At 41.1% G+C, this 104,286-nt stretch overlaps 4 protein-coding genes and 1 pseudogene across 8 annotated transcripts; all 5 read left to right on the top strand.

The window, feature by feature from the left end:
• The first annotated feature begins 34,549 nt into the window (after window positions 1-34,549).
• On the top strand, window positions 34,550-37,990 carry LOC133464798 (kelch-like protein 10; annotated as a pseudogene).
• Window positions 37,991-41,437: 3,447 nt separating this feature from the next.
• On the top strand, window positions 41,438-53,881 carry LOC133464858 (sine oculis-binding protein homolog). 2 transcript variants are annotated; one of them, XM_061747047.1, is made up of 7 exons: window positions 41,438-41,698; window positions 44,249-44,378; window positions 44,635-44,829; window positions 45,990-46,141; window positions 47,381-47,476; window positions 47,658-49,574; window positions 51,604-53,881. In XM_061747047.1, the coding sequence occupies exons 1-6, from the start codon at window positions 41,606-41,608 to the stop codon at window positions 49,563-49,565; spliced, it is 2,574 nt and encodes an 857-aa protein (XP_061603031.1). In that variant the 5' UTR covers window positions 41,438-41,605; the 3' UTR covers window positions 49,566-49,574; window positions 51,604-53,881. The 2 variants fall into 2 exon arrangements, with proteins under 2 accessions (XP_061603031.1, XP_061603030.1); XM_061747046.1 differs by having other exon boundaries at window positions 47,637-49,574.
• A 2,764-nt stretch (window positions 53,882-56,645) lies between these two features.
• Window positions 56,646-95,112, top strand: LOC133418616 (rho-associated protein kinase 2-like). Of its 4 annotated transcripts, XM_061707405.1 has the most exons (34): window positions 56,646-57,096; window positions 63,111-63,192; window positions 64,166-64,266; window positions 64,842-64,979; window positions 67,142-67,402; window positions 68,003-68,147; window positions 70,856-70,994; window positions 76,048-76,139; window positions 78,639-78,798; window positions 79,871-79,967; window positions 80,104-80,183; window positions 80,428-80,476; window positions 80,575-80,710; window positions 81,230-81,321; window positions 82,619-82,865; window positions 83,599-83,705; window positions 83,812-83,971; window positions 84,130-84,290; window positions 84,416-84,600; window positions 84,714-84,783; window positions 85,019-85,122; window positions 85,632-85,818; window positions 86,072-86,165; window positions 86,383-86,477; window positions 86,748-86,936; window positions 87,652-87,820; window positions 88,011-88,232; window positions 90,304-90,371; window positions 90,483-90,571; window positions 91,995-92,073; window positions 92,158-92,425; window positions 92,528-92,807; window positions 93,923-94,030; window positions 94,501-95,112. In XM_061707405.1, exons 1-33 carry the CDS (start codon window positions 57,001-57,003, stop codon window positions 94,002-94,004), a joined length of 4,524 nt encoding a protein of 1,507 aa, XP_061563389.1. In that variant the 5' UTR covers window positions 56,646-57,000; the 3' UTR covers window positions 94,005-94,030; window positions 94,501-95,112. The 4 variants fall into 4 exon arrangements, with proteins under 4 accessions (XP_061563389.1, XP_061563391.1, XP_061563390.1 ...); XM_061707407.1 differs by lacking the exon at window positions 93,923-94,030; XM_061707406.1 differs by lacking the exons at window positions 93,923-94,030; window positions 94,501-95,112 and adding an exon at window positions 93,640-93,906.
• A 3,125-nt stretch (window positions 95,113-98,237) lies between these two features.
• Window positions 98,238-99,490, top strand: LOC133464632 (leucine-rich alpha-2-glycoprotein-like). Its single transcript, XM_061746733.1, has 2 exons — window positions 98,238-98,317; window positions 98,476-99,490. The coding sequence occupies exon 2, from the start codon at window positions 98,478-98,480 to the stop codon at window positions 99,474-99,476; it is 999 nt and encodes a 332-aa protein (XP_061602717.1). The 5' UTR covers window positions 98,238-98,317; window positions 98,476-98,477; the 3' UTR covers window positions 99,477-99,490.
• Window positions 99,491-101,050: 1,560 nt separating this feature from the next.
• On the top strand, window positions 101,051-102,442 carry LOC133464631 (leucine-rich alpha-2-glycoprotein-like). The gene is made up of 2 exons (XM_061746731.1): window positions 101,051-101,125; window positions 101,202-102,442. Exon 2 carries the CDS (start codon window positions 101,217-101,219, stop codon window positions 102,216-102,218), a length of 1,002 nt encoding a protein of 333 aa, XP_061602715.1. The 5' UTR covers window positions 101,051-101,125; window positions 101,202-101,216; the 3' UTR covers window positions 102,219-102,442.
• The last annotated feature ends 1,844 nt before the right edge of the window (window positions 102,443-104,286 follow it).

The following is a 104,286-nucleotide window of genomic DNA, read 5'->3' as shown; positions in this document are numbered from 1 at the left end:
AAATTGGTATTTTCAGGGGGTGTCATTCTGTCACAGAAACACCATGTGTAGTTTTTCTAGGTCTTCTTTCTGTCTTGGGACCTGTGGCCCAAATCACATGTTTGCTGGTTGCTCTTATTTAATTTGGTGGTCTTGTACACACATGCCCCCTCCACCTTTGTGCCATCTTGCTGTTCTGTCTTTATAACATTCAAGAGCTGCGTCACAGCAAACTGATGGTTTATTCATTTTGTGTCGCCATTACTAGCTTTACCACACATTCCCCTTTGATTTTCTCTCACGTATAACCAAGCCAATCAAAGCAACTACAATACATGAACCCAGATAATTTGCACAACATGGACTCAATTACATTGAGGTTGCTCTGAGATTGGGCATGGCATTGTTTGGATAATATCACAGACCAAGTCATTTTGAGCAGCAACAGGGAAAATGTAAACAGGACCATGCACCATATCCCTCCTGTGATTTTTTTTTAACCTTTTCTCTTTTTTTTTTTTTTATAAGTGCTGGAGACTTATCTTTTTTGTTGGCAGATATTTGTTTGTTTGTCAGTAAGAATATCAATTCCTGGATAACTTGGTGAAGAAGCAAGTGTGGAAAAAGAAAATGAATCATTACATTTTGGCGCAGATAGAAATCACTTTTTTTTTTCAGTTGTGTATTTTTGGAACGTTCTCCCTGACTACCTTTTCAATTTTCTAGGTCAGACGTATCAGTGGATATTAACTGTGATGTAATAACTTTTCTCTCATCCTGCTCTTTTTTCATGTTGTCATTTTGGTTTGACTGTTCATTTGCTCCTCAGTAAGATTAGATAAAATAAGCAGGCTGAGCTTCATGACACTTAGAGGAGACGTAAAGTACAGGCATGGGGAGAGCTCATTACATTTAGATGCAGATTCTGACCACTTTCTTTATAATTGTGAGATACGACGTTGGCAGCGGGAGGCAATATGTGAGTGCCCTTAGTAGTATCAGATCAGCTGATCTTCACATTCTCTCTTGAATTAATTTAACCATGTCATTGTTTACAAGAGAATACACCTGAATGAGTTGACCACAAGGTCACACAGGGGATTCAGATTTTGTTTTTTAATTGTCAATTGCAGCCAAATTATGTTCAGGGAGGGTGAAGCTTGTGTACAACATACTATACTGTTTTTTATCAATCAAATGCTTAAGTTTTTATATACTGATACATAATTTGTTATGTATAAAGATGAATAGATATTAGATAGAAAGATATAGACAAGGTTATTTAAAATAAGAAAAATATTGTGTTTTTATCACATAAGTTGACTCATAAGACAGGTTCCAATTAGTAATTTGAGAAAACTTATTGGAAAAAGTTGGAGAAAGCTATGGATATACCTAACATTAAAACTCACAACAAACTCAAATCATGACTTTTCAGTAGTTTTCTCAATATGAAGAACAGAATCCCCTTTTTCTTCCTTTGTTTTTCTATGTAGTTTGAAACAGACCTCTTACTTAGTCATGAAATGATACATAGAAATGTATGCTTTGTTAACTATATATTTCCATCGTGTGTTTTTGGCTTTAACTTGTTAACATTGTTCTTTCCTGTCGACTAACAGGATCTAAATGGGTCTGTGATTTATGCTCAAGCATAAAATAAATCACTTGAATTCTTGGAAGATGATAACAAGGTTTTTGAATACGGAACATTTTTAAACAAACTATCCTAACAAAAGCCCAGTTTTGAACAAGTTTCTATATATCATTGATTTTCCAGTGCTAAAACATCAGAACGACATGCTGCCAGCTGCTGTTGGGCTGTCCACACACACTTGTCTGGATGCAAACCATGGCCAGTCTAAAGCTCTAACACAGGAAATGCAGTATACTCTGTTGTTCATCTCTCAGATAGTATCTTATCTGCAGGCTTCCTCCACGCTGCAAGGACAGCATTGGAAATATAATGCCTCGTTCAGTCTGTTTATCCAGGGGATTTAGACAAACTAAACTGTATGCTGCCGTCAGACTTATTGTTCTCAGTTTATAGCTCCGGCTGACACACCTACACGAATCCAAACCACTGCAGACTGAGTTTGTTCACTTGAAAATTAGGTTTTCCGTCCTTGTTGACACATTAACATCAAATTAAAATGTTTGGAGCTGTAATGTGATCTAAACTGAAAAATTACTGAACTGAAAAAGTCCTTAAATATCTGTAACAAGGTTATCTTTTATCCCCCAAAAAATGCCATGTTAACTTTAGAAAATTTCGAAAACACTTGACAAATACATGCGGCTGATCATAATAAGGGTTATTATAGGATTTGTAGAATTTGATGATTATATACCGTCTCCATATGTGTGATGTGTTATATTTACTTTTCTATCCCATTACTTTGATTTTGTTTTCTGTTCATGTACAAGCCATCTTTATACATAATACAGATATGTACATTACAATTCCATTTTTGGTTCTGCTTATTGATTCGGTTCTTTATTGATTCCCTTATCGATTCTCATTTGGAAAAAAGGTTAGGGTTGCATGCTGTGTGTGCAAATGTTTTTGCATGTTGGTAGTATTTCCTGCCTTTGACGAAATTTCCACCTGGCAAGTATTGCAAGTTGCCCTCTTTTTTACTGAAATGTAACCAGACTTTGGAGTGTTTGTATCGCTTGGGCGCCATGATTACTATTGACTGCTACGCAGCGTAAGCTAAGCAGTGTATGCTACGCAATGTGCGTGATGATGTCAATCGTGCCCACTGGAATCGAAAAAACATGATATGTGTCTCTGTCCTTGCTGTTTGAAACCTAAAATATAGAGATTGGAGTTTATTTTTAGGGTCAATAATGGTCAATAAAACATGATTTAACAGGACTCGATCTTAAATGGCTAGTAGGTTTGACAGCTTTAACAGCTTTAACATGATGGCATATTCATACAGAATGGAAGAGGAATAAATCTGTGTATGTTTAAAAATGTAATAACATTTGGTGTTATATTGATTCGATGTCATCTGCTGTTTTCTTTCGTTCTTTTTTGCCAGAGAACATCCCTCTTTCATAAATTCAGCAAAGTTCACAGCAGCACTGTTTGTTCACGGCTTCTCACACCGAAGTAATTGGGTAACCCTCTGAAATCCTCGGAAAATGAACAACATTCATTATAGAAATAAGGTTGCCTGCAGGGTAGGAAGCAGCAAGACCTGGGAGGGGTGTACGGAGGGGCTGCGGGGCAAGCTGGCGGTGCTAATGAGACATCATCAAGGTAAAAGGCTCTTCAGTTAAGAGGAACAGTTTAACAGAGCAATTGCATGTATTACACAGCAAGACTCACAGTCTGTGACGTCGTAGATTTGTATTTAGATTTGTAAGTATTTTAAGCCATACACAACCGAGCTTATTAACCCAACATGTTCAAACCCTGAGACTTGTTTTTAGAAAGGTGTATACACAAACACCAATGGGATTTCAATGTGTGTTTTTTTCCTTGTCTGACCTCATTTTCACTTTTTCTATTCAAATTCACTTTGGTTTTTTACAATGCACAAGTGGGAAGAGTGGGGAAGCTGGTTGTGGTCACCAAAACCCTCTCAGATAAGAAAGCTATTCTATTCTGTTATGATAACTTTGGTGTCAGACAGTAAATCGACCAGTGGCCATTTAGAGTGGATGTTTCTCACTTTTCTCCTTGGTGGTCTTAAATCTTCGCTGTTGCTGTGCTGTGCTGCTCTGTGACTGTCTGAATCGCAACGGCAGGATGTCATCATGTGTACATTTGTTGCTTCAATTCATGATGAAATCGACATGTAACGTGAGAAAAGTATGCATTGTGCGAGTTTCGCTCTCACAGTCGGTGCATGAGAGTCCTCATTTACTTTTGGCTGAAAAGCAAACATCTCCATGTAAATATATCGTGTAACTCAGCAGTGAAATGTAAACTAAGTCAAACAACATTTGTTAAAACCCCAACACATTAACTGCGTGATGAGCGAGGAGAAACTCATTTTCGTAGAAGCTGCTAAACACTACGCTCATGCGTACGATGATAGCCTGCAGAATGATGTTTTCTTTGCAAAACCTCTGCTCCCTGAAACTCTTTTACTGATACCTCAAGCTTGATGAAAATATTTGGGTTTTGGGTCTTGGCTCTTTTTAATATTTATTTAACCAAATGCAAAAATTTGCGAGTTTGATGTTTACAAAGCCTAAACTGGAGAGCACAAACACCATTTGAATTGCTACTAAATTCCCTGATAGCAAAATATGAGTGAATCAAAGTTGAAATATGGTTAGGCAGAAACATTGAATCCATGTTGAATCCATGTTGAAGCCTGGTCCGCGACAAACAGAATTAATTGATTCAACATTGATTACACATTCGCATTAGAATTGGATGATCCACCATCAATCGTCGACCTTAACCAAAAATCAACCTTTTTGACCACAATTCAACATTGATTTAACATCTTTTGCAATTTTTTTTTTTCGTTACTTTTGGGAATTTTACAAGTTAGCTATTTACCTCTCTCTTTTTTAACCATTTTTAGGCTAACATAAACTAGGAACTAAGCTGGGTTCCTATCAAAGATATAAAAACAAAAATGGATGTAATCACTACATTGTTTGCTGAGCAGGCATTTCAAAGCCTCTGCCGTATATAGCCTATAGCTGCTTCTGAGTCAAAAAAAACAAACATCTTATGTAGAGTAGCCTACTTGGCACTACTTGGCAGAAGATAAGAATAGATCCCTGGATTACTCATTCAAGGTCCCATTGATCACATATTTGTTAATGGTTTTGATACATAAAACCTACAGTCCAACATGGCCTTAATTTTGCCAGCACTGCTCGCTCTGCACTCAGAGAAACTGCAGCTGAATTAGTCTGTCGGGATGCCACATATAGCCTTGCACTTGAGCGTAGTTGTGATGTCTTTTCATGTAGCCTCAATAAACTGGAGGACATAGCTTGTAGACATTCTCATTATCCAGCCATCTCAAGGTCTCTCTCCGAGCTCATTTCATCCGTGCGTCAATTAATCTACGCCTATGATGCCCCTGTATAAATGTAAAACCACTGATTGGACTTCTGTCTGATGTTTGAGTGATAACTGATTTCACATTCTGCTCACTGGCTCCTATAACACATGAGTTACCTTTTAAAAACTTAAGTTGCATCAGGACTCAATGGATAGTTAAAGTCCAAATGTTGTGGTTTTGGTAGTGCAACGTAGTTAGCCTCCTGCTAACCGGCAGTGAAAATGGCTCCACAATTAAATCCTCCATACACAAAAAAGTTTGACAGATTTTCAAGTAATCCGGTTCAGTCCGTGACATAATGGGCAAAGTTGGGTACCCTAATCTCAGATTGCCCCTATTGACCGAGCCACTCATGGTACCAGTCGCAGGTCAAGTTAAATGGGGACGGTTGTGTTAGTAAGGGCATCCAGCATAAAACCTATACCAAGTCAATATGACCTGCTGTTGTGAACCCTACAAAGGAAATACAGAAAGAAGTCGACTTGTTTTTCCTGATATGGGCTAAATTTAAAAGACAAGTTTTCAAAACAAATACTCAATCTTTCTAATGTGCTGCATTGCATATAAATCACTTATCAAACCGATTCCAAAGTCAACTAAAAACGACCCTAGGGTCCCTCTTAATTATAGAGGAATCAGCCTTTTAAAGGAGCATGAGGCAGGATTGAGGCAGGATTTATGAAAACAATTCGTATACGTTTTAAGTTTTCTAGTAATAATGTCAGATGAAGCGTTCCAAACCAAAAAGAATGAGCCCTCTACCGTATCTCTCCGTTACCTTGAACAGGCTGTGTGCTGCAAAATGTGCTGCAATTGTGGGGCTGAATTTCCCGCGCTGTCCTGCGGATGTGACGTCACATGACGCTGCATGAGCGTTCTCCCCGTTCTCCCGTCCCGGCTTCGCTGTTGGCTGCAGTACCCCTAACGGCCGTCGTGGTGAAGGGTGGCACTAGAGAGTCTCATTTCTTAAAAGGAGCCTCATGCTCCTTTAAGTACAGTTTATAAACTGTTTTCTAATATTTTAAATTCTAGGCTGTATCAGTACCTAGAGGAGGAAAACATTTTAGTGGAGGAGCAGAATGGATTCAGAAAACATAGATCTTGTCTAGATCATATTTATACTCTTTGTACTGTAATAAGAGCTAGAATTTTTGAAGGAAAGTCTACTTTTGTTTGTTTTATTGATTTTCAAAAAGCTTTTGATTGTGTGCACGAGATTTGTTGGAGTTTAAACTTGTGACGGCTGGGGTTGATGGTTTATTTTACAAAGCAGTTAAGGCATTATATAAAAATCCAGTGGCATGTGTTCAGGTAAACAATATGAGAACAGGATGGTTTTCTACTCCACTGGGAGTCAAACAGGGAGATGTTCTCTCTCCTACCCTCTTTTCTTTGTTTATAAATGATTTAGCTCAACAAATTAAGAATGAAGACATCGGAGTGAAAATAGATGACATGAAATTAAATGTACTTTTGTATGCGGATGACATCGTTATTTTGGCAGAGAGGGAGGATGAGTTACCGTCCCTGTTAGACATTGTGGACAACCGGTGTCGGAAATGGAGATTGTTAATTAATCAAGGAAAAATCCAAGTTATACATTTTAGAAAACTTGGAGTAAGTAGAAGCACTTTTAATTTTAATGTTGGAGTTGAACCTTTATTTTATCCAAATATTTATTTTACAAATATCTTGGCTTCACCCTGGATGAACACTTACAGTTCAAAGAAGGTATTAATATCCTCGCTGATACGGCAGGCAGAGCGTTAGGTTCTATTGTAAGTAAAATGAAGAATTGTAAACATCTTAGTTATACTACCTTTTCAAAGCTTTATGAGGCCTGTGTTTCTCCAATTCTTTTTTATGCAGCGGGGGTATGGGGGGTAAGGAGTTGTCCAGAGTGAATGCTATTCAAAATCAGGCTATTCGATGTTTTTTAAGCGTGCACAAATTTACTCCTGTGCTGGCTTTCCAAGGTGATATGGGTTGGGAGCCATGTTTGATTAAGCAGAAGGCGGAAATGCTTAGACTTTGGGATCGTCTGTCTTCTATGCCAGAGGCTAGAATAGCCAAAAAAGTTTTTAATTGGGACAAAGCACATAACTATCCTTGGTGTCAGGGAATAAATGCTATATTTAGTGAAACTGATCTACAACATGTTTTTATAAATGGTCAGCGGTGTAATATTCAGTATGTTAAGCGTATGTTATTCTCTGAGTATAAAGAAAAATGGGCCGATGACATCTGGCATAAGCCGAACCTTAGACTTACCGGTTGATGAAGAGTATTTACTGTCCTGAACCTCATGCGACTTTACCCCTGGATAGATCAAAAAGATCATTATGTGCTCAGTTGCGAACTGGGATTCTCCCTCTGGCTATAGAAACAGTTAGGTATAACTGTGTTCCTGAAGAGGAAAGATTATGTAGTGTTTGTGATTTAAATGTTGTTGAGGATGAACTTCATTTTTTATTTTATTGTCCATTGTATGATGAAGCCAGGAAGTTTTTATTTCAGAGAATGCAAGATTGTAAACCTGAGTTGTTTTGGACTGAGGATGATGTTAAATTAGAATGTTTTTTTAAAGAGGAGGTTTTGTCTATAGCTACTTTTATAAAGTGAGCCTGGAAACAGAGAAAGGACAAATTATGAAAATTGAGAAAGGATCTGATCTGTAATGTATAAGTGGATATTATAATTTTGTGTTTGTGTTTTTGTTTGTACTCAATAGTATGCTCTATCCATACTCATTCCGGAGAAATTTTTTAGTGTGGATTGATGGACACTAGCTGAGCAGAAACTTCCCACAATGCAATGCAGCGGCATTTGGTTGCTAAGTGATACGTAAATGTCATAAGTATAATATTAAGTATAATATTAATATTATATAATATTAATATTATAATATTCATATATAATAATATTATATAATGTCATCTTGTTTCGGCCAGAATAAACGGGAAATAGCAGAGCGGTGCTGCTACTGCTGCTGTGACACGTCACTTCCTCCCAACGGCAGGAAGTGACGTGCGCACTCTTAATAGTACTGTACGTCCGAATTAATGCACACTACTGATATTTACTCAAAAGTGTGCCGCATTTAAGTATACTTTTTAGTATATAGGCTACTGTTTAGTATGGCATTTGGGACTTGCCGTTGGTCAATATGGAAGATATTTCACTTCTTACTTGCATTTTTGATATCAATTCTGCCCCTAATATTCTTTGAAAAAGCGTTCACAAGACTGAAATAAAGACAACCCTGTCTGACTCTCAGTTTTAATAAGAGGTTTTTGTGGTGAGATTTTCTTTTCAACTTCTGTAAACAGCTATCAATTTGTCAGATGTTCCCGACAAATGAGCCTCAGATCAATACTAAAGCATACAGTTTTTTGTCTCGCAGAGCAGATGGCACTGAGACACTGTCTCCGTCCCACGCATCAATGTATTCAACAGTCATTGTGTACAGGATTAGTTTATGTACAGAGTAGGTTTCAGAGCAGGGCTTTTCATATGTCTTCCTTTAGGTGCACAGTTGGTGGAAGCTATTCACAGCGAGCAGGTGCGACGATGCGGCATTAGGTGTCCTTCCGAAAGGTTAAACAGAGACATGAGGCTAGTTTGTCCCAGAAATTCAGCGAGCAAGACCAGAGAGACTCTCTGAGGAGACTCTGGGTTTGGTAGCTGCTGACAGCAGGGACAGCCAACGCTGTAAATCTGGGGTACAACCTGATTTGCTTTGGAAATCAGGTTAGCTCTGTGGGCTCTCAGTCCTGTCATGTTAAACAGGCCACGTGCTCCTCAATAAAGGACGGCACTTTGCATGACAGCAGAGAGAACATGAATTCATGTTATCTTACAGTGTAAAAGGATCCTTGGTTAAAAGCCCACCTGTCTGATCATTCAGAGGACAAGCATGTTCAGCATTGATAAACCGGCCACGGCCACAAATCCTTTTCATCTGTCTCTGAGTCAGGAAAGGCACACTCCCCTTAGAGGGCCGGTGTCAAAAATCTTTCCATTGTTAGGTTACCATGGCAACCACAGCCTCAGGACATGAAACAGTGAAACTGCCGGCAGGGACTCAGGAGTCATTAGTGTGTCTAATTGATGAGCCACGTGTGATTAGTGAAAAATAAGAGAAACCAAACAGCCTCCTTTTATGCTAATTGTTCTACTTTCGCTGTCTGCTAATGCAGACAGCGAAGCGGAGCCTCATTGTGTCTAAAACGCAACAAGCCTCTCTAAAAGGGGAATACAGCAGAAAAAGAAGTAGGACCACAGCAGGCAATCTGGCAGGAAAGTCTTTTCAACTGATTTCCAGTGTGGCTACTTTTTCCTTCCATTGTTTTATGTCATTAAAGACAGAAACGTCACATAAATGGTCCTGCAGCCCTTTTAAAAATTACTTTACCTCCAAAAAACAATGTTATCATCAGTGTTTTCAGATTTTAACATGCACCTGAAACAGTCGAATAAACAGTCATTAATCTACAGTAATTGTGACCTGCAGGAGTTTTATTTGTTTGTGGAAAGAAACAGGTTTGTGATCCCATTACTGACATCCAAAATGAATCTCATCATTTTCTAGTTCATACTGCGAAGGAACTGGAACTGGATTAAAATTAAGAGGAAAAGATGCAGGAACTCTTTTGACTGTCTTTCAGAATGAGGTCTTTATAATATTTTATTATGTAACCTAATAATTATGAGGGATGAGAATCTCCAATGGATGATTGGGGAGTACTCTGATGACAGGTTTTTTAAAGATGCATCTGTATTTGCAAACTTTAATCTTGTTGGGTCTCAGGAGGATAATGTCTGTTCTGACACTAGCTTTAAATAGCTTTTTTCCTGGGTAAGACCGCTTGTGAAAACATAGGCAGATGAGTGAGATACAACCACAGATGGAAAAGAAAACAGCTTGTACTGGGCATGAAAGTCAAATGCAGACAAGATCAGACGATTTGCATGAACAGAGAAAAACATTGATAAGTGGCTGGGGGATCAGGAGGATCAGATCACTGCATACTATTACAGCCATCAAAACAACAAAGCACTTGTTTTTATTAAAAGATTACAAGATCACAATTACACTAGGAAATAGGTGAATTATGGCTCATCTAAAATAATCAATGTTGTTGCACAAGAATGCTTAATTTAAGCATCTGACTATAAATAAGATGCTTATTTAACCATGAAAGTTATTTGAAAAGTGATTCAGGAAATTTGCAAATCTGAGAGACAATGTTTGCAAAAAATTTAAATATGTGTAAATTATCCTGTTTCATAAGTAAACACCTCCACTCTGTGGGTCCTTTCTTTGCTTATAACTCATTTCTTGGTTCCTAACAAATTTGCTTCTTTAAGTGCAAGACTTGATTTGACTGTGTGTCAGCCCACACCTGCTTTGAGAACTGTTCACCACGCTTTTTTACTTGACATTGTTTGCAGTTTATCTTCCTGCAATTTCCACAGCACACTTAAATTATTTTGTATCCGCTTGGTCGCATAAGAAAAAGTGTACCAGGTGCTGTGTGTTAGTCCACACATCCAAAACAGTTTATAGCAATAAATGATGAGATACCAACTTATCTACTAAGGGTTGCTTCATGCGTAGTAGCTGCCAGGTCAGAACACAGTATGCTGCCCTCAATGATCATCAGGTTTTGTAACTGTATATTTTCCAACCCTAAACATTGTATTTTGTGACATTTAACACGATCCATGTACAGCATATTAATTCTAACTTAAACCATGTATTTTTAACTCTTAACCCTTACTATTTGTGAGTATAAGCAAAGCATTTTTTTAATATATAATCTGCAGTAAACAGAATTTCCAAAAGTTTGTTTTGAAGCTACTTTATACCATTTTTCTAGACGAGTTCCCCAATCTAGACAAAAAGTAGTGGTTTTATGGAAAGCAAGAGAAAAGTACCAAAACATTGTGAGTCTTATTTCTGTTGAAGATTTTGCCCAAACTATTTTACTTGACCAAATTACCCCCTAAAACACACACACAAATTCAGCCCATTGTTGGGCTCTAGGCAACAAGCCTTGGTATCTGAAAGGTGTGATACCAAGCTGCACATTTGTCCGATGTGTGAACTGGATTATTCATGAGTTCAAACTCCCAGACAGCGAGCAGTCTACATTCTCGTGTACAGTTTTTCAAAAGCAGCGCTGGTTATTCATGATAACACAAACACCTATTTTACCAATTAGCGCTGCAAATTCATGAAATGTACAGTTTCTAACAAAGGGCACTCTTCAGCTGTTACAGCTTCAAGTTTCAGGACAGAAAGTTGACACCAGCAGGGGTGACCTGGCCCACGATGAAGCAATTGTTACTGTTTCAAAAAACGATTATTCTCAAACACTGTAAGACACAAAAATGTTTGTCTTTTCAGATCATAACAGCAACAATCCACACACAGAGGCTTTTCTCCAGTTTCATTGTATTATGTATGAATAATGACCCTGTGATCACAACACTTGCTTTTACACAACAAAGAAACATATGAAAGGCCCCCAGTAGGAGGGTGTCTATGTGGGTTGGAGCATGATGTGTGTGTCATGTTGTCCCTGCAACAGTGGCGGACATCTGAATAATTCATCAAGCCAATCAATGATTAAAGGTCCATTGGGTGTCACACCTCACACCAGGAGACAGGTGATGATGCTGTGCGTTACAGGAAATGATGTGGAGGTTGTGGAAAAAAGTTCTTCCAAGATGGGAGAAGGAAATAAATCATGCATGATTGTTTTTTCTATAAATGTGTTGTAATAGACAATAACCAACATTCAGTTACAGACAACTACAACAGGGAATGAGAGAAAGTCACATGGCAGAGACAGTGCCGCGAAACAGGAGTCCAAACAATGAAACCACACAAATTAACCACGATTAACACTCAGAGAACTGACTCAAACTCATAAACTGATAATCCAAACTAAGGCCATGATGCATGGATGGAGGGATGGATGGATGTTTCAGTTTATTTCAATTCAGTGTTGAAGTGGTTTGATTTGATAACATTTAAATCAAGAATGTTATTGATCCTGTATCTAATGGTTCTGTCAGGAATGGTTTTAGTGAGGACCCAGATGCAGGAGAGCAGGAGGCAGGAGTTCCAAAAAACTGATTTATTCTCTTAACCTAAAACGCTGCTGAGCAGGATACAAAACAGAACATGAATCAAAAAAACTGAAAACCTGACGAGGAGAACGTGGAGGGAGCAAACAGTACGGACCAGCAGGGAGCAGAGGAAAGACAAGACTAGATATACACAGGGGATAACGAGACACAGGTGCAGACGATCAGGGCAGATGGGAAACAGGAAAGTCAAATCAGAACTTAAACACCAGGACAGGGCTTCAAAATAAAAACCGGAACCGTTCTGTCAGGAATGGTTTTAGTGAGGACCCAGATGCAGGAGAACAGGAGGCAGGAGTTCCAAAAAACTGTGATTTATTCTCTTAAACTTAACCAAAAATACTGCTGAGCAGGATACAAAACAGAACGTGAACATGAATCAAAAAGACTGTGAAAACCTGGCGAGGAGAACATGGAGGGAGCAAACAGTACGGACCAGCAGGGATCAGGGGAAAGACAAGACTAGACTAGACATACACAGGGGATAACGAGACACAGGTGCAGACAATCAGGGCAGATGGGAAACAGGAAGGTCAAATCAGAACTTAAACACCAGGACAGGGCTTCAAAATAAAACCGGAAGGGTGAACCCCTGACAGGTTCTTTTTTTGGGAGGAAAGACACACACACACACACGCACGCACGCACGCACGCACGCACGCACGCACGCACGCACGCACGCACGCACGCACGCACGCACGCACGCACGCACGCACGCACGCACGCACGCACGCACGCACACACACACGCACACACACACACTGACACACAGGAAGAGCTGCCTCTGATGTGAATTGAAGCAGCAACTCTGGTTTTAAATAGCAAAGAAAGGACTGGAAAATCACAATGTTTCAATGGAGCTTCTTAATAAGAACATGTCTGCATTGATGGTTGGCACATTTTGAATAAAAGGAATACAATCTCATCTGAGAGTCATTTAAAAAGAGGAAGAGATAAACAATGAAGGAGAACCAATGCACTCCATACTGGCTCTGTTTGCTCCCAGGCATGACTCAGCTAGCGCATTCACACTATGCTGATGTATGATAATAAGAGGAACAGCAGGACTCAAATGGATTTACTAGAACTTATAGTGACAGGTGGAGGTCCCATTCAAGGACAGCGTTGGAAAAAATAAAAAAAATAAATGCAAACTCAGACAACTGAATAATAAACAATTTTGAATCTGAGCAATTTTCAGTCAGTGTATTTACAAGGTCTTTGGACCTTTCCATGTTTTCTCTACACTCACCGGCCACTTTATAAGGTACACCTGTCCAACTGCTCGTTAACACACATTTCTAATCAGCCAATCACATGATAGCAACTACATGCATTTAGGAATGTAGACATGATTAAGATGATCTGCTGCAGTTCAAACTGAGCATCAGAATGGGGAAGAAAGGTGATTTAAGTGACTTTCAACGTGGTATTTCAGAAATTGATGATCTATTGGGATTTTCATGCACAACCATCTGTAGGGTTTACAGAGAATGGTCCGAAAAAGAGAAAATATCCAGTGAGCGGCAGTTCTGTGGGTGCAAATGCCTTGTTGATGCCAGAGGTCAGAGGAGAATGGCCAGACTGGTTCGAGCTGATAGAAAGGCAACAGTAACTCAACCATTCGTTACAACTGAGGTATTGCAGAAGAGCATCTCTGAACGCAAAACACGCTGAACTTTGAGGCAGATGGGCTACAGCAGCAGAAGACCACACCGGGTGAAACTCCTGTCAGCTAAGAACAGGAAACTGAGGCTACAATTCGCACAGGCTCAACAGAATTGGACAACAAAAGATTGGAAAAATGTTGCCTGGTCTGATGAGTCTTGATTTCTGCTGTGACATTGGGATGGTAGGGTCAGAATTTGGCGTCGTCAACATGAAGCATGGATCCATCCTGCCTTGTATCAAAGGTTCAGGTGTGGTTCATGGTGAGGGGGATATTTGGCTGGCACACTTTGGGCCCATTAGTACCAACTGAGCATCGTGTCAACACCACAGCCTACCTGATCATTGTTGCTGACCATGTCCTTCCATTTATGACCACAGTGTACCCATCTTCTGATGGCTACTTCCAGGAGGGTAACGTGCCATGTCATAAAGCGCGAACCATATCAGACTAGTTTCTTGAACATGACAATGAGTTCTGTGTACTCAAATGGCCTCCACAGTCACCAGATCTCAACCCAATAGAGCACCTTTGGCGTGATGCTATCATGTAAATATGGACCAAACTCTCTGAGGAATGTTTCCAGTACATTGTTGAATCTATGCCATGAAGGATTAAGGCAGTTCTGAAGGCAAAAGGCCAGTGGGTGTGTATTTGCTATAGAAAAGCAACTCCTCACTTTCCAGTTTGAACCAATGACCATAAGACCATAAGACCATAAGAACCAAAATCATCTGACCTGATACAGCCACAATTCCCAGGACACAAAGCATAAAAGCGTCACCATCCTTATATTATAGCATGGTAATGGCACCATCATTCTGTGGGGTTATTTTGCTGCTTCATGGGACGAGAACATTTATGAAAAACAGGCGAAATGAATATGGAGAGGCAAAAATATGTTGTGAGTGAAAACCTCATCCAGACTGGCCAGGAGCTCAGGCTGGGTGAAAGGATTTCATTTCAGGAAGACAACGACCCAAACGATACTAAAAAAGTCAATTAAAGTTCTGGAACGACTCAGCTGGAATGTGGGACGAAATCTGGTTGGGCGTGGTCTTGGGTTGTCACTCCCATTACAACCAGAATAGATTTCAACATATCTGACAATAAGAATGGTAAAAATTACAAAAGATTACAGAAGTAAGCTCTGCCAAGCTTGTAGAGTAAGGATCAAGTTTAAGAAGTGTGCAAAACATAACAAAAGACTGACATTATTTCTTAATTTAATCATACTATCCCAGTGTTTGGTGGTTACCAAACCCAAACAACAAGCAAAAATGTAATCAAGTTATATTGTTCAACTCACTGAAGCGTCTTGTTTTTTATTCCTTATTTCCAGAATTATGTTGGGTTTTACTTGAGCTGTGGAGAGTGAGTTGTGTTGTGCAAAAATGAGAGGTGGAAAATAGCAGAGATGCCACGAGAGACTAGAATGTCAAACTGGGTTTTTTGCACCAGCGATAACAGTTACACTTGTCTAAAAATTAAAAGCTGCAAAGGACTTAATCCAAAATGATCCTCCCCTGAACTAAAAACAGCATAGAACAGAGCCCTCTTTTGTTACTTGATTACAGTTTGAAGGTGTATAGCGTCTGAAAGAGACAAGTCAGACAGGTCAATAGGATTAAACTATTTATTTAGAAGTTAACAACAATGTAGTCAACAATGTAACCACTTCTGCATGTTGGAATGTCTTATCTAAAGAGCATTTTTTTTCTAACTAGACAACTTAATTTACAAATTAAGTGTCATAAAAAATTGTTGTCCTTGACAAAGGGAATATTTGTAAGAGATACACAGCGTGAGGTGTAAATTTTCAGGAACAGAAATTCCACGACAATGACTAAGTATTTTATATTTGCCTAGAAAGGTCTTTATAAATGAAAGTCAAATTATACTGATGATTCAGTTGTAATGATACAAATGTCATGATTTTCCATTGAGAATCGATTATTTTCCAGAAGGTTGAAGTCAGAAGTGTTGTGGCATTGAGGTGCAGGTTGGGATTTACAGTTTAACAGTGTTAAACTTCATGCAACGTAAGGAAACTGTGTGATCTCATTTAACTTGCATCTGAAGGCAAGGACACAATACGATTTTAGGCCCAATTTGCCACTTGCAGAACTCGTCAGTTAAGGGCAAGTCAGCAGCCTGGATTTGGATTTGTGACCATGCAGCCACGGATCCAATCAGCCGCGCAAAACATAAACCAGTAGGACTCAATGTCCCCCACCTTCAACAGTTGGCAGTTGAAGTTCTGTTACAGTTGGGAGTTGAAGATCTTTCTGATATGTTCCTCTGCAGCACATTTCCAGCAAACCTTCACTAAAAATTTGGGTCTGCCGGGTCTATCCAGCCTATTATGTTGATACATGGTGTTTATTAAAGAAAAAACTGTGGCGAGCATAGAAGTCCAACAACAGAATATCACTCGGATTCATATTAGTTTCTGTGACTAAGGGCTGGAATGCCAAGGCACATGTCTTTGGCAGTTACCTGTCCCACACGACACCTGGCCCATATGGTCCTTCCTGTATGTGGTGGACACAGACAGAACCCTGATCGTTCTTTCAAGCTAAGCCTGACCAGGCTTAAGGGAACTATGGAATGAATACCATCCCCAAGCCTGGCACCATGGTTGAACCCTGCAATCCACACTTGGACAAGGCACACTCTGGTCCTTAATTTTTCTTATGCATCAGAAACTATTTCAAACGAATGTGGCACAATATTTTCATGAGACATGAGAACTTTTTCCCTCATAGATAGATCCTGAGGCGTGATAACTTCTACTTGACTCCTGAAAGCTGAGGATCTTCTTGTATGTACACCATAAACCCAGTTTTTTTTTGTTTTTTTTTTTCTAGAGATGATGTCACAAATAGCAAGCTGGAGAATCATCTCCTAGCTACATATTTGTTTCTCACAACCATGAATGGGATCAAATGGGTAGATAAAATGACAACATAGATCTCCTAATCATAACCTGGGTGAACAAATGAACAGTGCATTGTGCAGTGACTTGTCCTGTTCCTAGGTAGATACAAAGGCCGAGCTGACGCACTGTCTGAGTCATATGTACAATACTCACCTCAAAGTAAATACAAAGCAGAGTAAATAATTACTACATTGACGCATATCTTTAGCTTATTTTTAAAAATTATAATAATTGAAAGGTTCCTGTTGGATTTTATACCAAAGAGTGAGTTAAGTATAGTGGTAGAAAGAACACATTTAAAAAAATAAGCTCCAATAAAATGTTTCAGGACTCAGCAGGACAATCCATGAAGTATTGCATATATACAGTATATGTATAAATGTTCTGTGTTAAATGTAAAGAACAACAGAATGCAATGATTTGCAAATCTTATAAACCCATATTTTATTCCCAATAGAACATAATAAGATGTTTAAACTGAGACATTTAGCTATTTTTTGGAAAATATTAGCTTATTTTGAATTTGATGGCAGCCAACATATCTTTAAAAAGATGGAACTGGGATATGTGTACCAATTCTGTGCCATTCCCTATCCTTTTAACAACTGTCTGTAAACATCTGGGAGGTGAGGAGACCAGTTGCTGGAGTTTTAGGGGAGGAATGTTGCCCCAGTCTTGCCTGATGTAGGGTTCTAGCTCCTCAACAGTCCTGGGCTTTCGTTGCAAGATTTTCTTTTCATCATGTGTCAAATATTTTCTATTGGTGAAAGTCTGAAAGCAGGTCAGTTCAGCACCTGAACTCTTCTACTGCAAAGACATGCTGCTGTGATGGATCCAGTCTGTGGGTTAGCATAGTCTTGCTGAAATATGCAACACCTTCCCCGACACAGAGTTTGTCTGAATGGGAGCATGTGTTGCTCTAACATCTGTACTTTTCAGCATTGGTGTGTTTCCAGACGTGTAAGCTGCCCACAGCCACGAATGCATCCCCATACCATCTGAGATGCAGGCCTTTGAGCAAAGCACTAATAACAAGCTGGATGCCGCTTCTCTTCTGTAGCCCGCAGGGTATGATGTCCATTGTTTCCAAAAAGAATTTAAAATTTTGATTCATCTGATCACAGAATAGTTTTCCATTTTATCTGAGACCATTTTAAATTGGCTTTGGCCCAGAGAAGATCGTGGTGTTACGGGATCGTGTCTACATATGGCTTCTTATTTGCACGATAGGATACATTTGTTAATTGCACAGCAAACTGTGCTCACAGTTAGCTCTGGAATTGTTCCTGGTCCGCACAGTAGAGAATCATGCCTGTTTTTAATGCAGTGCCACCTGAGAATCTGAAGATCACGAGGATCCAGTTTTGACGTTTGGCCTTGTCCCTTGTGCAGATTCCTCCCGATTCTCCGAATCTTACTTTGCACTGATGGTGGGATCGTCAAAGTCCTCGCAATTTTATCTTGAACATTTTCCTGAAATTGTTTTACAACTTTTTGACAGTTTGTCGCAGATTGGAGAACCTCTTCCCATCTTTACCGCAGAAGCCCTGCCTCTCTGAAACCTAGTCATGTAACTGACCTCTTGCCAATTAACCAAGTTATTTTTCAAATGTTTTCATTTGTGCCAATTACTTTCACCAGGCTTTTCAAGCCATTTGTTAACATCTGAATTTTCAGACATGTTTACAATATGAGACTTTTTTTTTTAATGGATACAAATTCAGATGTGAAAAATGTCTACATTTTTAAAAATGTGTTACCAAATGTAACGGGTGGTAAATCTCAAATGCTCTTTATGCCATCCTACCCCATTTAAAATCCTACTTTTTCCAATTAACATCTTTCCAGGCCAGGATCTGGCCTGGAAAGAGATGGGGTGTAAGGAAAGGTTAACATGGCAGAGAGAATTGAGAGACAGTCGACTGGACTAATGATTCATTAGTCCAGCTTTACTGGTGCCAAGGCATTTCTGAGCTGGACACTGCTCAGCCACCTTGTATGAACTTTGAGAACAGCCAAGGATACATTTTTAAAATGTGCAACAGGTTCGCAATACAGCCAAAGTGCACCAGCAATGGGTCATTTCAGCTAGTTAAAAACAAAAACACATTGACAGCTGAATGAAAAACTCTGCAACATGAACATTAGGCAAAGGCAGTACATGGTTAACTGCAAAGGCTTTCCCTAATAGGCTCTGCCTCAGTTAAATGGTTTGATAGAAATGGCATTTTAACTTGAGGCGGAACAGGTTTACACATGCCGTTGTAGGCCATGATTCAGAGAGTACCTTGGTTTCTCCTACTGACAGGGAGCAGATCTGTGAGTAAGGCCATTTTTCTGCAGCTCTTCATCTGAACTGCATGACAGTTCAATGCACCACCACGCCCTATAGGACATTTGGACTTGGCAGACTATCCACTGAAATACACTTCCCCATTGGCAATTTATATAAAGACCCAACCCAAACAGGACAGTATGAACAGTTAGATTTCATAATTTATTGTACATAGTCATTTATTCCATTATTTTGTATGCAAACTAATAAACAGTACATTTCCATTTATACAAAATATAAACTATAGTGGGGGGAAATACAAATCTAACATCAACCCTTCCCACAAGTTATTTCCTGGATCCAACCCATGGATAAAGGGAGGAAAAGTGTCACACCCTCTTTTTAAAAGACCACAACCCTTTAAAAATCACAAGGCAAAAAGAAAAACTGACAAGGTGGGTGGCAACTTCTTTGCTACATACATTTCTAATAAGACCAACTCGCCAAACTTTGAAAGCCCAGCTAAAGATGTCATCCGGCTCATTTCTTAAACCTCCTAGAGTAGGTTATGTGCCAATCTTCACTTAAAGACAAAGACTGTAATAGATAATTGTCAGGTGGATTTAAAGCCACAAATTTCTGTACGTTCAAATAGTCCGCATTTCAAACAAGACACATGACAACCGCAGCCTTGAGCATCTCCAGTGTGTGATAGCAAGACGATGGAAACGCAAGCCAAAAGGGAAGCTGGACGCACCACCATTCCTTTTGATTCCATGTGACGGGGCTGAAGTGGAGAGGGGCCTTTGAAGATTTACAGTAGAGGATTACCCCACAAAATAAGGTCTTGACTGACAACTTTAGCATTACTTAAGGGTGGACAAAGAATGTTGAGTCCATCCATGTTAGTCTTGTGAAGGACAGACGAAAAGCTGGACTGGGTGTGATCATAGGTGGTGAGGAAGACCAACGCCGTTCAACAGTAGCACTGAAGGAGACGGGCTGCCATGACGACAGGGATCAGGACAGAGACTGTGCCTGCATGCAGCGAGACGCCTGCTCCAGCAGGGGAGGTGGTGTTGGCCGAACTGCTGAAGGTGTCTGTGGGCATAGTGGTGGCGTTGGAGGTGGAGTTTCCCATTGCTGGGTCTGTGTTGTTCTGGGAGACCACCTATTAGAGGAAAAAGTAGAATGAGCAATTCAATGAGTTGCATTTTTTTTTTTTTTTTTATAAATTGGGGAAGAAAAAAAAAAAAAACCTGCACACATGCATGCATATCAGTTGCTTTTTACATAGCCTAATAATAATCCTATAATGTTTAGGGCAAGGCATTATGAAGCTTCCAATGCATTATATTCAGCTAGTCACGAGAGACTAAAGTTTCGAAACCCTACACCCACATTTGGTAAATTACACCAAGAGAGAAACTTTAGATTCTTCCTCCACCCTTGCACAGGTAGACAGGCAAACCACTGCAACTGAATCATTAATTCCCTACGGCAAGTTTAGAAATATACAAAACAAAAATAAAAAAGTAAAGGCCAACTACATGGGCTAAACATTTAAAGCCACACATTTAAAAACTACTGATTTTAAAATCTATCACCCCACCTCTAAAGAAAAAAAAAACGATTAGTCTACACTGCTACCCCTTAAATCATGGCAAAGAATTATTAAAACCAAACTTGGACAACGCTGAAATCACCCACACCCTCACAGAGGGCCTAATCAATTTCCACCACTGATAACCAATTACTTGATTAAAATGTGTTTCAACCAAGAAAATACAATTTTAAAAAAAAATAAATAAAAATGTAACTTACCTGTGTTGATAAACATATCGCGAACACAACCACCCCGAGGTGAACAATTGTCATTCCGGACATTTCTATTTCTGAAGAAGTTATTTAACCAGACAAAGGAAGCTGTCCCCAAACGCGGCTTGGCTCTTGTGTGCGGACTTCACATCAGACGGAGCTTTTTATACCAGCTGCGCTGTGACGTAGGCACGCACTCCTAATCAATCCCGGAAATAATGTTTATCAATTCTAAAAAGTATAATGGACTTATAAATGAACATGTTTCGTCTTCATGAACTGAAATTGCTGATAGAGTGGCACACATTTTAGCAAATTTGGAAGGAGCTTTTAAAAACATTAGAAGCCCCCCTCTCATCACCTCATCACCCAGTGGTCAGAGTAGTTTCCAAATTAAGTGTACTTCCGGGAAGAGGTAGCAAATGTACTTATTTTTCTCATACAATCTTATCAGCACGCCTCCATCACGACAATAATTGGCTTTCAGACTCAAACCTGCCACCGTTATGTTGTCATGGTAATTAACTGGTTTAGCTTATGATCGTTTAAGAGATTTAATGGTAATTCGGTTTAAATATGTCAGTAGGCTTTTTGAGATTATAAATTCAAAATCAGATGCTTCTATAAAAAAAAACATTTGACAAAAGAAATGCACTAATACAACTAAAAAGGCAAAAACAAATGTCAGAGTGGAAAGACGCTGCGCTTCTGAGGTGATGAGTGCAGCAACAGCGACACCTAGCGTTTGAGCGCGGATCAGTTAAAAATGAAAACAGTTCCTATTGATTGTTTCGTGGAGCCATTCACTGTTGTTGTTTATATTTTAAACTCAAGGTTAAGTGGTCGTAAAGCAGTCTAAAATATACCATCAAAATGTGTATGTGGAAGAGATCAAAGTTACCCTCATCGATAATAACGTTTGTAAAAAAAATAGCAGCTAAGGAGCAGTTTACTTCTGACTCAAATTACACAACGTGATTATTCAAGAAAAAGTAAGTTACTGAAGGAAGCAATGCATTTGGGGGAAGTATTTCCAAGTACGCCATTTATTTATTTATAGATGGAGTGAAGAAGCCACCACAGGGTTGCTGGTTCAGTGCCCTTGATTACTTTGTTGTTGTTGTTTTCATTTAGTTTATAATCTTATATGAACTTTTACTAGTCTGCTTTTCAGACCAGTGAGAAATAAAGTATGATTGACTTCAACTTTAATATAAATGCTAAATTATTTTCATCAAAATATTTGGAACATGCAAAAAAGCATTATTGCAGAGGGTAATTTTGACTATAAAAAAAGATATCCCCGACAGTCTGTATTCAATTTTTTATGTCAAAAAAAGAAAGGAATGGAAAAGCTGATAATCACTTTTGCATCATGGTGTGAAGAAAGCAGATTTTGGTTAGACAAGACCAGACATTATCAAGGAACATTCAAAACAAAACATGTTTAACTGCCAAATCTAATTTCAAATATTTCCCTCAAGGGCATTGCTCTAATCAAATCATTTGACGGAGGTGAAGGCCTTTAAACTTAAGACTGAAACAACAGGTTTATGGATGCCATTGTATGGTATGATTCAGAGATGACCTTGTTTTCCACTAAGAAAGTCACTCTGGCACAGACCCAGAGATCTGTGTAAGTCCACTTCTGTCTACAGCTCCTTGTCTAAACTACATGGGAGTTTGATGAGTCACTACAGCACAGCACATTTCCATTTATAGAAATAAAAACTATAGTAGAAGAATTTAAATGTAATATAATCTTTCTTGGATCCAATTGGGAGGAAACGTGTCACACCCTCTTCTTAAAAGACCACAACCCCAAACCAGAAAAACTGACATAAGGTGGGAGGCAGTTTACTGTATTTGCTACATACAATATATAATAGGACCAAAGAGCCGAACTTTGAGTGTCAATTGTCACTCAGACCACCTCAGACCACTAACAGGTGAGACCACCCATCAAATTTAAAATCTTTCTATATATTCAAATAGTTGGGTATATAATAGTATTGAAACTTCAGACTGATAACAGGCTTTTCTATACCAATCTGTTGCATCCGCCACAGAAAGTCACTTTCTGGCACCAATCCAGAGTAGATCTGTGGGGTAAATCCATTTCTGTCTACAATTACTACAAATTAAAACATTCAAACTGGCCATAAATGTTAAATACCCCCCATTTGTGACGTGGAACTAAACTGATTCATCTTAACATTATCAATATGACGTATCCTCTTATTGGTTTTTAATCTAGGTGTTGGTTGTATCAATATCAGTTCTTGAAAAAAAAAAAGTTTTACTTTTATGATTTGGTATGATTTCAATGTAAATACAGTAGTGCACACAGGCTTTAACTAATACAATACGATTTAAAAGTCTGTGACAGAATGATTTAACCTCAAATCACTGATCATTGATCATTTGCAGTAACTATTCATCAGTTCTGAACATCACCTTAAATTAATTTTAACCTATTACTCTATGCAACAGCTTCAACACTGATCTATAACCTGAATTTATTATATCAGGATCTTTTATAATATATTGAAGTTGAACTTTGACCATTCAAAACATTTATCTTCTCTAACTATTCTTTGGTAGAACGGTCCATCCATCCATCCATCCATCCATCCATCCATCCATCCATCCATCCATCCATCCATCCATCCATCCATCCATCCATCCATAGCAACAGCCTGATATTGGTTTATTTTATTAAATACATTGCTGTAATTCATATTAATGACAGCAGGACACTTGACCACCCAGACACAATAACAAAGACCCCTATCATGATACTCCCGCCACCATCTTTTGCTGGAATGCAGCACTTTTGCACTGCTCTTTTTAAAGTACAGTGGCTTTTGATTTACAGGCCTGTCAGGCTTACCACTGGTGTTTAGTGTTTTCCTGATATTTGACTTATTAGAATTAACATCAGCCAAAGTATAAGAGGCCTTCAGTTGCTTGGAAGTGACCTTGGGTGATCTTTGTTGCTTGATGGCTCCTGAAAAAAGCAACAGTGGTCTTAAATTTCCTCCATCTGTGCCCAAACTGCCTCTGGTGGAGTCCAAGTACCTTTTCCAGTCTGATGATCAGTCGTGAATCATTGTTTCCTTCTGAGAATCTCGAAGAGTCCCTTTGATCACCCCAGGATGCAAAGACACGATGTTATGGAAATTAGACTTTGATAGATCCTTCATTATTGTATAAAACACGACTGTCATCACATCGATGCCATGTCGGGAGTTGGCTTAGTCCTCCTTTTGTGACTTGGAGACATGTACAGTCATTTTCATTAATAAATAAATGAAGGCATATCTTTTTTCTTAATATATTTAGCTGGATTTTGTTTTTTAACTTAGACAAGGAGTTATTCATTGAGCCAGAGCCCCAGATGTCCTTACCGTGGTGACTATGTTTGCATGTAATTTGATGCGGGGAAAAACACCAGCAGGGCTATATCCAACACTAATGAGTAAACATCGCCCTCCATCGGTGACAATACGCAACTCTAAACCAGGTAGGTCATGTTAAACCTGAGCACATACAAACATTTCCATCCTCTGAATTGTAGGGGGGGATATGCCCGTTTACAGTGGTACCAGTAATCCAACACAAAGCGGGTAAATGTCATGATTCCCTCCAGATGTTAAGGACTGTAACTTAAAACCTTGAAGGGTGTCTGGAGTCCTCTTCCTCCCGCCCCAGAGCACCGTGAAGGGAGCGCGCTCCCTGCAGAGGCACCAGATGTGCGCTGTTATGGAGAGCAGGAGAGAGGGGCCTTTTGTGAGGCATCAGATAAGCCTTGTTCCCAAAGCCAGGCCAGGATCGGGTATCATGAGCGGGTCTACGAGGGGGCGAACTCAAGCCCTGCGCAGTGGATCGGGTTTCTGTTTACACGAGCGTAGTCCCTGGATTTCTCCAAGCAGAGCAGGCTGAGGTTGAGCTGGAGGCAGGGAGAAGAGGAGAAGAGGAGAAGAGGAGAAGAGGAGAAGAGGGGCCGTGAAGCCGCCCTGTCCGCCTCCACCTGCCCGGCTCTCTGTGGGGACTTTGGCAACCTGCAAAAATAAGACACTTGTGTTTTATAACATTTGAACCCAATATGATCCTATTTATTACCAGTGGTGGACAGTAACGGAGTAAATTTACTTGAGTACTGTACTTAAGTAGCCTACATATCCAGAGGATTTGTACTTTACTTGAGTATTAGATTTCTTTGGTACTTATTACTCTTACTTTACTTTTACTCGAGTAAATTTCTAGGAAGGCTGAAAAGTACTCGTTACTTTCAGGTCTGCTCTTTTTTCTTCTTCCCTAAAATCCTATTTTTAGACGGATATTGGGAGACAGGCACAGAGACAGACATTGGGAGACAGTTTGTTATGCTCTATATTGCTATATTGTACTGGTACATGTCCTTCCTGTAAAATAAAGTGACTTCAACATTGAGTTATTGAAAGCAGAGATGTAGTTTTTTGTAAAGCAGTGGTCTTTGAGGGGGATCCAGACTTAGTTGGATGGTGCAGGTTCATTTGGTTTCAGTTCATGATTGTTAATAAACTCTGCATAATCTGCTGTCCTCTTATGATCCCATTCATTTGATTTGTTTTTGGTGTTTGTGCAGGTTTTATACAACATTGTGGTTCTAAAAGCAGCACACCAGTGCAGCTGGTTTCAAAGAGTTAATTCTCAGAAACAAGAGTTAAAAGATCCTTAAATTAATTTAGAAAAAATATAGTAATTTACTGATGTGGAAAATAAGAAATTTACTCTTACTCTTACTTTTACTTAAAGTAAATTTAAAAGCATTTACTTTTGGATACTTAAGTACCTTTAAAAGCAAGTACTTTTCTACTCTTACTCGAGTAATATTTTGACTGAGCTACTTTTACTTGTAACGGAGTAAATTTTGACCAGTAGTATTTGTACTCTTACTCAAGTAGTGGGGTCGAGTACTCTGTCCACCTCTGTTTATTACTTGTAAAGCATGAATTATGGTTCTGCGTTAAATCGACGCAGCCCCTACGCCGTAGGCTCTGCGTTGGTGTAACGCAGAACCATGAATCAGCCTTAATTCTTCATTAGGCTACTGCAAAGGTCGACCCTTTGCTGGTCAAATCAGATCCAAAAAAGGTGTCATTAACGCAAATGGCTCGTGTCTAGTTTCATCACCAGCAGAGAAACATGATACGGCAATACATTCTTCTAGAACTGAATGAAGAAGAAAAGTACGGGACATATGTTTGTGTTCAGCGCTGTTTGCAAAGGAAGACAGGACGCACGACTTCTCCTCGATGTAAACTTTCGTGTCCTCAGGCGATTCTGAATTTGGACTCTTTCAGGTGTTTTTAATGCACGCGTTCACGGATCAAACGGATGACTTTTGAGAAACGCTGCAAGCATTGTGCTGTGGTATCGTTTGACTCGCAGCGCTCTTTTCATCTCTTTATTTTAAGACAAGCGCGTACAGACAGTGTTAGTACTGTGTCCCCTCAGATAAAACACAGTCTTTGCATTCCTTATGAAATGTATCTGTTGAGATTTGGGAGGGGTGGGCGCCAGGTGTTGGGTTACATCAAATCAAGGGGCCCTCCCTTCACAGAGTGCGCACGAATGAGGTCGGTCACACTGTAACACCGGTTACACGAGCGATTTACCTTTCACAATAAAAGCTCAGAGTTTTTTGGAACATCTGTGACGCTTGCAAAATGAGTCAACTTTTACATTAATTTCATTCATTATATTTTTCAATCTTTCAGCATGAACAAAATAACTGTAGCCATCACATGATTTTATTCTTTACAAGAAGCTGGGGACTTGTCGGAAATGTAAATAAAACTTATTTTAACATACCTACCATTCAACAGTTTGAATGGTATGTAGGCTATGTACAATTCAAACCAAATATATAAGTATGTATGTCAGCATCAAAACATTTGGTGCATCAAGAATATGACAGATGAAGCCCTATTGTGTTTGGTTAATTGCATTTTAAGATATGAGGTACGTTACATATCGCATGCATAGTTATACAAGTGCAACATGGATAAAAATGCATCCAAAATAAAAAGTGCTGGACAGCGCCCATGGATTGAACCCTGGAAGGTTGAAGGAATGGAATCTGAGAGATTTGTACATTGAAGTAACCACTGAGCTAAACCAGCACAGGTAAAAGGAATGTTTAACGCAATCAAAACATTTGGTGCATCAAGAATATGACAGATGAAGCCCTATTGTGTTGGATTAATTGCATTTTACATCAAGATATGAGGTACATTACTTATCACATGCATAGTTATACAAGTGCAACATGCATAAAAATGCGTAAAAAATAAAGAAATTAAAAGTGCTGGACAGCGCCCGTGGATTGAACCCTGGAAGGTTGAATGGTTGAATAGACCTAAGGCAGAGGAAACACTGAAGTGTTAGGTTGATTACATTTTACATCCACATTTTAGTTTATTTGTCACATGCATAGTTATACAAGTGCAACATGGAGTGAAATGCATAAAAAAAAAAAAAAAAAAAAGAAATTAAAAGTACTGGACAGCACCCGTGGATTGAATCCTGGAAGGTTGAATGTGCAAAATCTGGAAGATTTGTGCATTGAAGTAACCTCTGAGCTATACCAGCACAGGTAAAAAAGAAGGTTTAACAGGATCAAAACATTTGGTGCATCAAGAATATGACATATGAAGCCCTATTGTGTTGGGTTAATTGCATTTTACATCAAGATATGATATATTTATCACATGCATAGTTATACAAGTGCACCATGGAGTGAAATGCATCAAAAATAAAAATAAAGAAATAAAAATTGCTGGACATCACACGTGCATGGAACTATGGAAGGTTGAATGTATGAAATCTGAGAGATTTGTACATTGAAGTAACCACTGAGCTAAACCAGTACAGGTAAAAGGAACGTTTAACAGGATCAAAACATTTGGTGCATCAAGAATATGACAGATGAAGTTCTATTGTGTTGGGTTGATTGCATTTTACATCAAGATATGAGGTTCGATACTCATCACATGCATAGTAATACAAGTGCAACATGGATAAAAATGCATCAAAAATAAAAATGAAGAAAATAAAGTGATGGACAGGGCCTGAAAACTGGAAGGTTGAATGTACAAAATCTGAGAGCTTTGTACATTGAAGTAACCACTGAGCTAAACCAGTACAGGTTCACAGAAGGTTTAACAGGTTCAAAACATTTGGTGCACCATTAAATAGACCTACGGTAGAGGAAACACTAAAGTGTTAGGTTAACTGCATATTACTTCAAAATATTAGTTTATTTATCACATGTATAATTATACAAGTGCATCATGGAGTAAAATGCATCAAAAATGAAAATAAAGAAATTAAAAGTACTGGACAGCGCCCGTGGATTGAACCCTGGAAGGTTGAATGTACGAAATCTGGAAGATTTGTGCATTGAAGTAACCACTGAGCTAAACCAGCACAGGGAAAAGGAAGTTTAACAGGATCAAAACATTTGATGCATCAAGAATATGACAGATGAAGCCCTATTGTGTTGGGTTATTTGCATTTTACATCAAGATATGATATACTTAGCACATGCATAGTTATACAAGTGCAACATGGAGTGAAATGCATCAAAAATATAAATAAAGATACTAAATAAAGACAGCCCCCGTGGATTGAATCCTGGAAGGACGAATAAACAAAATCTTAGAGATTTATGCAGTAAAGTAGCCAATGAGGAACCATGCTGTCCAGGTGCCATGCTGTTAAAATGCTGGTCAGAACCACTTCCAAGGTTACCTTATAGAGGTACTGTGTAGATGATGCATTTTGGTCATGCAATTACATCCCTCACTTGGCTTGTGAACACTGATGTGGTTCCCTTCCTTCTGGGTAGAGCTACAACAGGTGTCAGGGGAGGTCAGGCTACCTCTGCTCAGCGATTGCCATGGGACCCAGTTCCAGATGACTGGTAGAAGATTGATGTACAGATGGTTAAAAAAAGCAACAAATAACATCAGTAAATGGTAATAGCCATTTACATGTCTTTGTACTATGTACAATCGGAGTTATGGAATAAATAATCTGTGGAAAATTGTAGTTATTGTTCATTTACATTTTTCATTGCAATGCTGATTTTTCTCCTTTTCTTTTGTTTTGTTTTTCAGAAACAGGGTTTAAAAACATGTACATGAGGGACCTTTTAGTCAACATAAAGTCCCTGACACTGATCATATATTCCGTTTTTATTGATATTATTATTGTCATTAACTGTTTTCATATTTATAGTCAAACATTGCAATAATAAACGATGTGAAAAAAGCAATCTATATTTTGAACATTAACATAATTGATTATGACTGAAATAAAACAATTACAATTTTGATAAATTATTAGAAACAGCTGTAATGTTAAATAATTAAGTATGAAAACATAAATAATGTAGCTTTAAATATTAATATTTATCAGTGTTGTCATTGATAATGACTTATTTTATATTCATTTTTTACTTTAAAACATCTAAATCCATCCATCCATTACCTTCATCTTACCTATCCATCTTACCCGCTTTATCCCTTGCGGGGTCACGGGGGTCTGCTGGAGCCTATCCCAGCTCATTTCAGGTGAGAGGCAGGGGGTTACACCCTGGACAGGTCACCAGTCCATCACAGGGCCACATATAAACACACAAGCCATGCTCACAATCACACTCACGCTCACACCTACGGGCAATTTTATAATCATCAATTAACCTAACATGCATGTTTTTGGACTGTGGGAGGAAGCCGGAGTACCCGGAGAAAACCCACGCAAGCACGGGGAGAACATGCAAACTCCACACAGAAAGGCCCCTGCTGGGCCTGGGAGTCGAACCGGGGACCTTCTTGCTGTGAGGCAACAGTGCTAACCACTAAGCCACCGTGCTGCCTAAAACGTCTAAATATGATACAAATTGGGCAGTTAATGGTAAAGTTGTGTCGATGCTCTTAATATTCAATCGTTAATAAGTTAATAGTGCTGTTAAATTCAACCGGTGTTTAATCCATCTGCTTCTGTTTCAATGTGATCATTATGATTTAGGCCCTGTCCCAATACTCCCCCTACCCCTAGTTTTCAGCCCTACCCCTAAATTTTGCGCGTTCCCGTGAGGGTAGTGGTGTCCCAATTCCTCTTTTCACATAGGGGTAGTGAAGAAAACTAGTGTAGTGGCTATGAATCTGGCCCTACGGATCGAGTGTTTTCCGATCCACACTAGCTGATCTAGGGACAGAAAAATTTCCCAGAATGCTTTTCGTCGTCATTTGCGGACTGAATAAAAAAAAAAAACATGGCGGACATTTCTTATTTTTTTAGTGAATAAAATCAATATTTTGAGTTAGTTTCTGCATAAAAATGCGTTTTGATTACATTTCTAGCAATAAATATATATTTTACTTTCATAATATTCACTCAGTGAATGTACATAATCACTCGTTTGCCCGTTTGGTGAAGATCACGCCAGAATAAAGGCTGATTTATGGTTCCGCGTTACACCAACGCAGAGCCTATATACGGCGTAGGTTACGTAACCTACGCCGTAACCTACGCCGTAGGCTACGCCGTAGGCTATGCGTCGATGTTACGCGGCGACGCGCGCCGTACGCCGTACCCTATGCCGTAGGCTCTGCATCGATTTAATGCGGAACCATAAATCAGCTCTGGAGCCGGCAGGCAGAAATCTTGAAATTTTCGGAGCAAATTTCTTAACAGGCGTAGCTACAACTGTTTACAACATTTATCTTCCTAAATGATTTATTTCAGCCAGCGGTAATTCTCAACAGAGCTGCAGGTTTCTCGCCCGGGATGACGGCTCAGGGCGATCACATCTGTACTCCGGCTGCTGCTGCTGCTCCGAGCCGACGGCTCTTATCATCTCCGAAAACATCGGGTCAAATTTCTTCCGGTTATATGGATAAACTGAGCCTGGGTTGGGCATCTTAACGGTTACTTTTACGCCTGAAAAAATATTAAAACTTATTAAAGTGGCATATTAACAGCGCTACAGCTGAAATTAAAACAGCTTTTGGCTCTCAGCTTCCTGATTTTAGGGGTGGTGCTGAAAGTAGGAGTAGGGGGAGTATTGGGACAGGCCCCTGGGAAGATTTCAAGTGCCCTAAAATCTGTCCCTTCTTTTTTAGGGGTAGTGATAGTGAGGGAGGGCTAGTGGTAGAAAGTAGGGGGTGTATTGGGATTGGGCCTTTGACCAGTGGTGGACAGTAACGGAGTAAATTTACTTATATATATATATACATATATATATATATATATATGTATATATATATATATATATATATATATATATATATATATATATATATATATATATATGTATATACAGGGCTGGACTGGGACAAAAAATCGGCCCGGGCATTTTGAGCCTAGACCGGCCCACCAGGTATTGATGGAAAGAAAATGAAGCCTATGAATGAAAACAAACGTTCTTGTGACACCGCTTATACACTGTCTTGTTGGTGTGTATGTTCTTGTCTAATAAACCTAAACCTACACCATCCCCCCCAGTCCCGTTATAGATGTACTTAGTAATGTTTCTGAGTAGACCAGCAAACTTGTATGGCAAGCCGTTTTAACATTTAATAGCTAGACTGGATATGTGTTGCAGATATCTGTAATTCAATTCTTCCTAGTCAAAAAGAACATTTCAGAAATCTACAATGATATATTAACCCATTTTAAACAGGGGGAACGCATTCTGACAGCGTGAAATACTGCTGTCAGAATGCGTTCCCCCTCTGTTTATCATGAAGGGATGCTCACACATCTTTCAAATTCATACTGCTGACTTCTTTCACCACCACAGATAAGTCCTGTGATTTTCAGGCTGAGGGGGGGGCCCTCAGCCCCCCCCTCAGCGAATTTTTTTGGGTTTTTCGGGTCGGATCGGGTGTCTATATGCGCAATTTTAACTCTCACATTAGCAAAATACTGGATATCTTCCCCTGCCTCATCATCATTTGGCTTGCCTCGACGCGGGGCCCCACGGCTGCTTGAGACCCGGTCGGATTGGTGATTTTTGTAACAAATTTATCAAACGAGCCTTTCAGAGAGGCATTAAACTCTTCCATTTTCTTTAGTTTTTTTTCTTTTTTCATCCCCTGATGGAAATTTCCTGATTCTGTCTCGTTCTCTCGACATTGTGTGACAGTTTGTTCCACACTCCACCCGTCTGGATCAGAGCACCTTGTGTCTGCGCTTGGTCTGACGCAGTTGTACTGAACAACAGACACGCGCATCATTGCACATATATTTATTGATATGCACAGACTAGTACACATTTAGGTCTGTAATGGAACGTGACTGTTGATATTTATAAGGGAAAAAACGAAAAAAATTTGAAAAAAAAAAGAATTTGAAAAAAAAAAAAAAAAAAAAACGGCCCAGGGCGCGAGGCCCCTTGGGGCGCGAGGCCCCTTGGGGCGCGAGGCCCCTTGGGGCGCGAGGCCCCTTGGGGCGCGAGGCCCCTTGGGGCGCGAGACTTCAGCCCATAACCAATCTAACTCATCATAACCAATCGGCCAGTGGTACCAGTTGTTGTCAGGTAAAAAACAAAATCAAATGGGCCGATGGGCCTGCCCGGGCCAAAAAAAATCGGCGAGCCCAAAATCGGGCCGGCCGATGGTGATTTTGGGCCGGCCCGGGCCAAAAAAAAAAAAAAAAAAAAAAAAAAATTTTTTTTTTTTTTTTTTTTTTTTTTTTTTTTTGGCCGGCCCAGCCCGGCCCAAAATCACCATCGGCCCACCGGGCAAATGCCCGGTATGCCCGATGGCCAGTCCACCCCTGTGTATATATATATATATATATATATATATATATATTACGTGGATCTTTGTAAATGAAGAAAAGGTAGTTTGGTCTGGCCGGTCGGCGTTCTTCACAGGAGGTGTGGTTTGGCCTGGTTGTATTTGGGGTGGTTCTGGTTCTGAGCTGGGTGTGGTTGTATTGCATTCATTTTTATGCTCCCCATTGGAATGAATAGGTTTTGCGTCACCACAGTAAGTGCCCCATAGGAATGAATGGGGCTATTTTGACCCACTTTTTTGTGCCTAGCGTCACCACTGTAACACTTTTGATGGAGAAAAGTAATTCCCATCATTGAATGATGGAGACGAAGGTTTTTGATGTTTGCCACGCCTGGGTGCACGTTATGGTTCGAGCTGCATTTACAGACGAAAAAGTGTTTGGTATGAAAAAAAAGGGAAACTGATCTTGAATACTAATATATCACCTGCACAAAAAGTTTTTTTTGGTTTTTTTAGGCTTTTTTTTCTTCCACATCGGAACGGGGTCATGCCAGGGGGTGTTTTGCAACTTTAGATGTTAAAGAACACAAATACTTTTTCAATCCATTAAAAGTGTTGCAGTCATGTATTCTGGCTCTTTAAATGTCATTTAGTTCTGTTTAGTTCAATTCTTTTTTCTATTTTAGCGCTATTTGTGCTAGAGATCAAGAGTTTATGGAAGATACGTGATAGATACGTGAAGATAAGTGGACTGGACAGTGGTTCATGAACCATGTGTATGTTTAAAGTTGGAATCCATACAATATGCCCATTTAAATAACAACCCAATGAGTATCAAATCATAATCCACAAAGGCATCATGAACAATCCCCTCATCAAGGACAATCGGGCTCGACCACCACACAGCACCATCTCCTGACAGAGAAGTAGCTTGAGTGACTGGCTGTTTTCACCATCCTGCTCCACAAACAGACTGAAGAAAACTTTCCTCACTGTTCTGTGCTGAACTACGCACTGCAAACCATGCACCATATTTTGTTTATTCCTGGACATTTTCACTGGGTATTTTACTATTATTACTAATATCCATTACATGCCTTTCTATCTTGAGTTTTGAATATTGCTTGCATTTTTAAATCCCCCTTTTGTACCTACCATCTATCTTTCATGTCTAAAGCAATAATGTTATTATTGCTTAGAATATTTCAGCAAAACTGAGCATTAAAGGTTTGGCTGACAGAAGGTCAAATAAGTATTTATAATAGTCACATTTACTTTACACGAATCCACATTTATTAAAAACATCATGAAAGTTCTACAAATGAGAAGGGTCACATAAATCTCATTGGCCTCCCAACCATCAGACCTTCTGGAAGTCTAACGGTCTAAAGATAATAATCTCATCAACAAGGTCAAATATGTGCCAGAGCTGGTAACACTGGGTTAAAAATACCATAAAAGAGGCAGGTGTTTTGATGCTAATATATATTATCATTTAAATTAAACAGAAGTCAAGGTGCCTATACTTGTGTTTGTCATGTAATCTATATAAGGATGTTTTGTTACTGAACTGAACTGTTTGTAAAACGACTGATTCTTTGAGACATTTCTTTAAAACATGGAACAAAAACGCATAATGATTTGATATCACTACTGTGAAAACCAAATGAAGCAAAAGGTAACTTTTTTCCATTGTAAATGTAAACTAAATGTCTTTGTTGTCACTCACTGTGATGAAATAAAGGTCCATTCCGGAATATTGAGCTGATAAATAGCAGCACGTTCACAGTTCTTCATTCTTTATTTTAACAAGCTGATACGAACCATAAACATTTGACAAAGCTTATCAGATTATCAAAGTTTAAGATGAGTAAAGAAGAGAAACCTTCAGACAACTCTGTGTACAATGAGCTCCGTCTGACGGGGGAACATTGTGACGCCGTTATCAAGGTTGAGGATGTTGAATTTCAAGTCCATAAAGTCGTCCTGTGTAACTGTACCCCATATTTTCGGTGAGTTGATAATATAATTATAGCTTTACATAACTCTCAGAAAGTAAAATTGAAAATACAAATTAAGATTTTTACTAAAGCAGGTATGTCAAATGTGATATTGACAACCTTGCACATTAAGCAAGTTTTATATTTCAAAGATATGGCAGATGATTTAAAACCAAACGAGGTCTGTTTTCTCTCACAGTTACATGTTCCAGACAGCAGTTTAGATAAAAAACCATTTAACTGAACACTTTTCAAACAATTGTTCATATTTTCTTCCATGGTAATCATATAGAAATCAATTCTGCCCCACATATTTCTGTCAGCGACACACCAAGTAGTTATTACAAGCACTGCTTCTGATGCAGTACACACTGGTCAGTCTCAATATCAAAACCTTCAAAACCTAATTCTGTATACACCTCCATTGGTGTGAAAAAAAATCAGATTATGGACAAGTAAATTGTTAAAAAGTAAAAAATTGGTATATTTAGAAGCATATGAAGTCCCAGTGGATACATTTTTATCAGATATCAGAATGAGTACTGTATTGTTAATGATTTTTTGCTTTGTAAATACATGCAGGGTGGCTTCTGAAAGAAAAACAGTTAGGAAACCATTGGAGTAGTTTATATTCTCATGATTACGATACATAGTTGAGATATGGCAACACAAAGCTTTTATTTAACATTTTAACTTATGGTGTCAAGTATTCAGCTGAAAAAATGTGACATTGATAGAGTGATTAAAGCATGATGTTGCATGATGACTGTTGCAGAAATACATCTCTCTACTGTGCTTTCATTTCAGAGCTCTCTTCTCTTCTCACTGGTCTAACCGGGACAAGAAGATCTTTAACATTCCCAACGTGTCTCCTGACACAATGCAGCTCATCCTTGACCATGCTTACACGGCTCCGTTTCTGTCACAGAGGACAACGTGCTGGACCTTCTGATTGCTGCCGATCAGTTCAACATAGACGATGTCATACGTATTTGCTACAGTTTCCTTGAGGAGCAAATGTGCCCTGAAAACTGTATTGGCATTTGGCAATTAACCAACTCCTGCTTCTACCCCAAACTGCGCTCCAAGGCTTTTCACTACATCACTGAGCACTTTGAGGAGGTTGCAAGCTGTGAAGAGTTCCTGCAGATCCCCGTGGAGGAGCTCACTGATATCATTGAAAAAGACCAACTCAATGTAAAACAGGAGAGTTCTGTGTTTGAGGCCATCATTAGGTGGATTAACCATTTACCCAATGAACGGGAGAAACACATTGTTGCTCTCTTACCGAAGGTACAGTAGCTTGTATAAATATGTTTACCGGTAGTTTAATTTTCATATTATCAGGCTTCAATTGATGGTGTTGTGCTGACAGCTATATAATTAACACTGCAAAGTCATATTTATTGAACTGAACACAGTCTAAGGTTTAATCCATCGAGTCTGATGAAGCTTCAATCTTCTCTAGTGTCACAACGACAGGCAGCTGGATCCTCTATCATAAACATTGAAAAACTGTTACAGAAACATAAGAGGGCGTCTTGGCTGCATTGTGAAATCTGAGTCTTTTTAGCTAGTCCATTGGCTATGACTAGCTGCCTTGTCTTTCATCAATCTTTTTTCCTTGAATCCTTTTTGTCATTAAAATATAACGTTATAAAGCATATTATTTGACACAAGTGCTACAGTACAGTCCATGCAGTTTTATATTAATGGATTCTATCCTTTCATGTCTGTTTAGGTCCGACTGGCTCTGTTGGATATGGAGTATTTTAAGATGAAAGTGATCACCAGTGAGGTGGTGAAGAGGAACCCTGAATGCTACTCCATGATCAGTGATGTTCCCAGAGCCATAGCTAATGTCATCAGATTTGGGCTGCCTTCACGTTGCTTCGGCAACAGATTTACCCGTCCTCGCATGCCAAGGTCCATTTTGCTGGCCATGGGGGGATTGAGTGTTGAAGATCCAACCAACAGCATTGAGGCCTATGATATCCGGACTAACCGATGGACAAATGTGCCGAACGATGCTGGGCGTCCTTGTGCCTATCACGGCACTGCGTTCCTCAATGGGTACGTGTACTTTATTGGGGGTTTTGACAGACGGAGCTATTTCAACAGTGTTTGTAGGTGGGACCCAACAACACACACGTGGCAGGAAGTGGCACCGATGTACTATCGTCGCTGCTACGTAAGTGTGACTGTACTAAATGGGTGCATATATGCTATTGGAGGCTACGATGGACACACTCGGTTCAGCACTGCAGAGTACTACGAACCCCAGACCAACCAGTGGACTTGTATTGCACCGATGCACGAGCAGAGGAGTGAAGCCAGCTGCACAACATTACACAACAAGGTGGGTGAACTGACAGAGACACAAGGAGTGATTGGAGTAGAAGTGAATGGAATAGAGTCCCCAACCACTGAAAACACAAAACTCTAAAGAAATGCTAGATGTTGAGAAAATCAAGGGGTTAATAAAAAAAAATTGAATTACATAGTTCTTCATGTAAGGGTGCTTCAAAGACACATGCTGAATGTTAAAAATCCTAAACTATTAATATTATGCCTTACAAAGTTAGTTATATCTGACCAATGGAAAAAAGATCATTTTATTAAGCCACATAACATTAAAGCAAAGATTACACATGAATACAAAACTCATAAAGGGTAAAATCACTTAATACTTCTTATTTTGTCTTCAGATCTATATTTGTGGTGGATTCAATGGGCAAGAGCGCCTGGAAACAGCTGAATACTACGATCCACAGACTATGCAGTGGACATTGATCTCCCCAATGACTTGTCGGCGCAGTGGAGTTGGGGTGGTTGCGTACAGAGATAAAGTCTATGCAGTAAGTTGAAAACCAGCAGACATTACCAAAATAGTTTTTTTATCCATTGGTAATTAGTCTCTTATAAAAGATGCAGAGAGCCAGATTTTAACCATAATATTCCAATTTACTCCAACAGGTTGGAGGGTTTGATGGTGACAACCGTCTCCGCACTGCTGAGTGCTACAACCCAGGAACCAACACTTGGAACAACGTTGCATCCATGATAACTAGCAAGCAACTTTGGCATCGAAGTCATGGAAGACTTGCTCTTTGTTGTGGGGGGTTTCAACGGCTTCTCCACCACCTGTAGTGTGGAGAAGTACAACAGCGAAACAGATGAGTGGTGCGAGGTCTGCAATATGGATGTCTTCCGGAGCGTCCTGAGCTGCTGCGTTCTGTTTGGACTCCCCAATATGGCTGATTATATTCCCCCTCGTGACCCCCGGAGTGACTCTGCCTCCTCCTGAAACCAATGTGCCCAACTGCTACAGTCACCATCCCTTTGGGGTGCCTTTACCTGGCTCTGGGAATGTTACAACATCCGCCATCATCCAACAGACTTGGCTGTAACATAAATTCATGAAATAAATGTTGTCATCATTAGCATGAATTCTGTCAATAGCATTTTTCTAGACATTTCAACAGCTTATAAATGCTTTTTTGTGGAGCCTTAAGCATGTAGAACATGGTCTGACCAATACGTTTTTATAAGTTTTCATGATTTCTCTCTGTAGATTGTGTACATGCATTATGTACATTTCATGACAACTGGAGGAGGGGCCAGTTCACTGCACAACCTGCAGTCTGATGGAAAGTGGTTATCATGAAGAGGCATATAAAAACCGTTTTACTAAGGTCTATAAACACACATAACTAAATAAAAAAAAAATGATGTTTTCACATGTACATTCACCATTGACATGCAGATTAATACTAATGGTTACTTCCAAAGAAAGAAAGACATTTACGTATGGATTTAGTTCAGATTAAACTGTCAAAATAATTCCCAGCAGAACAACAATAGCAGACGAGCAGTAAACGTAAAGCCTGTGTTGAAAACAAACATCAATGGGGGGCAACAAAAGAACAAAGTGAAAAACTGAAAACTACTTCACTGCATTCTGCTATCTGAAAAGATAATTTTTCCTTATTCCCATTCTCTGAATTTACTGCTTTTACAACAATGTGTTCTATTTCAATTAGCCCCATAGAAACATCTGGACACCTCGCCTGTCAGATCCATTCATTCTCGGTATTTAATCATGATAGCAGGGAACAATTTTACGTGGTCCAGACGATTGTCACCATGAATGAGCTACAGCAGGAGATGGCTTTCCCTTTTATATGCAGTATTTGCCCCTGACAGGATTTAAAACACCACTACTACTGTAATTGTTCTTTTCACAAGACGTAGTGTCACAAGGTCAACAAATGATGTACGAAGCAATATTTCAAAATAGTGAAACAAGCCAGAGATTTTATTAGTTATGAATGTATTACAGTTCTATTTTGTAAGCATTTTTGAAGTTATGTTCCTGTAAATTCCTAAAGGAGTTTAGCATATTTAAGTTACTGCAAGCCATAAGGAGCCACCATTCACATAGTTATCTACTTAGCAACTGTTGTGCCACACAGTGGGTGCTGGTTCAGTTATCAAAGAGTTATTAATGATTGTTGGAGAACAATCCTTAATAATTAATAAAGTAGATTATTTATCAAATTGAATTATCAAAATGACTTAATCAAAACGGGGCACCACCTGATGTAGTCAGGAAAAATGATAACAAAAAGCAAAAATCAGTCTCAAGGTAAATTAAAGCTGTAAGCAGCGACGAACGGGCCCTCGCACTCATGGCCACCGCCTCCCATAAGCATATCAGAAATTACACCACCCACGACTTTCTATGTCAAACCATCCAAAAGTTATGGCAGAAAATAGGAACCATGAAATATCGACCAATCAGAAGAAGGGGCGGGGCTAATTTGCACCAATTATGTTCAAGGACTCAAAACCATGTCCAATGACACCACCCACGAGTCTTTATGTCAAACCATTCAAAAGTTATTGCAGAAAATAGGAACCATGAAATATCGACCAATCAGAAGAAGGGGCGGGGCTAATTCAGGCCAATGAAGGTCAAGTACTCAATACCGAGTTACGGTTCGGGCCGTATTAACTGCCGAAGGAATGGCATAAACTGTGCCAATGTTACGCGATTAATTCAAAATGTTCAAAATGTCCGACTTCCTGTTTGGTTTCGGCTATGGCGCCAAGAGACTTTTCTTTAAGTTGCGACATGATACAGGTGTGTACCGATTTTCGTGCATGTACGTCAAACCGTATTGTGGGACTTGAGGCACAAAGTTTTCTAGGGGGTGCTGTTGAGCCATTAGGCCACGCCCATTAATGCAAACCATGAAATATCAAATTTATCGCCAGGCTTGGCTTGCGTGCAAAATTTGGTGACTTTTGGAGCACGTTTAGGGGGGCAAAAAGGCCCTCATTTCGTCGGAAGAAAAACTAGGAAGAAAAAAAAATCCTACAGATACAATGAATAGGGCCTTCGCACTGTAAGTGCTCGGACCCTAATTATTCTTCAGAATAATAGTGAAGGGAGGAGTCCGAACACAGGCCTTTGCACCCAGCAATTGTGACAAATAGGTGTAACATAAGCACAAACAACTTCTCTCATTCAAATTAATCAGAATTTATTTACACAAGTGTCAAGAAGATGTTAAAGCAACACTTCGGATAAATTCTGATGGCTAAACTACACAAAAAAAACAACTAACTAACATAAAAGCAAAACTTCATGTTCATCCGCGTGTGTGTGGCAAGGGCGTAGGTTTGGTCTCAACATTGGTAGGGACGATATAACGGCATAACCTGCATGTACACTTTTTGCTGGGGACGGGACATTACAATTGCCACCTTTATTTCTATTGTTGCTACTAACTAAACCAACATTTAGCCTTCTGCCAGAGTGTAAAAGGACTGGTAGACCAACCAATACATCTATCAGGCAGTGGTGGACAGTAACGGAGTAAATTTACTTGAGTACTGTACTTAAGTACATATCCAGAGGATTTGTACTTTACTTGAGTATTAGATTTCTTTGGTACTTATTACTCTTACTTGAATACATGTCCAAGACAAATATTTTTACTTTTACTCGAGAAAATTTCTAGGAAGGCTGAAAAGTACTCGTTACTTTCATGTCTGCTCTTTTTTCTTCTTCCCAAAGGAGGAGACCTATAACAGTGCACGCTCTCCACTGGGATGTACGTAAAGCGGAAATACGTCAAGCCTCCTCAAAACGATACCGCCAAAGTAGCCTGCGTTTGTCAAGACAGAGCCGCAACAAATCAAGACTGCAGGTTTTATATAACATTGTGGTTCTAAAAGCAGCACATCAGTGCAGCTGGTTTCAAAGAGTTAATTCTCAGAAACAAGAGTTAAAAGATCCTTAAATTAATTTAGAAAAAATATAGTAATTTACTGATGTGGAAAATAAGAAATTTACTCTTACTCTAAGTTACTCTTACTTTTACTTAAAGTAAATTTAAAAGCATTTACTTTTGGATACTTAAGTACCTTTAAAAGCAAGTACTTTTCTACTCTTACTCGAGTAATATGTTGACTGAGCTACTTTTACTTGTAACGGAGTAAATTTTGACCAGTAGTATTTGTACTCTTACTCAAGTACTGGGGTTGAGTACTCTGTCCACCTCTGCCTTTGACTCAAATCTTCACTCTGTCTTTTGTTCATGCCAACGAGTTGTTCATCAGTCGTGTGCTTGTATTTTGAAACTCCCAACCGGAAGACGCATCTTGGGCGTCTGGAGCAGCTTGACAGCGTAGGGGCGGAAAGAGCGTATGATCGTTGGACTGCGGAGCCTCCAGCCTACACACATGTTCAGCGGACTCGGATGGTGCGAAGCTCCAAATGAGGCACTCAGACCTCCAGGAATGACAGCCGCTGTCACCGGGAGTGACAACTTCCACTCTGAGCGACTCCGCTGAAACTCCTCCAGCTGACTCCCCTCACCGGTCCGGAGCGGATCCAACCATACCCGGGACTATGCCAGAGATGGAGAAAGGAAGACCGCCGGAAAATAAACGCAGCAGGAAACCAGCGCACCCAGTCAAGAGAGAGATCAACCAGGAGATGAAGGTGAGTTTGTTTGGACGCGTCTTTACCCAAAACTGTAACTTCTTTACGCACGCTGCTCACAAAAACTGCCACAAAGTGTTACCAATGATAAAGACGTACTCAGTTTGATTCACTGATAGAGTTCATTTGTGTTTTAAAATAACTAGGCTACATGAAGCCTTTTTTTATTTTCGTTTTTAAGCGGTCAAAATTTTCACTTTTTTGGCGTCCCAAAAAGTGAAAATCTTGATCAAAAACTTATTCTCTGTTCTAGTTTTTTTTTTTTTATTATTTATATATAAATAATTTAAAAAAACTAGAACAGAGAATACGTTTTTGATTGCACATGCAGTCTAGTTGATTTAAGCAGAATAGGTTGACATTTGCCTTTTAGTGACGCCATGTCGGCCCAGCTGTGGCCGGACGCGCATTCTGTAATGTCCAGCGGAGATCCAGATGTGCGTCACTTGTTCCGCGCTCCCCGAGGTGCGCTCACTTGCTGCAGCACGGAGGCGAGGGCGCATTTATATCCTTTAAATAGCCCACTTCAACTGTACACTGGGAAAACTGGAAAGCACTGTCACACAATTCTTAAGAATGCAAACATCGCGTTAAAGGCAAGCTCCCGCCGAAGGACAAAACGGCCTCACTTAGGACATGTGGGTTAAGAATCTATCATCTGTTCCTTGTGTTAAAGAGAAGCAACTGCACAGGCAGTAATAAGTTAAATCACAGTAACAGACACGATTCCCTCCCACCATTATGAGTCTATTGCATGGAAACCAATCCCCGGATTGTCTGCTTTGTTTGGGTTTGGATACTGGCTATTTGAGACGCTTGGATGTGGTGGTAAAGGATATTCAAGGATCCTTCAAGCCGGAGCAGAGAAATCTGAAAGGACAAGACGTGTACTTGGGGGAGATTCTGTCCTTTCCGAGGGAGGAAATGTGCTATTTTTTGTGTAAGTGGTTTGGATTGTGGCGTCTGATATCCAGGGGAGGTGTAGTGTTACATCTTACCTAATTTTAATCAAAACATGTGACACGCCATCCCTGCTTGATGTAAGCCTGCCTGGGCTGAATCTCAGGGTCGGCCCCAGTTTGTTGCCTTTGGCTGCAACTCTCTCTGTGGTTTGGGATATGGCTTGTCACTCTCACAAAGCAGATGTTTGTCTAAACTGCCAAAAAGAAACAAAAACAACATTGTTGGAAGGGGAGGGGGGGGGGGGGGGGGGGGGGGGTGGGGGGGTGAGAGAGGGGTGGGGATGGGGGTGTCTTTCGTCAAATAGGGAAAAGGACAAAAGTGACACTGGGCCGGAGAACATCGCAACATCAAAATCTGGCATAATGGGGAACTCGCAACACCTGACGACTGAAGAGTAAAACTCCGAAGATGTCCACCTTTAAAATGCATCCAGTGATGAAAGAGCAAAGGATGAACTGTAAGAGAAAGGCAGGGGGAACTGATTTGAGGTCCGTCCCGGTGTTGTCTCTGTAATACATCAGTTTCAACACTGCATTTGGACCTATTCCCTCCACGTCCAGCCCGAGTGCTGCACCAGACACCGGATACTTCACTTTAATCATCGTTAGGCATATTTAGCTGGATATGATACCACCGCTTGCGCTCACCCACACACTCTCCCAAACGCACACCCTCAGACGGAGCAGAAAGTGAGAAAGCAAAGGGAGAGATCCATTTCTTTGAGGCCCTAGTGGAGAGCAGAGGTCGGAGTGAGGAAAGCAGGGGAAAGAATGTGCAGTCAGTACTACAGCACTACAACACCGCCACAGCAGACTGGCTGTGCTGGAAAAGGGTGAAACCTGAGAGGCAGCGGTGTGTCGGGTGTCAGGGCTGGAAGGTGCTGGGATGGAGGGAGGATGGGGAAGATGGGAGGGTGGTGGAGAGGTGGGGGGGGGAGAGGAGGTGAGGGGAGGGACTGGGAAAGCTGGAGAAAGGGAAAGAGCGGTGGACGTTGGAAAGAGGAGAGAGGAGTGGGGCATTTCCGAGAACCGTGGGACCTCGCTGCGGTGTAGGGTGTCCTGCTCTAATTTCTGCCCGTTCCGGATCGGATTTCTCCTCCAATCCGGTTCCACTAAAGCCACAGAGTGAGGTGGGTGGATAAAGAATAAAGAGAGAGACCTTTGTGTTTTTTTTTCATCTGGTCATAATAAAATAAAAAAATGAGACCACACATCCCATCTGTGCAGAACGTTTCTCCCTCTTTTTTCCAATTATAAGAGATAAACAAAGGGTGATTCATAGATTTCACACTGGTGTTAGGTTTTAGACCTTTCCGTCTCAGATTTAGCAAGAGTAAACAACTTGAATACATCATGGAAAAAGAGTCATACTGTACTCCACTGTGCCCCTATTCATTTCTCCGACACGACTGGGGCAACGGAAGAATCCCTCACATTGATTCAGAACAGGAGGGTCTGATTATGTTTAACATAGGATTAAAAGTTCCATTAATAACCCTGAGATGCATGCTCGCAATTTCCCAGTTACAGGCGCGCTGTACCTTGATTCTTTTTATTTTTTTTATTCCTGTTCTTTTTCTCTTTTCAGTCTTTTGCCGAAAGCACCATGAACGAGCTCCTGGGATGGTACGGCTACGACAAGGTCGACCTCCGAGAGTCCGAGGCCAACGAGATCAGAAACTACAGAGAGAGGCGTCAGCATGTGTCTGTGCTAAAAGGTGAATGCAGGTGTCGACAGGTCACTATTGCTGCACTTTTAAACCAACCAACAGGTTCAGCAGGTTTTAATGCAGGCATTGAGTCACTGCACAAATTTGGCAGACATATTCTCCTGTCTCAAGTTTCCTTCATTCAGATGCATCTAGCGTTTGTGCTGGAGTTTTTATAGTATCATGTGAAATATACTCTGGTTTTAAGTTATCGTGGTACATGGCAAAGACGTCTAAATGTTGCATTTTGTTCATGTTTTTCCAGAAAACTCATTGCCAAAACCCAAAAGTGTTGACAACAAAGTCAGCCACACAGTTCTGGCCATGAAGAGCGGAGAAAGAGAACCTCCCAGCGTCCCGTCCTCTTCGCCCACCTCTTCCTCAACAAGCTCATCCTTGAGCACCCCTAAGGAGCACCAGAGTGCCCCTGTGATTGTCCCGCTCATAAAGCCATCAGCAGGTAGAAGAGGCAGAATTTGAACAAGATTTTGGTTTGGTTGATTGCTGTTTTATTAATTGTTTGCGCCATGAGGTCAGAGTCTAAGAGCAGCTGCAGGTTAAGGAACAGGTATTACTTTCAACCTTTTTGTAAAGGGTTCCAGAGAAGTAATAGAAGCTCTGAAGAAAATAAAGAAGTGCTACAGTTACTTGACATGTGTGCTTATCCTCCAGTCACAGCATCCTTCTGGGAACTATTAAAGCTACATATGGAATTATTAAAGAAAATAAAGAAAAACTGCTGAAAAGAGTGACACATCTAAATTTATTATGGTCTATGCTAACACTCAGATGAATTATATTGCGAATTAAATTCTCACAACAACGCAAGACATCACAGAAAGCAAATGCGACACTAAAAACTGAGCAGCTGCTGCTGTATTACCTTATCCTTTGATACTGTGCAGCAAATGTGAGCATCCTTAGCCGGTTTGACTGTGTTTATGACTAAGTAGACCTTATAAAAACACAATTTAAAATAATAAAATGCTGCTTTTACAGTTGCTTTTAGTTAGAGTGTGGTTGCTGTCTGTTTGTAATCATGTTATTTCCCTGCATGCTTCATTATAAAATTGCATCAACTGCTATTTGTGCAAATTGGACCACAAATCCGATAGTGCTCTCTCAGTCGGGACGAAAAAGCCCTCAAATGAAACTGACATGGTCTGCTTCAGCCATTGATTCATTTCACTTTCCACGTCAAAACTAAATGCCACCGTTCATCTACTTCCCTGCCGCTAAGTGCATACGGCAGACAACGGGGGAGATGGTAACAGAGTTGCAGTTATCTTTTAACTCCATGGAGGAATATCACCCTGAGACTCCTTGAATTAATTCATTGTAGGATGCACACTCGGGAAGTTTGGAGCAGCTGCAGCTGTCAGCTAAAGAGCTGTGATTCTTAAATGTGTTCAAGTCATTCAGCTGACTCATGCCTCTCGGGTGCTGGCAAATTTAACCTGTTTTGCATTTAGAGCACATAAAAAAAATGCTCAGCTCTTCGTAAGATCCACCAAATTAAAGAGCGACGTGCATTACCTTTGCAATGAGCAACAGCTCTATACATTTACGCATTCATTGATCACACTCCTTTCTCTTGCTTTTTCTTTTCTCCTCCTGCAGTGGAAGATGTACAAAATGTGCAGATTGTATGTGTTTGGTGCCAGAAGGAAGGTGTGAAACGCTATTCTCTGTGTATGGGCTCGGAGCTCAAGAGCTTCTGCAGCGAGAAGTGTTTTGCCGCCTGCAGACGGGCCTACTTCAAACGCAATAAGGTTAGTGAGGATGGTGCATGCACACAGTGTATACCGCCGTTAAAAAGTCATCCACTCCTGGATTATCTTTAGGAGATGACATGTTGGAAATCCTGATGAATTGACTTTTCATAATTTATGTAATTTTCACTGTGCAGTAGACTGTCTCACGCAAACATATTCATCTATGTGTATGCACATGAATAGATATTTAAAAGTGTGATTTATGGACAGTTTGCACCAGGAGTGTCAATCTTCATGCACAGGAAACCAGGCGGCAAGTGGCTTCTCTCAGGTACACACCTTTAGAAACAGATACTTCTGATCTTGTGAGGTCATAAGTGATGGATTTATTTACAGGCATTTAAGGGGAAAGGGGGGGGGGGATCTCGGAGAATACAGTTCCTAGGTAGTACGGAGGAGCCAGAGGCAGGGGGGTCAAACTTTGTACACGACTCTTAGTATCAGTTTCACGCTAATGCAGAAAGGGGCGTCCACGCAGTGGCTTTGGTCTGGAGGGCGACGGGGAAACGCTCTGATGCACACAGCCACGATTTTTCACCTTCCATTACAGCATGGATATGCTACTTTTAGAGGTGTAGGATGATAAATTGCTATATAGTCTTTCACCCTCAGTGTTGTTTATACTGTGGGTTCATCCTCACAACAACAGAGACACAAAGGAAAGCTGGGGACACTGTGAACAACAAGCACTTTAGTTTTTCGGAGGCAGGAAAGAAAGCATTTCTGTTGACTTGTTGCTGCTTGTCTGAGAGGAAGGCCAGGAGGCCTGAGGCGAGGTGTCCACTTTCAGCGCATACCTTACCTTCAGCTGCCTCATGTTTCGTAACTCAACACGACTCATTGGGTCACGGAGATGGGGGAGCACTAAGACCCACAGCAGATCAGCTTACATGAATCAGGAGGAATTTCCAATATTAATATTGGCAGGGACCTTAACAATATGTCAGTACATCACTTACACTATCTCCCTACTTTGATATAGAATCATATTTGTTACATGAAACAGTTTTTTCCCCCTTTTGTTTTATTGACCTTTAGGGTTCAGTATCATGCATGAAGTTCAAGCTACTCCATGACAATGCAATTCATTTGATTCTATTTTTTGTGTGTGTTACATAAGAAGCTCAAATGTGGTTTTATGAGTACAGAAGAACTCCAGTGTTGCATTTAAGGATGGACTCAAACTGCCTCACAGTGGCGTGTCATGTTTGTCACACTGTGGTTTTCCCCTGTCAGGCCAGAGATGAAGACCTCCACAGTGAGAGATCCCCTCAGCACCCTCATCCAGAAGACTCGCCCAGACTCGTGTTAAAGATAAACACCAATGTCAGAGTAAGAGGACAGTCTCAGTGAATCTTTTGTCTTCTTTTATAAATTACTGATGCAGTTGTGCTATGGAATTATAAAGAAGTGCAGTGATACTAGGAAACGTTTCCGTAGGTTTATATAAGTATTTTCTGTAAGAATCTGATAGTTCATTGACCCCCTACAGTCTTTGTCCCCTGTGCCGCAGGTATGTGACTGGTGCAAGCACGTTCGTCACACTAAAGAATACCTGGACTTTGGATCTGGTGAGGAACGACTTCAGTTCTGCAGCACCAAATGTTTGAACCAGTACAAGATGGATGTTTTCTACCGGGAAGCCCGTGCGGCTCTCACCAGCACCAGTTCCAGCCCGAACAGAACCAGCCAGGACAGGAGGGTGGACAGCAGTGTGGTTGGGCAAAAGCTACTCACTCCAGAGTCTTGGAACAGTGGCAACAATGCAGGGGAGGCACGCAATAGAAACGTCTCACCTAAAGGTGCTTCACTGATCCATGGACCAGAATCCACAGCGATCTCCCCTTCAGAAGCATCCTCTTCTTCTTCCAAAGTCCCTGGCTCAGGGCTGAGGTCGCTGGAGAGGTCCATTCACCCTCCCCCACCTCACCCTGCTGTTGCAGTGTCACCCCATTCTGGTCCCCTTCCACCCCCACTTCTTCCTCCTCGCCCATCTCTTGAACAAAAGCCAGTACCCCAAATCCCCATGTCTTTTATTAGGCCTCCTCTTCATGCTCAGGGCCTGAAAAGCCCTCTTACCAATCATCCTAGACATCCAGCTCCACCTTCCAGTCCTATTCACAGACCCTCACATTCTCCTCACATGCAACCCCCGACATCTGCATCCATGAATCCACCTGGGATGATGCCTCCTTTCCCAGGAGCCTACTTCCCTGGCTTGCACTCCCCTCCTATGAACATGATGCCAAGATGCCCAGTCCCAATGCCTCACTTAATGAACTATGGTATTCCATCTTTTAGTCCTCTTCTGCCCCATCCTACTGTCCTGGTGCCTTATCCCATCATTGTTCCTCTGCCAGTCCCAATACCAATCCCGATCCCTATTCCTGTCCCTCCTAAAGCAACAGTAGAAACCCCATGTCACAGTGGAGTTATCCAACCTGTGCCGGATGGGTTAGACAGAGGTAGATCCAGGGCTGCCAGGCCACCATCTCCAAGAATCGATGAAGGAGACAGTAGATTGGTAGCCAATAAATTGGATGGAGCTTTTCCACATTGGCTCATGTCACCATGTGAGCCCAACGCAAGGGATACAGATTGGGTTAAATCAGAGAGGCCATTTCTGTCCCCAGCTTCCACACCTCAAAGTGGAGCATCCTCTCCCAGAGCACAGTACAACGAATCACACTGCCCAGCAACAGGCTCAGAAGGGCTGTCAGACTATAAACAGCATCAGGTAGTGCGACAAGTGATACAAAGGGTTCTCCAAAGGACCCAAGTGAAAGTGGAGCCAAGTGCCAATGGAGTGATTGAACCATCAGGGTTTGGTGAGTTGGGACCTGGTCAGGTTAACCGATCAGGGCACCATGATATCATCAGACCCACCCCTCCTCTACCACAATCCCCCTCGCACGACACCATCCACCAGCAGCAGGACTCCCACAGTCCCTTTTCTCACACACCACCTAGCCCGGTGGGGAGCGACCATTCACATGATGCCAAGTCCTCTACCCTGACGTCTCAGGATCATGCTAAAAATGGTGTGTCCGCCTCGTCCACACCTGCCAGCATGGACTCGTTACCAGCACCACAGCAGGACTCTTCACTTAGTGAGCTGGAAGCTATCAAAGAGAACAAGTGCTCTGTTGTTAGCCCACTGCGGGTTGAAGGCCCCGTCAATCAGTTAGAAGGGCCCTTAATAGTAGCTGGGGAGGCAGGAGAGGACTCCCGTGTTCCAGATGAGGACCATGCCTATGCCCTGCCCACAGCGCCAAAGACAGGTGGGACCACCACCCCACTGCTCTTGCCCAAACTCAGGGACAAGGGAAACCTGCGGAGTCCTGCTAATGTACCCATTGCTGGAGACTTGGAGCCAGCCCTGAAGAGGCGATGCCTACGAATCCGTGATCAGAATAAGTAGACGATGGAGGTGAGACATTTTGGCTTTACTGGCTCTTATTATTCAATCTTAAAGTAAACTGCAACTACATTTACATAATTGTTTTTGCTGCTCTCTCTATTGCTTAAGTACAAAACCTCAATTACCTTTAGAGGCGGACAGACCACAGATTGGAAAATGGGCTCATACGCACATTCACACATACACATGGCAAGCTTAATGACAGGTCTCACAGTATACACATGGTCACTAAACAGCATGGCGCCAAACACAGAGAATCCCAGTAACCTGGCACTCAGCGCTCTAAGGTTACAACAGGGGAAGGAGGTGGAGGGCACAAGCAGTGAGAGTCACTTTGAAAGGCAATCACTTCACCACAACCTGACAGTCACAATGCTTTGTTTGCACAGTTGCCTGTTTTTTATGCTCAGATTTTCCTAGATTGAGTCTGTTTAAGATGGAAGTGGGAAGAAAAAAAAATCACTTCATATTCTCATCAGGAGCAATTTGCAGTGGATCAAAAGGTAGCATGTTCCTAGTCTTGAACAAAGACAGATGGCTGGTTGCTGAAGCAAAACTTTGACCTTCAGGTTATGGGACTGTCTGTCCCGAGCAGCACTAAGGCCAAGAGACACAACTCTTCCATGCAGCATGAGCTCAGAGGCAACACAGACATCTTTCTGGAGTTGCTGCAGAGACAGGCAGACTGCAAGGCGCTGTGAAAGTGAGAGGCAACCCTCAGCTGTGACGGAACTCTTGGGGTTCATTAGAAAACACTGGGGCTGAATCAGAGCGATCCGATTACATGTGTCATAACGACACCCTGTTCTGGCTTTGGCTCGTCTCACCCCACGTATAAGTTTCACTCTTCTCTCCCTTTTCAGCTCTTTTCCTTTCCTTCACTCACCACTGCTGTCCGCTGCCAAACAGATGTTGTTGTTAGAATGCAGAAGGAAAGCCTCCTTGCTTTGGACCTATCAAAGGCCCTCTTGATTTCACTTGCCTGCATGTCCAAATGGCTGTAACTACACCCGTCCTCCTCACCCGCTGGGGTCTCACCATAACAAGATCAAGTTTCCGTTTTGCTGTATGTGCTGAGATTAATCTGCAGATATTACAGAGGGGGTTTAGATTTCAGCCGGCCTTGCTTTCCTCACCGCATTTCTTTTCCAAGGCTCTAAAGGTGAGGGTTCACGTTGATAAACGCGTTTAAAAGCGATGGCTGCTGATAGACACAGAACAACACAAAGGTTTATCTTGTACTGCAGATGTGTGGTGCCTAAGTGCTACAAGATTTCTTTTCCCTAAACGAGCTCCCACTCTTCTCTTCGTCATTAGTTGTGATTTCATCCATCGCCTTAGTAACCAATACATATGAAATCACAGTGTGCTTGTTTCGTGCAGCTGAATTTATGGCTGCACGTTGCGTGTAATGGGATCTGGCTGCTGTATGTGAATGACTTTAGCTTGCCATCTCTGTGCTCTGAGCTGAACATTGCTGTCCTGTTCTATTGTCCCCACTGCTAAAAGTCTAAAAAAAAAGAAAAAAAAAGATCTCTGACAGAGTCAGCAGCCAACTGGAGGATTTCACCCCAGGAAACAGCCCTTTTTTTTTGGTTCGTCTCAGCTTTCCTTGCCTTTATTTGGGATATTTTATAGCCCCATGTAATCTGATTCCACCACATGGGTATTCGCTGAGCGTTTGAAACTAAAACGCATTGGGACAGAGGGAGTACAGAACCCTGATTTGGCCCTTACGTGTTTGCTTTTAATATGCGTGTTTGAATGAAAGTCTGTGTAAGTGCGCGAGAGAGAAAAGAGGCCAGATGTTCTTGGTTTGATTGTGCCTCGTGCAACAGTTATCTGAGCACTGACATGATTAAAAGCCTCTTTCTCAGTGTTTGTGGAGAATGAGTGGATTAAGGAACGGGACAGGTTGATATAAGATATACTAGAAGTGGAAATTATTCTGAATCAGCCCAGAATGTATAATATCTCCCCATTTCTCCCCCCCTCTCTCTCTCTTTCCCTCCCTCTACTCTCTCCACCAAATGAACAGACTGCCTGTTTAACACTGTATGGCGGTGCCAGATTCAGTGCCGCTCCCTCTTGTGGACATCAGCAGTGCTAACACCCTCCAGCCTGTCCATCAGCCTGCCAGCCCACCGGAGTGTTGCTCTGCCTGTGGGCCAGCAGGGTGCCAAGCCAGGAAGCAGTCCAGATGGCCAAAGCATCACAAGTCAACAAGTGGGATGAACACACAACGCAGTCTCACATTTTGTCTTGGACCAAAGAGCAGTGCCGACTTGTGTGTTATATTGTGTTCAGCGGGCGCTTGAAATGGAGATTCTCGGATCCTCTTCCTGTATGACATTGCCCCTAAAGCGTGTATGTGTGGCTGCACAGATGCACTCGTCCTCCTCCTTTTCCTCCTCCTCTCCTTGCTCCACGCAGCAGACAGGTCTCTGATCAGCCTTGTGTGGTCTTCTCAGATGGAGTCTGAACATGATCTCTTTCCAGGGGAAATGGTTTGTTTTCTCTGCCCGGCTTGCACAAAGAGCCACATTGTTCCTCTCCCCATATCCCACGCTGACTCTCCACTTCAGGTTTTGGGTTACCTGGCCGATGGGGGCTCAGACTTCAGGAGCTTTTTTTTTTTTTTTTTTTTTCTTAATTATTATTATTTTTCTGGAGTAACAGCCAGGAATATAGTATAGCCTTCTCTCCTTCAACCATCCGCCCAATCTAAATAGAGAACGTGTTACACACACTGGCTCTGAGGTTTTATCCCTTGCAGCTGATTGCCCGAGATTCCCTGCTCTGCTCACTTCCTGTGAAGGAGGAGAGAAATCTGCTGAGACGAAGACTTTTATCAATGGGCAGTTTTTCCCCGCTCTGTAGAGAGAACGAATCCCTGAGGACGGATTTGTCTCCTTCCTCCAAAAAATATAAGACAACACTGACTGATACACGGTAGCTAAGAATGATCTGTGATCACTAATCGTCATGACGACGCTGGTACACAAATGTGTGATTTACAGATTTCACCCGATCTACCGAATGTTGGGCAGCATCTCAGAATGATTTTCAGCACTGAGTGCCATGCATGATGTAAATCTTGTGGCCAGTCAGATATGACAGTGTAAATGTTACACATTTCTAAATGATATCAACTCGGACTGAAGGATTCTGATAAACTAAAGAACTCCTGTAATATTACCATGTGTGGTATTATATTCAAAGGCAACAAATGCTGTAGTAGACAGTGAACAGTATTACAGTACATTTCCCACTTTTGGGGATACTTTGATTCAGCCAGATCACTTAGAGGCGTGTCGACACTTGTAAGATTTCAGTTTTCTAGTTGAACTCTACACAGATACTATTTGATGTTATATTAACTTATGGGTGACACATCTGTAGATTTCTTTTTTTTTTCAAAAATGCTTTATTTCTTAATTTGTATTCTTATTTTATGATTTTTTTCCCCCGCTTTTTTTGTGACTGCCAAATGCCACATCTTTACGTTTATACACTGTATCTCCACTAGAGAGCAGTGTTTACCTTTGTTACTTTGCACCTGCCCTTTTTAGGCCCATTACAGTCTACTGAAATCTGTCGTGCCGGACACAAGAAAATCATTCACCACCATCTGATTGTTGTCCAATGCAAATTGTTTAGCTTGATCTTCATTTTTATTTATTATTTTTTTATTGCCATAATCATGTCATTGAATCCAAATACTGCCTTCTTCAACCCTTTCAAAGTTTCTTCCTTATATAGACTTCATAACCTACTACACCTGCCATCATTCCAATCCCACTCATCTCCTTTCTGTGTGCCTGCTTCTGTGTCCTGTCTGTGACTGCACATTTCACGGTCTCCCCTCTCATTCCAGTCCACTTCCTCAACCCCAAGTCACGCCATTATGACAGTGCCATGCTCAGCTGGCAAGTGGACTTTGTCAACAGTTTGCATGAGTCAGTGATGAGTTCACTTCAAACAAATAGTGTCGCTGTCAACAAGCACTTCTCCCATCTGATGGCAGATGCCAACAAAATGCCTAATGAGGTCTGCCATTGTTAGTTTTACTTCTTATTTCTTAAACCATTGACATTTCTGATGGAAAAAAAAAGAAAAGGAAATCTTTTGTGTCATAGGTTTTGTTGCTGTTGTTGTTGGAAATGCATAGATAGGCCTACTATCTGACCTCCCCGTCACACATTTAATCTATATGATCAGAGACTGTCAGATTGTTTGTATTTGAATAAAAATAAAGTAACTGAGAACTTTAATGGAGATCTCTTTGTAAAATAAATAAATAAAAGTTATTCTAAGAGCAAATCTCTGTCCAGAGTTGTTTTTTTGATAGTTTTGAATCTGAAATTTGAAATGAACAAACACACACGCAAAACATTTGATCACATTTCTAAAGTGAAAAACCGAGGACCGTGTTAATATCTATTTTTAGGGTCGGCACGGCTGAAAAGCAGCGCATCAGCATTCCATAAATACTGAAAGTTGGTCGAGCCGCTCTGCACAGATGAATGAGATAAGGGGACAGGAATTCCAGTATGGCGAGGAGGACTTTCGTTAGCAACGGTTATCTTTGTAACGAAGGCAATGCTCTTCCGGCGTGGGGTAGTTTCTATGGTTCAGCTGTAGAAACAAGAACCTTTGGACAGCAGTATTTCCAAAACAACCAGGTAACATGTATGTGATTTAATTCTGTTAAGCACTCAACAACCAGCCAGCAAAAACCGGATGTGAGATAGTCATTCAGAATAAAGGCAGGTACTTACTAACTTCAACAAGGTGTTGGAAACATTCCTATTAGATTTTAGCAGAGGTGGGTAGAGTAGCCAAACAGTGTACTCAAGTAAAAGTACTGTTACTTCAGAATAATATGACTCAAGTAGAAGTAAAAAGTAGTCATCCAAATAATTACTTGAGTAAAAGTAAAAAAGTACTTGGTGAAAAAACGACTCAAGTACTGAGTAACTGTTGAGTAACGTCTGATTTATTTTTTTAACACAACCATTCAAACAGACAAAAGTACAAAATAATCATCTTCAGGCAAATTAAATCAATAAAAAAATTAAATTAATAAAAACATAAAAAAATGCTTAAATTAAAATTATCTTAAAGTAAATTCAAGTACTTTAATAAATAATAAAATAATAACAGAATAAAATAATACATTAAGCACAAGTAGCACAAAATGTCAAGCCTTTGTACTTTTCTTTTTTAACCAGGCAGAACTAGAACAAGCCCATGAACTCATAGAAACTCTGTGTGTGTTTGAGTCTGTGTAAATGTGACAAAACATGCAAAAACAAACGTTTTTCCCAAAGAATCACTCAGTGATGTCATGAGATTGACGCGTACGCGGATAAAAGGGATAAAAGAAAAGTAACAGCTCAACGTAGTCTAATGTAGCGGAGTAAGAGTAACGGTTTCTTCTTCACAAATCTACTCAAGTAAAAGTAAAAAGTATAGTGATTCAAAACTACTCCTAAAAGTTCAAAATTTCCCAAAACTTACTCAAGTAAATGTAACGGAGTAAATGTAACTCGTTACTACCCAGCTCTGGATTTTAGTCATTGTCATGTTCAAGAAACCAGTTTGAGATGATTTGTGCTTTGTGACATGGTGCATTATCCTGCTGGAAGTAGCATCAGAAGATGGTACACTATGGTCATACAGGTATGGACATGCTCAGCAACTATACTCACATAGACTGTGGCGTTTAAATAATGTTCAATTAGATATAAGGGACCCAACGTCTGCAAAAAAAAATACCTACACTACCACTAGCCTGAACTAGTGATACAATGCAGGATGGATCTATGTTTTCCTATTGTTTACATCCAATGTTGACCCTAACTTCTGAATGTTGTAACTGAAATCAAGACTCGTTAGTCCAGGCAAGGTGTTTCCCAGTCTGCTGTTGTCGATATTTGGTGAGACTCTATACATTATATATCAAGAAACAGCATGACATACTCATATCCGTAGACATTTCGTCACAAGAACACATGTTGCCTACATTCTGCAATGTCGGCTGAACACACAAGTCATTTCTGACTTTGCCACCGAAATAACACCTGAAATGAGATATTCCCATGCAAATATTCCCCAAAGCTGTGCAGTTCCTCTTGTGGATTGGTTGATGGAGCTGGTAGCCACAACTAACTTTCACATTAGGTTTGAGTGTTCCAGTTGCCTCCCAGGCCTCTTTCATTCAACGGCAATGTGGTACAGTTGAAGGAAAAAGAGGCTTCAAAACCACTCTTCAGAAAATCTACGGGTGATGGCACGCATCGTCCAGGAATACACAGTCTGTGTTTACTTCCTACAAGAAGCTCAGACATAACAATGGAACAAATTAAAAGTAACCTCTGTGAATTGAATCCGACACATGCTGAGCTGATACCCTTTGAGCAACAATAATATTTACTGACTTTGTAGCAATTTATCTTTCTGCCAGGTTTTAGATTATATAGTCCTTTATTCATCCCTCAGTGGGGAAATTCGCTTTGTGAAGCAGTAGTACACACAACATACACATGCAGTGAAAGAAGGATAAAAAAGTAAGAAATATATAATCAGAATCAGAATCAGAATCAGAAAAGGGTTTATTGCCAAGTTTGTTAACACACACAAGGAATTTGTTGTGGTGATTGGTGCAATACAATACAAATATAAAAGCAAATATATAAGAGATAAAATAAAATGTATAAACAGAAATGTACAATATGAGGTTGTTACAGTGCCGGATATGAGTCTGTACAAAAGTTACTTAGGATGTGCGTTAATGTGACGCATAAGGTCAGGATTGGAGTCTTTACGTTACGTTAATTACAAAATATAAACAGTATATACAGTGGAATAAAAATAAAAGTAGTGGAGTACGAGAAGAAAGAAAAAGGTTTGAAAAAAAAGAAAAAGATGTGGGAAATATGAAGAAGAAGATCAGTGTTACCAATCACATCCTGAAACGCAGTGGCGAGCTCACACTCTCTTACTTTGAAAGTCGTAACCGGAAGTCTGGCTGTTGTGCGTCGTCCCGCTTGACAGGAGCGTCATACAGGTTGAACACGCTGTGGTTGGACAGGAGTCTATTCAGCATACCTGGCTGGTAACACCTGGGACACAAGTGAGCTTCTTTCTACCGTAAACCTCCGCTCGGATTTAACTTTTCTTGAGAAACTGAGGAAAACGAGGCTCTTCTTGCGCGTTTGCTTTTGACTTTTTTATCGAATGAACCTGATAAGTGCAGCCAGGGGAGTTACATGTAGGACCCGACATGAGGAGCTGAGCCGCGACCCCGCCGTCCGCCGGTCACCACAAACATACAAAACAAGCCCAACAGGTGTTCTCTTCTCTCTCTTTTTTTTCTTTTTATTTCTTTCTCCCATTTCCACATCATTTGAGCTGGATATTTCCTGTAACCATGCTGGGAGCGGAGTGCAGACTGGACAGCCGGCTGAAGAAGCTGGAGGTTCTGATGAAGAATCCGCAGTCGGCGCTCAACTTTGAAACCCTGCTGGTGAGTTTTGCAGCAAAAACACCCCCGAGGTTTTACCCACGAAGCGCTGCCACCTGACTTTACATGCATATTTCTGAGTAATTACTCAGTCGTACTCACAGATCACCTGCAAAGACACGTCTCCGAGAGCAACTGGAGCAAACAAATGCGGAGACGTTTCATGTAAAGACAAGATAATCAGATTATTATCATAGGAGCGGAGCATGGCATGTTGGGAAAACAACACTTATTACTTTAGCTTTTAATCAGAGGTGTAGCAGAGGGAAGCCCCACCTAAACCCATGTTCACCAGCCCTTCCTGTGCAATACAACATTCCTACACTTTTTTTTTTTTTTTTTTACAATCCTATGATGTGGACAGTGATAATGATTTGATCTGATTTGTTGTGATTAAGGCCAAGGGCGTAGATTTGGTCTCAACATTGGTAGGGACGATATAACAGCATAACCTGCATGTACACTTTTTGCTGAGGACGGGACATTAATAAGACCAAACAGATTGGGTGAACGGGGGTCAGGGCTACATTTGTCACGAATATGAACCTAATTAATTGATAGGCTAAATGATCAATGCAAAATAAATCTGTATTGACTTATACTAACTTTCATGTGTATTGGTTCACCTGATACACGGTTCCATTCAAACCTTTGTGTTCAAAAACTACTAAAGAAACATTTTGAAAACTTCCAGAATATTCCAGGATTTTATTAGCAATTTAAATTGCAATATTTGAACATAACTTAAATTATATTAACATACACAATAAATACAAACTTATTAATAATCTCTTAACTATCCAGAATGCAAAAAATAAACATTTGTCTTAAGACCACTCAACATTGTCTGTCTAAATAAATAAATTGAAATATAACTGAAAAAAACTCAAATAAATAAAGTCATCGGCCAATCAAATGTGCGCTTGAGGGAAAAAAAATGGACCAGCAATTCAGCAAGTGAAAAGGGGTAAATGTAAGTCTGAACATAATGAAATAATTCACTTAATAATGGTAGGGTCAATTTTATCCTTACAACATTTGGGAAGACAATCTAAATTACCTTTATATCTGAACTCATTATATAATAATGCAAATAAGGTTGCTTAAAAGTTGGTGGGGACAATTTGAGCCTCCTGAAAAGTTGGTAGTGTTATGTCCCTACCGTCCCTATGCAAACCTACGCCCTTAAGGCACAGCAACTTCAGTTATTCAAATGAGCCGGTGCGTGAGATCAGCAAATAACACGCACAGTCACTGTCTGACTGAGATTATCTGCTATATTTATTGATCTAAAAAAACCTGACACAGCCTCCCTCTGACACAGAACCAGGCCTAAAATGTTGTAATAATTTGCCTTTTATGTGCTTGTTTTTTTTTTTGTTTGTTTATCTTACTTAGACCATAGTTTGCTATACCAATGGCTTGGAGAGAATCTCAACACATGGGCTCACAAACAATGCTTTTGATCAGGAAATGGGATTGTTGAGAATAAAAAGTCCACCTAGTTATCCAGTCACATGATACAGATTTAATATTAACAAACGTCCACAATGAATAGCCGTGATTTAGCCAGTTATGGTCATATTTGGAGCAAGGTGAAGCCCAGGTACGTGTGGATCATTAATAGTGTAACATAAGATAGTTAAAGGAGGTTTTATGTTCATGCAGTTAGATAAAGCAGACGGTCTGTCGTCCGTGTGTTCTGACTGATAGAGCCATGTCTATTCTGAGAGATGATGAGTCACGGGTAAAGTCCAGTGTAAAGCCACTGACGTTAGATCAACTCCAACTTTCCTTCCCCACTTTCAGTGGGAAGGACGGAAGCAGACGGCAAAGGGATGGGAGCGTGTTTATGTTACGTGAAGCATCCTTCCAGTCCTGCTTGTCATGATTTTCAGCTTTTAAGCGTTTCCAGCCAGCGGTGAGTGGCTTCGTGAGCGGCTCTGAAGTCCACACAACAATGGCCATCACGGTTCCTCATGCAGCGAGCCACTGCACAGGAAACCGGAGTAACTTCCTGGAATTGAGATGGAGATAAGCCGCCATGACCTCACATCACCAGTTCCTGTTTGTCCGTAATTGTTTTTGTTGTGTACACGCACAGAAGAGACGTTTTGAAGGTGTTTTTAACCTTTTGTAGAGCAAAGAAATGGACCCTTTCAGAGAAAACGCTGTTATTTGTCATCTCTTCTTCAGTGGTTTTGCAGAGTTCGTCATGTAAACACTGCAGATCGTTGCAATACGTTCAATTCAATTTTATTCATATAGCGTCTATCACAACATAAGTTGTCTCTAGGCGCTTTCCAGTGACCATGTTGAGGTGCAGGGATGATCATTTGTTTAATAATTATGTTTACATGGCTGATGGTATGAAAAATGAACACAAGCGATTATTTAAAATATGAACAACTGTCTACTAAAACATCCTAATTGTGACATCCATAGTTGCTACTATCTCGATGGTTCAGTTTGTTTAACATGTATAATAGCTCTGATAGTTCTCGTGTCCAGCGGTGGGCCTCCCAGTGTTTTCTTAAACTGAATTATGAACAAATTGCTGTTGATTAAAAGATTGTGGGCCCTCCTTTGTTGGGAAACACACATAAAAATAGATTTACTGTGGTAATCAGAACCTCTACAAGGACATTTTTAGCTAGAATAAACACTAACAACACAAGGCAGGCCTCTTTCAGCAATTACAGAATTACCTGAGAGTAATTTTTTTTTATTCAACATGCTTCTGAATGAAATCAGCTCACAGTGGAGCATTAAGGTGGTGCTGTGTAAAATAGTGAAAGCACCCAAATACGTCAAAAATACGTGTTCAGATTTGTACAAATTCCTGCGAAACCCAAACAAGTTGGATCTAATTGTTTTCAGCTCTGACTTGCAAGAGATTCAGATCATAAACTCTTCTCACCGTGATACAGAGAAAACTAATTCTCCATAAAGAAGCGGTGCTCAGGTTAATGAGAAACCTTGTAAACCTTGCAAGAGTCATGATGAATGCAAGAAACCCCTTAAACCTGTTACTGTAGGAACGCATGTTAGCTGCTTTAGCTGCAGCTGGGCTTCCTCGTACGCTTCCAGGGACACATGTCCACATATTTGATGTCATAAAAATCAGTGAGAATGGAACATTTTATGGTTTTATCTCTTAATGAGAACTTTGTTGACTGGCTGGATGCAAATCTAAAGGAAAATGTGTAAATATTAAGTGTTTTTTCTTGTATGTTCCTGTTTATATCTGTCACAAAACAAGGTCTACTTTTCCAATGTTGCCAAATGTGACAGTCACGGGAGAAACAGTACAGCACTACAGCAGTACAGTAATACAGCAGTACAGTAATACAGTAGTACAGTAGTATAGCAGTACAGTAGTACAGCAGTTAGGGCTGGGCGATATATCGAGATTTTAATATATATCGATATATTTTCAAACGCGATATGGTACGAGACAGTATCGTTTATATTGATTTTAAAAAATATTGATTTTTTTTTTTATTTTGATATAGCTTATTTTGTGACAAATTGACTTGAATGTTTTATTTGAGATTTGCACAAATGTTTTGTTATTTGCACAACTGTCAACCTCAGTGGAAAAGTCTGCCTGTTACTGTCTACATTGTATTAATTGTACAGTGTATTTTAATGTAATTGTTACGCAGGAAAGGGATATTTGTTTTATTTTATTCAAGAAGCATTTTTATTCTATATATGCAGGCAGTTTATTTTTATTTCATTTGTTTTATACATTTTGTATAAACAGTTTTTTTTTGACAGTTTTTTTAAGGGTTTGCCTCAGAAAAAAATGAAGCTAACAGAGATGCTATGCTATAATGCTTTGGGGGAAACCCCAATTATGGCACAGAAAAAATATCGAGATATATATCGAGTATCGCCATTCAGCTAGAAAATATCGAGATATGACTTTTGGTCTATATCGCCCAGCCCTAACAGCAGTATAGCAGTACAGTGGTACAGCACTACAGTAGAACAGTAGTGCAGCACTACAGCAGTACAGTAATACAGTAAATAAAAGGGGCGTTGTTGATCATCTATTATGTTGCATCGGGGACATTGATTGATTCATTGTTAATGTGTTTTCAGACAGATGTAATTATTCACAGATAGAAATGACCATTTTTGTTGCATTCATGACAGTTTGTCATTTCTGATTCTGACGTCTGACCTTTTTCAGGACTGTGTGGATACAAACATCTTCAGTTGCAATTTTCAGATTTGATTTGTGTCGCTCTGGGATGCGGTCCCACATCAGATGGATATATAGGATGCAGGAGTGGGAACAGACGCATCAGAATTCATGCCATTTAAAAAAAATATATATCTATATTTTTGCAACAGATTTGTGCTGACTGTTGTGGGAGTCGTATCTTGTATCTCAACACCTGCAGCACTGTGAAAATCATGCAGCAGTAAGCGAGGGATGTGACGGTGTTATTCACAGCTATTCCCACAAACCCAGAACGCAGCTCTGACCAGTTCAGGGTAGAGATGTGGGGACCCTTCCTGGCACCTGATATCAAGACACACTAGGGACACTGGCTACAGTGGATTTTTAGGATCCTCTGCAGATGCTGAGCCAGATTGGGATGTGGGAGGTTTGAAGGACAGGTCCATGGGCTGTGATGTATTCCCGGAATGGTTCCAAAGTATCTTTAGAGATTATTCCTTTTGGGGGAGGCCACTGCTGCAGTGGGAGGCCATGCCCACTCAAGGTAGGGCTTCTTGGTCTTTAAAAACCTTGAGGTAGGGGTAACTTTTAGATTAATGTCACAAACCAAGTGTCAATTAAAGTTAGTTTGTATTTACATATCATTAATGCCTTATGAACTCTCGAGGGAAGTGACTCCCTCCGCACTGCAGTAACCATGACATTTGGAAGAGATGCACACATGCTGTGGAAAATGATCCCAGATCCTCAAGCGCTCCGCCGGAGTCCAGACCTATAAGCTGTTTGTCCCACAATAGCTTCTGAGCTTTGGTCTATTTCTACGCCATCTGCAGTGGGGGGACTGGGAGGGGTGGGGTCTCTCCTCACCGCTGCTATTTAAAGGTGCAGAATTGTTCCACATGCTGCTGTCCACTCACCCACACATATCCCCTAACAAACAGACCAGTACATACTGCTGCGGTCCAGTTTACACACACACACACACACACTGCATGCTTGATGACTCCATTTGACCCCGGTTTGGGGGAGCAGAGGGGTCGGCTTGCCTCGTAAACTACCCCCCCCCCCCCCCTCCTTCCCCTGTCAGCCCTGTGCGTTTGACATATTTTGGATCTACATGAAACTCAACACGGCTGATCGAAGCGCTGACGACACCACCGAGGCTGTTAGTCAGAAGCTGCCGCTGGCCCTCTGCTTTTTATTTTTTGTGCCCGAGTGGGTGCTATTGGGTCCGCTGGACGGTCTGTGTGTTCGAACAGGCAGCTGCAACAACGCCACGTGACCAGTTTTGCTGTCGCACGAATTGTTATGTCTGCACATCCCGGCGTTCATTGTCTTCTCATTTTTGTGCCTTGCTGCACATTAGCGGGCCGGTTTTCCCCCTCATCATCTCACGCGGCAGTTTAGTGAGCACGGTGTACAAAAATGTAACATTATCTTCGGCCTTTCAATGTTTTCATTTTGTTTTATCTGCAGGCAGAAGGTCACGGTTGCTCACTTTGCTGCATTTTGTCCTGAGACAGAAATAATTCTAAGATTTTGAATGACATTAGTTTCATTTTGCTTAATGAATCAGCAGATAACATCCTGTTGTGTAGGTGTTATTAAATAAAGGCTGTTCATATATTTGTTTGTATTGATTATGACTATGTCCTCGTTGGAATGTGCAGAGAGAAGCGCCTCAGCATCCTTTTTAAAACGCTAGTTGTAAACCCGAAGTTGAGAGATGTTTTTTTTTTTTTTTTTTTAATCAATCTGTGTGTTCTCAATTAGTCAAAGCCTTTTTTTATTCTGTTGTTTTCTGCTCCTCCTTGTCTTTCAGGACTCCATGAATGCCTTGGCTCACGATCTGAACTATCCTGCCCTGCGGAAGAACAAAAACATAGAAGCATTTCTGAACAGATGTAAGAGCTGCAGGGTGTTTGCTTCTCACTTTCTAAAGTTGGGTGTTTGTGTACCATGGAACCTCAAAACATTATGCAACTATGTTTAACAATTTAAACCCGATATTCAACTTTGAATAATAGACTTTATTAGATATATTATTAGGTTAAGCCCGTAAAGTGAGTGTATTTCCATAGCTGACAGGTGTCTTACTGTGAAACCATGCTGATCTGATAGCGTCATACATGTCAAGTGGCATCAAAAGACATTATCTCATGGCTCAGTTAATCCTTTATCAGAATCAGTTAATCCTTTAAGGATATTTATTGTCCAACATTAATAATGCATTTTCAAAGATGACACATCCTTTAAGATGTTTTAATTTGGCTTTACATTGAAGTGAAATGAGGAAAGTCCTCATTGTGTTTACCCCGCAGGACAGAACGTCCACGGTTTCCAGACTAAAGTTACGTTTAATTTTCACCCAATTACATGAGCGTTTTCAGTTTCACCTCCGTTGTCGTGAATGACTTCAAGCTCAGAGAATGTGGCTGCATTTTTCGTATTGTTGCTATTCTTACTTCCAGGCATGCAGTAATTAGAGCATGCTCGCAGACAATTGTTGTCAGAAGTGTTCCTGATTCCTTGCAGGGATTTTCTCTTCTAGAGTTGTTTGTTTTATTGAAATGGCTATTATTTTATTTTTCAGCTTCATTCAATTCTGGTCCTAGAATTTTTGAAACACTTCATTGGCTTTTAATTCAAAATTAGTTTGCACAGTATATGTAAATCTCCTTTTCAACGGTTTTTACATTGTTCTTGTACTCTTAATTAAATATAAGGCCTTTATAATTATGGATAAATCGCAGAAATAATCATCTTTCAGCTACAAACCTCTGTTTGCATCTTTTTATGCAGAAGCAGCATTTGAAATCAAGTGAGAGCCGATTGATTTGTTGTATTTCTTTGGTAACGTGGATGTGTGTCCCCCAGATGATAAGCTGGTGAGTCAGCTGCGAGACCTGCAGGTGAAGCCCGAAGACTTTGAAAAAGTGAAGTTGATTGGGAGAGGAGCCTACGGAGAAGTGAAGCTGGTGAGATGCTTCTCTCTATAAGATCTGCACGCTGCCGTGCAGCGTTTGAGACGAGACCGTTTCTCCAGCTGTTCTTAAATCAAAGTGTGTTCCAAAAAAAATAAAAAGTCTCCCATGATCCACTAGATGGAGCAACGATCTCTAAAAATGTGCAACATCTGCACCGTATACCTCAGATTCTACTTATTTATATATATTTTTAACATCATTTTTCCGCTTAACGCCACCTTTAACTAACTGCTTCTCTCAGTAAGTCCTTGTTATTTAACATCTGCCTCTTGTGCCTTAAATCTGGTATCTGCTGTGTATAGTGGCAGAAACGAGTCTGGACACGCTCAACATGCGGGGGAAGAGTATGAAGTCTGGCGTGGAGACTTTAGTGTGTTGAAAAAATCTTGTTTAAGCACGTCTTTTTAAGGGTGTGTACCCCTACTACTATATCCATGTCCCATCTTTGTCTCCGGTCTAGTCTTGGTTACTGTGACAGTCTGACAATCTCCTCATCGTCCTTGTGTTTACTGTTTACATTCTCATATTCCCTTCTCCGGCTCCGGCACCTCCCTCCTCTGACGCAGGTCCGCCACAAGGCCTCGCAGAAGGTTTATGCCATGAAGCAGCTGAACAAGTTTGAGATGATCAAGCGGTCGGATTCGGCCTTCTTCTGGGAGGAGAGGCACATCATGGCCTTTTCCAACAGTCCCTGGATCGTCCAGGTGCGGACAAATCCTTTATTTCCTGCAAACATTCACAAGACTTCCTCTAACAACTGTTGCTGCTTGATGAGTTTCCCCGTTAAACACACACATCATACACGATGGATGGATGTAATACTAGTAAAACAAATACAATGTGCTAAAGTGAATCAGAAAGTAAACAAAATAAATATTATACATTGTAGCCACTCATATTACAAGTATATCATCAGTTTTTAAATGGTCAGACGTCCGTTCTTGTTGACCAAAGTGTAGGTTCCTGCTTTCTGTGTCATGTACTGTACATATTTGATGATTTTCATTCACATTTATAGTGCCAAAGATGAGAGCAGCAACATATTTTTCCTTTCCTTCCTACACTAAGCAAGGAAGAGTAGAAAATGTTTTGGCAGAAACGGTTCTCATCGCTGTCAGGGACGCAGGAGCATGTACGCTTTATTTAAAGGGAACCCTGGCTATTAAGACATGTAGGTCTTAAAAGATAAATGTTGGTATCAATTATAACAATGTGATATAAAAAACCTTTTTGATGTCTTCGTTTTTATAAAATTTTAAAATATAATTTAACTCGTAGGTCGCCATTGTTGTTTACACCGCAATGCATTCTGGGTAGTGACGTCAGACGGTGGCACCTGCTAGCCCCCGTCCACTGTTTTGACACCCAGAAACAGATGAAAACACAGCTAAACAGGTGACGGCGCACCAGAAAAACAGATCAAAACACAGCTAAACATTAAGGTGACGGCGCACCTACAAAAAAGTAAAAAAAAAAAGAAAAGTACAGCACCATAAAGCATGAACTATAAAAACACCATAAAACTCAGATAGACTAACAGACCACACGTTTCAACTAGCAGATAGCCGATGCTACAATAAAAACCCCAGCCAGATCTGGCATCATTAAATTAAATAAAGATGTTCTTGCCTATTTGACGCGAAGTCTGCGCCTCCCGTTTTGTCAAAGTCCCGGGCCAGTCCCCTCAGCCTCTGGTCTGTCATCAAACGGTGGACCCAGCGCCGAGGCCGGTTTTAGCGGGGGCCCTAGCCTAATGCACTGGTAAGATGCGCACAACTTTGATCATTTTTGCAGATCTCCACGAGATCCGGTTTGCCTGAACCGAGACGTCTTATGGGCTCCCTCGTCAGCCTCCACGGCCGGGAGAGAGCTGCTCATCTATGTTTTAGATACCTGTCCCAGTTAAACTAATGGGGCTTATCTTCCCAGAGCCACCATGCTACGTCATCGCCCCCAGAATGCATTGCTCAGGTAGAACATGGCGCCTCCCGCAGGTCAAAATATGTGATAAACATTGTAGATTTTTAAAGCAATTAGATTATTTTATGTGTTTCTAACAACATATTTTAGTATAAGAGAACAATTGTGGCTAATTAGGGACTACAAGTCTTAATAACCAGGGTTCCTTTTAATCCTCCGTGTGAGCAGGAGCTTGTTTTACTTGGACATCCCCGCAATGAAAATTCTCTTTACTCCGTTTACTCAAATTACGGAGGTGATCGAAATGTTTGTAATAGGTTTAAAGCTGAGCGTGATGCTGTGAAACATCTAAGATGTAATCCAGGGGGTTGATTTGCTTTTGTTCACAGTGAAACCAGACTAATAAGAAACTTTCAGCTTGTAAGTTGACCTTGAGGCTGTGTGAAGGTGATTATGATCCTAGTATTAAAAACTACATTTTTAAAAATTATAAACACACACACACACACGTAACCTGCTGTTTATATGAGACCTCTTGTTATTTGCTGGACACACATCTGTCTGTCTATCAGAGCCACAGATGTGCTCAGACATACACAACAAAAAAAGACATAAATTAAAATATAAAAAAACATAATTACAACTCTAACTTACCCTGCAGCTGATGGTTTGAGAAAAGCTATATACCATATGGTATTACAAGGTTATGTAAATGAAGCTTATACTGAAAGCATGCATGTATAATGTCTGAATCAGATGAAGTCATTTAGGCAATACTAATGGGATGTAATGTGAGTGACATCCACTTTTAATGTTTAATACAGCTCGGTTACTATTAGCTTCATTTCTTTCTTCTTTTTTTTACTGAGTATCACATTTGTTGTCACAGCTGAGACTCTGATTTCATCTGGAAACACCATCATCTGACAGTTGACCTTTCTCCCAGCTCTGCTGTGCTTTCCAAGACCATCGCCACCTCTACTTGGTGATGGAGTTCATGGCTGGAGGAGACCTGGTCACGCTCACCATGAACTACGATATCCCCGAGAAGTGGGCCCGCTTCTACACGGCCGAAGTCGTGCTGGCGCTGGATGCCATCCACTCCATGGGCTTCATCCACCGCGACGTCAAGCCCGACAACATGCTGCTGGACGAGCACGGACACCTCAAGCTGGCCGACTTTGGCACGTGCATGAAGATGGACTCGGTAGGCGGCGGCGGCGGCGTTTTCCAAATGCGTCTGAATCCTCTCGCATCAGAGGAATTTGAATCCTTCAATTCTAAAGAAAATGCACCTCCCCAATCAGTGAATTTCCCATTTTAGATTTAGAAGTAAGTTGTTTTTTAGTGCTCTAGTGCACCCTCAGGTGTTCAAGCAGCTGAATTGAAGCTACGGGCTGCAGTCTTACATCAGGCTGTTTTGAAAGAGCTCAGAGGTCATTGTGCTAAACATCCAATTTGGAGTGCCGCCTCTGCTGTGAGCCAGGGAGTGTTTTGCAGCCTTTTGTTTTCACCACAGCAATTTCAGAATAGCTGCTTCCAAGCGTTTGGGCTCCCTGGAAATATACCATTAAACGGACGTGTCTGTGTATGGTGTCATGTAATTTCGTCTCTTGTGCAAATACAGAGTCGAGATAGTCTGGCAGGGAAGGAGATGAGGACTGACGCTCCCAAAATGTCTTTACACACTTTTCCTAGGTCCTGATGATAGATAATACACTAAAGTCTCCCTCATAATCATTTACTGTCACTACTCAGATACTGTTTCCTTCCTCATTTATTTTACTGAGCATTTGTCTTCCTGCAGACAGGTATGGTGCACTGTGACACGGCTGTGGGCACACCAGACTACATCTCCCCCGAGGTGCTCCAGTCTCAGGGTGGTGACGGTTATTACGGCCGGGAATGTGACTGGTGGTCTGTAGGAGTTTTTATCTACGAGATGTTTGTTGGTAAGTCGCTCATCGCTCACTCGGTCATGCTTCAGTTTGCAACACCAATCTTATTTAGCACAACAGTGCTGTGCAAAAGCCTCAAGCAGGTGTGAAGATACGCTGTGATTGTAGAAAGGATTCAGAATGTCTAATATAAATCAATCCAGCTTTTTGTCTAAGTCTTCAAGGTACACACAGTATTTGCAGTCTGCCTTTGAAGAAGAGTTAGAGGGTAGGTTGTTCCAAACATGTTGAAGAACTAACCACAGATCTTCTGTGGATGTGGGCTCTCTTAAATCCTTCCAGACTGGAAGATGTTGAGATCAGAGCTCCCTGAGGGATTCACACCATCACTTCAAGGATTCCTTGTTGTTTTTTTAAATGTTGAATATGGTCCCTAATGACATTGGCTGTATATTTCGGAGTGGTTATCCTGCAGTTGAACAAATTTAGCACGGATAAGCAGCTGCCTCCGTGATGGTATTGCATGATGGATAAGTATCAGCCTGCATCTGGCAGCGTTGAGGGCACCATTAAACCTGAACAAATCCCCGCCTCCATTTGCAGGAATGTAGCCCCAAACTTCAAAGCTCCTCCCCCATGCGTTACTGTTGCCTAGAGAAACTCTCCAGCCTATGGAGGAATAAACTGTCTTCTACTACAGACAAATATTTCAATTTTTGATTAATTACTTCAATTCAATTCAATTTTATTTATATAGCGTCTAATACAACAGAGTTGTCTCTAAACGCTTTCCAGAGACCCATACCCAGAACATGACCCCCGAGCAGTTATTACATAAACAATGGCAGGTAAAAACTCCCCTAGTGGGAGAAAAACCTTAAGCCAAACAGTGGCAAGGAAAAACTCCCCTTTAGGAGGGAAGAAACCTTGAGCAGGACCAGGCTCATCAGGGGGGACCCTCCTGCCGAGGGCCAGACTGGTGGGTCAGGGACGGCAACAGCACAGCAGGCAGGTGGAAGCAGCAACGGGATGACCAGGGGTGGGGACCGCAGGCCAGCACGCAGCTCCCGAAGCTCCGGCCCAATCATCAAGTCCCAGGTTGGGGTGCAGGGTCGGGGAAAGGTTGAAAAGGGGCAGGGCCAGGGAGAGGAGTCTTGAGGGACGAACCTTCTCCCCCGCCCAAAAGGGGCCGTTACCCTGCCCCCCTCACTCCCACACTGCAGGTTCCGGTGTCCGGCAAAGGATGCTGCAACATGGACAAAAGAGAGAAAAGGGAGGAGAAGAAGAGGGGGCCAGCACAAGAAACTACAGGAGCGACTCTGACACACTAAAGTTTACACTACCTAGAGATTTACCAACACCAGCTAGAGGTTTACTAAACACTAACTATAGGCTTTACTAAACAGAAATGTTTTAAGTTTAGTTTTAAAGGTGGAGGTGGTGTCAGCCTCCTTAACCCAGATTGGAAGTTGGTTCCATAGTAATGGTGCCTGATAGCAGAACGCCCGCCCTCCAAATCTACATTTAGATACTCTAGGAACTACGAGTAAACCTGAACTGAGAACGGAGAGCTCTGACAGGAACATAAGGCACTATCAGGTCTTGCAAATAATGCGGAGCTAAGCCGTTTTGGGCTTTATACGCAAGTAATACAATTTTAAATTGGATTCTGAATTTTACGGGTAACCAATGGAGCGACGCTAACACTGGAGAGACGTGGTCTCTCCTGCTAATTCCTGTCAGCAGTCGTGCTGCTGCATTTTGGATCAGCTGGAGCCTATTCAGCAAATTACTTGGACATCCTGCTAACAACACATTACAGTAATCTAGTCTAGAAGATACAAACGCATGAACTAGTTTTTCTGCATCACTCTGCGAATTACTCAACAGCATCTGCTGCCATTTTTCTGCACCTCAGTTCTTATACTTTTATTGTTGTTTGAGACACTTTTTGGTCACACTTCTCTCATAAAGACCGGTTGTGGTCAGACTACTCTCGACAGTGGATGGGTGTACGCGAGTCTCTGGTTTTTGCTCGTTCTGAGCCGGTGACGCCGTTAAGACATGACAGAAGTAAGATTAAGAGTCTTCTGTCCTGAGAGTTGCTTCTCCAGAAAACCTTCAGCAGCACATCCCCCTCGGCTTTGACATCGGTGCCGGGGAGAGACCTTTGCCGTTGCAGTGAAGCTACGGCGAGACTTGCCGCTTTGCTTAGTCTTGAAGGCGTGTGACCTGTGAAACTATCTTTCACAACCTTTACCTTGGTAGCAGTTTGGCTGCTCCTCGCCCAGTTTTCCACCTCCCAAACAGCTGCTTGTGTTTGACCTAATGACGATGTTTCAACCTGTGAAACCGATGGTTTTTAACACCTGTCTGGTAAAATTGGTTAATCATACGTCTGCCTGCGGTCCTCTAAACTCCAGTAGATGGTCACACTATCCTGAATTAGATTTTTCTTGTGTTCACCCACTTTTCATTGTGTAAACTGATAGAAATTAAGAATGAAATTGTGTATTTTTGAACGCATTCTTATTTTACCGCATCGGCCTGAGACTTTTTTACAGTACTGTATTTTATGGCACACTCACGCCAGAACTTTATGGAGAAGCTGTCGCCACCGGATCAGCTTTTCTCGTTTATTGTCTTGCATTATGGCAATTAAAATCCAATGCAGATCCTCTTGGAATAAGTAACATAAAAGGCTTATTTTTTTCCTCTTCTCTGCCAGTGGTGGAAGTTTTGATTTCTCGCCCTTCTCGCAGGTGAAACCCCTTTCTATGCGGAGTCCCTCGTTGGAACTTACGGGAAGATCATGAACCACCAAAACTCCCTCGTCTTCCCAGATGATGTACAAATTTCCAAGGATGCTAAAGACCTCATCTGCGCCTTTCTCACCGACAGGTTTGTACAGGGAACTTTGCTAATGTCATAAAATAAAAATCTGCAGGCAACAGTGTTCACCTCATCAACATGGGAGGAGTTCACTTTCTCTGATCACAGCTGTGTTATTTTACTTAAGAGTAATAGATGTGTTTAAATCCTCTGTGTATTTTTCAGGAAAACAACTGGTCATTCACTCTGACAAACCTGCACTCATGCGTAGCTCAGTCTGCACACTCGCTCAACATTCACCACCGCTACAGTGTTACAAAGAAAACCAATCACTAGTACAGGTATCGATCGCTCTCTGGAAGTGCTGTCAGACTAAAGACAGCGCTGCAACCGGCAACGGGCCACCATGTGTCGACCCAAGTTCATGAGGATGCTTGGGAAGCCAAAAATCCCCGGTTCTGCATGGTTAGCCAGTTTAAGCAGATTATTTCATCCTCTAGAAAGTTGTCAATGATTCTGTCAGTAACTTTATTTCTTCTTGAATTTTGGGCACGCTGCAACCTTCTGCTGTACCGAGTCTGCAGATAGAGCTCTGTGTTTATGGGAGGGCAAATCACTATCTTTTTGCGCAGAATAGACTTTAGTTCGCTTGAAGATTTGGTGATTAGCTCTGTCGCATCACAGCAAGTTTTCTATTAACAGCTGTTGACTCAACTCAGAATAAACTACAATAACCGTGTTCAACATACTGTTAAGGACATGGCACATATTTATTATTGCTGGATACAATTAATTTAGTGAACTCGGGATATGTTATCTCTGATCAGTAAAATTCAAAGAAAGTACCACCGAATGTTTGTTGTCCTACCAAAGGAAACCTTTTCGTACTCTGGAGGTTTCTTCCTCGTTTCACATCCCTGCAGAGAAAAGGAGCTTTTACGCCAAATTCATAATCATTCCTTCAGTATTCTTGATCTAATCTATTCAGTTCGCTTCAATTCAATAATACTTTACTAATCCCAAAGGGAAATCAGATAATATCTGTGGGCTCATAGCAAGTTTTGAGGAAACTCTTGACAACGTATCATTTGCATGTTTTTTCTCTTAAAGATATTAAGATCTCATATCGAGATGTAAATAAATAATAGGCAGCTTTATTGCCTTGAGAAATATTTGAAATATTGATGAAAGAAAGCACTGGGCAATCAAAGGATTGTTCACAGATAGTCAGCTATGATGAAAAAAATGATACGGAGACGGAAAGTAACTGCGAAAGAATGTAGACATGCAGAACTGGAAGCCATTCTTCCAACTTGTGCCGCTGCAGCGTTCATGTGCAACACCTCTGCATAGGGGTCACATGTGAAAATATCAAGATTGATCAAGCAAGACCTTAAAAATGAATTCCTTATGTTTAAACAACCTTAGCAGGCAGAATAGTGAAGAAGAGGTGCAAGTTTTGAGCTGCTGTCATCAAGGATGAGCTAGTCTGACTTATTTAAGCAGAATATGGGCTGAAACGCAACTACCGGTACTGCTAATAGTTACGTTCTTCAAGAGGTGGGAGAGGTCGGCATCATTCAGAAACAGCGTGTTTCATGTGGCAGGATACTGAGCATAATGCTAATGTAGGTAACTTAAAACAATAGTTAATTTCCTGTCCTGCAAACAGAATAGTCACATTTGTGCTGCATGCTGATAGTTGCCTGGTAATTATGCAAACTCGTATATTACAGTGTAGAAAGACAAAACCCACTTTTCCTTCATTGAACATTCACATTTGTTCTTCAAAGGGCCGACTGAGTCATTGTATGTCTCAGAATGGCTTTTATAGCTGAACAAATGCAGTTTGTTCCTCATAATTATGCAGGCGGCATACATATCTGTTAATGACCCTTTGTGCCTTCTCAGGCATCCATGATTTCTTTTCTTTTCTTCTTTTTTTGCTTTTTGCTTTGTGCATCCAGCTTGAAGGAAGTGGAAATTATGTCAGTTTTAGTTTGATTATTTCAGAGCCACATTGAAGGACGCTCTGTGCCCTTTGATCACAGTTTAACATACATTTCTTAAGGACTGATGTTTTAGTCTAAATCCACCAACTCTCTTGTCCATGATAGATTTACACCTCTTTTCACAGCGTCTGCTTTTATTGGGTGGAGGAGACGATCACTCAAGGCCAGCCCCCTCTCTTCTGCAGGTGGTGTCATATTTGAGATCCCTCCTATAGCTTCAAGCTACCATGCTAAACCCTAAAATTTGACATAAATGACACTATTTAACCCTTGAGGCATGTTTTTATATTTGCTCCATCAGGATTTTAGCGACTGACAGCCAGAACATTCTTATAATGAGCCATTTGCTGGACTGGCCCAAGTTGTTTAAACTCCACACCACTGCAGCAGCGTAGCAGCCAGATAACTGTTCACATACATGTTGTCATTTCTCTTTCACAAACTGAAATCCTCCACCGTAGGTATGTCCCTCTGTATATATAAGGTTTTTAGAGGCTAATATTCAAAACTGTCGCAAATGTGGGCAACTTTTCACTGCCGTTTACATGGAGAAAATACTGTTGCTTAATTTCCTGGTTAGGATGTAAAATAGGACACAAAACACTGTAGAGCATTACCGTAGTGCAGACTCTCAGTCATCCAGGTCGTGGTAACTCCCAAAGGCTTGAAGCCTTTTCTTTTGTTCTTGAAGATGTTTGATCTTCTATCCAGAAGATTTCGTCAGTTAAAAACTTTTTGAACTGACAAAATCTTCAGGACGTCTTCAAGCGCAAAAGAATAAGAAGTTCCCCTTGGCCTTGTTTCAGCAGGGAGTTGTTCCTTTCTTAAGTGATGCGAGCTACATTATATACAGGTGCTGATCAGAATGAGCTATTAATAGAAATATGGTGTCAACTTGACCCCCCTCCGGGGTGAAGCAACTGCAGCAAAATCTGTACCTAAAGTTGGATAAATGTGTGAGGGCTGCATAAAAAATAAATTAAATTAAAGCTGCAAGCAGCGATGAACGGACCCTCGCACCCTTGTGCACGTTCAGGCGTGCTGCAGTGGAAGCGCTTGTATGACTTGCATGTAGATTCTTCAGGCCTGGACATTTAGCGGCTGACACCACCCACGACTCTCTATATCAAACCATTCAAAAGTTATGGCAGAAAATAGGGATTATAAAATATCGACCAATCAGAAGAAGGGGCGGGGATAATTCATGCCAATGAAGGTCAAGTACTCAATACCGATTCCGATGACACCACCCACGAGACCCTATGTCAAACCATTCAAAAGTTATGGCAGAAAGTAGGAACTATCAAATATGGACCAACCGGATGAAGGGGGGGGCACGCTTTTTGGCGTCTATCGTCGCCACGGTAACGGTTTTGACTAAGAAAAGTAATGCACGTCGTCGCAGGATGGTGACGCACATTTTGATGTATAACACACCTGGGTGCACATTACGGTTCGGGCCGCATTAACTGCCGAAGGAATGGCATAAATTGCTCCAAAATTACGCGATTAATTCAGAATGTTCAAAATGGCAGACTTCCTGTTCGGTTTCGGCCATGGCACTAAGAGAAAAAAAAACCTTCATATTTGCAGTCTTTTGCAAATATTTAACAAATATTTTATTATTATTTTATTATTTTGAAAATAAAAAGGAAGGAAAGAAAGAATTCCTACAGATACAATAGGGACTTCGCACTGTAAGTGCTCCGGCCCTAATTACATATTTTCAAACCCAGATAGCCCCAAAGTGCCAGGATTGTGGTTGCATTTTTATTTATTACAAGATTTCGAGTTTGTTCTCATTTCAAGACACCCGAGTATATGCTCACGCACGTACAAAGTGATTATGTTACAAATATGTCTCCTTTAATTGTATTTGTATCAGACTTTGTTAGGATTTCTAGCATCAACTCTTTGTTTGGGGATTTTCATGCTACGCATTGACAATAAGAAATTGAGTGCATTAGTATGTAATCAGTGGCTTCAAGCCAGAGTCTCAAACCGCTGATAAGAGCTCATCTTAATACAAGCAGTGCCAGTTTTGTAGTTTTACTAACATCAGCATTAAAGGTAGACGCAGCGTGAATGGGTCATGTTCCCCGTTTGTGGCCCACTTCCTGTTTACATTAGTGACTCCACCCCCGAGACGGCTCAAACACAGGTCTTTTCTGCTTCCATACAGAGCAGCCTTTCATTTTTCACTCAGTTTATTTACCTTCTCACCCACTATTCTCTCACCACAGACAGAATCTTGCATGTGTGCATGGTTGCCTGACCTTACACTAACACACACACACACACACACACACACACACACACACACACACACACACGACTCTACTAACCTAACCCACATGCTCTGTCACCCACTTCCGATCTTACTGAATCACTCCTGAAAGCAAAAACAGCTTCTCCTTTTAGATTCTCTCGCTTTTCCTTCTTCTCCATGTGTTTTTCATCTCTTCATCTGTCAGCTTCCTCTCATACATTTCTTCGTGCCAGTTTCCATGTCTCGATCCTCCCTCTTCAGCCCTAGCGTTCTCCTTTGCATCCCCTCAGTTATCCGGGCACTTAGATGCAGCTTTCAAGCCCAGCTTGGTTGCTTTTTTTTTTTTTTTTTTTAAATGTAGAGGGTTTGAAAACTCCCCCATTTTTCTTTCGTCCACCCCTCCCTTGCCCCCTCTTCTTCTTGGCTGCATCTGGAATGTCCCACACGTGGCAAGCGCTTACTGCCGCACCCCTCTCCAGCCTTGTACCCAAAGGTGGAGGAGGGCAAAAAGGGGAACGAGGCAAGGGAGCGAAAGAGCAAGAGACAAGACGGAGAGAAGGTCTATTAGTGGCGTGGTCAGAGTTGTTGATGGGGCCCTCCTCCGGCACTCTGGAACTTTATTATCTTGGGTCTGACTGAATTGAGGAGTTCTCTACACCAGTGGTCATGTGGCTGTCCATGCTGGTCAGTGCGGTCAGTGCAGAGCAGTCATTCCCTTTAGGCTCGGTGTGTTTGGGATGACATGTCAGTGACGGTGGGTGGAGGGGCGGCGTGTGTTTTGTGTTCACACTGAGGCGACTCTGCTCTCAGTCTGACTGCGTGCTCCTGTTGCTGTGTGCAGGAAGGTTCGTCTGGGCCGCACCGGCGTGGCTGAGATCAAATGCCACCCCTTCTTCAAGAATGACCAGTGGACCTTTGACAACATCCGTGACAGTAAGTGTTCACGCACGCATTTTTCTGAGTCTCGTGTTATGTGTAAATGCCCTCTCTGCAGGTGCAGGGTTCCTTCTTTTTTTTCTCCATGTCTGGTAATTCTGTCCTTGTTGCTGTTTCCCTCTTATCATCTCCAGCCCATTCCTCTGCAGACCTGTTTTATTTCATTGTGAGATTGAGGTTTATTTCCAGCTATGAGCCAGTGAGGCTGCGTACATGCTGCACATGCTCCCCATATCTGCAGATCTGCTGTCTGAGATTACATGAAGGGATGCTGTGCAGAGCAAAACATCACTACATTATCCAGTCCTGCTGGATAATCAGCTACATATAGGCTGCATCTCCACAAACGTACAGTAGAGAGAATTGACAAGTTGTGAAAGTTAAGTTTCCACATGTGAACGTGGTTGTGTTTGACAGTGAAGCCTGCAGACAGTTTAACAGAAGAAAACATGAGTATCTATGTGCTTCAGTAGCTATGCAGCACATGCAGCACATGAGCAAGAGACACTGCAGAACTGTCCAAAACTCAAACATGTCCCTAAAAAGTTGGGATAATATAAACAGAAAATTAATTTAGTTTTCTAAAAAAAATACTTAAACTTTATATTTATATTAAAACGGCGCAAAGGCAACAACTTTCTTTTACTTTAAAAAAAACAAACTTTTTTTGACTTTTTACAGTATCCAAACTTTATATTAGTGTTGAATTTCTGCTTGGCAGAGTCCAAACTAATATTAACTTTATAAAACCCTTTAGTGCATTATTTCTTTGTTATTCTACACTGAATCAACACATTAGTTATAGCTGTGTAGCTATATGATGCTGTTACTATGCTTAATTATATTTTACATGATCAAAATATATAATTTTTTCCACATTTATCAATTTGAAAAAAAGAGTAAAAAACTTTGATGCAAAATGAATAATCATATGCAGCCACATCCTATAAACATACTGAGATATGGTTTGAAGACGTAGATATCTGTCAACGTAGGCTGAATTACTATGAATGTAATAGCCACAACTAACTTATTTCAAGATGCCCAAATGAAACTTGTATTTATTACCTCATCTTGTAGGAAAAATATTGAAAGGTTTTAGTAAAAAGCTGAAAATAGCCATGACATGTATCATTTACAACATAATCTATCATTTACATAGAAAAAAGAAAGCAGGAAGAAGCAGGAAGAGAAGTGTATGTTTTAGGCGCATGAACAGGAGCTTTGTGTCTGCATGTGATTACATTCAGACTCTCCTTCCTCCGGTTAACCTGGCTCTGATTAGGACGACAGAAAGAAGGTCTGATCAGAGCCTGGCAGTCTGGAACATGAAACCACGGCCATGTCTGTGCACACATACACACTCAAAACATGACCCTGCTTCAAGTCCGTGATCCCGCAGAGCTGCGTGTCGCCCCTGTTGCGTGACCCTCCCTCTGTGTTTAGGCTTCTCCCTGTTGTCTTCATGTTTATTAAGCATTATATCATATTGAGAGCAATAGAAGCCAGCACCATGGATGCATGGATGCATGGATGCATGGATGGATGGATGGATGGAGGGACAGGACGCAGCAATCCCCCATGGAGGCGGGCGGGGCAGGCCATGCGGCCTCGTCTAATGAGAGGGTCGCCCCAGTTTGGAGGGTTTCGCTCGCTCTTTCACTCTCACTGTGGCCACGGCTGCCTGTCATTACTCTCCCGCTATCAGAGAGCATTCTGGGAAGTCGCTCCACAAGGGCCTCCATGTCTCATTCTGTCTAACCACACTTTGGCTTTTTTTTTTCTTTTCCTTCCGTCCCTTCTCGTTTTTTTATTCCCCCCCTTATTTGTTTCATTCCTGAGCCTGATCTGTTTGTGTGTTTTCTACGCCGTCTCCGAGTCGCATTTGCCACACTTGGGGGTTGCGTTTGACCCAACAGTAATGAGCTCTTTGCTCAGAGCCAGAATTGTACTGGTCTGAGAAACTTTATCCTTAATGGTTGCTTTTTTTTCTCTTAATTAGGATCTATTTATAGACTAAAGGACCAGCGTGGCTTTATCTGATTGGCACTTTGACAGAGGTTTGTCAGCATGTTGTGTTGGACTTCGAACGCGTGTCTGCTCGTGTGAGAAGAGCTGCAGAAGGAGCGTTCTCTGCTGGAGTGCTCAGGCTTCACTTGTGAAAGGCAACTGTGTGTGCGGGGCACAAAGCAAGCACTGTGCTCAGAAAGGAGTGGTGTCGAGCTCACGCCAACCTGCAGAAAAACCCACTGCTTCTGCGTGCAGCGCCAGAGTTGGCATAGTTTGGCTCAAACTGTTGAAAAGAAGTCATAGCTGAAAAAGATTTGAAGGAGCGTTTAGGTTTGAAATACCTGCAGAACAATGGTTGAGTCTTTGACTTTTTTATTCAATGTTAAAAAGCATCTTTGTTTCTCCCCAAACCTCTCCTGGTTTGCGCCGCCTCCTCACCCTCCTTTTGGCTCCATGACTCTCAGTTTTTCTGTTTCTGTCCACCAGCTGTGGCTCCAGTTGTGCCGGAGCTGCAGAGCGACATAGACACCAGTAACTTTGATGACATAGAAGAGGATAAAGGAGATGCTGAGACCTTTCCTCCACCCAAAGCCTTCGTGGGCAACCAGCTACCATTTATCGGCTTCACTTATTTCAAGGAGAATCAGTACGTGCTTTTATCTAAATGTGTTTCTTTTTCTCCTCTGCTGTTTCGTTTTATTACTTTGGCTGAGATTATACTGAAAAATGTATATAAAAACATATATACATCTTCATATATACATCTTAACAGGTTTAAGGACTAAAAACAAGTTGAATCGACTCACATACACTTTACTATAGTCTTTCTCCAGTCAGACAGTGTGTCCCTGTTTGACTTCCACACGGCTGCTTTGTTTTTGCACTCTCTTTAGCTACCCATTTTAGATTTTAATTATTCCTAGTTTCCTGTCTCACTTTTGCGCTCCAGAATGTGCTGGGCCTTATTCAGGAATGCTGTGCGTTCCTGGGTGTGAGAGACTTGGGAGAAACGATAAACCGTTGACTGAGCAATATCCGATAACAAGTCACATGCTTGTAAAATTTAAGTACGCACCTTTCCTGAAATCATCAGACACTTTGTTAGATCCGAGCTCAGGCACATTTTCATTCATGAAATGAAACATTGTGTAAGAACCGCTGCTTCAAAAGACCTTATAATCTCTGGTTATTGCAGAGCCATGAGGCAGAGTCATTTAATGAATAGTTTCCAGAGACCGCCCAACATTACATGTCCACCAACACGGCTGGCAAAAGACTGCAAATATGAAGGTTTTTTTTTGTCCCTTTGCTGGCAGTGAGGTGAAAAACACAACATAAACGTGACAGCAGAGATTAAGAAAGCAACTTAAAAACAGAATTACGCATGAACATGAAATAAATAGATAAATAAATCTGTAAGAAATATTTTATAAAGAACAATATTTCAAAAAATATATTCTCTTAAGTTTTTGCCTCCCTCATGGCAGTTTTTTAAGTTAATCATGTTGTGTAGTTTCATTTTCTTTAAGCATTTTTGTGTTTTTCATGTCAGAGCAGTCGTGGTGAACTCAAACTTACATGAGACTGGATGAACACACACACGTTGACGTTATGATCTGATTACCACTTGCTTGTAGATGTTTGAACCTGAGGACAGTGAGGTGTGATGCTGGGTCAGTTACAAGTGTTCACGGCTCTTCTCGCTCTCTCTCTCTCAGGCTGCTGAAGAAGAACAGCAGCAGCTCTGTGGAGGATTCAGACGGCTGTGAGGAAAGCTCAGAGGATAAAGAAAACAGTTTGGACGGCAAGAAAGAGGTCTGTGTTCAATGTGTGCAATGTGTTAAATTGTTACGGCAGCGACTGGAAAACGCAAGACAGAACATGAAATATGATGGTGGATTAGATGACAGCGTTTTCAATTGTCTGGTCTCCCATTTGTCCATTTGAGCAGCAGCAGAAAAAGCTTCATCAGCTGGAGGAGCAGCTCAACCATGAGATGCAGGCCAAAGATGAGCTGGAGCAAAAGTGCAAGTACGAGTGAACACACACATGAATACCTGATTCAAACGCTTAACGTAGAAATGAAAGCGTTGGCAAGATTGTTTCTTAAAGCAAGAGGCCAGCAGTAATTGGGGTGGATTCTCATCACTTTTCCTTTTTTGAAAATGAAACAAAAACATATATAATCAATATAACAATACATGCATTTGGCTATCTCTTAGCCACATCATTTCATATATGATCATATTTGATAATACATTTTATTTCTTGACAGAAATGCTACCCATCGTTTAGACAAGCTGGTTAAAGATCTGGACAAAGAGGTAGATGGATGGATGGATGGATGCTTTGACTACAGTATATCTGAAGTGAAGTACTGTTTCTGTTCACACTGTGCGTGTGTGACTTCTGCCCTCATCAGATGAACAGCAGGCAGAGAGTGGAGGCCTCGCTGAGGCAGCTGGAGCGAGAGCGAGCTCTTCTGCAGCACCAGAGCGCCGAGAGCCTCCGCAAGGTGGATATCGAAACTGACAGGAAACGCAGCCTGGAGAACGAACGTGAGCGCCCAAAAACTGCCCTATCTATATATCCGGCTTATAAATCCTAAACAAGCTGGGACTGTTGTGCCATTTTTAATGAACGCAGAGTAATCCGATTTATCCCTGCTTGTGTGAATCAAGTTTGTTTTCATTTCCAAGCAATTCTCCACCTAAGCCTGAAAATATATAATTTAGTTATCATCCATATTTGCAGGATATCAGATTCAGATGATTCAGATTTACCAAAACTGCACAACAGGCTGTAGTTGCTGAACATCAGAAACCTGTAGCAATGATTTAAAAAAAAAAAAAAAGGAAAAAAAGCTCACCCTGTGAAATTTTAATATTGGCATGGCTGATTCCACCCCCTAAATCCACCTGTTTCAACTGAGCTGTAACGGGATGGATGAAAAATGACCTGTTGAACTTTATCCTTAGGGTATTTTGACCAAAACAAATTGGCATGTGAAATATACAGTACAGTTTCTTGGAAGCCCATCACCTAAATCGCTTCATGATGGTGTGTTTGTTCATCAGTGAACAACCTGAAGGACCAGTTTGAGGATCTGAAGAAGAGGAACCAGCACTCGCAGATCTCTAATGAGAAGAACGTCCAGCTGCAGAAACAAGTGAGCACTGAGTTTTTCAACACCACACAGCTTTCTTTTACTCACAGTAAAGGTTTTTTAGACCTCAACTTGCTAGTAAACATCAGGGGAAAACATGCATTGCAAATTGCATGGCTTTGTAAATACTGACTCTGCAGAGTGTATCCCAGCAATCAGCAGCCACAGGTTCCTGAAAGCACCAGTAGTTAGAAGGGCATGCCTCAGGTAGAGGGGGCATTCAATGTGACCGAATGCCTGCAGTTTAGGAAGATAACATCCCCTCATCTGTACAAAAAAAAAAAAACTGAAGATAAAAAGTTAATGGTTTCTGCAAAGGGGGTTGGGGAGTTTCTTATCACTGAACATCAAACAACCCCAGTGCCAAGAGAGCAGGGACACTGTAAAGTGCAAATAATGACTTGTATGTCTATGTATGTTATTCACAATAAAATATAGCAAACAAATTATATGTTCAAACTGAGAACGTGTAACAGCTTAAGAAAAGAAAATGGGTCATTTAGAATTTGATGGCAGCAGCACATCTCAAGAAATGTTGCAATAAGTGGAGGATCCTCTCCTCTTTTAAGAGACATCCATACATGTACGACTGGTGACTAGGACAGCAGTTCCTGGAGTTTTTGGGAGAGACATTTTGATCTTGTTTGATAAAGGTTTTGAGCACTTCAACGGTCTTCTTTGTCATTAAAATATTAATTATTCTAAATTTCATTATTTACCAAGAGTGATACCAAGAGAACTGGTGAAATGCCTTCCTTAAAAATGACATCTGGATGGGAGCATATGGCATTCTAAATCTGGATCCTTTCTGCATTCGAGATTTCTTTCCAAATGTTTTTTTTTTTTTTTTTTTTTTTTTTTTTTAATGTTGAAATATCACCGTTCCAACTTCTAATGTGCAAATCATTGCATTATGTACTTATTTATATTTTTACACAGTGTCCCCATTTTTATCGAAGGAAAGATCCTGCATGCATCTCAAAACACCAGCACAGGAAAGAACTAGGAGATTTTTGAAAGAAGAATGGAAGAAAAAGATGATTTGTGTCAAAAAGTGTCTATAAACTGTCATCTATGTTAAAGGACTTACTTTGATTTACTTGTTTAAATAACCCAGCTGGTTATGCATTTTGAAAGTGTTGAAGTGACGGAATCAAATGAAACCCGCTTAAGATGTTAAGCTTAAGTGCATTGTCTTGACATTTGTGTTGTGTTTCACAGTAACTTAAGATTTTGTAACTTCAAGTATCCAGCTTTTCCTCATTAACTGAGTTCAACCGTGTCAATTTACTTGCTGCAGCTGGAGGAGGCCAACGCGTTGCTCCAGGCTGAGCAGGAGGCAGCGGCGCGGCTGAAGAAGAACCAGGCGGAGGCGCAGAAACAAGCCCAGAGCCTGGAGGTCAGCCTCAGGGAGATGCAGGGGAAGTGCAGCCAGCTGGAGGACGGCAAGATGGAGCTGGAGAAGCAGCTGAGGGAGATGCAGGCCGAGCTGGAGGAGGAGAAAAGAGACCGGAACCTCGGGACAGAAACTATTACTGACCTGCAGGGTGAGACTCGGCTCCGCTTTTATATTTTGACGGTAACGGGTATGAAAATGACCTGATAAAGGGTCTCAGAAAGATTTAAATTTATAGTTATCTTTATAAGAAATGCAAAAGGAATAAAACACTGAATTTGAATAAACTTGAATGGGTTTGTTAGGAGCTGCAAAAGCATCTCTTACGTTTTGGGAAAAAGATGTTAGACAACTTGGAGCTGGAGGCTGAACGGTGTATTAGATGGGAATTGTTTTTTTGGACCTAACTTTGGGAAATGTCTGATCATCTGGTGGAAACATCTGCTAAAGGGGCTCTAATAGCCAAAAGCAATAGCGGAGCCAGAACCTCACGAAGCTGCCGTTCGGAAACTTGAACGCTGCTGTGTCCACGCAGAGACGCTGAGGTCAGAGGGGATGTTTAGAAACAACAGTGTTGCCTTGTGATTAATTCCCTCCCATTGGTCAAATCTCCTTGTGGGTGGAGTCACAAAGAGAAACAAACACGAATGCTGTGTTTTTTTCCCTCTCTCTCTTTTGGTTTTCTCACTCGATGCCAAACATGGGCTTGGCCGTTATGACGCAATGTCTCAAACCAAATAACTCAGGTGCATTCATCTAGTTCACTGCATGTTTTTTTTCAGCCTCAATCTGGCATCGAGAAGAATCTACAAGTGAAACTTCAAATCTGTCTGTAGTTATTTATTGTCAGTATCTTTAATTGTATTCCCATTCCTCCCCATCAGGACGAATCTCTGGCCTGGAAGAACAGGTGAAAGACAGGAAATCCTCTCTTTCCAAGGTCCGAACAGAAAAGAAGGAGCTGCAGGAGAAGCTCAATGACCTTGAAAAGGTTGGTTGTCATCATTGGTTACTTACGTTGAATTTGAAATTTAAAGGAGAAAAAACAAACCAGCAAAAAGAGACATTTGAAATCTAAAATCAGATGTGGTTTACAGGAAAAGAACAACCAAGAGATCGACCTGACGTTCAAGATCAAGTCCCTCCAGCAGAGTTTGGAGCAGGAGGAGGCAGAACACAAGGCTACCAAAGCCAAGCTCGCTGATAAAAGCACCATCTACCAGTCCATCGAAGAGGCCAAGTCCGAGGCCTTGAAAGGTGCGTCTAAAAGAGAGAAAGATAAAGACGAATACCATCAATCTAAAAGCAGTCGTGTAAAACGCATCAACTAAGCAATCCTACTTTGCCGACTGTCACTCTTTGGTTCTCTGTGCATGTTTTTGACGTCACTTTTCACGTCGTCTCCTTTTGTTCAGCGATGGAGTGCACCCTGCAGGAGGAGCACAGCCTGAAGCTGCAGCTGGAGTCCAAGCTGCTGCAGTTGGAGAAAGACTGCTCCATGTTGGACTGTGACTACAAGCAGGCCCAGCACCAGCTGGATGAGCTGCAGAAGCAGAAGGAGAAACTTACCGAAGAGGTACTTTTGGCTCTTTTGTGCAGAAGTTTATCACTTTTTTTAATCAATATATCTAAGATCAAGGAGAAGCAGAAGATTTGAACTCATTTGAACTCCCTAACCTTTATATTTGCATGTGTCTGCAGGTCATGCACCTAACTTTACGTCTGGAGCAGGAGATCCACAAGCGCAGTTTGAGTCAGAGTGATCTGAAGATGCAGAACCAACAGGTGTCGGTGCTGCGCTGCTCCGAGAAACAGCTCAAGCAGGAGCTCAACCAGCTGCTGGACATGAAGCAGATCTTTGAGAAACAGAACCAAGAGCTGCGCAGGTTAGACTTGCACATTCAAGAGCAGCATTTTTAGCTGCTTTAGCTTTTTTTTTGGCTGCTTTGGCTCTGGCGTTCAGATGGCTTTGAGCTGACAGATTTTTGCTCTGTTTCAGAGAAAAGCAAGAGGCTGATGGCCAGTTGAAAGAACTGAAGGACCAGCTGGAGACAGAACAGTATTTCACAGTAACTATCTAGTTTCTTTTTTTTGTGCATCTCTCAAACAGCAGTGACAGCCAAATATTTTAAAGTCAACATGACTAAAATAATTGGTCAGCCTAGTGAATAATATCCCAGATCTGCTCAAAACTGAGTTTCACTTCTAGACGCAGCCTTTCCGTGTATCTGTTCAGCAGTCAACTTCCAAAGTAAGTGTTGAAAGTGATGACATCATGTTTGTTTTTGTTTTTTTTAATCAAAGACCCTGTACAAGACGCAGATCCGAGAGCTCAAAGATGAGTGTGACGAGAGGAATAAGCTGTACAAAGAGGCGCACCAGCGACTGGCACAGTACCAAGAGGAGAGGTAACCGCACGTATCCCGTTTTCAGCAGCAGCATCATAACACACTTCCCCAAATATGGGCCAAATATTGATTCAACAGGGTACATTGACATGCCTGGCACAGAAGAGGCAATTACTCATGTTCAGCACAATAAACAACTTTCATATTATTAGCATTTATAAGAATTAAACAGACTTCCCATTTTAGTGTTGTTTTCCTTCTGTGAATCCCTTTCACAGCTAAAAAGCAGAATAAAATATGACGTTTAAGAGAATGAACGAAGCTGAACCAAATTAGCCGCCGTCCCAGATGTTCTGAAGCCAAAGTCAAACTCTAATTCGGTCCAACTCGCACTTGGAAAATCTGTCAATGACAAAAATGTCATTGGCTTATTAATATAGAGTCACGCTGTAGGCAGAGGATTTCTTCCTGGCATAATAATGACAGGGATTCAGGGCTGTTCAAAGACTTTATCCGGCTCCAGCCGCGCTGTAAGATAATAACCGTCCACGCTTTCTCTGCCTCTGCAGGGATTCTTTGGCCTCCCAGCTGGAAACCAGTCTGACCAAAGCAGATTCGGAGCAGCTGGCTCGCTCCATCGCCGAGGAGCAGTACTCCCTCCTGGAGAAAGAGAAAATCATGAAGGAGCTGGAGATCAAAGACATGATGGCGAGACACAAACAGGAGCTCGGGGACAAGGAGGCCACCATCAGCTCGGTGAGATCGATGTTCTAATTTAAGAGCCCTTGAAAACCAATAAATCATGCAACACTATTGAACAGCACAGAAAAAGTCAACTTCGATCCCAAGAGTGAAAACTGACATTTTCAGAGATTTTAATCATCACCTGGCCTTCAGCAACCACTGCAACAAAACTGTTAAGCACAAGAAAAAACCAGAACAACTCATGAGGCATGTCTGAATGTATGTGGCTGACAGCAGCTCACTTCTACCACATCTGTCTTCACAGCTGGAAGAATCCAATCGCACTCTGACGGTGGACGTAGCCAACCTGGCCAGTGAGAAGGAAGAGCTCAACAACCAGCTGAAAGAGATGCAGCAGCGTGAGTCTTTGAGTTAATGAGCTCCAGAGAGAAATGTGTTAAAAATCACCTCGCACATCCACATGACTTATTGTGAGAGTGATGTCAGAAAGTCCCAAAAAGTAGCCAATGATGCCTTTTTTAAGAATAGACTTTTTGAGTTTGCCCAACTTGTTCTGTGGATTACTTTCAAAAGCAAATTCTCTATATTAATATTCGTTATTGACATTTTCTACAGATCTCCACAAATCCAGAGAGGAAGAGAAGCGTATGAACTGTCTGAAACTGTCTTTTGAGAAGCAGCTGCAGAATGAAAGGACTCTAAAAATTCAGGTGCGAGCGCCCACACAGGTCTAGAAAGCCTGAAATATCTTATCATCCTTCTTTCTTTCAAATCTTTTTTCACAGACGGCTCTTACATCACACCATTTGTTGTTAAGAATAATATCCTGCTAAAGGCCTCTTATCGAACTCTGAGTAAAAACCGACATCTGAAGAAAGTTTTTCTTCCATGCATCAAGCCTTGATATTCCTGCAGGCATCCCCGTTTATATATACCATAAGAGAGCTTTGTAAAGTTTTATCATGCGTCTTTGCTCTCAGGCTATAAACAAGCTGGCTGAGGTGATGAACAGGAGGGAGACGGTGAAGGGAGGCCACCGGAGCATCGACACCGAAGTGCACAGGAAGGAGAAGGAGAACAGGAAGCTGCAGCTCGAGCTGAGAGCAGAGAAGGAGAAATTCAGCACCACCATCATCAAATACCAGAAGGAGCTGACGGATATGCAGGCGGTCAGTGTGCCCACGCTGCCAAAAATATACACGCCATATAAACTTGTTTGCAGAAAACATACTCGGGGAATCTGTATTCTTTTTCCACGACTTCCAACCGTGCTGCAATGCCGGATGTATACGGACATGGTGACAAATGTAAAATGACTACATTAGTGGGGAAGTTTGTTAACCAGTAGCGTTGGACAGAAAACTGTCAAGGGCCTGGGTTTACATTTCAGTACTGACCAAAAGGATGGCATGGTACGAAGTAGGGCTGTGCGATTAATCGATTTTAAATCTAAATCGGATTTATTAATCAAGACGATGTTAAAAAAACGGAAAATCGGAAAATCTATTTTCCTTTTTTGCAGCTGGCTGCATTACAGACAGAGCTCGTCTAGTCATCTTTGTTTGGTCAAGAAAATTGTAAATGTTGTCCCTTTACTAAACTCAAGGAGGATTTACAGTATCTTTCAATTGCACTTCATTCCCAATAGGGAAATTTGTTTGCTATTTTTCTTTAAAAGTAAAGATAAAATATTTGAAACAATTGTCTTTTGTAGTTTTACCAAAAAAATCGAAATCGAAAATCGGGTTTTCAGAGAAAAAAATCTGGATTTTATTTTTGTCCAAAATCGCCCAGCCCTAGTAGGAAGCAGACGTGAAGAATATCCAAATGATGTCCTTCAAATAAATAAAATCATCTGAAAGCTGTTTGTTTTGCGGTGTTCAGCTGATCGCAGAGGAGAACCAGGTGCGTCAGGAGCTTCAGATGGCGTTGGACAGTAAAGACAGCGACATCGAGCAGCTGCGGTGCCAGATCACCTCCCTCAGCATTCACTCTCTGGACTCCACCAGCATCAGCAGTTGCAATGACTTGGACCCTGCGGACGGATACCCAGGTGGGCTCTCGATCACACGCCGTCATTACATCGTCAAGACTCCAAGATGCGTTATTAAATGATCACATCCGCACGTTTTTCCCGTATTCCTTTTCATATTCCACTCATTTCCACTTTCACCTTTTACCTTTTCCTTATTATTCCTCTTCCTGTTTTTCCCCCCAACCTTCCTCGTGGCTGTCCGGTGCAGTACGCATTACTCACTCTCACACCTCAGAATCGATGTCTTTCACCTACCAACGTACACACAAATCTGTCCGCATCGACACGCGGCCCAACCTTCGATCGGCGCGCGCTCTCTTTGACTCTGATTCTGACTCTGAGGATGAAGAAGATTACGACCAGAACGAGGAGCAGGGCCAGCGTCCCCTGGCTCTCGCATATGACTCGCCCTCCGAGCCTGAACCTGGAGGTGACCCTGCATGGCGGTTCACACCTGAGAATGTGTTTGTTTTTGGTGGTTTTTTTTCTCCGTTATCCTCAACTCAGTTTGAAAAGAAATGGCTCCTACTGTGGTTGAGCGTTGCAGTCATGCAGCTAATCCCCTTACACCGTTGACTCTGTTTCTGCTGTGCTATAATCCTCTTTAATGTTCACTGGACACATTAATACTCACAGCATGATATTGCTCACCTGCTGCTGAAATGTATTCCACTATAAAAGATTGTGTGGAGCTTTTATTTTTCCTTAAAGGAACATTCTGGTGTTGAATCAAGCCTAGGTCTGTTAGTATAATGATAAGGAGTGTTAATGTTTGTTTTTGGCCAAAACAATGCGAACCGAAAGAGTTTTAAGATACAACAAAATATAAGTTTGCAGCATAACGGCAGTTAAAGTTACCACATGGAGCAATAGAAGTAGGTCAAAGTAAAAAGCTGTTTTAAACCTCTGACAAGACTCAAAAATGTCACTTCACATCACAAGCCAAGAGTTGACTCCCATCATCGCCCTAACTACTGTCAGTAGATGCGAGAGGAGGGGAGGAGAGTTGCCTATTTCATCATAAATATTCATGGACTGATCCCATTCTGTGGAACTAGGAGCCAGGAACTCCTCATTTTTATTTCTAGTAAAGTGCATAACATTGTGTCATTGATTTGTCCGAACGTAGGATGCTCCTGAACAGAAGGCGATGTCAGAGAAGATGATGCCTGAACTAACAGCCCTTTTTGTTCACTTTCTATACACTTGTTTACCTCCGGCTGTCCATAACGACCCTATCTACTATGTAAAGTAGCACTTGATCTTGTTGGGGGTCTATTGCCAAAGTGCTTACACTTATTGATATTTTGCTGCAAATACATATTATTTTCAGTCCATGTCATTTATTTTAGCAGAGCACTCAAGTTTTGCAGTTTGCATGGCATGAGATTTTTTCTTTTTTTTTTTCGGGGGGCGGGGGTCGTCATCTTACAGGGGATGAAGAGTTTGAAGCTGAAACAAAAACACAAACTTCTATTTTCTGATTGGCCGATAGCTTGGTAACTCCAGACCACTGCTCATCACACAGTGGCGTAGTCCGCCTCTGATTTGTTTGTAAGATGGGCTGGTGGAATTTTTGTGCAGTGAAGTTAATCATTTTTGTGAAATGCCGTGAGAAATGCTGTGTGAGCGTGTGAATTTGTTGAAATGCGTGTGTCTCACACTCATCGCCTGCGACTTGAGAGCCCTGCTTTAATGATAGACTGGAGTTGATTTAACTGTAAGGGAATGTTGCTTTAAATGAGGTATATTGTGCTTCTTTTTTTTCAGTCTTAGTGAAATGTTTGGGACACATTCCTTAAAATACCACAAGGAAGTGGGGCTTTTTGTTCTCTCAGATGTATGTTGCTTTGGATAAAAGCGTCTGCTAAATGACAGTAGTAGTAGGAAGTGAATACAAAAGCAGTCGTCTCAGCTCTGTTCATAGCAGCTGGTTCAAGGGGATGCAGTTAGCATCTCTAATCCTTTTCTCCATCCTCTTCCTTTGCTGCATCCGTATCTTTTCAAATTTTTGTTAAGCTTGATTTATGCTTCTGTGTTGAAGTGCTACAATGTAGCCAAACATCCACCGTGCCAGAAACGTTACTCAGGGTCGGTTCAGTACGAAACGCAGTAACTGCGATCCATCGGTTAGCGTTGTATTTTGCTGCTCTGCATTTGAGGCTGCTACTCCTACTCCAATTTCTTTCAGCTATTTTGAATTGGTTAACCCTTCAGACATCCAAATATATGTATTCAAGTATTTTGTTGTTTACTTTGCTCCACTAAAATATCATAAGAAGTCATGTTTTAGTTTCTTTATCACTCATATCCTTTCACTGAGTGTTGTGTTTTTGCTCAGTTATGGAACAGGATTTTCTGGGTCCCCACTCTTTGTTTTACCCAAGAAATAATTTCCTCTCTAAGTGATGCATTAAGGAAAGAGCTTAAAAATGTAAAGCTGTTCTTTCGAGTGATTCATTTGGTTACATCCTGCTATATTTCTCTTTCCTGCTCGCTAGACTCACGACTGGCGGGCTGGATTTCACTTCCTACCAAGAACACAAAGCGATTCGGCTGGGACAGAAAAGTAATGCTTTCACCAGTTTTCCTCGTATCTGCAGATGTGTTTTCAGAGTAATCACCAACGTCATTAAGTCCCCCCCTAACTGTTTGACCCCTGTTTCCACATCCTTTACAGTATGTCGTAGTGAGCAGTAAGAAGATCCTGTTCTACAACAGCGAGCTGGACCGGGAGCAAGCCAACCCTTTCATGACCTTGGACATTGAGTGAGTCATTAAAAGCTGCTTTGAACATGTAAAACAACTGTTAAACAAGTAAAGCTGAGGCTGATGGGAACGTCAGGAGATGGTTCATTATAACGTCTGACAAGTAATAGATTAATGAAAAGCTAAAGGTGGAATGTGGTTGATATAAACCGGTGCATTTGCTTGGGTGCAATGCAAGCCTTTGCATCATTCTCTTCAGTTTGAGCTAAAAACGTCTTTTGGTTTCTGCACCACATTTGATATAAGCTTTTCAACTTAATGTTTTGGAAAAAACACTTCCATCCCATGACGAAAAGGAAAGAAAAGGGTTTGGTAACAGTGAGTAGAGCAGTGAGTTAAATGGAAAAATGCTCCCAAGCTCTGAGAGCCGCTGCTGTTGTTCTGAAGGGAAACATGTTCACATCCTCCAATACAGCTGCTCTGGGCCTGTAATGGAGCGCCGTACCTCACCGCTGGGATCATGTTGAGATCGGATAACTAAAATACTTTCCTTTTTCTTTCCTTTTTTATGTAACTAAAAAAATTTACAACAATATTCAGCAGGTTAAACGCTTAATGATATTTACCATTTTCCAAGTCCAAAAAATCTGTCAGGGATGATAGACGCTTCATGTTTAACACTTTTAAAATAAATAATTTGTCTTATCTTATATTAAAATATTAATTCAAGAAAACCCAACAATAGTCCTCTCATAAAAGTGCAAGAAAGACTCAGGATACCCGCTTTAACTGCCGTATATGTCTTTCAACACTCAGAAATGGGCTGATCTTTAGCCATAAACATCACGGTAACATACCGCGGATAAGGGAGGGCTTCGCCTGTCCCAGGAATCATCCATGAGCCATGATAGTCTACTTTGCTGCATTTCTAGATGTTTTCAGCAGGTCTGAGCTGCGGGTCGACCCGTTAAGCACCAACCCTGATTTTTCTGAAAGAAGCCACAGTTTTTGTTCATTCTTAAAACTGACATTGTTGGACACAGCATTGAACTGGGTTCACTGCTGACGGGTTTATGAATCCATCCGGTGATTTCTAACATGACATTTTTTTTATTTTTAATGCAGGTTCACTCAATACTGGTTTATTACCCCCTTTAATTCTTCTGAATCTTTTATTTCTACTGGTCTTCATATTGCAGATGACGTCAAACTCTTAAGTTATACATTCATACAGTTAAACTGTTCGGCCAGTCCTTCTGAGTGCTGATCCTTCACCATTCCTGCTTACTAAAAGGATTATTCTGCCCCTCTCATCTTTTGAAAAGATGACCAGAAAAAATTATACTTCAATTAAACTATTAGACTTTTTTTTTTTTTTTCTTCATGTACAATAGAATAAGAGAGTCTCCAGCCAGAGTAATAATTACATGTATTATCCGGGCTGAGCTCTGAACTTAACAGCTCATTTCTCTCTCCGCTGCAGTAAGCTCTTTCATGTCCGACCTGTCACTCAAACCGACGTGTACCGTGCAGAAGCCAGAGAAATTCCAAGAATATTCCAGGTAATCATCTCATCGAACATGACGTTCTCACCCGTTAAAACTTCAATTCAATTGCATCTCCCATGATTCCTCTCTTCCCCTCAGATCCTGTACGCCAACGAAGGGGAGAGCAAACGCGACCAGGAAATGGCGGTGGAGTCCACACCTTACAGCGAGCGTGCCTCTTACATCAGCCACAAGGGCCACGAGTTCATCCTCACCCTCTACCACTTCCCCTCCAGCTGTGAGGCCTGCACTCGGCCCCTGTGGCACGTCTTCAAGCCCCCGCCGGCCCTCGAGTGCCGCCGCTGCCACACCAAGTGCCACAAAGATCACCTGGACAAAAAGGAAGAGGTCATCGTTCCCTGCAAGGGTCAGTATGTTCGAAGGCACAGAACTTAGCTGCTTTTTTCATAGTAAATGCATTAAAGACATTTTTTTAAATTGTAATTTACTTATTTTCAATCTGCAACAGTGAACTACGACATGTCCCTTGCCAAAGAGCTGCTGCTGCTGACCAGCTCCCCGGAGGAGCAGCAGCGCTGGGTCAGTCACCTCCTCAAACGCATCCCGAGGAAACACCCGACCTTGAGTCCTCCCCCTGTAGCGCAGACCGCCGCTCACGATGCAGCGCTGCGCTCGTCCCCTCGAATGTCCCCGCGGCCTTCCCCCAAGAGCTCTCCTCACATGTCGTCCCGTCAGGGCGCCATCAAGGTTCAGTCCAGCAGGCATCAGCAGACGTCAGGAAAGAGCAGGTGAGGCTCGCCTGTCTGCATACACAACAACTAAAATCTATACATTTCTTTGTTTTTTATACCCTATAACAGCGTTTTTATTCATTTACTAAATAGCAGTGCATCACATACTGAGTACAGTATTGGAGTTGTTGTTTTTTATTTGATGAAACAAAAGTCAAAGAGAATATTTGATTCTGTTTTTCTTTGAAAGGCACTGCGTAAACGCTCAGAGGCATTTATGTGAAATGCAAATCAAGACAAACCAGGAGACAGTCAGTCATGTTTGTTGAAAATGAAATGATCTATATTCTGAGGTACACTGGAGGCAGCATGAGAGGTTTTCAGGCAGTCTAAGCAACTATGACAATTATGAAAGAAAATCCATCCATTCATCCATCCAAGTTTGTTCACAGTAAAATACCGGTTGCTGGAATATTTGTTTAATTTTAGACGTGTCATTCATAAAACCAGTTGAAGTAACTTTGGTCTCCTGTCCCGGTGAAACATTTGTGTTTTGTGTCATCGTCTTATGTCACACTCCAGTAACTTTGAGACCAGCTCTCAGAGCAACATGGGACGTCATGGCAAAGACAGTTTAGAGGCGATTTAGGACTAAAAATGACAAAAATTCCTTCATGCTGTTTTCAAGCTCTCCATAGTTCTGAAGGACATGTTTGATACTTGTAATTAATCACTTGCACATGCATAACGCTTTACAAAGCACTAATGCTCCCACATGGCACCTCGCTCGTTTGCGGCCTGCTCGAGTAAAAACTGTCTGTTGTATTTCCTGTTACTGCTCAGACACCTTGTAATCTCAGCCGCCCTCTAACTGGCTTTCATCCTCCAGCGCTGGCCCCATGCTCCGAATCATCCTCCACTGACCCCTGACCTCCTCTCCTCTGACCCCACCTTTTTAACGTCTCTCGAGCTGGGAGACTGTAAGTAGCAGAGCTCTCTGCGCCACTCCGCCCGCTCCATTGCTATGCTGTTGTGCGCATTAACCCTCCCACCATAACAAGTGCGCCAATGTCGCCCGTGAGCTCGTGTCGGCTCTCTACCGCCCCCTGGTGAGCGTGGCAGGCAGCCTCCGCAGATTTGTGACTTGAACTCTTTGAACCTAATTGTTTCAGGCTGCTTGAGTTTGGCCTGAAAGACTGGGGTTGGTCGTTGGATGATGTCGATAATGATGATGATGATGATATGTTCCTCTGAAGAAAGTGAAAATGGAGGGACAGAGGGTAACTGGACCTCTGCATGAAAGCCGTGTGTGCGGTTTGCAGGTTTTGCATGCCTCAGAGTGCTGTCCGAAGCTTTGAAATTCATTGTTGTTGCAAGCAAAATGGCTATTTTTGGAATGTATTTAATGCAAAGAAAAGTAAATTGTTAGGAAATGACCTTAGTCTGTATGTTTGAATGAAGTTAAATAATACAGAAAAATGTTTGACACTGGTTTATTTTGAGTTCATAACAAACAAAACCGTGTCATCACAAAAAAAACACATTGTTAGTGTTGCAAACATGCAGACCAAGATTATAACTGTATCTGTCTGCCTTTTCTGCATGATTATTCATGCTTTGTGAGCCTCTTGGGTAGCTTCCTTGTTTAATATGTGTGGATTTTGTGTGGGCGTGCCTTTGAATTCTGCCATCCTGCTGGATGGGTCGCAGATTTTCACATCCCTCTGTTTATTTTCCTCTCTCCGCGCAGTTAACCCTGGCTGCGTTTTCAACCCGACGCAGATTAACGATGGTGGTCTGGATGCTGCTGTCTACGGTGTTCGTTCACACAAGCACTCCTGCATCATACTCGGATACTTTCACAAAAGCTGACTACAGCCGGCTGGGATTGTTTTTGTCTTTTTTTTTTTAAGAAGAGGAAAATCAACAGTCTTCATATTGAAACTGCTTTATTTCATAGTCATTATTGGATTCACTTAGTTTTATTTAGTGTTTGTGAACATTTGTATATAGCATGGACACACTTGTTTGTGTAACACAGAACATGTAGCTCAAAGTATACAGTTGTTTTATCTTTTATGAATTTAACAGCCGAGCTTAATACAGTATACTGTACAAGTGTCTTGTAAATGTATGAACACAGGTTTTTGAATGGGAGTTTTGGGGGGGGGGTTCCTTTTAAGCCCTAATGTCTTGGACTTTGTTCATTATACTAATCCAGCGCAACATGACACAATAATGTGAAATGAACCAAAATATTGTGTTTCCTCTTGCCATTCATCGTGTGTTTAGAATCCCATAATGCAGGATTTGGTTGTCATGCATAAAAAAAAAAAAGAAAAGACTTGCTGTATTTCATTAAGAGACTCTGATGGTGGGTTTTTGTTTGTTTACATCTCATTTTAAAGTTTTCCACATGGAGATAATACAGAGATCACATCAGTGATCACAACAACAGCAGCTGTGGTTTTTTTGGATAGTTTGAGTGTTTCTTCACCAAGATGTTCTTATGTTTTAACACAAAAAAAACAACAAAAACATATGTAAGTCTGTTTAAAGTGTGTGTTGGAATGGCTTGCTAGGCCTACTTCCTGGTGGGAATAGAAAAGGAAGAAAAAACAGTGAGGTCAATACTAGATCAATATTAGATTTCAGTGACGCATAAATGGAGAAATCGTGTAGTTAACACCGTGGTCCTTCCTGTCATGGATCTGACTGCTGCTTGTTTTAAGAGTCTGAACCAGAATAGATCCGTCTATCTCACAAGTACACGTGGAGTGAGTGGGCTTTGACTGAAATAAATCTTTCAGAGCAGCCTACAGCCAACTGGCTCCTGTCATCCATAATGTAATGCTTCATCACCAGCCCAGATGCAAAAATCGTATTTCATAGTGCAGGTCTTAATCCACTCTGTGCGACTGTGCGTTCTGCTTCAATTACCGGTGAAGGAAACCTGCGCTACCTGCCGGCTGCTTTCGAGTCTCGGCGGCATCCAGCTCCCATATGGCAGGAATTCCTTGTCATGAACTTTTTATTTCCATCTGACGGATTTGAATTTACATTTCAAACAAGCGTATCTTTATTTTTAGTGTCGGTAAGTGCTCCAAGTCAGAAATCTGACATTCTTTCCAAGTTATCCTACTTTAAATTCCTTCAGGGGGGAAATATTGTGCTTTTTATCCAAGGAATCCTGATAACATTTAACTACAGTAACCTTTGGATGTGCACCAGAGCATAAACCTTGTTGCGAACCTTTGTTGTGAACTTGATACACCACCCAGCCGCAGGCCTCTGCTTCCCCAGATGTGCAACCTTTGTTTTTCCCTTAATTAGCTCTGGATGTTTTTGTTTACTCCAGATTATATTTTCAACTGCAACATTATTTAAAATGTGTAGAGCATTCAGTGACATCTATGATATGGATGTACAGTAGTTTGAAAGAGCTGAGCTCCAGTCTGGTACATGGCAAAAAACTAAGGATACATTAAAAATGTACACTGTTTTTTAAAAACTAAGCAAACAGAGTGGTTGTGATTCACAACAGCTGGCCAAGTGGCGAACTGGAGTGGACATAAGCTGCAGAAATAATATGACCTAACTACCAAATAAAGCAGAAAAAAATGATCACAAAACCGAAAAACAGGTGAGAAAATGAAATGAGCTCACCGAACTACAGTGGACATTAAGACAAAAGCAGGAGAGAAAGACTAAACTAGAAATTTTGAACATAGTTGTCAAAGTGACTCAATTTGCATGCCTGCATGGGGACTCGCTGAACGAAGAAGAAGAAAAAAAGGCAGCTTTAATGACGTTCAGCTGCTTTAAATGAGAGAAACATAACATTTTACAAAATCAAGTGAGAACACAAACCCCAAAAGCGGTTTTCCGGTTTTAATTGCTCTTTTTCTTTTTTGACTGCTGTTTTTGTTCTGGTTTTTTTTCTCGCCGTTGTACTTAGTCAAATGTTGAATGCTGGCACTTCAGGGCTGCCGTACTTTGTTGGCACAACAAATTACCAGTTTGGACCATATGTGAGCATCATATCACAAGAGAGTTTATGTGTCAGTGCCTGGTGTGAGAACAAACACTAACACCCTAACCTTCATGTTGAAGCCCCCCTGGCAGTAACAAAAAATTGCAGTTCATCAACTGACCACTAGGGAGGCTGGATCCACTATGTTTATAGTTGGATGGTTTAAAGCCTGTTCTTTTTTGTATTTATGTTAGTGTTGGTTAAATGGAGCACTGTTACAAACAGAATTTCCCTTGGGGATAAATAAAGTATTCTGATTCTGATCATTCTGATTCATAAAACAAGGTCATCTCCATTGAACTCAACATTAAAATGTCTGACTTTGCAGCAAAAATAAACACATTTACAGCCTGGTTCAACAAATGGTTTTGGTCTCCATAGCTACATTTCACACCCATGAAAACTGTAGAGGGGGGGGGGATTTTTTTTTAGAAAACATCAGGTACAGTACAATGAGATAAAGCAACTAATTGTCTAATGTGTCTAATCAGCTGAGATCTCCATGCAGAGATGTGCTGGCCATTGTTTCACTTCTAGCAGTTCATTGTAGATGCATTTCGGTAGCAACATTTAAAATGATGATGTCTGGACAGGTGCAAACTAACTTAGCATCACAGGTTAGCATAAGCTATTGTCTGCCAAGTGAAAATGTCTCAACATAAGGTGGCCATGCTCCAATGGGCCTCCCAGTCCCTTCAGCTCACTTGTTTACATTCTGGCGAGTAACAGGAAACTGCGGTTTCAGAAACCACACTTCAGAAAAACTATGGCTGACGTCACGGCGGGTTTGTCCAGTATTTATGCAGTCACAAATCATTATTTATAGTGGGACAGAGTGGTGTTACAAGATGTGCCAAACCATCCCAGCTCATTAGCTCAGTATTATCTTTTCTCTTTTGTCTACAGTAAATTTATCATGTCAGTAGATCTTTTTTTTTTTTTTTAACCTTCGTAAGACAGATTACGTGTTTTCGTGATTAATTTCTATTAAAACAATTAGACCCAGTCTTTAAAGAGTAGAAGATGGATGGTGACAGCCAGCAAATTGCAAAAAGCTGTTATTACATTATTGGGGTCATTCCACCAAATACTGATTTCTGAATTTTCTTCTATCTTAAAATGACCAGGAACTCACTTCATTTGAAATAAACAAAATGTCCTCAAGTAAAGATTTTTGTTATTTTGATGTGTTGTGATTTAACCAAAACATTAATTTGAAGTATTGTTGGCAGTGCACAAGAATTAAAGCAATAAAGACAAAAACACGCACATTTATATGTACTAATCAGGACTTTTCTTTTCCCTCTTGCAAATAATGAGTCAAAACCAACTGAGTTTTGAAGTTTTGTACTTCACCTGCACATTTGAGTCATCCTGTTGCAACAGCACGTCCTTGACTGCAGTGACAGGTCCTTGTTTACTCAGTAAGTCATGATTAGATGGCATGATTCTTGACGGTACTTGGCAAGTGAATCAGACTGACTCAGATATCGGAACCAGTCTGACTTACATTCTGGCTTATAACTGGAAAACAGTAAGTTTTATTTTATCAGTATTTTTCCTAATAGAACACCGCGTGCATGAAATGGAAAATATTCGTCACTGTTGCTGGTTTTATTTGTAGTGAAATGTTTTGCAATACTTTCCACGGGTCTATTTAATTCTCCTGACCCTCCTTCTCCTGTGTCGCAGCAATGAAGTCCTGGTGTGTTCTCGCTTTTCTGCTGTTGGATTTTTTCTGCCATGGCACTCTTTCCTGCCCTGCTTTCTGCAAATGCTATGCCGGAAGAGCTGAGGTGGTCTGTAATGGGGCTCCCTTGAAAGAATACCCATCTGAGGGTCTCCCAGAGAACACCACTATGCTGACAATCCAGTTCACGAACATCTCGACCATATCTGAGCAGCATCTTGAAGCCACACCGCAATTACAAGAGCTTCACCTGCATGAAAACCACCTGCAGACCCTTCCCTCCAATTTCCTCAGGGGGGTTCCTCGTCTGCACACTTTGGATCTCACAGGAAACAAACTCAGTGATCTTCCTGTGGATGTCTTCACCCATGCCTCGCTCCGTAGCTTGGTGCTGAAGAATAATCTGATTAAAGAAGCTGATGCAGCGTGGTTTCCTGATAACAGCAGCCTGACCTGGCTTGACTTATCTGGGAACCACTTAACAAAGATCCAAGCTGCATTTCTTCAAAAGCTACCCCACTTGGAAACTCTTGACTTGTCCAAAAATCGTCTCGAGGAGATACCTGCAGACTCTCTTGAACCGCTAACAAAACTTGAGAGGCTGAACCTGCAGTACAACAACCTGAGCACTCTGGATGCATCTGTTTTCCAAAGGCTGCATAAACTACATTTTCTCTTCCTCGCTTGGAACAAGCTCAACAAAGTGCCCCCAAACCTTTTTAAGGAGCTCACTCAGCTCAGACACCTGAATCTGGAAGACAACCGGCTGAACCACATCCCCACAGGTTTGCTTGACCCGTTGAACTCACTGGAGGAGGATGGACTGGACCTGAGTGTCAACCCGCTGGTGTGTGATGGTAAGGCGGAATACCTCTGGAGATGGCTCCAGAACAACAAGAAGAAAGTTTTCCAAGCAGATGCCATCACATGCAAACTACCGCCATCTCTGGAAGGGCGATCTGTGACATCACTGGCAGAAAGTGACCTGAACCCGCAGTCTTAACTTTCCTCAAAATGTTGCCAAAATGTATTTAATTCAGCTTGTCTCATTTCAGTTACAGAAACGTTGTTTTATGTGATTAAAGATGACATAAATGAAACATTTGAGAAGTCTAGTCTTCATTTGTTCTGAAAATATTTTGGGTAAGGAAATGTTTAGTATTTTAGCCATCCTAAAGCATAAAGACTGGAAACTGGAGGTAAAGCCAGCAAAGTCTTTGTCCACATGTTGAAAAAGACAACCAGAGGTTCCAGAGGCCCCCAACACATCACCACCACTTTGACTATTCAATAGAGGAGAGACGTTGACATGCAAATCTGCCAGAAAGATGCTATAGTTGCTACTTTAAACTGAGTGGAAGTGAAGTTAAATTTTAAACTAGTTAATCTTAACCATATCAATGTATCCAAATGTAATTTGGATGCACCGTAGTGATCCTTGCAGCTTTCACTCAAACCTAGGTCAAACAGTAATACAGATTTTTTACGATGTAATGCATAACAGAACCCTGTGTTATCTAATTTATGGCACAATGTAATTTCGGGCACAGCCCAAGTTTCCTAATGATGAAAACTTCCTCTAAAGTCCTAATTAAAGAGCTTGTTAAGTGCTATTTGCCTCTGCATCCAGTATTTACAGATTTTATGGAACAAAAGTTAAGCACCCATATCTCCCTGTCCAAAAAGACCCAGAAGGCTCCGCTTAAATAACAAATGTGAAAAAAAAGCATCTTTGGATTCTTCAATTATTTATCCACCAGGCCACTTAGGAAAGTTCAAAGCTACACTTCAAATAGCTATCTTTTTGACCACGGGTTTTTCTGAGCTAGGATTCATTCATTATTCTCTCTAAACCTCACCAATTATTGAATATTCATTTAACTAGGTTGAAACCTTTTTTGAAAGTTGATCAGCCTTTTACTCTCAGTTAGTCAGATGTCTTTTTAAAGTGCAAGAGGTACCGTCTCTCATGTGTCTTTTGATGTCTCTCTCCCATCAAGCTTGCACCGAGAAGTGACTGTTGAAAACATATTTATATAATATTCTGAAAAAAAAGGAATCTCAATTTTTACAAAACTATGTGACACCACTGATTTTAACTCTTTTGCCATCAAATTTTAGTTCTATTGATTTTTATTACAATATTTTTTACTCCATGGTTTATCAGTTTTTAACATCTGTACAGCATTGTTATTGACAACAAAAAGGTGATATATGAAATGTATATTTATTACATTTATTAACATACAAGCTGGAATAAAACATTAGGAATATTCTGCAGTCCGCCGCACCACTACCACCCATTTTCACTTCCAAAATAAACATAGATCTGAATAATTGCCTAATATGGGTGTATGAAAAGTAATTTAAAATGTGATATCAAGAACTTTTTACATTATCAACGCATACAACTTTTACACTAGCAAAGAATGTCCTTGCAGGAATTTAAGAGAAAGTATTGATTTATGTGTGGTAACAGCTTTACTTTTGGAAAGTACAGAAAACAGCAACCGCCAGCAGCTGATGAGCTGGTTTGTTTGCTTGGTTTTGTTTGCTTTTTGCAACAGTTTGTTGTGTCACAAAGAAACATGCTCACTGCATAAAACAGTGCGCAATCTAAAAACAGATCGGATTCTGCTCAGCTTTTTCCAGGTAGGTACAACATTAACGATCACCATTTTCACAATTTAGTATAATTACTCATGAGTCATTTGTTCTTTTATTCCAGTTTTGTGCTGTAAAGATGAAATTAATGCTGCTCCTCACATTCACTGCACTGGCTGTGTTTGATTCCCAAAAAAGAGGAGCACACTCGTGCCCAGATCTGTGCTCCTGCTCTTTTCAGCTTTTGGGTGCAGAGGTGGTGTGCAGCCAACGCTCCCTCACACATTTCCCCCTAAAAGGTTTACCTTCCAACACCACACGGTTGTCCATCCAGTCGTCAAACCTCAGCAGCATCACAGCCAGTCATCTGAGAGCAGTGCCCCTCTTAAACAGGCTCCAGCTGTACCATGTCAACTTGATAAACCTTACTTCACAGCTACTGAGCGCTGTGCCTCACCTGGACACGTTGGATCTCACTGGAAATCAACTGGCTCATCTGCCTCCAAACATTTTCAAGCATGGCTCCCTCCATGACCTGGTGCTGAAAAACAATCAGTTTGAAAAAGCAGATGCAGCGTGGTTTCCTAAAAACAGCAGTCTCACCTGGCTGGACTTGTCCGGGAACCACATAACCAGCATCCCAGCTGCTCTGCTGCAGAGGCTGCCACATCTGCAGGACCTAGACTTGAGTGATAACAATCTGCAAGAGCTACAGGGTGACATATTTAAAAGCCTGCACCACTTGGAGACCCTCAATCTCGCTGGCAACAAATTAAGCTCCCTGAGACCTGCAACCTTTGCTCAAAACCTGAGACTAAAACAACTGTTTCTGCAGGAGAATCAGCTCCGAGAGCTGCCAGCAACCCTCCTGCAGAGTCTGCAACACCTTGATCTTCTGCTGCTCAATCAGAATCAGCTCCAGCAACTCCCCGCAGGCCTGCTGGATGGGAGGAAATCCTCTTTTCAGATAATCCTAACAGGGAACCCCTGGGAGTGTGATGAAAAGATGGAGTATCTGTGGAAATGGCTCACTGTCCATCCTGAAAATGTCCCATTTCTGGAGGGAGTTATCTGTGACAGCCCCAAAACGCTCAGACATCAGCCAGTAAGGTCTCTAACTGAGGGTCAACTTGGTATATAATCCCAACAAAATGCACATTCGGTGATGGGGCTGTGAACAGAACAGTATTTTACAATTCCTCTGTTTATTTTTCATGTCAAATTAAAAAGAGCTGATGAATATTCAACTGTTTTCACAGTTCCTCATTTCTTCCTTGTTTGAATACCGTCCAGCCCACTGCCTGCCACAAAGATGGAGCAGATAAATTCAGAGCCAATGTAGTCCTTACACCCAAGCCAAAAAAAATAAAGGCTTTAAGACATCAACATATTCTAGTGGTATTGATCTTTTTAAATCTTCTTTTCTTTTAAGTAAGAGTTATTTAAAGAAAGAACCCATTTCATTTTAAACCATACTTTTTTTAAATGACTGACGGTGTTGAGTTTTTATGGATTTTTTTCCTTATGAATGAGGAACAGATGATTCAAGAATTTGAGAATTAAAAAAAAAAGAAGGCTGCAACGGAGGCCCAGAATTATAGGAAAGTAAATAGCTCTTAGTAGATTCTTGCAGCACTGTCCTGCACAGATTTGTTTCTCTTTTCGGTTGCATCACAGATTGGCGCATCGTTTCAGTCTTGCCCTTTTGTTTTTAATGATGTTGAGCACGTGGGTGTGTGTGTGGGCTGTGATGGTTGGGTTTTGCGGCTGACCATCTCCATCTTTCTTTTCCTTTAGGATTTTCTTTCTCGTGCCGCTTCCGTGTTTATATCTTCAGTGTGCCCACACACTCCGCTCCTCAAGCCTTGATCAATGTGCAGCGTACTGTAATTTATTGCTCTTGTGAATGTAAAACATTGCAGTTTCTAGATGCTGGTACTTATGAAAATTAAACCTCATTCCCCAAAGGTCCACATGGATTGGAGGGACAACTTTAGAGGGTTTGATGGATGATTTTCATTCCACCTGCGCTGCATTCCCGGGGTTAAAGGTTGAGGAAATAGGCTGGCTAGTTCGAAGATTAATTCCCTTTTATGAGAACTCCCTCTGGATTGAAGCGCTTGATTTTGGGATAAAGAAGAACTCTCCTCTACCTTAATGACTCGTGCGGCTCTTCGTGCAAGACATTTAATCTCCATCTGCTCCTACTCCTCCTCAGACTCTGACATTCGTTAGTAGGAGTCGTTACATTCCTTGCATAGATAAGAATGACCAGAATGGAGGAGTGGTTGTTGCTCTCCAGCATGGTGCATTAGTGTCTGCTAATGATGACTGCTAAAAGGTCAGGAGCAAGGTTTTTTCACACACTTGAAAACGGCTGTAACCTTTCTGAAGTGGTGTTGTAATAACAAAGACACAACCATCTCCGGTAGTGGCTCATTAGCATCTATCAGAGGAGATTCTACCTGACATTAAGATCAGAAAGCTTCTTTTATCTTTGAAGGTAAGTTTGAAGCTTTTTTATTTTCTTCCCTGCAGGATTAAGAAGTTTGGAAACATTCTCTTCAGTATGCTTTAAATATGAAGTAAATTGAAGGAAGCAGCATTACATTTAGCTTCCAGTTTCAGAGGAAAAGGTTTTATTTTATTCTTTCGTTCTTGAATGGTATCAGTATTTGCATTGCTGATGCAGGATTAAAGATGAAACAGAATCCTAGTATTATATTCCAGTGTACACAAATATACCAGCACTTTGGTACTGCCAAAATAGCTAATCAGTTGTATGCTTAAATGTGGAACACTGTAGTCTGTTGATACGTTACACTTACAGTATGACCTAGATGGTGGAAAATGCAAAATGTACTTAAAAACAAATACACAGCTGATCAGCAAAATGAACTGCTGTTTGTCCTTTATGCAAATTTAGCAGCGTGTAGCTGTGCTCACTGGACATCCCTGGAGGTTCAGACCTTCCACACTGGAGAAGAGGTGTAAATTGAATTTGATGGTACAACAATGAATGAGAAAACATTTACATTGGTCGAAGATGACGATCAATTCAAATCAAATCAAACCCTTTTTATATAGCACTTTTGTTACAATTCTAACGCAAAGTGCTTTATATAATAAAATCAACATTGAAGATAGAAAAACTCCCACTGTCACGGTTAAAAACACACATCTGGTCAATTTCACACACATCCTCACAT

The sequence above is a fragment of the Cololabis saira genome, chromosome 18 (genome assembly GCF_033807715.1).
Source record: "Cololabis saira isolate AMF1-May2022 chromosome 18, fColSai1.1, whole genome shotgun sequence".
NCBI classification, from domain to species: Eukaryota; Metazoa; Chordata; class Actinopteri; order Beloniformes; family Belonidae; genus Cololabis; species Cololabis saira.
The sequence above is the reverse complement of the archived record's forward strand: the minus strand, read 5'-3'. Positions and strand labels throughout refer to the sequence as shown.

Coding starts and splice junctions, on each gene's coding strand:
- LOC133464631 (XM_061746731.1), top strand. CDS start 101,217: ATGAAATTAATGCTGCTCCTCACATTCACTGCACTGGCTGTGTTTGAT.
- LOC133418616 (XM_061707405.1), top strand. CDS start 57,001: ATGCTGGGAGCGGAGTGCAGACTGGACAGCCGGCTGAAGAAGCTGGAG. Junction 84,291..84,415: donor AGGAGAAACTTACCGAAGAG/GTACTTTTGGCT, acceptor ATGTGTCTGCAG/GTCATGCACCTAACTTTACG. Junction 84,601..84,713: donor CAGAACCAAGAGCTGCGCAG/GTTAGACTTGCA, acceptor GCTCTGTTTCAG/AGAAAAGCAAGAGGCTGATG.
- LOC133464858 (XM_061747046.1), top strand. CDS start 41,606: ATGCCAGAGATGGAGAAAGGAAGACCGCCGGAAAATAAACGCAGCAGG. Junction 44,379..44,634: donor GCATGTGTCTGTGCTAAAAG/GTGAATGCAGGT, acceptor ATGTTTTTCCAG/AAAACTCATTGCCAAAACCC. Junction 46,142..47,380: donor CCTACTTCAAACGCAATAAG/GTTAGTGAGGAT, acceptor TTCCCCTGTCAG/GCCAGAGATGAAGACCTCCA.
- LOC133464632 (XM_061746733.1), top strand. CDS start 98,478: ATGAAGTCCTGGTGTGTTCTCGCTTTTCTGCTGTTGGATTTTTTCTGC.